Raw genomic sequence first — 144179 nt, forward strand, 5'->3', positions numbered from 1 at the left:
CTGGACTGAATTCTGGGATAAGGAAAGCAGAGAGAGAGACATCATGGAGTCACCACAGATAGAAGCTGGAAATTATACCCGGTAGCCACAGCCATGAGGCAAAACACAGATTAATAGAAATTGGTTAAATTAAGATGGAGGAGTTAGCCAATAAGAAGTTAGAGGTAATGGGACAAACAGTGATTTAAATAATATGATTTCTGTGTGGTTATTTTGTTTCTGGGTGTCCAGGACCAATAAGTGGCCCCTCTTGCAACACAAAGACATAGACAGCCCCAACTATACCAATCAGATAAAAGGATGGGTAGACAAGGTAAGAACATACACAATACCACAAAGAGCAACACGACACCAATAAAAACTAGTGGCCCAACAACAGCAAGACTTGAACAACCAAATATAGATGAAACAGAAGATAATGACCTAAAAATAACTTTAGGAGAATTGTTGAGGCCCTTAAAGAGGAAATGAAAAATTACCTCAAAGAAATGGAGGAAAAGACAAACAATAATCATCAACAAATTCCTTAAAGAAAACCAATAAAAGCAATCAAACATGTGAAAGAAACCATTTAAGACTTGAAAACTGAAATAAAGACAATAAAGAAGCAAAAGCTGAGAGAATTATAGAAACAGAAATCATGAGAAAATAATCAGGAACCACAAAGGCAAGCATAAACAGGAGAATACAAGAGATGAAGAAAAGAATCTCAAGCACGAAAGATACAATAGAGGAAATAGACTCATCATTCAAAGAAAACATTAAATCTCACAAAAGCTTAACATAAAATATCCAGAAAATATGGTACACCATGAAAAAACCAAACCTAAGGATAATAGCTATAGAAGAAGGAGAAGAAGTTCAACTCAAAAGCACAGAAAATATATATATAAAAATCATAGAAGAAAACTTTTCCAACCATAGGACAGATAAGCTTATGAAGATGTAAGAAGCTTACAGAACATAAAATAAACTGGATAAAAAAAGGTCCCCACACCAGATAATAATAAAAACACTAAACATACAGAATAAAGAAAGAATATTAAGAGCTGCAAAAGAAAAAAATCCGAGTAACATATAAAGGTAAACCTATCAGAATTACACCTGACTTTCCCATGAAAATAATGAAAGCCATTCAAATGTTATACAGACATGGCCAAGTGTTATACAGACATTAAGAGACCATGGATGCCAGCCCAGAGTACTATACCAGAAAAAACTTTCAATCACCATAGAAGGACAAAACAAGATATTCCATGACATAATTAGATTTAATCATTACCTAGTCACAAACCAAGCCCTACACAAAGTACTAGAAGGAAAACTCCAACTCAAGGAAGTTGGTTTGATCAACACAAGCACAGACAATTGTTGATCTCATAGCACCAAATCCCAAAGAAAGAAAAATATACACAGTAACATTATCAACAATGAAAACCTAAAATAAAAGCAACTATCAATCACTAGTAATTAATATCCATTAATATAAATGGACTCAAGTCACCTAGAAAAGACTGGCTAACAGATTGGATATAAAAACAGAATTGATCCTTCTATTGCACACAAAAAACACACCTCAAACATTGCCTCAGATTAAAAGGTTGGGAAAAATTTTCCTATCAAATGGACCTACAAAACAAGCTGGTGTAGCTATCCTAATATCTAAAAAAAGTAGGCTTCAAACTAAAATCAATCAAAAGAGACAAAGAAGGACATTTCATATTAGTCACAGGAAAAATCCATCAAGAAGAAATCTCGATACTGATCATCTATGCCCCAAATACAAGGGCACCCTCATATGTAAAAGAAACACTTCTAAAGTTTAAATCACACATTAAACCCTACACACTAATAGTGGGAGACTTAAACGCCCTACTCTCATCACTGAAAAGGTTGGTCAACCATAAAATCAACAGAGAAAGAAGAAAACAAACAGATGTTATGACTCAAATGGACTTAACAGACATCTACAGAACATTCCATCCAAACATAAAAGAATATACCTTTTTCTCAGCACCTCATGAATCCTTTTCAAAAATTGACCACATACTAGGAAACAAAACAAACCTCAACAGATAGAAATAATTGGAATAACCCCATATATCTTATCGGATCATCATGGCTTAATATTAGAACTCAACAACACTAACTCCAGAAATCCCAGAAACATGTGGAAATGTAAAACGGCTCACCTGAAGCATCAATGGGTCAAGGAATATATATGAAGGGAGAAATTAAAGACTTCCTAAAATTCAAAGAAAATGACCACACAACATACCCAAATTTATGAGACACAATGAAAGCAGTACTAAGAGGAAAGTTCATAGCACTAAATGCCTACATAAAGAAGCTGGAAAAATCCCACACTGGTGAATTAACAGAACATGTGAAAACTTTCGGACAAAAATGAAGCAAATTCACCCAAGAAAACTAGGTGGCACTGATGACAACTTATGCTTGACAAGTTGTGGGGAAAAGGAAACACTCCTTCATTGCTGGTGCGAGTGTAAGCTGGTACAGCCTCTTTGGATATCAATATGACAAATTCTCAGAAAATTAGGAAACAGCCTTCCTCAAGACCCAGCAACACCACTTTTGGGTATATACTCAAAGAATGTTCAATCATACCACAAGGACATGTGCTCAGTTATATTCATAGCCATATTGTTCGTCATAGTCAGAACCTGGAAACAACCTAAATGATCCTCCATCGAAGAACGGATAAGGAAAATGTGGTATATTTGCACAATGGAGTACTACATTAAAAATAATGATATCTTGAAATTTGCTGGCAAATGCTTGGATCTAGAAAACATCATATTGAGTGAGGTAACCCAGACCCAGAAAGACAATTATCAAATGTACTCACTCATTAGTGGCTTTTAGACATAAAGCAAAGAAAACCAGCCTACAATTCACAATCCCAGAGAACGTAGACAACAATGAGGACCTTAAGAGAGACATTCATGGATCTAATCTACGTGGGAAATAGAAAAAGGCAAGATCTCCTGAGTAAATTGGGAGCATGGGGACCATAGGAGAGTGTTTAAGTGGAAGGGAGAGCAAGGGAAGGAAGCAGAGAAAAATATAGCTCAATAAAATCAATTTAAAAATTAAAAAAAAATAGACTACATAAAGAACTCAAATAACAAACAACCTGTTCAAAATATTTGAGCTTGGTATCTGAACAGTTAGTTTCCAAAAGAAGAAATAAAACAACTAAGAAGTAGTTAAAAGAATATATATGTTTTCCTTAAAGTTAGGGAAATGCAAACCAAAGCAGCTTTGAGATTTCATCTTACCCCAGCCAGAATGACAAAGGAGAACAAAATAACTGGTAATTAGTGCTGAATGGGATGTGGTGGAAGGGAAACCTTCACTCACTGTGGCTAGGATTGAAAAGTAGCCACTCTGAAAGCCAGTGTGGAGAAACCTCCAAACGCGGCCATCCATACTGTTCCTTGGCACATCCTACTCACAGATACTTGCTCAGCCATGTTCACTGCCACTCTCCTCACATAGAAATGAAAACAACCCAAATGCCCTTCAGCTGATGAATGAATAGTGGAAATGTGGCACACGTGTACTATGGAATTCTATTCAACTGTAAAGAAAAGCGAAATCATGAACTTTGTAGATAATACGGATGGAACAATAAAAGATTATATTGAGGGAGGTAACCCAGACCCAGGAAGACAAATGCTACATGTTCTCTTTCATCTGAAGTTCCTAACTAGAATCTTCAGATGTGAGTACAATAACCTGGAGTAATTTCAGAAATAAGAAAAGTTATAAGGGACTTTAAGGTGGGAGAAGCAATAGAAAGGGGACTAGCAGTGTACAAGTGACTTAAGAGGGTAATTGGACAATGGGACTAAAATTGGACAGGGGAGTGATATAAGTACAGGAGAAAGGAAGAGAGTAAAAAAGCAGCTATGTCTGAAAAGTCATAACGAATCTTATTATTATGCATATACCTAATATTACAGATACAATACAAAATTCTGTGTATATGTATGTAATTTAAACAAAAGTTTCCCATGGGCTATGTAACCAAAATAAAAAGGACAATTTTGATTTATTGGTCAGGGTTGTTCAAGAGATGACCCAAACATTATATATTTTTGCTGTTGTCCTTGGCTGCCCCACAGAGGTACGTAAGTCTCTGTTGGTAAAGACAGCATGTACTTACTTTGGACACAGGATCCAGAGAACCTGAACTGAATCTAACCTAAAAGTTTCGTCTCTGGATGAGGATTAGCTTTCCTAGTGTCAGAGGACACCATGCAAACTTCCGAGGGAGCAAAGCAACCAAAAGTCCTACCCAGGTATGATGTCCATGAACGAAATTATAACTTCAAAGTAGTGTCATTTACACCTTGGATGTGATCAGCAACTCTCTAATTGAACTTAAGGCCTGCCAACAAATGGGAAATTGTGCCTACCTAAACTAGAGAAGTTGTGGATATTGAAGGAAAACCTATAACTGCCATTCCACTAAACTAGAGAAGTTGTGGATATTGAAGGAAAATCTATAACTGCCATTCCACTAAACTGGTATAGTCACTAACTATATTCTAAGCATTTATCCTGTTACCCACGGATAAGTGTAGTTCTCACGCCTCATCAAGGAAACTTCTTTTTGCAACAGACATAGACCATTACAGAAAACCACAACTGGTTAAAAAAATGTAGAAAACAAAAAATTGTGTGCTACCCGGTCCCACTGTATATACTTAAAAGTCAAACTCAATCCCTGAAGCAGAATTATTCTGGAAGAGGAAGCAGAAATTTTTTTAAGAGCCAGAGGTACAGGAAGCGTGTAGTAAAACTATGTCTCCAAGAGATGTCAGAGAAACCACACGCATGAAGTTTCATCATCGTGGCTGACTAAAAAAGATGATACCAATAGAAATCCTAACATGGAAGGGGAAAGCTCATAAGGCATACTCTAGACAAAGAACTACAGTAAACTAAGGAATAATGACCAGGAGAAATAGTCTTCCCCGGGGAAGAACACCCCCAGTTGGCTATCTAATATCAAGTGGTCAGCCCTGAGATAATATAATAATATATTACATATTATATATATATATTATATACAAGTAACATGATATGAACTGAGAAGGTTGTATTTACATTTAGGCATATATGTATATATATGAAGAATATATATATATATATATATATATATATATATATATACACACACACTCTTAAAACAATTAAAGAAAGGGAGGTCATAAATTATAGAGAGAAATGAGAGTACATGGGAAGGGTTGAACAGAGGAGGGGAAATGATGTAATTATAAGCTATAATTTCATAAAATAAAAATATTATTAAAAATTAGATTAAAATAGAAAATTAACCATATAAAAAGAGTGCATATAGAGCAGGAAAGTGGACTATTCTCTGCACTGACTTTGTTGCCTTCAACCTTCCTTTACCTCTCAGACTGTCACAACTGTGATACATCTGTCTCTCTTTGATTCAAACCCCAAAACCACAAATCACCTGCTCAGTTCCCATAGTCTCAACTCCCAGAGAACCCTGATCATCTTAATTTCATGAATGTTTACCACTTTCTACTCCCAACAATCCCAATCTGCTAGCAAATATTTTCTACTTTTCTAAACATGAAAACATACCCAGAGACATTAAGTCTACACACACATCAGGAAATGGCAGAGCTGAGGTATGAACAGGGACCATGTACTTTAATGAATGACTTTCCACTTCTTCTGAATGATTATTAGTGCATTGTGGATGCTCACTTTTTTAACTTCTGGTTCAAAATTCTCTCCTTTCTATTCAGATCTATCTTTACAATAATAATATCTGTCTTTCTTCCTCCAATTTTGACTAGACAAATGTACACATATAGAGGCCACTTCGGTAGACTGAGTCAGTTTGTCACTGCAAAGCCATCAAGGGCTGGGGGTATATCTTTGTTACAGAGTGTGTATTTAACATCCTTAAAGCCCTGAATTTCATGCCAGGATCACAACAAAAACAAAGTAAAAAAAAAAAGTAAAAAAAAAAAAACCAAGTCCCTCAAATTGCTTTTCAAACACGTTCTAAGTTTAGTTTAGAATTATTCTTCTAGCATTACTATGTCTCTGGATTTCTGCTTTATACAATAAATAACTATAATACACAAATCATCTCCACACTTATCAACATAGAGAAATAAAATAAATGTTTAAAGTTATTTTGTATAATGAAACTTTTGACATGAAAATAACAAAAAAAAATCTCTGCCTTCTCTTGGTATTCCCTAAAACATAAAATAATCACACATTTAGAATTTCCTCTAATGGTTAGTGATGCTGGTGCATACATGCCTTCATTGGAAAAAATCACTGTTCCACTCTTTTGCCCATTTTAAAATCTGGTTGTTTTCCTAGTCTGTAGGCTACCTTTTACTGTTTGCTTCTCTTGGGCCAAAGCAGCTTCTTTAACTTGGCATAATCCCACTGGTTCATGTTTGCTTTGTTACTTATGCTTCTGGAATTGTAACCAAGAAATAATCAAGATAATGGCCCATGGCTTTCCCAGCATCTTCTAAGAGTCTCATAGCAGCAGGTCTTGTGTTATATCATTGATTGGTTTTTAATTAATGCGGGGAGGGGGGTACTTGATGTAGGAGTCAAGTTTTATCCTTTTGTTGTGCACATTCTTCTTTCCCAACACCATTTGTTGAAGAGATCTTTCTCCTACCATAGTATCTTGAAGCTGTTGTCAAGATTATATAATTCTGTGGGCCGATTTCTGGGTGCTCTGGTTTGTGTGAATGTCCTCGTGTCAGTGTTGCACTACTGTGATTAACATAGGTCTGGAAGGGGTTGATGTTTTGAAGTAAAGATGTGTGAAGCCTCTGGTGCTTTAACTCTGTTCTTTTTTTTAAATATTTATTTATTTATTATGTATACAATATTCTGTCTGTGTGTATGCCTGCAGGCCAGAAGAGAGCACCAGACCCCATTATAGGTGGTTGTGAGCCACCATGTGGTTGCTGGGAATTGAACTCAGAACCTTTGGAAGAGCAGGCAATGCTCTTAACCTCTGAGCCATCTCTCCAGCCCCCTGGGGTACTTTTATTTTATTTATTTATTTTATTTTTAGATGCTTTTTTATTTTTATTTATTTATTAAGGATTTCTGCCTCCTCCCCGCAACCGCTTCCCATTTCCCTCCCCCTCTCCCGATCAAGTCCCCCTCCCTCATCTGCTCGAAGAGCAATCAGGGTTCCCTGACCTGTGGGAAGCCCAAGGACCGCCCACCTCTATCCAGGTCTCATAAGGTGAGCATCCAAACTGCCTAGGCTCCCCCAAAGCCAGTACGTGCAGTAGGATCAAAAACCACTGCGATTGTTCTTCAGTTCTCAGTATTCCTCATTGTCCGCTATGTTCAGCTAGTCCGGTTTTATCCCATGCTTTTTCAGACCTAGGCCAGCTGGCCTTGGTGAGTTCGCGATAGAACATCCCCATTGTCTCAGTGTGTGGGTGCACCCCTCGTGGTACTGAGTTCCTTGCTCGTGCTCCGTCTCCTTCTGCTCCTGATTTGGACCTTGAGATTTCTGTCGGGTGCTCCAATGTGGGTCTCTGTTTCTGTCTCCTTTCATCGCCTAATGAAGGTTAATATTCATGAGGATGCCTATGTGTCTGTCTTTGGATTCACCTTCTAAATGCCAAAAGACACTTAAGGTCATGCTCAACTTCATTAGCGATCAGGGAAATGCAAATCAAGACAACTTTAAGATACCATCTTACACCTGTCAGAATGGCTAAAATAAAAAACACCAATGATAGCCTTTGCTGGAGAGGTTGTAGAGAAAGGGGTACACTCACCCATTGCTGGTGGGAATGCAAACTTGTGCAACCACTCTGGAAAGCAGTGTGGCGGTTTCTCAGGAAATTCGGGATCAACCTACCCCTGGACCCAGCAATACCACTCTTGGGAATATACCCAAGAGAGGCCCTATCATACAACAAAAGTATATGCTCAATTATGTTCATAGCAGCATTGTTTGTAATAGCCAGAACCTGGAAACAACCTAGATGCCCTTCAATGGAAGAATGGATGAAGAAAGTATGGAATATATACATATTAGAGTATTACTCAGCAGTAAAAAACAAGGACTTCTTGAATTTTGCGTACAAATGGATGGAAATAGAAAACACTATCCTGAGTGAGGTAAGCCAGACCCAAAAAGAGGAACATGGGATGTACTCACTCATATTTGGTTTCTAGCCATAAATAAAGGACATTGAGCTTATAATTCATGTTCCTAGAGAAGCTAAAACTCTGTTCTTTTTTTATGGTTGGTTATTGTTTCAAGAATTGGGGTCTTGCTCTTTCCTCCAGCCCGGCAAGATGCCCAAGGGAAAGAAGGCCAAGGGGAAGAAGGTCACCCTGGCCCCGCCATCGTGAAGAAACAGGAGGCGAAGAAGGTGGTGAATCCTTTGTTTGAGAAGAGGCCGAAGAACTTCGGCATTGGGTAGGACATCCAGCCCAAGAAAGATCTCACACACGTTGTCAAATGGCCTGATGAGGTTGCAGCAGCAGAGGGCCATTCTCTATAAGCGGCTCAAAGTTCCTCCTGCCATTAACCAGTTCACCCAAGCCCTGGACCGGCAAACAGCTACCCAGTTGCTTAAACTTGCCCACAAGTACAGGCCAGAGACCAAGCAGGAAAAGAAGCAGAGGCTGCTGGCCCATGCTGAGAAGAAAGCTGCCGGCAAAGGGGATGTCCCGACTAAGAGACCACCTGTCCTTCGAGCGGGCGTCAATACAGTCACCACTTTGGTAGAGAATAAGAAGGCTCAGCTGGTGGTGATTGCCCACGACGTAGACCTCATTGAGCTGGTGGTCTTCCTGCCTGCTCTGTGTCTTAAGATGGGGGTCCCCTACTGCATCATCAAGGGAAAGGCCAGGCTAGGGCGGCTGGTCCATAGGATGACGCTCACCACTGTTGCCTTCACACAGGTTAACTCAGAAGAAAAGGGTGCTCTGGCCAAGCTGGTGGAAGCTATTAGGACCAATGACAACAGCAGATATGATGAGATCCGCTGCCCTTGGGGAGGCAACGTCCTGGGTCCTAAATCTGTGGCTCGAATTGCCAAGCTGGAAAAGGCAAAGGCCAAAGAACTCGCCACTAAACTGGGTTAAATGTACTGCTGAGTTTTCTGTACATAAATATAATTATAAAACTTCAAAAAAAAAAGAATTGGGGTCTTTCTTTGAAGTAAATAAATAAAAGGAAATGGGGGAGGGAGAAAGAGAAACAGAGAGATATCTCAATAATATTCAGGATCCTTTATATATGATATATATTATATATCATATATATCATATATCATATATATCATATCATATATATCATATCATATATATCATATATCATATATATAATATATATAATATGAATTTCAAAGACTGATTTTTCTCTTCCTTCAAAGATGTAATTGGAGGTCTGAAAGAGCTGGGATAGCAGAGATGTCTTAGCAATGCAGAGTCTGCCCATCCATGAATATGGACTATTCTTCTATTGGTTTTGTCTAAAGTCTATTTTAATGATAATTTGCAGTTTTCCATGCATAAGTTGTTTTCCTCCTTAAAATTTTCCCTCAGTATCATATTCTTTAGCAAAATTTTAATTAATTTTAAAGTTAGCATACAAAGTTTCATTGTAGCATTTTAGGCCTATATCATTTTTATTTGCTCTTATTCATCCCCTTCCCCATATTCCTTTCCCATTTCCCTCGATGGTCTCTTTCATTCTGCTAATATGCAGTTTTCCTCTTTTTCAACCCACCACCACTTAATACACACATGGTGTGTATGTGGTGTGTGTGTGTGTGTGTGTGTGAGAGAGAGAGAGAGAGAGAGAGAGAGAGAGAGAGAGAGAAGGGCAAACAACTTAAGTCTAGATTGCAAATGAGCAGAATATGGTATTTGTCTTTTTGAGACAGTCTGAGTCTGTAATGATCCCTAATTCCAGGCATTTTCCAGGAAATGTCATGATTTCATTTTTACTTAAACCAAAAAAAAATCCCAGTGCTATTGTGAACAGAGCTTCAACAACATAGGTGTGCATGTATATCTCCGTAGTAAGATGATTTAAGAGTGCTTAGGTATATATCCAGGAGTGGTAGAGTTGGGTCATATAGTAATTCTACTTTTAGATTTTATAAGGTCACATCGAATATTTCTCTGTCATGCGTTTATGTTTAGCACGTGTCTCAAGGTCAGAGGATCACTTGTGAGGGTCAGTTATCTCTTCCACCATGTGGATCCCTGGGATTGAATCCAGTTTTTCTGGGTTGGCATCAAGTGCCTTTTCCAACTAAGCAGTATCCCTGCCCTCTATTCTTATTTTTATGAGGAACTTACCACTGACTTCCATAGTGGCTGAACTAGTTACAAGGGTTTATCTTTTTATATGCCCTGATCAGCATTTGTTGTTATTTGTTTTCATGATGATAGCCATTCTGATAGTAGAATTTCAAAGACATCCTAATTTGCATTTGAATGAGGGCTAATGATAATGAACCTATCATTTCATATTTACTGGCCATTTATACTTCTTAGATATTGTGTATTCCACTTGTTAGCTCACTTATTGATTGGATGGTTTGGGGGACTGGTGTTAAATTTTTGTAATCCTTTATTATTCTGAATATTAGTGATGACCTATCTGATGTGCGTTTGGCAGGAGTGTTTTCTGCATCCTGTGGACTGTCTTTTCACATTGGTGAAGACTTTGCTTGCTGAGCAGAGGCTTCAAATTTCCTGTAATCCCCATCTGTCATTCAACCTAAGGGTCATTTCCTGTGTTGCTAGAATCCTGCTCAGAAAGGTTTTGCCAATCCCTTGATCTTAAAGTCTCCAGATCTGTGTCTTCCTCTAGCAACCTCAGGTCTTATGTTAAGGCCTTTGGTCCATTTTTATTTGATTTTTGTGCAAGGTGAGAGGCAGGCTGGTTTCCCTCTTCTGATGTCTATTTAGCCATCCAGTTTTCTCACCACTGTTCAAGAGGTTGTTTTATATTCCTAGTTTTCTGACTATTTTCAGAGGTTTTTCATTTTTATTAGCATATGTGAATTTTGCCAAAAAAATGTGATTTGTTTTGGTGTGTGTGGGGGGGCACTAGGGCTGGGATCCATTTGCATACTAGGAAAGGGCTGTATAACACTGGGCTTTACCTGCAGTCTAGGAGTGTGTTTCATTGTGGCATCTTTATGTGTGTAAATCACATACTTTGATCATATTCATACCCCTACCTCTTGCTCCCTTTTGATTCACCCCAGTTTCCCACTGGGATTCTTCTTCTTAAGTAGTCATAAACAAGATTTTTCTTTTAGTTTCCTTTCCAGATTGCTGTGGTGTATACAGTTGGTTCATTTCACAGGGTTTTCTTTTTCTCCTCTTTTCTTGGGCTTACAGCCATAGCCAATTGCTTCAGTTAAGTTAGGCAAGTGTTACACTTCTGAGTTCCAGGCTCTTCTGATCACATTGCACACAGGCAAGGGCATGTTGCCTAAACTTTGCCTGTGTTCTTAGCATCCCTTAGCTGCTGCCCCTTCCTGCCCCTGCTCAGCATCACAGTCATCATCTCCTGAAATTCTAAGTCCTGAACGTGTGTTTTAGTTACCTCTCTCCCTCCCCAGGGAGAAGTAGGATCTGAGAGTTTTCTCCTGATCATATCATTCTAAGCTAGCAAATAGTTGGTACCACAATCTCCCATGAGGCTTCCATGAAGCTGGTCTGTAGTAATGTATATTAACTGACTTCTAGATTTCCTAGGAGGAATTGCCCCTATCACTATAGAATCAGTGTCCCCCTGAGTAAGGAGAGACTTCCTAGTCAATCATATTGCTGATATCTAATGCCCTTTGTATTTTTCACTTGCAATTCCCTAATGACTAAATGAAAGATTTTTCCTTTGCTACCTTTCTACATGTACAAAAGCATGGTTGTGTGTTTGTGCATGCATATATGCATATGTGATTCTGGCAATTGATTCCACTGCTCAGAACATGCTCAAGCCCTGAACTACAAACCCAAGGCTTTGAACTCGCTGAGAAGTTCAGGCTGACTTTGAACTTGCAGTAATACTAACACTCTTGCCTCTGTCCCCTGAATGCTAAGACCGAAGGGATGTGCCACCACACTTACTCAGATATCTATTAATTTTGTTTATTTGCTTCCCCTTCCTCCCCACTTCCCAACGCCCCCCCCCCCCCCCCCCCGTTGCAGGAGGTCCTCCCACTCCTCCAGCCTATCACCGCTGAGATACCAGCCCATTGGGGCGTGGTCTCTTTCCCTTTAAAAAAGCGGCCACTTCCCTCTCCTCTCTCTCTTCACTTCCTGTTCCGCCGGCGACTAGACTCCTTTCCTGGTTGCATAGAGGGCTGTTGCCTGGGACAGTGATCTGTAAGTTTTTTCCCCTTTAAATAAATACCACCCTAATAATCATAACCCCGAATTGGTGTGGCATTGTTTGTGACTTACGCCTTCATTTTGGCACCCAACGTTTGGTTTCAGAACCTCTCCTTTCCCCGCTCGCAGCCTCGAGTTCGGCTTGGCGGCCACAAGTTCGGCTTGGCGGCCGCGAGTTCGGCTTGGCGGCAGCGAGTCTGGCTTGGCAGCCGCGAGTTTGGCTAGGCGGGAGCCCTCCCTTCCTCAGCCGCCGCCTGTGCCTTGCAGCGGTGGCCTTGGACTCCCCACGTGGATTTAAACTCCACAGGCCCGCATAGTCTCTGCCCGCGTGGTTTGCTCTTTTCTGAGTCATTTTTAAATCTCCCTTACAAGTACAGCTCTTAAGTGGCACGAACCAGAGCACGCGGTTGCTGAAAGCTGCAACCCCTCAGGGTGACTCTGTCACATGGAGGCATAAGCGGCTTCCAGATTGCTCTTCTCTACCCCTGGATTCTGGGTTTCTGGTTCCGTCTCAGGAATTGATTTAATTACATTTACTTTATTGAGAAACTTGCATTTTCCAGTTTTTAACATCTACTAAGGCACTGAAACAGGACCATGTTTTCACCACGACTCTGCAACAGCGCCACCTGCTGGATAATAGGTAATATGGCAGTTTTCGTTTCTAACGCAAATTTTACTGCTTTGTTTTCACTAATACAATGGATTAGTAAACTTATATTTACTAATACAATGAATTACATCATACAAGGTTTATATGATTATGGGGATACCTTAATTTGCTTGTTACTAGGCCTCAGTTTTCTTTTCCATATTCTATCATTAAGGAAGAATATGGCACTCCTAAGAACGATTGAATCTTTACGTACTAATAATGAACAGAAGAATATGGCACTCCTAAGAATGATAGAATCTTTACGAACTAATAATGAACAACTAGTTGACAGGATTAAAATTATTGAAAATCAGAGGTTATCTGAACAAGTGGATACTATGACAGACAAAATTGATTCCATATCCAAGGGTATTAGAAAGTTACCTGAAAGGGTTCAGGCTGTTGAATTTGACCTTCAGACTTTATCACAAAGTTTTGATAAGGTAACAGACAGAATGTACCTCCAAGATGGGAATCTACATGATATACAAGAAAAGTTTAGGGAGGACATGTTATCTTTGAAGGAAAAAATTAAAGCTTTGGAATCACAGGTGCAGAATGGGAACCAAAAAATTGATACCTCAGTGAAATCACTGGAAATATATACAGGTCAGGAGATTCAGGATTTAAGAGAGACAATGATAAAAATATTTGAAAAGATTGGGGAAATTATTGCAGCTGGTGAACAGAGTAAGGAGGCACAAGGACAGGATACAATGCCTCCACCAGCTATTAGAACTGGCTTACCCAGGGTTCTAGCGACATACCCTATACTTAATTCTGAAAAAGCATCAACTTCTAAAGGCTCAAAGGGAGTCAGAGAAGCTAGATGGACGCCAATAGCAATGAATGATCTGAAAGAAATTAAGCAAGCTGTTGTTAATTTTGGCTTGCACAATGCATATGTAAAGGAAATGATAAGGACTTGGGCTTCTAATGCTAGAGCTACCCCCCATGATTTCCATCAGTTAGTGTCTGCAGTTTTAGATAATGGACCTTCCTTGATGTTTGGAATTTATTTCAGAGAAGAATCCAAACATATGGAACAGCAAGGAAGAGCAAAAGGTATTGAGGTTTCCCAAGATTAAATTCTTGGTGCAGGAGAATATGCTGATCCACAGGTCCAAGCTCTTTATGACGATGAAGTACTGTGTCTATGTCACCAAGCAGCTTTAAATGCTTGGAATAGGATACAAGATCCAGCAAAAAGGGTTGAATCATATACCAGAATTAGGCAGGGACAGAGAGAACCCTTTATTGACTTTTTGCAAAGATTAATTAAGGCTCTGGACATAGGGGTAACAGACCCAGAAGCTAGACGAATACTTCTTGAATCTCTAGCTTTTGAGAATGCAAACATAGAATGCAAAAAGATAATTGGGCCTTTAAAGTCTAGATCAGCACCTATGGATGAATGGATTCAGCATATGATGAATGTTGAGACGTTTAGCTATAATGATGAATCTTGGGTAGGAGAAGTGATTTCCAAAGCAATGAGGAGACATCAAACTGCCAGGTGTTTTAATTGTGGTAAATTAGGACATTTGCAAAGGGATTGCAGGCAAAGAATTTCTAGGAATAATATCTCTTCTGGGAATGACAAAAATAGGAGACCTCGGCCTTCAGTTATATGTAGGAGATGTGGTAAAAGCAGGCATTGGTCCAATGAATGTAGGTCAACAACAGACAGACGGGGCAATCCGATATCATCGGGAAACTCCTTGGGGGGCCTCTCGCAGGCCCCCAAGCCAACAGTGGCCCAGTCATTCCCAGTCACAGTGGAGAACGTGCCTCACCAAGAAAATTAAAAGCTCCAATTTCTGCTGTAAAAAGTAATACTGGTCTAAATGAAGAATTATGTGTGGAGGATGAGTCAAAAAACCCAATAGGACAGAGTAAACGTATATTTTGGCAGACTTCTATTAATGATCAAAGACCAAAGCTAAGAGTCTGTATAAATGGTACTTTTATTGAAGGCTTATTAGACACAGGTGCGGATGTAAGTATCATTACCCCAGAATCTTGGCATCCGAATTGGCCTCTTCAAGAGGTAGATGTTCAGTTCCTGGGAATTGGAACCCTATCTCGTGTAAAACAAAGCACAAGATGGGTTGAATGCATAGGGCCCGAAGGGCAAATAGGAAGAGTAAGGCCATATATAGCCAATATTGCCATAAATTTATGGGGACATGACCTGCTACAGCAATGGGATACACAGATTAACATTCCTGTATTTCCAGGAACTCATAATTCTGGGAAGGATATGATGAGGTATTATGGAAAAAGGTCACCAGCCATTCAGGCTGTACAAGAACATACAGCAAATACCAAACCTTTAGAGGTACCAACAGCCCTACCTTTAAAATGGCTAACTGAGAAGCCAATATGGACCAAACAATGGCCTCTACCTGAAGATAAACTACAGGCATTGGAACAGCTGGTGCAAGAGCAACTAGATGCTCACCATATTGAAGAATCAACCAGCCCTTGGAATTCTCCTGTGTTTGTTATAAAAAAGAAATCTGGTAAATGGAGAATGGTGACAGATCTAAGAGCTGTCAACAAAGTAATTCAACCTATGGGCCCACTACAATCTGGAATTCCTTTGCCTTCTCTGTTACCAAAAGGATGGCCTCTTATAGTTATTGATTTGAAAGATTGTTTTTTCACTATACCGTTACAAGTAAAAGATAGAGAAAAATTTACCTTCACAGTGCCTACTTACAATAATTCTCAGCCTAATAGGAGATATCAATGGACTGTCCTCCCACAGGGTATGCTCAATAGTCCTACACTGTGCCAATATTTTGTAAGTAAGCCATTGGAAATAATTCGTAAACAATTCCCCAAGTCCATCATTTATCATTACATGGATGACATCTTGTTATCTGATTCAAATAAAGATACTTTAGAAAGGATGTTTGAAGAAGTAAAGAAAGTCTTGCCTAGGTGGGGATTACAAATTGCCCCTGAAAAGATTCAAAGAGGAAATTCTATTAATTACCTAGGTTACAGAATAGGGTTAGAGAAAATTAAAACGCAAAAGGCACAAATTAGGAGAGACCGGTTAAAGACTCTTAATGACTTCCAAAGATTGTTAGGAGACATTTCCAGTCTACGACCAGCTGTTGGAATAACACCTGATCTAATAGTTCATTTAAACAAAACCTTAGATGGTGATAAAGATTTGAATAGTCCAAGAGAACTGACAGCTGAAGCAGAAAAGGAACTGACAATGATTGAGGAAAAATTACAGGAGGCACATGTGGATAGGGTGAACCCAAATCTTAGCTGCATCCTAGTCATATTGCCTTCCAGAATTTCTCCTACAGGGATTCTAATGCAGAGGGAAGATATTATTTTAGAGTGGATATTTATACCTAATAAACCAAGTAAAAAATTAAAAACTTATGTGGAAAAAGTCTCTGAATTAATTATAAAAGGTAAGCTGAGACTTCGTCAACTAACAGGTATAGACCCAGCAGAAATTATAGTGCCTTTTACTACTGAAGAAATAAAAAAGTTATGGGAAGACAATGAACCGTAGCAAAGAGCTTGTGCTAACTTTTTGGGAGAAATTAATAGCAACTATCCCAAAAGTGATAGACTTAATCTCATAAAAAGAACTTCTTGGATTCTTCCTAGAATTGTACGTGATGCTCCAATAACTGGAGCCCGTACTTTCTATACTGATGCAAATAAATCTGGGAAAGCAGGTTACAAGTCAGATGAATTGAGTAAGGTGGAACAAAGCCCTTATAATTCTGTCCAGAAGGCAGAATTATATGCCATTCTTATGGTGCTAAGGGATTTTAAAGAACCTCTTAATATAGTTACAGACTCACAATATGCAGAAAGAGTTGTCTTGCATATTGAAACCGCTGAATTTATACCAGATGACACAGAGTTGACTTCATTGTTTATCCAGGTACAAGACATAATCAGGAACAGGCTTTGTCCAGTGTACATAACACACATCCGGTCCCATACAGGTCTGCCTGGTCCTCTAGCCCAAGGCAATGCTGAGATTGATCAATTATTGATTGGAAGTGTGTTGCAGGCCTCGGAATTTCATAAGAAGCATCATGTCAATAGTAAAGGCCTAAAGAAAGAATTTTCCATTACTTGGCAACAAGCTAAGGACATTATAAAGAGATGTCCTACTTGTTCTTTCTATAATCAAACACCATTGCCTGCAGGGAGTAACCCAAAGGGTACTAAGAGAAATGAAATCTGGCAGATGGATGTGTTCCACTTTATGGAATTTGGTAAATTAAAATATGTACACCACACCATAGACACGTATTCAGGTTTTCAATGGGCTACTGCCCTGAGCTCAGAAAAGGCTGATTCAGTAACCACACATTTATTGGAAGTTATGGCCATCATGGGTATACCTGCGCAAATAAAGACAGATAATGGTCCAGCGTATATATCTAAGAAAATGAAACGCTTTTTTGATTATTATAATATAAAACACATTACAGGTATACCAAATAATCCTACAGGTCAGGCAGTTATAGAAAGATCAAATCGTACTATAAAGGATATGCTGAACAAACAGAAAGGGACTGAAAATACCCCCAGAAATAGATTACATAATGCTTTATTAACCTTGAATTTTCTTAACGCTAATGAGAAAGGAACGACAGCAGCAGAAAGACATTGGATAATGGAAAAGTCTGCTGAACTAAATCAACCGATTTATTTCAAAGATGTGCTGACCTCTCAGTGGAAGCCAGGAGATGTGCTACGTTGGGGAAGGGGTTTTGCTCTTGTTTCCACAGGAGAAGAAAAATTGTGGATACCATCAAAATTAATAAAGTTTCGATTTGAAGAGGAGAAACCTCTTGGAAAGGAGAAATGACAACTCATCCACAACGATGATATTCATACAGGTGGTAAGAAAAACATATAGAATGGGGGCAGGGTTCTGTTCTTATCTCCACAGGAAAACACTCATCTTTGAGAAATTCAAGGGACCCTGGATGTTTGGATACTGACAGATGGAAAAATACCTGCCCAATAGGAAATATCAAGACAACTGAATGGGTTGTGTAAGTAATATTAAACCATATTTCTAAATTTATAAAGCTGGTTTTGAAGTTGGACTCTGGCTCAGTCCCTCTCCAATTCCAAGCCTGTTAGTAAGAGAAAAACCCAGAGTTTCTGGAGTTTCTGTCTCATGTCAAGAGCCATGATATGGGACAGAAAGAAATATGAGTTTAGAAAACATCTTTGCTTTTCTTCATATCTATCATACTTTTCATTGAATATATCTATCATGTCTTTCATTGAATATATATATATATGTCTATATATGTCTATATGATTAATGTTTAAGTTTTTCATAATGAACAATGAGTTTTTCCTGAAGTGACATTTGAAGTTTCCAGGAAGAAGATGGGGCCCCATAACAACAACTCCACCTGGTTGATATGACGTCATGATACTGATAGTGCTACTACAAGACCTGTTTCAGGTACCAGCTGCACAAGACAGTTCCAACTTGGTTAGCTGAAATGGTGCACATCTTATACATTTTGGCCAGACCTTCACAAAATACTCAGAGACTATTTGCAACTTTAAAAGACATCGATCTTGAAATTTAACCATCATTTTACTTTCACAGGATCCCCCAGAAAGAACGTCGCCCCCATGACAGCTGGAATTAATTCTATAGGATGACATCCCCTCTCCCAGTAAAGTTTGCCCTTGGGTTTAGGGACATCATTTAGGGGTTGATTATATATATGGTTGAGGGTTGGGGGAGGAATTTTATAAGCTCAGGGATCATTTTGGAAAAAAAAAGAGGGATGATGGGATAATAGATTTGTAATTGTGAGTTACTGTTTTTAGACAAATATATTGGTATCGATTTTTGTATATTGATACAAAGTTAAATTACATTGACTATTGTATGCATGCATGTTTCTCCCTCTGTTTAAAACATTTTTTATGTATTGACATATATTGTATTGATATATATTGTATATATTTACCATATTGCAGTCTACATTTCTACCTCTGATTAAGATACTTATATATTGTTTGTGTATTGATATATATTTACCATACTGCAATGTATATTTGTACATTGTTTATATTTGGAGGTCATTGTCCTCATTTGTTTCACAGTCGTTTATTGTCTTAAAGTTAGATAGGTATTGAGAATTATATAGATCAATAGTATTCTAAGTTTGTCATTTATAATTAGACTAATCAGGTTCTTTAGATACATAGAGATTATATTCAGTATAGATAGAAAATCTTCAACCTCTTCAAAGAGCTGTAGAAAATGGCCCTTAATCTAACTCGGAGTTTTGTGGTAGTGAGACACAATTGCTCCTGGCAACACCCACTCTATTCCCGAGAGAATGTTGAGCACCAAAGACACTCCACCTGGAGCCTTTCTTTTTGGCAGAACTGGCCTTTGGGCAAAGAAATGCCCATACGTTGAGGACTGTCATATCCTGCCAAGACAGGGTAAGATAGTTTTGAAACGTTGCTTGCCTTTGAAAATGATATATCAGTTATGTTAGGCCTTAGCCAAAGTTGGTTGCTTCAACGCTGCAAACGTGACTTTGGGTGATTGCCCAGGTAGCTAGTTGTCTCTGTGATTTGTTGCATGTTTCAGAAAGTGTTTGATTGCACTTCCTAATTACTCAGGTAACATTATTTCCCTTCTCAGATCTTCGATAAGGTTGAAGACTATATAAATGTAGTTACTTTCCACTCATGACTTGGCCAAGCTATTTATTATACAAGACCTAAGCTAGTTAGAATAGGATATTTGTACTTATTGTATATAATTTCATAGTAGGTTTAGAACTCTCTTACTTAAACAAAAGGGGGAGGTGTTGTGGGAGGTCCTTCTGCTCCTCCAGCCAATAGCTGCTGAGATACCAGCCCATTTTGGAGTGGTCTCTTTCCCTTTAAAAAAGCGGCCACTTCCCTTCTTGCTCTCTCTTACTTCTTGCTCCACTTCCCGCGACTAGACTCCCTTCCTGATTGCCCTGAGGGCTGTTGTCTGGGATGGTGATCTGTAAGTTTTTTTCCCTTTAAATAAATAACCATTCTATTAATCATAATTCTAAACTGGTGTGGGATTGTTTTTGACTTACGCCTTCGCCTTCAGAAATCCTGTCTTGAAATACCAAAAAAAAAAAAAAAAAAAAAAGGTAAGTTTCTGTTGTAGGAATTGGATCCCAGGGCACTACAGGTTTTAGGGGTAAAGAAGTAAAATGACGTAATGATTTTCTCAGAAAATACCTTGCTGACAAGGTGAAATTAAGCAGAGACCACAAAGACGGCTAATAAGAGCCTGAAGGTAGGTCCCCGGTGCTCCCAAGGCAGAGATGTACTTTTTATTCTGAAGAAGTAGAGGCAACAGTGTGAAGGAAAATGAATCAGCTAGTAAAGAAACCAAATCATTAGATGACTGCCAGAGGCACCATAGATGAGACAGTTTACATAGTATTTGTGTTAGTCCTCCAGCACTAGCACTGCACATGCTGTGCCATGCAGTCAATTTGGGGCCCAGGGTCCCGCAGATTTTTCTTTCTCCTTTATTTTTTTTCTTTTCTTTTCTTTTGGTTAGGGTACACATCCCCTTCTCCCTCTCAGAACTCTCACAAAAACTGGGTTCTTATACATCTAATTCTACCTCTTTCATAAAGTAATTCCAATACATGACTCAGTCATATAATCTCACCTTTCATGATATTTATATGATCCTATCTAATAACCTACTTCCTGAGGAGCATAGGCATGTTTGGGAGCAGGCCAGACTACATGAAGATGAGGTTCACCAAACTAATGCAGAGGTGGTCCCTGGGCAGGAACCACACTGGGATTATAACACCCCAGGTAGAACTTTAGCAAGGCACCAGTTTTTGACTTACCTTCCAGCAGGTCTCCATAAGGCTGCCCTCAAGCCAGTAAACTATAATAAGATCTCAGAGGTTGTTTAGGATATGAAGAAAAATCCTTCTGCATTTTTGGAACACCTCACTAAAGCTCTGTTACAATATACTAACTTATATCCAGAAAGCACGGAAGGCAGACAGTTACTCATGACTCATTTTTTTCCCCAGTGCTACCCCGACATTAAGGCTAAACTTAGATGTTTGTAGAAAGGCCCCACAGGCAGAAGTCTTAGAGTTTGCTTTTAAGGTGTGCAAGGAATGATAAAGCCATAATCATCACTGTCACATACTTGCCACTGCCCCCTGACTTGCTGAGATGACAGACCGCCTGATCCATGCTGTCAGTGCTGCTCCCTTGCCCCCTGGGGCTCAAGAACTGCCAGGCCTGTATTTCAAATGTGGTAAAACTGGTCACTGGGCCTGAGCATGCCCTAATCCTCATCTTGGTCCAGTGAAACCTTGCTCAAGATGTCATAGGGAAGGACGTTGGGCAGTCAGTTATCCTTGTGTACATCGTGGCATGGAGACATCAAATCCAGAAAATTCCCAAGTTGATGTTCTAAGTCTGGCCATGGACATGTGAGGATGTCTGGGTTCCTTTGACCCAACCACAACCATCATCTGTAATAGGGAGCCATGGGTAAACATCATGGTTTCAGGGCAGCCCATTTCCTTTCTCTTGGACACAGGAGCCACATACTTGGCACTGAGGGAATTCTGGGGTCCCACCTCTCTAGTTTCCCTATTGTCAGGGTAGGGGGAATCTACCTCTGCAGACCCCACCACTTAACTGTGTTTTTAGGGTTATTTATCTCACTCATTCATTTTTAGTCATGCCAACCTGCCCAGAACCTATTATGGGAAGATTTTTTTTTTTTTTTTAGCAAAAGTAGGAGCTTCCATCTTATTTGCTCCTTCCATTCACCTTACCTCAGATTTGCCAAGAGTTCCTCTCCCCCTCTTCCAGCTCCCAGCTCCATTATGTCTTTTCTTCTACCAGCCTCTCAAGTGGTCCCCCAAGTCTGGAACACCCAAAACTTCTCTGTTGCTAAACAGCATTCCCCGATTGTTATTCGATTGCAATATCCTACTAAGCTCGGTACCCACTCTCTGTCCAGAGCCTTAGGGGACATAAGACTATCATCTCTGACTTTCTTAGAAAAAAGTTACTTCACCCTCCCTTTTAACACCCCTATACTTGCTGTTAAAAAACCTAATGGAACCTATTGCCTGGTTCAAGAGCTCCAGCTCATTAAATCTGCAGTGGTCTTTCTTCACCCTGTAGTGCATAATCCTTACACACTTCTTTTCACTATCCCTCCAGGAACCTCCCACTTCTCGGTTCTAGATCTCAAGGAAGCTTTTTCTCTATCCCTCTCAGCTCTCAAGCTCAAAATATCTTTGCCTTCACCTGGACTGACCCTGGCACTCACCTCTCCACACAGTTCTCCTAGACCATCCTTCCTCAGAGATTCTGGGACAGCCCACACCTGTTTGGTCAGCTTTAGCTTCTGATCTACTCTGACTGTCTCTCCCTAAGTCTAAACTCATACAGTATGTAGATGATATTTTAATTAGCAGTCCATCCTTGGAGATTAGCAAAACTGAAACCTCTACTTTTTTAAATTTCTGTCCAAAAGGGGTATAGAATCTCAACTTCTAAGGCCCAACTATCTACCTCTCACGTCATTTACTTGGGATTAACTATTATCCCAACCCAAAAAGCTATTATCCCAGACAGAAAAATACTAATTCAGTCCCTTCTATTGTAGAAGAAGAGGTTTTATTATTTATTATTTTATTATTCCTAGGAATAGCTGGCTTCCTGTGTTCCTGGATTCTCCCTTTTTCACTTCCCCTGCCCCTTATATGAGGCAGCTCTTGGCTTTCTGCATGAGCCCCTTCTCCATCCCATCACTAAACTCTTCCAGAGACTCCTAACAAGTTATTATCCAGGCCCTAGCTCTTAATCTCCCAAAATTAATTTGTCCTTTCTCCCTCTAAGTAACAGAGAAAGAGGGATATGTATGTGGGGTCCTAGGGCATCAAATGGGCCCTTCCTTTGCACCTGTAGCATACCTGTCAAAGAAGCTGAACCTCAGTACCCAGGGTTGGGCACCCTGCTTATGCACTTTAGCGGCCACTGAGTTTTTTATTCATGAGTCAGAAAAACTAACTTTTGGGTCACCATCCACTGTCTTCTCCCACCACAATCGGTCCCATCTCTTAACTTATAAAGGTTTACAAACTGTACCCCCTTCCTGAGTTCTTTCCCTCCAGGTGGCACTAGTAGAAGATGCCACATGCACTTTCTAATCCTGCCCACCCCTGAATATCTCAAATCTCCTACCTCAACCTAACATTAATTATTTCCCCATATTATTCCTGCATAGAATACTACTGTTTCACCACTCACATATATGGGAGGGCAAACTGTCCCAGGCTACTTATACCTGGTACATCGATGGCAGCTCCTTTCTATGTCAGGGAACCCATAGAGCAGGCTATGGCATAGTGTCAGACACTGGGGTGGTAGAAGTACTCCCTTTTCATACCAATAATTAGCAGTTAATTGCCTTTGCCCGTGCCTTCCAGTTAGCAAAGGGGCAATTTTTAAGTGTTTACATCTATTCAAAATATGCCTTTTGTATCCTCTTTTCCCACACAGCTTTCTGGAATGGGCATGGGCTTTTTACAACAAAAGTAGGATCTATAACTAACTCAGGTTACATTATGGACTTGTTAAAAGCATCCCATCTCCCCAAAGCTATAAGAATTATTCACTGTTGGTCTCATTAGAGACTGACATTATTTTCCAAAGGAAATAACTGGGCTGACCAAAAATCTAGAATAGCAGCATCGCAGAGCCCAAAATTACCTCAGTCACCTGAGGGGGGTTAGATAGTACAGCCCACATTCTTGCAGACACCCCCTGATACCTGGCAAATTTTGTCCTACCTACATCAGCTCATCAGTTCTTTCATCCTAACAGCAAAGCTCTGTTTCATTTTGTTGATGCTCACCTCCAATCCACCCCCAAGGACTTAGAGTTTTTAAAAGCTATAACTACCTCTTGTAAAATCTGTCAAAAGTCAGATCCCAAGACCAAATATTATAGCTTCCTTTTTCCCACTCACCAGGCCAGGGGCTCCTTTCCAGGAGTGACCAGCAGCTTGATTTTACTCATATGCCCACAGTCAGCTGAGTTAAATATCTCCTGGTTTTGGTGGAAACCATGTCTGGGTGGATTGAAGCGTTCCCCACCATTAACAAGAGGGCCCAGACAGTTTCCAATGTTCTTCTCTAAGAAATTACCTTTTAGGTTTGGAATCCCAACCTCTCTAAAGTCAGATAATAGCTGAGTTTACCTCCCAGATCTCTCAAACTTTATCTAAGGTTCTTAAAATTCCCTGGCATTTTCATATCCCATACCATTTTCAGTCTTTGAGGAAGGTAGAACAAACTAAACATTCCTTAGAAAATGTTCTTGTGGGGGCTGGAGAGGTGGCTCAGAGGTTAAGAGCACTGACTGCTCTTCCAGAGGTCCTGAGTTCAATTCCCAGCAACCACATGGTGGCTCACAGTCATCTATAATGAGATCTGGTGCCATCTTCTGGCATGTAAACATACATGGAAAGAATGTTGTATATATAATAAATAAATAAATAAATCTTTAAAAAAAAAAAAAAGAAAATGTTCTTGTGGTGAGTAAACCTGGGACCTCCGAGGGAATAGGAAGAAACTGGAGATCTCAGTGAGACAAGGCCTGAGTCTGGATCCTCAGAGGGAGTAGGCATTAGCCAGGACCTCTGTGGGAGTAAGTAGGTCTGGGACATCAAAGGGAATAGGCAGGAAACTGGAACCACTGCAAGTCCAAACGTGAGTCTGGGACCTCTGAGGGAGTAAGTAGGTCCTCTGCAGGTCCAGGCGCACCTGAGCCTGAAATCACTGAGGCAGTAGACCAGAGCCAGAAACATTTCCAGGTCGAACAACTCCAACCCAGGGACTTTTTCAGGAGGGGTTCCAGACCAGGATTTACAGAAACAGGGCAAAGCCGGAATCCTAGGCCAAAGTAGGCCTGAGACAGCAAACTTCAAGGAAGCAGAGCAAATCATAGGAGCACTGAACTATCTAGAGGAACACAGAGTAACCAATGGGGTAACTAGAACTGTGGCACTGACGGTACCAGGAGAAACAGCCATCTGAGCTTTGGATTCACTGGCACCTAGAAGATTATTCAACAAAATCTCAGACAGCCCCAATCACACCTGTTAGAGGAAAAGATGAGTGAAAAGGTAAGAACGCATGCAACACCGCAAAGAGCAACACAAAACCAGTAAAACCTAAAGACCCTACAACAGCAAGACCTTAAAACCAAATATGGATGTAGCAGAAGAAAATGACCTAAAAAAAATAACTTCAAGAGAATGTTTGAAACTCTAAAACAGGAAATGAGAAATTTTCTTAAAGAAATGGAGGAAAAGACAAACAAAAAATTGGAAGATATCAGCAAATCACTTAAAGAAAACCAAGAAATAGAACTCAAACTTATAAAAGAAACTATTCAGGACTTGAAAATTAAAATAGAGGCAATAAAGAAAATACAAACTGAGGGAATTGTAGAAACAGAAATCATGAGAAAACAAGAAACCACAAACACTAGCATGAACAGCAGAATACAAGAGATGGAAGAGAAAACCTCAACTACTGACGATACAATACAGGAAATAGACTCATCAGTTAAAGAAAACATTGAATCTAACAAGAGCTTAACCCAAAATATCCAGGAAATATGGGACACCATGATAAGGCCAAATCTAAGAATAATAGGAATAGAAGAAGGATAAGATGTTCAACTCTAAAGCACAGAAAATATATTTAACAAAATCATAGAAGAAAACTTTCCCAACCTAAGGAAAAATATACCTATGAAGACACAAGAAGCTTACAGAACACCAAATAGACTAAATCCAATTAAAATGTCCTTTCACTACATAATAATCAAAATACTATACATACAAAGTAAAGAAAGAATATTAAGAGCTGCAAAGGAAAAAGCTAAGTAACATATAAAAGTAGACCTATCAGAATTACACCTGACTTCTCATTGGAGACAATGAAAGCCATGGGGTCATGGTCATGTGTTATGAAGACATTAAGAGACCATGGATGCCAGCCTAGACTACTACACCCAGCAAAACTGTCAATCACCATCGAAGGACAAAACAAGATATTCCATGACAAATATAGATTTCACCAATACCTAGCCACAAACCCAGCTCTACCCAAAATACTAGAAGGAAAACTCCAACTCAAGGAAGTTGACTACACCAAAAACAAAACAAAACAAAGCAAAACAAAAAACCACAGACAACTGATGGTCTCATAGCAGCAAATCCCAAAGAAGGGAAAACCACACAAATTAACATCACCAATGATGAAAACTAAATAAACAGGAGATAGCAATCACTGGTCATTAATATCCCTTAATTTAAATGGACTCAAATCACCTATGAAAAGGCACAGGCTAACAGACTGGAAACAAAAAAAGAATCCATACTTCTTCTGAATACAGAAAACACATCTCAACCACAATGACAGACATTGTTGCAGAGAGTAAAGGGTTGGGAAAAAATACCAATCAAATTGACCTAAGAAACAAGCAGATGTAGCTATGCTAATATCTAAAAAAATAGACTTCAAGCTAAAATCAGTCAAAAGAGAGAAGGTCATTTCATATTAGTCACAGGAAAAATCTATCAAGAGGAAATTTCAATACTGAACATCTATGCCCCAAATACAAGGGCACCATCATATATCAAAGAAACACTTCTAAAGCTTAAATCATACATTAAACCCCACACACTAATAGTGGAATACTTCAACACTCCCCTCTCACCACTGGACAGGACAATCAGAAAGAAAATGAACAGAGAAATAAGAGAACTAACAGATGTTATGACTCAAATGGACTTAACAGACATCTATAGAAATTTTCATCCAAACAGAAAAGAATATACCTTCTTCTTAGCACCTCATGGAAACTTCTCAAAAATTGACCACATACTGGGTAACAAAACAAACCTCAACAAATACAAAAAAAATTTGGAATAACCCAATGTACCTTATCAGATCACCATGGTCTAAAACTAGAAGTCAACAGCAATACTAATTCTAGAAAACCCACACACACATGGAAATTGAATCATCAATGAGTCAAGGAAGAAATAAAAGGAGAAATTAAAGACTTCCTAAAATTCAATGAAAATGACCACACAACATACCCAAGTTTATGGAACACAATAAAAACAATGTTAAGAGAAAAGTTCATAGCACTAAATGCCTACATAATGAAGCAGGAAAAATCTCACACTAGTGAATTAACAGAACATTTGAAAACTTTAGAACAAAAAGAAAGAAACCACCTAAGGGAACTAGATGGCAGGAAATAATCAAATTGAGAGCTAAAATCAACAAAATAGGAACCAAGAAAATGATACAAAAAATCAGTGAGACAAAGAGTTGATTTTTTGAGAAAATCAACAAAATAGACAAATCTTTATCCAAACTAACCAAAAGGCAGAGAGAAAATATCCAAATTAACAAAATCAAAAATGAAAAGGGGGAGATAACAACAGACATGGAGGAAATATAGAGAATCATCAGGTCATATTTCAAAAACCTGTACTTCACAAAATTGGAAAACTTAAAGGAAATGGACAACTTTCTGGATAAATATCACTTGCCAAAATTAAATCAAGACCAGATAAGCAAATTAAACAGACTTGTAATTGCTGAAGAAATTGAAACATATATCAAAAGCTTCCCAACCAAAAAAAGTAGAGGACCAGATGGTTTCAGCTCAGAATTCTACAAGACTTTCAAAGAAGAACTAATACCAATACTCCTCAAATTATTCCACACAATAGAAACAGAGGGAACATTGCCAAACTCTTTTTATGAGGCTACAATTACCCTGATACCCAAACCACAGAAAGACGTTACTAAGAAAGAGAATTACAGACCAATCTCACACATGAACATTTATGCAAAAATATCAAATAAAATACTAGCAAATCAAATCCAAGAACATATCAGAACCATCATCTACCATGATCAAGTCGGCTTCATCCCAGAGATGCAGGGATGGTTCAACATATAAAAATCTGTCAATGTAATCCACCATATAAGCAAGCTGAAAAATAAAACCACATGATCATCTCATTAGATGCTTAAAAAAAACTTTTGACAAAATACAACATCTCTTCATGATTAAGGCCTTGGAGAGAGCAGGAATACAATGAACATACCTAAACATAAAAAAGGCAATATACAGAAAGCCAACAGCCAAAATCAAATTAAATGGAGAGAAATTCCCAGCTATCCCAATGAAATCAGGAACAAAAAAAAGTTTGTCCATTCGCTCCATATCTCTTCAATATAGTTCTTGAGGTCCTAGCTAGAGTAAGATACCAAAAGGAGATCAAGGGGATACAAATTGGAAAAGAAGAAGTCAAACTCCCACTGTTTCCTGATGATATGATAGTTTACATAAGTAATCCAAAAAATTCTACCAAGGAACTTCTACAACTCATAAACACTCCATGTAGCAGGATACAATATTAACTCAAAAATATCAGTAGCCCTCCTGTACACAAATGATAAAAGGGTGGGGAAGAAATCAGAGAATTAACACCCTTCACAATAGACACAAACAGCATAAAATATCTCGGAGTAACTCTAACCAAAAAGTGGAAGACTTGTATGACAAGAACTTTAAATCTTTGAAGAAAGAAATTGAAGAAGACACCAGAAAGTTGAAAGATCGCCCATGCTTTTGGGTAGGCAGAATTAACATAGTAAAAATGGTAATTTTACCAAAAGTAATCTACAGATTCAACGCAATGCTTATCAAAATCCCAGAAAAATTTTTCAAAGAACTCGAAAGAATGGTACTCAACTTCATATGGAAAAGCAAAAAACCCAGGAAGCCCAAACAATCCTGTACAATAAAAGAACATCTGGAGGCATCACAATCCCTGACTTCAAACTCTACTACAGAGCTACAGTACTTAAAACAGTCTGGTATTGGCATAAGAACAGATAGGAGAACGAATGGAACCAAATAGAAGACCCAGATATCGATTTACACATCTTCCAACACCTGATATTTGATAAAGAAGCAAAAAATATCAAATGGAAAAAAGTGGTGTTGTCATAACTGGATATCAACATGAAGAAGAATGAAAATAGACCCATATCTTTCACCATGCAGAAAACTTAAGTCTAAATGGATCAAAGACCTCAACATAGAGCCAGCCACACTGAATCTTATAGAAGAGAAAGTAGGAAATACACTTGAACACAAGACACCACTTCCTAAATATAACCCTGATAGCACAGACACTGAGAGAAACAATTAATAAATGGGACCTTCTGAAATTGAAAAGCTTCTGTAAAGCAAAGGACATGGTCAACAAGACAAAATGACAGCCTACAGAATGGGAAAAAAATTTCATTAACCCCACATCAGACAGAGTTCTGATCTCCAAATATACAAAGAACTCAAGAAATTGGACACCAAAAGAACAGATAATCAAATAAAAAAGTAGAGTACAGACCTAAACATGGAACTCTCAAAAGAAGACTCTAAAATGTCTGAAAGATACTTTAGGAAATGTTTAACATTTTTAGTCATCAGAGAAATGCAATTCAAAACAACTCTGAGATTCCATCTTATACCTGTAAGAATAGCCAAGATAAAAAACACTGGTGACAACTTATGCTGGAGAGGTTGTGGGAAAAGGGAACACCTCTGCATTGCTCGTGGGAATGTAAGCTTGTACAACTCTTTCAGATGTCAGTTTGGCATCTCAGAAAATTAGGAAATTATTCAATACCCAGTAATACTACTTTTGGGTATACATCTAAAGGATGCTCAATGGTGCCACAAGAACATGTGCTCTACTATGTTCATAGCAGCATTGTTTGTCATTGCCAGAACCCGTAAACAATCTAAATGCCCCTCCACCAAAGAATGGATAAGGCAAATGTGGTACATTTACATAGTGGAGTACTACACAGCATAAAAAATTAATAACAGCTTGAATTTTGTAGGATAATAGATGGAGCTAGAAAACATTATTTAGTGTAAGGTAACCCAGACACAGAAAGATAATTATCACATGTTTTCAATCATTGGTGGTTTTTAAACATAAGAGAAGAAAACCAGCCTAAAAACCACAATCCCAGAGAACTTAGACAACAATGGGGACCCTAAGAGAGACATACATAGATATTATCTACATGTTAGGTAGAAAGTGTAATGTCTGTCATGCTTATCCTCCTCCCTTTTTATTAAAAAAGTAATGGAAATGTAATGATCTGTTCAGTCTCTTTAAGAGACAAGCCACACCCACTCCCAGCTGAGGCAGGCTGATTTTCAGCTTCTAGCCTGTGTTCCTTCTCTTTTCCATCTCACTCTCGAAGAGGCAGCTTCTGTCTCTCCCCACTTCTTCCCTTCCTCCCTCTGTCTCTCCCTCTCTTCTCTCTCTTCTGTCTCTCTCTCTCTCTCTCTCTCTCTCTCTCTCTCGCTCTCTCTCTCTCTTTCTCTCTCCTCTTCTCCCCCTTTCCCCTCCCTCCATAACCCACTTAATAAATATCCAACCTCACTCTGCATGGCATGCCTATCCATGTCTCTGTCTCTTGCCCACTGCCATGTGTCTCCCTGCCTGGGACTGGCTGCTCTCAGGGCCAGCTGCCTTATGCCACATGGCCTGCTACCACCGCTTGTGGAACTGCAGCATTTCTGATGCCTGCCACTGCTGGGGATTCTGCAGCATTTTTAATTCTTCCATTACAGAAAGTAGAAAAAGACAAGATCTCCTGAGTTAATTGGGAGCATGGGACAGGGCAGAACCAGGGAGGGGAGCAGAAAAAAATGTCGAGCTCAATAAAAATCAATTAAAAAAATGTTCTTGTTTAAGATGTCACAGGAACTTCACCTCGACTGGTTAAAACTTTTTCCTCTGGCCCTTCTTAGGCTTAGGGCTCTCCCCCAAAGCCCCCTTTTCATCTTGCCCTTTGAACTCATGTATGGGTGGCTTATTTTAACCTCTGATCTCTCACCTAAAACCTCTCCCCTTCCTGATCACTTGCTTACTCCGCTGTTATCCCATCTTTACTCCCTATTATGGGATTTTACTGACCACTCATTACCTCAACCATGTGCCAATCCATGTCCACCACCAATTAAAATAGGAGATCAGGTACTATTCTGTAGGCCCATATTTCTATATGGTATGGCAGTCAGGCTCTAAAGCCATAGTCAGTAATCTGAAGTGGTCATGTAACCTCCAGACAGGTTGTCGCTAACCCTAATAAAAGGTTAGGATCTGCTGCTCCTTTTCTTTTGTAATTATGTCGATCACCTGAGAAGAGATGTCAATTCCAAGCTAGTGACATAGCTGTGGATGTGACAAAATAGGCATAGAAAGGTGTGGTCAAAGAGGTAGATGTGTCTAAAGCCATTCACCTGGTTACCTAGGAAACAGAATGCTAATGTATTTCCCCCTCAGTTTATGTTTTGATATACAAGGCTGTTTGGAGAATAAACAAGAGGAATTCTTCAGGATGTGAACTCAGGATTTCATGAGGGATCACTGAGAATCTCCCTCCTGGTAAAGCCATGTGAGTTGTGTCTTTATTCCCACACCTCCACGCTGGTCCAGAGAGAAATAGTTTATGTTGGGGTCTGGTCCAGAGAAATAATTTATGGTCCAGACTAGCACTGGACCCTGACACTATTCTCCTCTCCAGACCAATGCCCCTCACCCCTTTCCCCTAAATGGCAGGGCCCCTTTAAAGTAATTCTTGTAACTCCCACAGCTGCCAAGCTCGAGGGACTCTCTCATTGGATCCACCTGTCTCATCTTAAACCTTTTAGTCTTCCAGCTCAATATACTCCCTCATATACAGTAACTCAAACAGGGCCCTGCTCCCTTAAGTTCCAGAGAACACCAAGATCAGTCACCTTTTTTCCAGTTATAGAAGAATAACATTCTCATCACCAATCTCAACTCTCCTGTGCCAAAAACTCCAAATACTCTCCCTCTTCCTCTTTCTCCTATCTGTTTTACCAACTTCTCTATATCTCCAATGTCATACTTAAATTTCCAGTTAACCACTCAGCTGATATTACATCATTAAACATAGAGCTGGGGGAACAAGGATTGCCAAAAACCTAGGTGGTAAGAAACAATAATGAGATTGGGGACATTCACAGCCCCAGATTCCAAAAAACCTCACAAAACAGACTTTAATATAACAGATTTATTACTGACTACAGCAGTGTCTCCTGGATGCTAAGGTAACACCATGATGCTAAAGAGAACAAGTGCCTTAAGATTTGCTTCAGGTAAAACATTAAGGGTCTAATAATTCCTCTTTCTAATAATTCCTCCTTCTTTTCTTCCCTCCTCCACACCGTCTTCTATTCCAACACTACACTATCACAATCATAAGCTTTTAATATGCATAAAATTTCTTTTCAAACATTTTTTCCATAAGCTCCAGGAAACCCATTGCACCTATCTAAATGGACCAGATTCACCCAGATTTATTTAATCATTTAATTTTTCCCTTATCATTCCTGATCTCAGGAACCCCTGGGAAATTCCCTCCTCCACCCCCTAAAAACCTCTCCATCTTCCATCTTGGGATTCTCCTCCCTTAATAACCAGGATCTAAAATTTTTCCTGACATAATTTTCTGTCTTTTCAGCATCTTACAAGGTCCAAGCTGCCAGCCAGCCAGTTCCACAGAGCCCCCCAAAACACAAAAATAACCAGCCATCCCAGGACGTGATCAAGCACCTCAACTCTCTGACACACATAAAATCAGCCAAAAGCAGTCTCCAGAGACCTGATGATGCTCCATTCCCACCCATTAAAGACCCCGACCTCCCCAAATTTCTATAATAAAAGTGTGGAACGTTACAATTTTAGCCAATTTGCAAGACTGGCACTTCCAGGTTCCAGGGCCACGCATGTGCGGACAAGCCCTCAGGCAAAAGTACCTAGCTGTCCTGGGGCCCTTAAAAGGCCCTGTGTGACCCCTGTGCAGCATGGTTGCATCACCTAAGTATGATGCAGCTACATAAGACCTTTGTGTGCATCTGTGAGCTCTCTAATCTGCGTATAATGTAGTTACATCATCCCCCTGTGGGCCCGACGTGCCAAGCAGTCTTTAAAAGCTGGCTTTTTTTGTTTGTTTATTTTGTTTTGTTTTTTTCAAGACATGGTTTCTCTGTAGCTTTGGTGCCTGTCCTGACAGTCCTCTCTCTGCACACCAACTTCACCAGGCCTTTACACATCTCTAATAAACTCTTAAGCGGTTTTGTTGCGTGTTTCATGCTTCCTTCTCACTTGCACCAGGTAATTTTAGTTAGTTTTTGAGATAGGCACACAGTGGTGAGTTTTCAGTTAGGAATGGTACAAAAGTTTTCATTTTTTTGAAGACAAAGTCTCACTATGAAGCTTATGTTGGTCCAATAATTTGCCATATTACCTAGGCTAGTCATATATTTGAGATCCTCCTGCCATAGCCTAAGTGCTAGGATTCCAGGATTTCCAGGATGATATTAACCTTTACAGGGACCACTATGACTACTGTGTGGAAGAAAGTAGATCCTGTGGACATGCAAAAGATATAAGGAGGTAGGAGGACATTCTCTTGGTCCAATGCTAAGGTGATGAAGATTGCAAGTAGAAATCCTATACTGATTGTATTTGGATTTTATTAGTGGCAGAATTTGCTAATGGAAATGAAGTATGAAAGAATCAAGGATGACTCCAAAGTTTTAGCCTTAACTAGAAGATGAACCTTTCATTCTATGGGAGATTAGGATTCTTTGTGGGGAGTGTGTATGAGAGATTTGGTTTTGGATATATTAACTTGTGGTGTGATGTAGACATCTGGGTAACATTGCAGAGTAAGTCTGAGTCTAGTGTTTAAGGATTAGTGTGGACTGGAGATTTAAATGTTAGTATCTAGCTATTTCTGAGTGGTTCACCTAGATTGTGAACAGAAAAGTACCGGTAGTAGAATTTGAATCTTGTGGCACTCCAGGTTTCAGGGGTAAGAAAATGAGGAAGAATGAATAAAGCAAGGAACAGCTATTCAAGCAGAAAGAGCAGCAAGAGAGGAGAATCTCAGAAGGCAGGAGCTTTGCTGGGCAGTGGTTGCATAAGCACACAATCTCTATGAGTTAGAGGCCAGCCTGCTCTACAAGGCAAGTTCCAGGATAGCCAGAGCAGTTATACAGAGAAACCCTATCTCAAATGAAGGGATACACACACACACACAGAGAGAGAGAGAGAGAGAGAGAGAGAGAGAGAGAGAGAGAGAGAGAGAGAAAGAGAGAGAGAGAGAGGGAGAGAGGGAGAGAGACAGAGGGAGAGAGACAGAGACAGAGAGACAGAGAGAGAGAGAGAGAGAGAGAGAGAGAGAATGGAGAACTGTAGTGAGCTGGACAGGATCGCCATTATAAGATGGCGCCGACATCCTGTCTTGTTGGAAACAAACAACTCCATATTTGGCTATGCCTTTGAGAGCTGCATGTCCCCCACTTCCCGCATGCGCGGTGGATGAGGATCCTTGAGCCTATTCTGATACGGTCTGGTGTCAACTGTTGGTGGCAGCCAATCACAGGGCGACCCGTGTGCCATTTCCCTATTTAAGCAGCTGCCTAAGAGCCCTTCACCCCTTCGCTTCATGCTGTCTCTCCCCTTAGCTCCCTGCCCCTTTGCTCCCTGCCCTTCGCTTCCTACCCTTCCCTTCCTGCCCCTCGTTTCCTGCCCCTTTTGTTTCATGCTCCCCATCAATCAAGGATACTCCAGTAAAGCATGATCTGAGTGGAATCCTGATGTGGTGGTTGTTCTTTCTTGCTGGTCGAGAGGTCCGCCACAGTTGGTGCTGAAACCTCGGGAACTTCGGTCGCCAGGCGAAGGGCCAAAGAGGATTCAGAACTCAATACAAGGAGTGGCGACGTCGGTAAGTTTCTCCCAGTATGCTGATTTCAGTCTCCCCAAGTATGCTGTTTGCGGGAGTTGATTCTAGGGTGTTTGGTCTCGTGTTCGTGGCGTTTGTGGTGTTTGTACTGGCCTGCTGTCTCTGGTTGCACTGCCGTAAGTCCAGCCGCAACCTCAGGGTGGGGAACAACGTAGACGTTCCGAGAGTGGGGCAAAAGGCCCGCATTAAACACAAGAACAGTTTTTCAGAATCAGATTCAAAGGGAGAAAACTTGGATAGGCCTAAAAGAAAGAAAAAGTTAAAAGAAAAGGATCCTCATACAGTCCTCCCTAAAAGGGAGGCTAATGAGAAGAGGGGAGGTCCCCTCTATCCAGTGCTGGAGGAATTTGCGGGCCTGGACTGGTCTGAGGAGGAGTTAAACCCTCAGGAGGAGGAAGAACTAGAAAAAGCCGCCTCTGGCATTCTTAATGTGTCATCCTATGATAGGCTTGGTAGAGATCTGGCCGCTAAACAAGATATGCTAAGGAAGGGAATTATATTCTTCTGGTTTGAGTTACCAAGGCCTCCAGATTTTGTAGAATGTGAACAGCTGCGGCTCCAAGATGCAAAGCTGCAAACACGGGACCTGCCTTGAGGACCGACAGGCTAAAACGCTAGGCCACTCCCAGCATGGGCCTCAGGGCATAGAAGTGCAGCAGGACCGTGGAAAGGCTCACCAGCTTAAAGGGTCGGGCCCAGCCGCTCTGCTCAGCCACACCTCCAAGCAAGGCTGAGCACATGTTCTTGTGGTTAAACAACTTTATATTTAGGCCCAAAAGGGGTATTGCTAAGTTTTGAGGTAGATATTTGCCTAATTTTAAAAAATAGACATAATGGGAGACTCTCAATGCTGGGGAAACCCTCACTCAGGTCTAGGGATGGCGCGGGCCCCCACATGGCTCGCTGGAGGCCCTCTTTGCTGAGGTCACGAGCACTTGGCCGTGGTTGGCCAGGAAGGAGTTCTGAAAGACCCCCACAGTATAGACAAACAGCTAAGCAGCAGCAATGCCAGGCTTAAACTTTGGAGCAACGCAAGTAACATTAGAGCAGGGAAGTTCGACTTGAGAACAAGGGCGGAGAAGCCAGGCAAGATATCTGCGGTCAGCCGGTCAGCCATCTGGCCCCAAGCGATAAGGAACCCGCAGCTGGCCTGCTCTAATGAGAACCTCCCGTTTGCTTAGGGAAACAGGATGCCTATAGTCAGCACATGTGCCCAACTTAGAATATCAGTAATTCACAGAAGAGACAACTCCCCCTATGAAAGATCCCAGCTTGGCTGCTGTAACGTCATTTCACAAAGCTTTTGATGAACGACTGTAAGTGCAGAGTAAGGTCAGGGTCCCTGGCTGCAAAACAGGATATTTATATCCATAGATTCGGGCAGGACATCAATTAACAGGATATCTGTTCCCATACATCTGTGCTGGGAGAGGAAAAACCACCTGTGCCCCTTGCCCCATTCCAACTGACCACTAACGATGCATTTGCTTCTGTAATCTGCTTCTGCTGCCCTCTTTCCTATAAAAAGACCTTCCCCCAGTCTGCAGGCGCTCTTGTCTCCCGAGAGACTAAGTCGCCCCAGGTACCTGTGTACTGAATAAAGCCTCTTGCTATTTGCATCCGAAGAGTGACTCGCTGTTCCTTGGGAGGGTCTCCTCAGCCTGAAAGACTGCCCACCACTGGGGTCTTTCAGTTCCACCCTGAGTGACCGGGAGAAAGAATTTTTGAAAAAAGAGGCCACAGCCCACTGGTCCAGGAGGGCCATAAATTCCAAAAATCCAATGGTGGTCTCAGGAGGACAGCTCCCTGCCTCGGGACCACTCCCAAGGTCGTAATCAGGCTAGTTCCTAAAACACAGCAAGCTGATAATCACAAGGAGGAAACTCCCTGTTTATTGGGATTGTTATCAGGATTGCAGTCTGGTTTTGTCTTCAGCTAGTTCCTGGTGCAGCATTGCGGTAGCAGCTAGTCCTGGATTTTTGGTTCTTCTCTTCCTGCTGGAGGAGTCTGGGTTTGTTCAGGTTTTTCAATACGATGTGTAATCCAAAGATGGCTGTGTCGATTTACACTTCCAGCAATAAGGTTTTTTCTTTAACCACATTTTCTTAAGCATAAATTGTTAACAATAATTTTTAATCTTGGTCATTTTTACAAGAATAAGGTAAAATCTCAGAGTTTTGGTTTACATTTCTCTGAGGGCTAAAGAAAACATTTTTTAAATGTCTCTCAGTCATTTTTAAGTTCGTCTGTTGAGAGTTTTCAATTTAGGTCTGTAACAAATATTTTTATTGGATTAATTTTTAATAACTAATTTCCTAAGTTCTTCATATTTTTAAAATGGGTTTATGATAAGTAAAGATCTTTTCCCACTCTAGCCTTGTTATACAAAAGCTTCTCAATTCAGGAGATATAATTTATGGTTTCTCACAATGTTTGTGCCACTAAGGCTATGTTTAAGATGTGGCAAAGTGTGCTTCAAAAATTTTTCTCTGTGAGGTTCAACATAATTTTTATATGCTAAGGCCTTTGGCTCATTTAAACTTAAATTTTGTACATGGAGATGGATGTAGATCTATTTTCATTTTTCTACATGTTGGGGTCAATCCTAGAGGGCTACAACCTAATGCGTTGTGGCAAATAAATGTTACCCATGTGCCTAAATTTGACAAATTAAAATATTTACATGTATCAATGGATACCTTTTCTGGCATTATTCATGCCACGCCCCTAGCAGGGAAAAAAGGTAACTCATGTAAAAACACATTGCCTTGAGGCCTGGGCTGCCTTAAGACAGACTATGGCCTTGCATATACCTCCCATGGATTTTGTGCCTTTTGTGCACAGCTCCAAGTGACCCACATTACGGGTCTTCCATACAATCCACAAGGACAAGGTATTATGGAGAGAGCCGACAGAAATATTAAAGAAATTCTACAAAAACAAAAAGGGGGAATAGCTGAATCCGCTTCCCCCAGGGAAAGAATCTCCCTTTCTCTCTTCACACTTAATTTTTTAAACCTGAATGAGTCGTGTACTGCAGCAGCTGAAAAGCATGCAGCAGGCCCTATGGAACAAAAGGAATATGTGATGTGGAAAGATGTATTGGATAACAAATGGTATGGACCGGATCTTGTGGTGGCAAGATCCAGGGAGCTGTATGTGTTTTTCCACAGGGCCAAGAGGCTCTGCTTTGGGTTCCGAGCCGGCTGACATGCACGATCAAGGAAGTTCCTAAGGATGAGGCTGAGTGTCTGGAGGAAGTTCCTGCTGACATCCCTGATGGCGTGGATCCAGGGGAAAGCTGAGCACAGAAGGAGAATCCTGTCAGCCCTCCCAAAGGCGATGCCTGTTCGGCATGATGCCACAGTTTTCCCCAGATTTTTACCACCGATAGAAACCTTGAGTTACCATTTTTAATGTATAAGTCTAAAGTGGCCCTTTTAGGAGAAGCACGTAACATTACAGTGAAAGGGTTCCTGTGCTTTCAGTTGCGTGGGCACGTTTTTTGGCAAGCTGTCTGGGTGGCTGTGTGTTGTGACTGTGGTTGGTTTGCTGCCTTCAAGCCCAGACTAATAGGGATAAGGCTATATTGTGATAAGGTTATAATCTCTCAGGCATTAGCTACCCTGGAGTGTGGCTCCTTCCCCCAGATATGGTTGTCAGCACTAAGAGATGCTTAGGGCTTCCATCTTGCACAGCCTATGCACCCCATGGGATCTGTTGATCCATTGCACTTGGGTAGGTGTGCGGATGTAGGTTCCTGCGGCACAGCCAATGCACCCCATGGGATCTGTTGATCCATTGCACTTGGGTAGGTATGCGGATGTAGGTTCCTGTGACACAGCCTTTGCACCCCCAGGGTTCCTCGAGTACCCATTGCACAGGGGAAGGTGCGTCTATGGAAAATATATTCCATCCTCGATCGACCAACACATCATGAGGTGGGGGTCAGATTGGATGACATTAGTCCTGCGCTCATTGCTTACAAACAATAAGGGGGATCTGTAGTGAGCCGGACAGGATCGCGATTACAAGATGGCGCCGACATCCTGTCTTGTTGGAAACAAACAACTCCATATTTGGCTATGCCTTTGAGAGCTGCATGTCCCCCACTTCCTGCATGCGCGGTGGATGAGGATCCTTGAGCCTATCCCGATGCGGTCTGGTGTCAGCTGTTGATGGCAGCCAATCACAGGGCGACCCGTGTGCCATTTCCCTATTTAAGCAGCTGCCTAAGAGCCCTTCATCCCTTCGCTTCATGCTGTCTCTCCCCTTAGCTCCCTGCCCCTTTGTTCCCTGCCCTTCGCTTCCTACCCTTCCCTTCCTGCCCCTCGTTTCCTGCCCCTTTTGTTTCATGCTCCCCATCAATCAAGGGTACTCCAGTAAAGCGTGATCTGAGTGGAATCCTGATGTGGTAGTTATTCTTTCTCGCCGGTCGAGAGGTCCGCCACAGAGAATACCCAGGGGTGAGGGAATGGTCTATATGGGTCTAAGAGAGAAATAGAAAATAAATGTGTAAGAGTCCAATAAAGGAAATCAGATAAAAAAGAAAGAGCAAAAGTTAATAAGAGTCTTTAGAGCAGTGCTTCTCTACCTGTGAATCTCGGCCCCACCCATTAACAGGAGTGGTCTAAGTTCATCAGAAAACTCCGATATTTATATTAGGGTTCATAACAGTGGCAAAATTACAATAATGAAGTAGCAACGAAAATAATTTTATGGTTGGGGTTCACCATACCATGAGGAGCAATATCAAAGGGTCGCAGCATTAGGAAGGTTGAGAACCGCTGTTTTACATGGAAACCAACCACCAACCTTCCAAAGCACATTTTAAATTGATGCAAGTGATCCAACTGAGGGGGTAAAATAAATCAGACAAGTTTGTTTTTGCATAGGATATTTTATAGTTACCAAAGCGTTGTGTCGTATTCAGATGTGAAAAAGTTGGTAGTTTAGGAGTAGGCAGGAATTGTTACTGCTGATTTCTGTTGCTAGGGTAAGAAGTAAGATAATTGCTTTTGAGGTAGTATTGCTCTGTTTAGAAGAAAGATGTTACATAGCTTATTAAGGAGGAAGGATATATGGATTAACAGCCCTAGGGAATTTGCCTGTGTGCACATTGGCAATCAGGAAAATAACTTCATCCTTAGCATGGCCCACTGTTTTTTTTTTTTTTAAGATTTCATTTGATTTATGTACATCATTATTTTGTCCAAAATCACATCTTCATGAGGGTGTTAGATTCCCTGGAAGGGTAGTTACAGATAGTTGTGAGCTGCCATGTGGGTGTTAGGAATTGAACCCAGGGCCTCTGCTCTGGAAGAACAATCAGTGATCTTACCTACCAAGCCATCTCCCCAGCCTGATTGGCTGTTTTTTTTTGTTGTTGTTGTTTGTTTGTTTTGTGTTTTTCCAGCCAAGTTGAGCTGTTCTGTCACAGGTATATACCATAGTGAATGAGCCGGAATTGTATCCTAGGCAGCTGAAAAAAAAAAAAAACCCAAAAAGGACTGAGAGTATTTTAGGATTTGTCTAAGGATTATCTAAGCTAGACAACAAATTATTTTTACAGACCTAGGAACTGAACTCAGGCCCTCAGGAAGAAGAGCTAGTACCCTTAACCGCTGAGCCTCATTTATCTCTAGCCATAGGCAGTAGATTTTTAAAAATAAACCTAATACTTGATTTGCGTGCTAGGAAACACTTTTGTTATCTGTAGTCCTTATTAATAAAGAAATCATGAACACTGACTACTCCTCTAGTAACAAGTTTAAGTCCTCGTAAACTCCTGGTTCTATTTTCACCAACTAATTGGCCATTATAATTTTATGTCTTTGTTTGAAGACATATTCTTTTTTTTTAATATTTGTTTATTTATTTATTATGTATACAATATTCTGTCTGCATGTATGCCTGCAGGCCAGAAGAGGGCATCAGATCTCATTACAGATGGTTGTGGGCCACCATGTGGTTGCCGGGAATTGAACTCAGGACCTTTGGAAGAGCAGGCAGTGCTCTTAACCACTGAGCCATTTCTCCAGCCCCCTGAAGACATATTCTTGAAAATAATTTGTTTGAAGATATATTCTTGAAAATAATTGTAAACATTTACAGGACACTCATGGCCAAAAGCACTAGTGGCAATGTGAATGAAACTAATCTAGCCCTGGTGTTTTTTTCTCTAAGATTTACCAGATTCTTATTGTGTTTAGGATTACCAGACAGCATTTGAGCTAGCCCTGGGGGCACTTAAATAACAAAAGCACAAGAATTGTGAAAACCATAGCATTACATATATAGTGTGAAATGAGAGGCAGGGTAGCTTCGTTCAATCCTTGCAGAGAACAGTCGCCAGGTATGTTAACATTCCCAGATCTTTGTAGTTGGATACAGACGTAGGAGCGACAAATGAATTTTATTGCATAACTAAATTTGGAAATATGGAATAATGAGTATCAGTGGTACATCTGGAACATTTCTTCCATAGTTCATTCCTGTGTTACTTCGTCAAAAGGAAAGGAATGGTGATATTAGCAGGGAGGTGGTGGTGCATGCCTTTAATTCCAGCTGTCAGGAGGCAGAGGTAGGTGGATCTAAGAGTTCGAGACCAGCCTGGTCTACAGAGTGACTTCCAGGATGGCCAAGGCTACACAGAGAAAACCTATCTATTGACGCCAGTCTTCAAGATTTCTGTGCAAGATATGTAATACCTTTGTCCTCTTCGTTACTGATAGCTTCAGTAAGCACTTTTTAAAAACTATTTCTTATAATAATCTTAACATTTGATATGTAGATCTGACAAGCCCACATTATCATTATTTAAAATTTTTTTCAGTTATAATTGCAAGATCTCTTCCCACATTACACTAATTAGACTTGAGACAAAACTTTTTGGATACCAAATTATCTTCTTGGTGCTTTATTATTATTTTTTCTTTGAAGGGGTATTGTTTTTTCTGATGTGCATATTACTCTCCTCTGTTTACTGCAATTCTTTCTGTTAAACCCATCTTCAGTACAAAAACAAACCAGTAGACTATCGCCAAGAAGAGGCTGTTGTTGATGTTTCTCCTCCCCGTGTATCCCAAATAATTTATATCAACCTCACTCAGCACACCGCACCGCTTTCTTTACCGCGGCATTCTCCAAAGGATTTTCTCCCAGGGAGAGGAAGAACGTCGCGGTGGGAAGGCTCCGTACCACCTTTCGGCCGGGAACTGAGATCTGCAGCGCCAAGGACTGCACCCGGCCGCGCTTCCGGGTTCCAGTGGCCGGTTGAGGGCGACTTCCGCCGCGGCCCACCGAGCCTCCGCGGCGACCGTCCGGGCCGCCCAATTAGGGGCTTTCCGACCCCAACGCGGAGCCCGAGGGGCGGGGGCCGCGGCCGACTCGCGGAGGGCACCCCGCCCCCGCCGCCATTGCGCCTCTGGGCGCACGCGCAGCTGCAGCGGCTCCGCATTTAGTTCGCTATGGCGTCCCTCGCGCCCCACGGTTCTCCTCCCGAAGGCGGCTCCCACCCAGCACAGCCCGGAGGCCCCGGGGCCCGTCTCTCGCAGGCCCCCGAGCACGACTACCCCTAAGGTGGAACGGGAGTGGCCAGATTCGAGAGTGAGGAAAGCGGCAACCGGAAAGGGCTTGCCGGGTCGCCGGACGACGAGCCCAGGCCTCAGAGGAAGAGGAGGGCGGGAGCTAGCCGAGGTTTGCCGAAGGCGGCGTTCTCAAGCCGCGCGGGGTGGGTAGGAGGGGGGTGTGGCGGAAACTGCCGAGCTTTTCCGAAGGCGGCCACGGCCGAGTTGCCCGGATGTAGTTGGTGGAGCGGCGGCGGCGGTAGCAGCGGCAGCGGCAGCGGCAGGAGTCGGCGAGCTTTAAGGACCCGGCGGCGGCGGCGGGGGGAGGAGGGCAGGCGGTGGCGGAGCCGGAGGAGGGGAAAGTGCTGGAGGTGCTCGCTGTCTGCGCGGGACCAGAACACGGCCTCTCGCCCCCTCCCCCCGGCTCGCGCTGCCGCGGTGTAGTTGGTGCCGCTGCCCCGGCCGACCCTAAGCGGTGGTGACGGAGGGAGATGGCCCGGGAGCGCGGGCGCCAGTAACGGGGAGGTGCGGCGAGCCGCCGAGGGCGCGCCGAGTCCTGGTGCCGGGGCTGCCCGCTGCCCGCCCGCCTCCCGCGCGCGCGCCCGCCCGCCCGCCTCGCGGCCGCTCTCCCCCTCCCCGACACACACACACACAGCCGGGCATTGATGGTAATGTATGCGAGGAAACAGCAGAGACTCAGTGATGGGTAAATCGTCTTTTCGTTTCGGGCCGGGCCGCGGCGGAGGGCGGGCGGGCGGGCGTCCTTATCGGGAGCTGGCCGCGCCGCCATTTTTGTTGTTAACCCCGATCGGGATCGGGCGGAGGAGGCGGCGAGCCGGGTCGGGAGGACAGGCGGGCACCCTGGGGGGCCTGGCGGGCGAGGCGAGCGGGCTGCGGACCGGATACCGGCCTGGGCCTCTGAGCCCGGGGATTGTCCGCGGCGCGAATCCGCTCCGGTACGTTTGGTCGGCGGCCCGCGGGCAGGGGCGGCCGGGGAGACCCGCTTTCTTCGTTTCCCGCGATGTCTCACGCCATGGTCCCCTTCTTACTGTTTTTCAGCTGTCACGACCGGAGGGGGGACTCTCAGCCTTTCCAGGTACCAGCCGATCCCGGGGTGGAGGGATTGGAAGGGGCCGGAGGGGGAAGGGAGGGACTGCTACTCGAGCGCAGGCTTCAGAAGTCGCTACAGGCCTTTCGGTGCAACATACCCGAAAGTAGCACGACTGACCCGCTTAAAATTTGGTATTGGGTTCCATTAGTACTCTCCAACCTCGTCTAAGGACTTAGCTTGAAAGGTGGCTAGAGGAAGTTCAGGGTTTTTCTTTTTTCTTAAAGAAAAAATACAGCCAGGAAGACCTAGTTTGGTTTGAGTAGGAAGGAATCGCTGGGGTGTAGCGAGAGGTGACTTCAGAGACACATTTACTTACTTGTTTTGGGGAGCCAAAAGATAAATGGGAAGGTTTTAAAAGTAGTTGAAAAGGAGAAGTACTTAAGTGAGTTACTGTTGTAAACTACCCTCTTACCATTTTAATTTCTAGTTCAAGTTAGCCCCTTTCAAGGGAGAGGTTTTGCTTTTGAGTTAGTTTAAATTTTTTATTACGTGGGCGCTTCATACTAATAGAAATGACTCTGGGTGTCTGTTCTTACGAAAGTGTTTGCATGGAAAGTTTTAAAGATTTTGCTGAAGTGTCCTTCAAAACAGTAGCTGTCTGATGACAACAGAAGTAAATACTTAATGCCTCTGATCACGTTTAAAAGATGAAAAAATAGGAACAAGTCTGTCTCAAGGTTCTGTAGGCCAGACTGGCTTCCAGTTTTACTCCTGTCTTAATCTTGTGAGTGCTGGGTTACACGTGGGAGCCGCTAGGCTGGCCAGAGAGCAAGCAGGTTTCTAGCCTGATGCTTGTGTTGTCTAGGAGTTTGCCAGATGTCAAGAATATTTGCATGTGTCAAAGATTGACCCTTCCCCCATGAACTACTCCTGGTGAAGAACTGATACATTGTGTTCATCTTAAGACTCTGGCGGAGTAAAACTGTTGTTTTAAGGGCATTTAGAATTGCCCTTCTTTAGAAGAATTGCTCAGGTATCAGTTTGTTTTGTCAAATATTCTTAGAGTTTAAAGAGTATTTTATCGCTGAAAGAGCTTGTAAATTAAGATTAGTGCTAGTGCTCTTTCTGAATCAAAGAAATGAAAAAACTTGTCTTTTTTTTTAAATTATAATCTTAAAACTTGCATTTTTATTGATGTGCCTGAATACATTAGCTGCAGAGAATAAACGAATTGTAGTATAAGCTTTCAAAAATGATTTTAGTTTCAAAGTGTGCCAAGATCCTTGTTTTTTAAAGTTTACACAATTAGGGCACGCCTTTGTGTATTCTTGTTAGATTTGTTATCACGAGTTGCATAGTAACTCTTGAACATGTAGATTTTCACTGAATGAGGGAAGTATTGAAAATGGAAGTAAGTGAGTTTTGATATAAGTGAAGTTAACACATCAAAATTTGTAATTTAAATAGGTAATTGAGTTTAAAGTTTCAACACTTTCTCTTTCATTGGGGGGGTGATGTTTTACAGGCACTTAAGTATTCGTCAAAGAGTCACCCCAGTAGTGGTGATCACAGACATGAAAAGATGCGAGACGCCGCAGATCCTTCACCACCAAATAAAATGTTGCGGAGATCTGATAGTCCTGAAAACAAATACAGTGACAGCACAGGTCACAATAAGGCCAAAAATGTGCTTACTCAAAGAGTTAGAGAAAGGGAAGGTGGTAAGTAGCTTTCTGGCCCAAACTGTCATGTCTATTTACTTTTAGGATTAAAGGAACAGTGGAGCATTTAGCATGTCCAGCTTAAGGAAGTTACTGTGTGCTGATGTTACCAAGTTTAGATCCATTTTGTTAAATTCAGCAGTCATTGTAGGAAAATGGTATTGGCATGCTCATAGACTCTAGTGTTTGATGATAAAGAGTCCATTTGCAAATACAATCTTCTAAATGTTCACTAGTGACAACAGAGTCCATGAACAGTTTTCCAGGAAAGGAACTTTGAGTTCTTAAGTATTTCAGTTTAGTTTGAAGTCTTTGGTGCTTCAACTTATTTCCTAAAGTGTTCAAGTTTTTTTTAAGTTATGCATTTAAAGAGGAGGCTTCTCAAGGTGGCTTTTTTGTGATTCAGGAAATTTGTTTTTGTTGTAACATTTTAACCCCCCCCCCCCCCCCCCCCCAGGGTTTTTCTTTAGCTTTGCAGCCAGCCTGTCCTTGAACTAGCTCTTGTAGACCAGGCTGTCCTCAAACTCAGAGATTTGTCTGCCTCTGTCTCCGGAGTGCTGGGATTAAAGATGTGTGCCACCACTGCCCATCTGTAACCATTTAAAATTTTCTAGCCTGTTTTTCCCCTAGCGTCCTGTTAAAGTTTAATTGAACTACTCAGCTTTAAAAATAGTCCTTTTTAGAAATTTTTATTTTACCTTTTGAGATAGGGCCTAATATAGTGAGGCTGACTTCAAATGAGTTATTTAGCTAAGGATGATTAAGTTAGCCATATTTCTTCTGATACCTTCTTGTTACCTGCTCAGACTGGTGAGAACTGGAAATAATAAGTACATTTTTAGACTGACTTTGCTCACAGTTTATAAATGTAGCCATTTGCTTCTAAAGACCACTTTGGTGGGATAAAATAATTTCACTAAGGTCATTAAAAGCCATATATTTTTCTTTCATAATAAGGCCTTATTACTTTAATAGATATTATTTTAAATGGTATTAGTTGAAAACTGGAGAAGGTCCACAGTAGTATACCATGGGCTTTTTATTTTACTTTTGACTAGTTCTGAATGCCTTTAATGACTTTCAGAAAATATTTTGCATCTTCTCGTGTACTCTTATTGTTTGTTTGTTTGCCTTTTGCCTTTTAGGGTAGAATCAGCTACACTCATTGTGATTATGTATTGAGAAATATTGGCCTCTGCATAATTACTGGGTTGAGGAATTATTAATAGTCAGAAGATTGCTTTAGGATGGAGTAATTGCATGGGAGGAAGATAGTTGCGTGTAGTATAACTATAGTTTTATGCAGATAAACTACATTTTAAAGTGGCAAGTTAGCAAGTGTTAGAAAATCTTGGGTACCAAAATGATGATTATCAGTTTTATGGATACATTTTCTGTAATATTCCATGCATCCATGGGTAGTACTATTGATCACTCTCACTCTTTAGGGCTCATTTTACATATTAACTTTTGGAAGGCAAGAGTAATTGTACTTTTAGTATACTTTTTGGTAATTGACACAAAAGGATATGCTACTTCATCTGATAGACTCTCAAGTTGTTTTTTTGTAACAACTGATCCCAATTATGCATTCATTGCAAAATCCAGTAAGAAATTAATTTTACACACTCAAGAAAACACCTGTAAATAATTTTATGTACTTATACTGAGGCAATAAGTTCCTTTAGAGTTGGAATAATTCTCACTAAATTCTGTTGTTTATTTGGATGTGAATCATGTGCTAAGAGTTGTGTGATGGTTTTAGACGTCAGGTTTATGATGTGATCCTTTGCCTGGAAGTATTCCAGATTTTGAGTTTTTGACTTGACACTTAGGCCTAGTGGTGGTTTAGTTGCTTGCCTTTTCTGTGTTTGTTTTCTGCATTTTGATTTTCATTCACCTTTGTAAATGAACTCATAATTGTTGGCTCTTGTTTCTTATTTTATCTGGGGTGATTAGTTCCATTTGCAAGCAGTTTGTTAGTCATTTTAATCTCTAGTCATTTGCTTAATTATACCTCACTTTGTAATTCACTTTCATCACTTTTGAGGCTAACAGATAGTATGACTCCATTTATCTTAGTCCAGGATAAAATAATCTTGTGGTTTTGTTATTTGCTTGTTTTTTTAATGGTTTTTTTTTTTTTTGAGAGGGTCATAGGGTCTCACTGTAGAGCTGGCTAGGTTGGAACTTGATATATTGATGGGCCACAATGTACCCATCTGCCTCTCATAAAGTCAGTCTTTAGAATTCCAAATATACCTTTGAAGTCCATTTTACATGTATATTTAATGTATATTCTTTTTGGGGGGGCAGGGATGTATATTTAATGTGTATTCTTTTGGAGGGGACAACAGGGTCTTACTATGTGATTACCCTACTGCCTCTGCCTCCTGAGTTCTGGGATTAGAGGAGTGAACCAGAGTTCTGAATCTGTTTTTATTTTCATTGTGTTCAAAAACAAGACAAAAGCAAGTCTTGAGGATTCTGAGTATTAAATAATTTAAACAAGAAATTTAATGGTACAAATAATTTAGGGTGTGATGTCTTTGTACAGAGGGATTCCATGGAACTTGTTCATAGAACTTCGTCTTGGGATATTCTTTCCTATCCTCCTCGAATTAGTGCGAAAAAGTATATTTAGAGGACTCGATAGATAATTTTTCTTTTATTCTGAGAGATGTCTCAATTGAGTATGTGTTGATTCCTGAAATTGTGGGAATTTAGTAAAATTATACATTTTGTTACTTAAAGTTGGATATTTTATCGTTGTTTTCTTTTTTTTTTTTTTGAGACAGGGTTTCTCTGTAGCTTTGGAGCCTGTCCTGGAACTAACTCTTTTTTTGTTTTGTTTTGTTTTTCGAGACAGGGTTTCATTGTGGCTTTGGAGCCTGTCCTGGAACTAGCTCTGTAGACCAGGCTGGCCTCAAACTCACAGATCCGCCTGCCTCCCGAGTGCTGGGATTAAAGGCGCGCACCACCATTGCCTGGCCCTGGAACTAACTTCTGGAGTTCAAGGTGGCCTTGAACTCCAGAAGTCTGCCTGCCACTGCCCGGCTTGAAATTGTTTTTAATGAAAGGAAAACTGCATGTATTGGAGAGTCAGTATTGCACCTGAGGATTTGAGGTTTCTTAGGTGTGTGTGTATGTATATATATATATTTTATCCCATCAGTTCTAGAAATCTTCTTACATTCACTTTGCTTATTATTAAGCATACCTCATTAGAAAATCTGAAATGTTGTCGAAATGTTTAATTGAAAAGCCTTTTGGATAATATCTGTACAGCTGGTGAAGTCTATAAAGAGATATCCCAAACCTCAAAAGGTACTGAACATTTTTGTGTAATACATTAACATCTTGAAGATTCTCAATACTGATCATTAGAAATAATTTAAATTTAATAGATAGTATTTAGTGTAGCCTTGTGCTCATTTTAAACAGGATTTTGAATTAACAGTAGAAACCACTGAGATACACTTGACCCTCATGTTAACATTGGAAATAGCACACAGGTAATATCTATTTTCACAATTTTACGGAGAGGGAAATACAATGGAAAACTAGTGTTTTTTTTTTTTTTTTTTTTGGTTTTTTTTTCGAGACAGGGTTTCTCTGTAGCTTTGGAGCCTGTCCTGGAACTAGCTCTTGTAGACCAGGCTGGTCTCGAACTCACAGAGATCCGCCTGCCTCTGCCTCCCGAGTGCTGGGATTAAAGGCGTGCGCCACCACCGCCCGGCTTAGAAAACTAGTGTTAGGGGTGATTCTGGAAATTCTATGCTGATAAGTTCTAAACTCAGATGTGAGACAGACTAAATACTTGTTTGGTAGTGTTTAATATGGGATACATTATTTAAAGACTTGTCTTTGATCCTTAATAACTTCAGCTTCCATTAATGATAAGTTTTTTACCTAATTTGTAATATATCAAAGTTAGGATAGTGGACATTATAGCACAGTATACATGTATAGCTTTAGGTCAAGTTGTTCTATACTAGTGCTTTCTATTTTAAAAGATGTTTTATCTTTAAGTCATACCACAAGTTTTTCTAGGAAGAAGCTATACTCTCCCACCAGAGGATAAAGCTTTTTATTTTTTTAAATCTTTCATTTTATAAAATGAGTTGTTACTTTGGTATAGAATTTAATACACAATTTGCATTTTAATAAATTGATTGTTAATGTAATTTTGGTCTAATAAAAATAGTTTCTTTGCCGGGCGGTGGTGGCGCACGCCTTTAATCCCAGCACTCGGGAGGCAGAGGCAGGTGGATCTCTGTGAGTTTGAGGCCAGCCTGGTCTACAAGAGCTAGTTCCAGGACAGGAACCAAAAGCTACGGAGAAACCCTGTCTCGAAAAATCAAAAAAAAAGAAAAAAAAATAGTTTCTTTAAGAAATCATTTTTTATAATATACAGAATTACATTACTCTTGGGCGAGTAAAAAATGGGAAATATTTTATGATCAACAGAGCAAGATTGAAAGAAAGATGAGCAGTCTAATCTTTGTTGTTTTGTTGTTGCAGGGTTTCACTGTAGTAGCCTTACCCAGTTTTGATCCTCCTGCCTCAGCATGCTTGATGTGTTTTATTTTTAATTACATATTTACATGTATGGGCGTATGTGGAGGTCAGAAGTTCTCTTTTAATGGTGTGGTGCCTGGGGATCAAACTAGGCCCTCTGCCCTCTGAGCCTTCTCATCCCTAAAATGCTTTCATTTTTTGATCTTTTTGAAACAGTGGCCCATACTGGCCTTGAATTCCTGATTCTCTTGACTACATCTTTGATGTGCTGGAGCATATCAGCAATCTTAATTTGCTAATGATTCAACTCTGGGACTTTTTCCTTAATCTTAGAAAGCACAGGCTCCCCTATGGTCTAAGAATGTGTGCTTGTAAATTTTGGTAATGATAACAAGTCATTTGTCTTAGAGCTTTTTGTCATGTCATTATTTTTACATTTCTGGTTTGCTCTTGAGAAATTGCATTGTTGAGTTGTTTTTATTGCATTTCTATTGACTCTTTAACTTTGACTCTTTAAGACAGTCTTAAAGACCTGATTTCTACTTAGCTGGATTAAAAACAAAAATGGGTATGACAAAAAAAATTGGAGTAACATGCCTAGGACTTCTGCTCTATAAGGTACAAGAAAGTTATGATTGTATTTGCTGAAAACATTACTAGTGTGTGTATGCAATGTGGCTTTGGAGTAGCATTTCAGTTGACTGATGAAACAGTGAAGATGACGCGGAATTGGTGCCTTTGAGACATTGTAGCAAGTGGTGTGACACTAATTCCCAATCATTCCAGACCCTGGTATTTCAGGTTTTTATATGTATATAAAATAGTGTGTGTGTGTGAGTTGTGTATGTGTCTGTCTGCGTGCCTGCCTGCCTGTCTGTCTGTCCCCACCCGTGTCCATCCAGTCTCTTATTGTGGCAAAGTCCCTTTGTATTCTCATCTGTTCACAAAGCTGCCCTTTGAAATCAGTTCATAGCTTGTACTGGTCTACTGATGAAATTGATCAAAACCCTGTTGCCAGTTGTTGAAAGTAGCAAGCCAAGTCTTCCCTGCATATAAAACTTTATTTCTGCGCTCAGATTATACATCCTAGTACTTAGACAAGGATGCTTTTGTGTGCACTGCCGCCCTCTATGGTGATATGGTGATTCTATGAAAGACCCTGAGTGGTTATTTTTATTTATTTATTTATTTATTTTTTATTTTTTTCAAATTTTTGCTACATAGTTTTTTTTTTTTTCCCCATACAAGAACTTGAGTGACTAAATTAAGGTGTTGGACAGCTCATGCCACTCTGAGGTTTAAGGGTTTTTCAATAACTTCAAATTCTTATCATGAATGAATTGTTTGTTTTGAAGATGGGGTCTTATACTGTAGCCCAGGCTGGCCTTCAATTCATGGCAGTTTTCCTGCCAGCTTCTGAGTGCTGGGGTTATATGCCATGTACTCCAGAATAGTTAAAATTTAGTGTCAGATCCGACTAGCTAGGCTTCCTGTTTCATCTAGAGTTAGAAAGGGAAAAGGTGGATAGTTTGGTAAAGAAGAGCTACATAACAGGCTGAAGGAATTTGCTCCTATCCAAATTTTGGGTTGGGGGTGATATGGGGTTTAAAGGCAAAAAGAAGTGTAGAATAATGGTAACCAGATTTGGCTGCTTGTCAGGATTGTAAGTAGAACTTGCTGTGGCTTATTCTATAATATCTGAATCACTCTGAATCATAATGGTTAGTTGACGGAATCTTAAATTGGTACAAAAAATACAAATATAATATGTACTCACTCATAAGTGACTTTTAGACCTAAAGCAAAGAAAAACCAGCCTTCAATTCACAATTCGAGAGAACCTAGACAACAAAGAGGACCCTAAGAGAGACATACCTGAATCTAATCTACATGGGAAGGAGAAAAAGACAAGATCTCTTGAGTAAATTGGGAGCATGGGTACCATGGGAGAGGGTTGAAGGGGAGGGGAGAGAAAGGGATGGGAGCCGAGAAAAATTTATAGCTCAGTAAAAACAAAAAACCTGGTTTAATGTAGGTGTTTGTAATTTGCAGCTTTAGAGAGTTTTCAGCCCTCACCTTGACATCATGAGGAGTCTTCACAGTAGAGTGATTATTTACTAAAATGTGTATTCTGTATTTTTTTAAAAAAACTTTTTAAGAACTTTCATATCACCTTCCTGTACTAATAGATAGTATTATTTGTATGTATCTTAAATAGCGAACTTAATGTCTTGTGGCACAGGTATCTAACCGATGTTAGCAACTGCATAGACCACTGGAAATAATGAATTTTGGTAATCATAGCCACTGTTTTAGATAAAATTATTTTAAGCACTAAAATCTCCCAGCTCATGAAGTTGGCCTAGGATGGTTCAGTAGTAAACTTGAGGTCTTTTATGTTTGAAAATCAGTCACTCAAGTCAGTGTATTTATAGTAACTTTAAGTGCCACCTATTATTTTCTAAAATTTGAGATGATTTATGAGATCAAAGCACTTTGCTGTACAAGTGCTAAAGAACTTGATCCTCTTGGGAGTCATGGTAGAGCCTAGTCCTGAAAGTTGTCTATTGACCATTACACTTAACGGTGTAATGTAGCATGTACCTGAATGAACATATCAAACGCACACACAACACACTTTCAGAAACAGTATTTAAAGGATATTTATTTTAGGCTGATAAATTAACATATGCCTAGATATTTTAAAAAATTATTCTATTTTTTTTTATTTTTTATTTTATTTATTTTTTTTTATTTTTGGAGACGGTTTCTCTGTAGCTTTTGGTTCCTGTCCTGGAACTAACTCTTGTAGACCAGGCTGGCCTCGAACTCACAGAGATCCGCCTGCCTCTGCCTCCCGAGTATGACAACATGTTCCGAAAAGTTCTGACATACTTTATCTTCATAACTAGTTTATTCTGGTAACTATAAAAGCAATATTTATAAAGTATGATACTTGGACTGTTTCTACTTTGAGGAGAGGATGCATAAAACATTTTTATTTAATATTTCTGATTTATAAGAATAATTTTGAATATTAATATATAAAAGACTGTGCCTGTTGGAGATACTTGAATTGTAAAGACGCTTGAGGGTTGAGTAATAAAGAACATTAATATTTTGATGTAATGATAATGGACATCTTTTTGTTTTGTTTGAATTTGGAGACTCTCTACGTATCCCTGGCTGTTCTCAAATTGCATTGTAGACCAAGCTGGCCTTGAACTTACAGACAGATCCTGACTCTGCTACCCAATTTGGGAATGAAAATTTATTACCACCATGCCTACTCATGTTTAAGTTTTTAGAGAAGAGTCTCAATATGTTTCCTTGGTTGGCTTGGAAATTGCTGGCTTCTGATTCCAGTGTATGGGATTAAAAGTATATGCCACCATACCTGGCTGAGATCGTTTTTTCAAATGACCAGTGTTGGTTGTGCTTTGAAAAAGTAGAATAACATACATGAGTTAAGAAATTTGGGCCGGACTTACTTTTTGAGACCTTTTCTAGGCTAGGATAGCCTTGAATTTCATATTCTCCCAAGAGTAGCCTTGTCTTGATCCACTTACCCCACAGAAGCCACCTTCCTGCTTATTACTGAAACCTGTAAAATTTAAAATGTTGCTCCTTTGTTCCTCTTTTATAGGTTTTGATTAGAGTTCAAGAGTCATGTTGTTTTTCATTTAGACCTGTGTGATTTCAGTTTGCATTTTGGCCCTTGTTCACATGAACTAGTTTTATTTGTCCTTTTTGGCCCATGTCCACATGAACTAGCCCTAAATCACCATTATTTTTTAGTTTTCTTTTTGTTACGGTTTACTGGCTTTTGCAGGTATGACTCTTTGCATATTTTAGATTTCCTATTATCCTAGATAATTTTTATGTTGGAACTGACACCCAAGGCTAGGCAGTTGCTGTACCACTGAGCTTTTTCCTTCCTTAGAAATATTTGTTTGATTTTTGGAAATAGTTTTTCCTTAGTATGTTATCAGCAAATAGATTTGCTTAATGGGTCTTTTTTATTAATTTTTACTTGATCTGTGCTTTTCCACAGTGATAATAATGTAGATTTCATTTTTTGGTTTTTAAGGCCTATTTTGATATGTGTATTCTATTTTTGAGTAATGACTCAAGCTTTTGGTTTTTTGAGACAGGGTTTATCTGTAGCTTTTTGGAGCCTGACCTGAAACTTGCTCTGAAGGCCAGGCTGGCCTTGAACTCACAGAGACATCACCTACCTCTGCCTCCCAAGTTTTGGGATTAAAGGCTAGCACCACCACCACCCAGTTGACTCAAGTTTTTTTGTGGATAGTAACAAGACTGCATATAAGGAAATGTTTTGTCATCAAGCCTAAAAAAATGTTTGGATAAATTATACTTACCTATTCTTAAATTTTAAATTAATGAATTAATTGATATTTTTGAGCCAGTTTTGCTGGGCTGCTTTCCTGGAACTCTTCTATGTAGACCAGGCTGGTCTCACACTTGGGATAATCCTGCTGCCTTCCAAGAGCTGGGCTTACAGGTGTGTTCTCAGTAAAATATCAGTTATCTACCAGTTATTTTCTCCCCTAATATTTATTTACATTAGTGATTGTGTTACAGCAAATGTGGCATCTGCTACCAAATGTAGTTCTTCTTACTAGTAGATAGTCATTGGGATGGATGTTTTCTACTTCCTTTTAGGCTACTGAGAAGAGATTGTACTCCTTGTAAGAACATTCAGTGCCTCACTTTGTCACAGCTCTAGACCTGCTTAGCCAGGTCGGCTTTTAATATCAGCTTGGTGTTTGTGGTGAATGTAAGGGGCCTGGATTAAGAATGAGATCAGCAAGAGATTGAGCATAGCCAAAATCCAAGAGTGTCCTCAGGAGTTCTGTTCGACTAATGTGGCTCCAACTGCTTTTGCTTTCCAAATGTTCCTTCTCAGTCACCCTTCCCTTTGTTTCTATTCAGCCAAGTAAAACTGCCTTCCTAGTGCTTGTTTTTATACTATTGTCTCTTTATGTTTATAGCCCAGACTGTTGTGTTGCTGCTCCAGCCTCACCTATTTCTTGGCTAGTCTTTTACTAGAAAATAGTAGTTCTCTTCTCCTCCCAGCCCTTTTTCTTTGCCCGTGTGTATGTTTGTGTACCACTTGCATAACTGGTGTTGCAAAAGAAGAAGCCAGAAGAGGATGTTAGATTCTCTTCAATTGGATTTAAAGATGGTTGTAAGCTACTATGTGGGTGCTGGGAATCAAGCCTAGATCCCAAGCTAGTGCTCCTAACTTTTGAGTCATTGCTCCACACCTTAGTGTTTTGTCCCCATTTTAGAAAACCTGTTCTGATCCTGTCTCTGTTTTACATTATAGTTGGTTTTTTTGTTTGTTTTAATATTTTGAGACAGGCTGTCAGGTAGCCCAGGCTGTCTTTGACCTCACTGTGAATCCTTAAAATTCTGATCCATTGTCTCATGGAGTGCTGGAATGACATAAGTGCACCACTGCCACAGCTGTTACACATGTTGCTGCTAACATGACTATATGGCTTTATTTATGCTAGGCAAACTCTGTACCACCTACGTGAACTCATCCCCAGCCTCTATTGTAGTGCCTTTATGGTGATTTGTGATTTACATATGTGACTTATATTCTACACTATAGATTTCTGGTAGTTAGAAATTGTTGCTGTTATTTTTGTCTATCCTTAAAAATGTTGACACATTTTGCTCTATAATCTTCATTATTGAGAATCACTATTCTAATTTAAACTAGTGATTTATTGTGTTGGGATTTTATTTCTGAAGTGACTAATGTTAACTGAAAGTGCCTTTGTAAGTGAGAATACCAGTACTACACAGGTAGACTTTCATATTTTTAAAATAAATTGACTTTTGAAAAATAAATCCATTGAAAGCAAAAAGGTATCCTCATTCAGCATTGTGTCAGTGTTTTAAAAGTCTTAGAGATTGATTTTTACTGATTTATGTTTCAAAGTCAGTTGGCAGGTAAGTTGATGTTACATTGGAATTTTCACCTGAAACATGGTAAACCAAATTGCCTTCTGTATCACAGTATTTTCATTGAATTCATTCTTTTCAGTAGCTATACCTGTTCTCAGGGATAACGGAGTCAGGTTATATTTGAGTGAATGTTACAGGCTCTGAATTGGTTGGGGTGCTTTTGGCTGTTTTTTGATGGAGTTGGAATGGATAGATAGTTATAGTTTTCCATTGTTATGATAAAAGGTAAAATAGACATAAATATTATAACTGTAATTATTGCTTATCAACTGTTTTGTTATATGTAATTTTACTATGTTAAAGTTAAAGCCTTTTTGTTTAAACAGAAGAAGGGGAAATGATGTAAGAGGGTCTTCTGTCTATCTGTTGCTTTCATTGGTTAATTAATAAAGAAAACTGCTTGGCCTGATAGGTCAGAACATAGGTAGGCGGAGTAGATGGAACAGAATACTGGAAGAAAGAAAGCAGAGTCAGGCAGACGCCATGCTTCTACCCAAGATGGACTGTGGTTAGAATCTCGGTAAGCCACCACTTCATGGTGGTACACAGATTATTAGAAATGGGTTTATCAAGATGTGAGAGTTAGCCAGTAAGAGGCTAGAGTTAATGGGCCAGGCAGTGAATACAATTTGTGTGTTGTTATTTCGGGTGTAAAGCTAGCCGTGCGGGAGCCGAAAAGCAGGCCTGCTCGCCTCATCACTACAATAGGTTATCCCAGGACGCCTATGACCTAGCCAGCCATTGTTTTTGTTTTGTTCCCTGTTTATGGGTGTGGGTACCAAGTTAACCCTGTCAAGTATGAGTTCAGTCCTGCGTAGTAAGGAGACCTTTAATCATTCAGAAAATAGTTGGTTCGTTCCATAATATTTGGGCGAATGTTGCACCAGTGGGCATATCAATATGCCCAGTTAGTCATTACATTATTGTACAGGGGCCATGCTCATTAAATATTTCCCTCTTCAGCATACAATGAGCAAGCCAGTAGATATGAAGATTCCATGTTGGTCCTGGCTTGGTTTTTCCATGTCCCGTGACTGACTCTCTGGTGTCAGCAATAGGGAGTCTCAGAAGTGATGTTTGGAGGGGCAAAAGAGGGATGCTTCTTGTGGATTCCACTGACTGAACAACTCAAAAAAGGTAACCCTTACCTGTCGCTGGTTTTTTAAATTTATGGGCTATATTTGGGGGGAAGGCAGTGTCATCAATTATATCCCAGGTGAGAGTGAACAGCATGCAGTGTCTGTCTTTCTGGTTCTGGATTACCACCCTCAGAATGATAATTACTACCCATTTACATGGAAATTTCATATTCTTCATATTTCATATTTTTCTAGGTGAATGATCCGTTGTGTATGGAAACGTGTGTGTGTATATGTGTGTGTGTATATATATATATATGTACATATGTGTATGTAAATATTTTAGGAAGCTTCTATAGTTTTTCCATAAGGCATTTTCTCTGTGAGTTCGAGGCCAGCCTGGTCTACAAGAGCTAGTTCCAGGACAGGCTCCAAAGCTACAAAGAAACTCTGTTTCAAAAAACCAAAATAATAATAATACTAATGCCACCATAAAGAAACCTAACACTTGGTGTGCTAATTAAAAAGAAATACTTAATCTCAGAAAGAGTAGTTTTTGACCCTCAAATTCTTGTTATTAATACTAATTTTTGTTTCTGGTGGGTTTAATTTTAAGCTGAAAATACACAACGAGTAGTATGTTTCAGAGAGTGAAGACAGCTTGCCTCTAAACTTGATGACCTGAGTTCAGTTTCAAGGGTATTTATTGTGAAAAGGGGGAATCTGACTCACAAGTTGTCTTCTGGAATCCACATGTACATATAAAAAAATATAAAAAGGCATTACACAATTTTTATAAATTATTTTATTTGAGAATTTATGCATAAGAATGCTGTACTTCATTGTTTCCATGGCTACCTCTTCTAGCTCTTTCAATCTCTATATTTTTTTTAATTTTTATATGTATAAGTATTTTGCTTGTGCTTGTATCTGTGTGCACCACAGACATGCCACATTGGTGCTGGTAATCGAATGCATGTCCTCAGCAAGAACAGTAAGTGAGTGGTCTTATTCTCTGAGCCATCTCTTGGCCCTACTCTTCATAAGTTTATTAAAATTATTTGAGGATGCTATACATGAGTACACTGGATTTGCATATTTCTACATCATTCTAGTTCGTTTTGTATTTCTCAACCACACCTTCTAGAATTCGTGATTTATTCTGTTTTTCTTTGCTTTATACACAGTAAGATACACACAGTGCCTTACTGAGTCCAGTTATGTTTCCCTTATTTGCATGTGTTTAGGGTTGATCACTGAGGATTGAGATCAGTATCCTCCCAGAAAACACAGATTAACTTGTTCTTGAATTAGCAGCTTTTGACAATTTGAACCTCTCTGTCTCTGTTATTCAGTTTCAAAGTGCCATTTAAGATTGAGTGATGAAAAGCTGTGTTAACTTTCTAGGTTTAATAGAATGCAAATGTGGTGTGAATATTGAAACCTAAATTTTAGCTGGGTAGGGTAGTGGTGGCAGAGGCAGGTGGATCTCTTGAATTCAAGGCCAGCCTGAAGGTACAGAGCAAGTTCCAGAACAGGCTCCAAAAAGGTATAGAGAAACCCTGTCTTGAAAAACAAAACAACAAAAAAAAGGCAAGAAAGAAAAAAAACCTAAATTTCATGAAATGGAATTTTCAAGTACCTAGAGTTAGTATAAATTTTAGGCCTTTGTAAACTTCGGCTGAGAGTCTTAAGATTTAATGACTTAATTATCTTGCTTTTTCTTCATTTATTTTTGCTTAACTAGCTCAAACTGGCTTCGTAGCTGAGGTTAGCCTTCAATTCCTGAACCACTTGCCTGTACCTCATCAGTTTATGGATTACAGCCATGCACCACCACATCTAGTTTAAAATATCTTGACTTTGATATCTTTATCTTTGTAGTATCCGAGTCCCACTGACCTATTTGAAGCACCTTTTCCATGCTTGACAATATTTCTAGACTGGAATTAGATAATTAACATACGTTTCTCCCTCCCTCTCAGGTTTTTCTGAACACTCTAGCCACTATCACTGTGTAGATCAGGTTGGCCTCAGTCACTTTTTATGAAAAGCATGTTTGTAATTTATGTAAAAATCTTTCTGTACCTTCCTGTTGGCCTTGAAATAAAGAACAAACATTTCAAGGAATAGCTAGCTATATTCTTTCTAACTTTGCTAGCTTGAGATTTTTGTTCTTGGTAAATGTCCTATCTTCAGTGTATTAGATGTTATTGCCTCTTCTGGCCCCTTTTACATATTTATGTGATGTTTTACTCCTTTGACTTTTTTTTTTTTTTCTTGGCTTTTGGGAGACCCACCACTCAGCTCTTAAATCAGACATGGAACCTTATGAATGCCTGACCTTACCTTGTTTCTTGGCAATTTAAATTATCCGGACTACCTCTTGCCTCTGGTCCTTTTCCTTTTCTTACTTCTTGTTTATCTTACTTTTACTCTGTGGTTGGCTGAGTGGCTGGGTGGCTGGTCCCTGATGTCCTCCCCCCTGTTCTCTCCTTGCATTTCTCCTTGGATTTATTCTCTTCATGCCTGCTAACCCTGCCTTTCCTTGTTCTGTCTCGTTATTGGCCATTCAGCTCTTAATTAGGGTCATTGGTGTTTTCAGGCAAAGAATCACAGCTTCACAGCATAAACAAAAGTCACATGCTGTTGATGAACTGTGGGCTGGGTTCTGCCACCGCAGCTCTCAGCTGCCCGCACGGCTAGCATTACCCGAAATAATTACACGGAAACTATTCTTTAAACACTGCTTGGCCCATTAGTTTTAACCTCTTATTGGCTAGCTCTTACATATTGATCTAACCCATTTCTAATAATCTGTGTAGCCCACGAGGTGGCTTACCAGGGAAGATCTTAACCTGCGTCTGTCTGGAGTGGGAGAATCATGGCGACTGTCTGACTCGGCTTCTTTCTCCCAGCATTCTGTTCTGTTTACTACACCTATCTAAATTCTACCCTATCAGAGGGCCAAGCAGTTTCTTTATTAATTAACCAATGAAAGCAACAGATAGACAGACGACCCACCTCCATCAACATGCCTTAATTTTTTTTTTAATGGGCATTGGTGTTTTTCCATGGGTATCAGGTCCCCTGGATAGTTGTGAACTGCTGTCTGCATACTGGGAATTGAACCTACATCCTATGAAGAAAAGTCAGTGCTCTTAATCCCGGAGCCATCTCTCCAGTTCCCATATTTGTACTTCTAATTTCTCTAACCAGTTAACATCTAGCCTAGGGATTAATCAACATGTTCATTGTGCCATATATCTTGTCTGTGGTAAATATTGTGCTGGATATACTGTGAATATGTTGTAATGTTTAAATTTGGCTGCTGCTTTTCCTGTCCCATTCATGCTAATGATGAAAGGAATTTTCTATTTTCAGGCCTGTGATACTTGTTTTCTCATTTGCATCTTTATTTAACTCTTTCACATAATACTAGCAGATTGTTACCTTGTATAAAAGATGTTCTTGATTGTCTTTATGACTACCCTCAAGACTTAGCTTTGGTCTTCCCCCTATTACTTTTGTCTCTGGAGTTGTACATTTTCAGGTTCAGCCACACTGTTAGAGAGTAGTAACAATTTACTGAAATGTAGTAATCAGAAGGGTTACAGTGACTGATGTTTTAATCACATTTTGGATTCATGACAGGAACAGAAAGGTCAAGCCCTTGGTTTCCCTAGAATCTTTCTTTACAAGGCCCTTAAGCATATTTCTCCTCTCCAGAGGATTTAACATATACAGCTAGTGGTTTTAAATTATGTCAGTTTTTCAGTGTACATTTTTGTTCACCCAGTTTCACAGAGGCAGAGCCATGCTTTTCATTTTCTGGCATGGCTAGTATCATTGTACTATTTTTCAAAGTTTGGTTTATGATTGCTTGAGGTATATAGGAATGCCACTAGTCTCACATAATATATACTAGGTATTATTATACCTAGTATACCAAACTTGAGGATGGTGGGAAGTTGATGTATGCAGGTTTATCATGCTTTCAAAAGTCATGATGATGTTTCACACAGAAGTTTGCAAGCCACTTAACTTAGTACTTTTACATGGCTTAGAAATTGTGGAGTTCAGGAACTAAGAATTTGATTTGTGGTGGGAGATCTCGAATAGACATTAAGTTAAAACCTAAAAAATATATAAATAAGTTTAAAACTATAATTTTGAGCCTTGATGATTAGAAACCATGGGCCCTTAAAATTCAGAGAAGTATAGTTTTCTTGTTATTCCTAGGGACTGGTTTCGTATCCTTCTCAAATCCACCTCTACCATGTGTAAGTAAGTCATTTATAGAAAGTTTATTTAGATAGCGTATACAGGTCACCTGTAGAATATTGGTATGTGGTGGTACAGTGTTACATTGGTATGAAGTACAATATCCTGTAAGTAGTTGCTGTGCTGGGCAGTTGAAGAAATGTTAGCAAAAAAAAAAAAAAAAAAGTCTGCATGCATGTTCAGTGTGATTCTCCCAAGTTTTAAAAACGTTTGTATGTGATTGGTGTGTACATGTGGCATCCAGGATTTACCTTTGAATTCTTAGTGACTTTTTTTCTCTTGAATCATAAGAGAACCTTGGGATTGCACTTTGATTTAAATGACAGAAAGGTGCATATGGTATTGTAAAGATTGTTATAAACTCTACTCATGAGTACTTGATTACATTAGGAGCTTTCATGTCAGTGATTCTGAACTGTTTACATTAGCACTCTGTTTCTAGCCTAGATGTAGATTGTATTAATTCATATTTATATTCCTGAAAAGACTGCTAAGTTAATATTTTTATAACTTGGGTGACAAACTTCCTAGATTTGTAATGTTTCTGTTTATTCAAAAGATTAGACATATAGTAATAGCTGTCAGTGATTTATTTTTGTTTGTTTGTTTGTTTTTTTGCTTTTGTTTTTCTTTTTGAGGCAAGGTTTCACTGTGGTTTTGGAACCTGTCCTGGAACTAACTCTTGTAGACCAGGCTGGCCTCGAACTCACAGAGATCCTCCTGCCTCTGCCTCCTGAGTGCTGGAATTAAAGATGTGTACCACCACCACCAGGCTGGTTTTTTAAATATTTAATTGACCAAGGTTGTTTTTCAAGTATCCACAGTGATGATTTAATAAATGATATATTGTATAATTGGCAAATTAATACATTTACCACTGTGCTTTTGCATTAGACCCTTAGAATTTGTTACTGTGTTCAAAATAAAAATTTGCATCCTTTACCAACATTTTCCAATGGGGCCCAAGTCCTATTATTATTGTTCTATGAGTTCAACTAAAGCTTCCACATAGAGGTGATATTTTATACAGTGTTTTTCTGTCTTATTGTTCTGCAAGTTCATCTTTGTTGGTACAAATGGCAAGATGATCTTTTGTGTGTGTGTACACCATACTTTTTAATAATATCAAGATATTTGTATGTTGTATAAATATTTACAAACATAAAATATAGCTTCATTTTAATATCAATTGTATACATTTCATGAAACCATTTCCCTTATCAAAGATATAATTTGTAAACCTTAAATAATTGTGTATCTGTCCTTACAAGCAGATGACTTCAATTAAATTTATGAAGGCTATTACTCTGATTCATAAAAGTTTTAAGACATCAGATGAATACAGAGAAAACAATATGCTTCTGATGTGGTCTGCTTCTGGAATCAATATTTTCTTTTCTGCCCAAGCAATATGAAAATCTGAGTTTCTTCAACACCATGCTTAAAAATTACAGGCTTGCTTGTTTGGGTTTCTGTCCTGCCCGGTTCCTGCATCTGTTAAACCCCAAAGAAATCACACAGAGTCTGCATTACTTATAAACTGATTGGCTCATTAGCTCAGGCTTCTTGTTAAGTCTTATAACTTATATTAGCCCATTATTCTTATCTATGTTAGCCACATGGCTCAGTACCTTTCTCAGCCAGGCAGATTACATCTTGCTTCTTCCCTGGTCTGGGCAGGACTGGGAGAAATGGGCTTCCTCCTTCCCAGAATTCTCCTGTTCTCATCACCCCTCTACTTCCTGTCTGGTTGACCTGCTTATACTTCCTCTGTGGCCAATCAGCGTTTATTTAAAACATGATTGACAGAATACAGACAATTCTCCCATACCAGAGTACTTGTTCATTCCCCCCCCCAATGCTTCCCTTATCCCCTACTTCCTGTCAAATTCACGACCTTTTTGTTGTTTTACACACATACATACAAACACACAAGAGTATATATGTTCAGTCCATTTAGTATTGTTTGTATATAGTGTGTCTAGGACTGCTCATTTGGGATTGGATAGCTTCTAACATGGGGCTTGTCCCTGGAGAAGACTCTCATCAGCCATTAATTGCTTGTAGCTCTTCAAATAGGGGTGAATCCTTTTGAGATTTCTCCCATCCATAGTGGTATGTTATCTGGTGTTGTGCTGGTCTTGTTTAGGTGTCTTATGTTGAGGTTTTATGAATGAAACTTCCTGTCAAGTCTAGAAAACACATTCTTTGTAGTGGTTCCCTGGAACTCTGGCTGTGGAAGTCTTTTCTCCTACCTCCTCTGTATTGTTCTGTGTCGTATATAGAGACTGTGTTATAGATGTACTGATATGTGTTGGGGACCTCACAAACAGTTCTCTGCATTTTGATCACTTATTGACTCTGTAATAGTCTCTGTTGCCAGAAGAAGCTGCTTTGCTAAGTGATGAGGGCTACACATACCTGTAGGCATATGGATGAATATTTAGATTTAATTATAAGTATTTAATTTAAATATGCTGGTTTAATAAAATGGTTCTGTAGATTTCTTGTAGTCTGTAAAGTCACCACAGGGTAGTGGCCTGGATTTATACTACAGTTTATAAATCCTTAAATCCAGATAGACAGCTATGGGTTACCCCAACATATACTTGCTACTATTTCACCTTGGGGGATATCTTGCCTTTATGATCATTGTTGTGGTTCATTGGCATCCTGATTGGTAGGAGTGTTGCTTACTTTTCTTCCTGGGCAGTTTGGATAGCACCTCTGGATTGTGTCATTAGACAGGAGGCTTCCAGGTCAGTTACAGCTTGGTTCCTTTAAGTGTGTGGTGTCGTCAGTAAAGGACTTAGTTCCAGGTTCTGAGAGGTAACCAAGGACAAGGGTAAATTGTTTTGCTAGTCTCCTCAAACCTTCTGACCAACAATTTGAAGGGAGGCTTTTCATGCCTGGCACTGTGTCTTATTATTTATGGCTTTTTGAGCATATCATTTATCACCTCACGTGGGGTAGCTTCTTTTCAAAGTTTGCATACACTAACAAATATATTTTTAAGTAAGATGTCCTTAAGTCTTTTTTAAACTTAGTTATTTCACCCTCATTCTTCTCCCTTTAAATTTCCTTGCTATCCATGTGTGCAGTTAAAGGTGTCACATCCAGTTTTCCTGTTTTCCCCTTCATAGAACCTGTGTCCTGTCATCCCAGTCTCTAACATTCCTTCTAGCCCACCCTTACCCCTGTGTCTTCACTTTCCTGGTTTCTACAGTTAGCCCAGGTTATTACATACTCACTCCTATAAAGATTGTAGGCTGCAAACATTCAGTGTTCTTCTGGTCTGGATTACTTGATTCATATACTTCAGGTATTTGGACCTTAAGAGGAATTTAGATTTAAAGCATTTTCTATCATTCTGTAGGGTAGCATTTGCTGCTACTGCTTCTGCATAGAGGGTTTTTGTGCTGTGAGCCACTTATTTTTTATTTTTTGTTTGTGTCTGATATCATACTCAAAATTATTACCAACACCAGTGTCAGTGAGAGTCATTCATATATTTTTAGAAATTTTGAACAGTTTTACAAAGAGTTTTCATACAAATATTTAAGCTTTTTTTGTATGTGTTATAAATGGCTGTTTCCTTCTGTTTGAGGGAGATAATTATTTAGATTTTCTGCTGTTTACTGTTCGTTCCTTATAATCTATTCTTGGTAGCACTGTCCGTGAATCTATGTGCGTTTGTTTTTGTATATGTCTTAGTAGCAGAGCATATTAGTTGGATTACTATGCCTTTTTAATATAGTTTTAAAATTGAGAGTATGATAATTTGAAATTTCCTTTTCTTTCTCAAAATGGTTGTATTTTATGGATGTATCCACATTTTCAAAGGTTTTTGGGATTTTTTTTGTGTGTGTTTGTGTATGTTGAGTGTTAGTCAAGTTGAAATGGCCTTTGTCTAATAAACACAGGTAGTTTTTGCTTGAATAATATATGAAAATGCTTATGTAATCAGTTACAATGATCAATTATAAATAGCTTTAAAACAGATATATAGCAGATAGATAATTTCGACTACTCTTTTTAGGGTTTTTATGTTAGCACATGTCTGTGTCATTACCCCTCCCAGTCCTTTAGACTGATTCCCAGAACTAATGAATGGTTACAGTCTGTAGTCAGACTTTCAGCTCCTGAATAATGACACGGAGGGTTATTAACTATGAAACTATGGCCTTAGTTTAGGGTTGTTCCCAACTAGCTCTTATAAATTAACCAGTTTATATTAATCTATATCCACATGGCTGTTTACCTCTCCTCCATACTGTGCATCCAACTGCCCCCACATCTACTTGGAGAATCCCTTGCTTCTCAGATTCTTCCCAGAGTTCTTATCTCTGCCTGGAAGTTCTGCCTATTCTCTCTTGGCTAGCTATTGGCCATTCAGCTCTTTATTAAACCAACCAGAAGGCACTTTAAGCAGGTGAGATAAAACAGCGATACATCTTCACACAGTATGATCAAATGTCCTTCAACAAGAGTCATCATCAATCAAGCCCAAGTCCTTGTGTTATAGTGGCAGATTCTTCAGTGGCCCTCCAGTATGATTTACCCACTCCTTCTCTCCCCTTTCCACCTCTAGGTCTCTGCTCCCAGATCACCTGTCACATTTTTCTAGTGCCAAGCAAGTTATCACAGCTCATTCTGGGGCCTGATATTCTCAGGAATGTACTCCAGTGTCATCCTGAGGCTGCAGAATTCCTTCTAAGAGCACTGTGTCCTATTTTATTTTCTAGATTCCCTTCTGATAACCACCCTGTTCTGACTCTATTACATGGAACTTATGCCATCTTTTCTGTCAGGAGCTACATTTATATAATTAACTGATGAACCTTTAGGCCATAACTTAATGTGTTCCCAATGCCAATACTATGACAATATAGTAGCAGTAGTATAAAACTAGTGGCATACAGTGTTGCCATTATTTGTATGAAAGATAAATTTTCATTTTAAGCAACCCAAATAAAAAAACTAAAGGAATAACTTTAAAATGATCTGGGATTCAATAAAATGTTATTTTGGCATATTTTCACCTTCTTGTTTACTCCCTTAACTCATCCTGAAGAGTGGGAGATGTAGTTGAGAGAAGTGGGTTACTCTAAGAGACTTTGAGTCCAAAATGAGAAACTGATGTGGTGCATGGTTTGATAGAACTTGAATGATTAACCTGGTGTGGGAGGTCCTTCTTTCTATGTGTTGCTTGTACTGATTAATGAATAAAGAAATTGCCTTGGCCAGATAGGAGCAGAACTTAGGTAGGCGGGAAAAACAGAACTGAGTTCTGGGGGAAGAAAGCAGAGTCGGAGAGACACCATGGATACTGGTTAGAATCTTTATTGGTAAGCCAGTGCCACGTGGCGATACGCAGATTAATAGAAATGGGTTAAATCAAGATGTGAGAGTTAGCCAATAAGAGGCTAAAGATAATGGGCCAAGCAGTGATTTAATTGGAATAATTTCTGTTTGGTTATTTCAGGGCTAAGCTAGCTGGGCAGCCAGGAAGAACAAGCGGGCCCTCTCCCTACAGGAATTAACCTATTTTTGAAAAAGTCACCTGAAACAAGTGTGAAGAATAGCTCTTAGAATTTGAACCTTAGCATGTATGCTGCATTCAGAGTGTTGGAAGAAACAGAAATCAAGGTGGTGTTTGTCTTATAATAGAGTGTTTGGTTTAATAATCAAACAAGCATCTAAAAATTATTTGCTTTCTTATATACCAAGGCATCACCTGCCCAGGGATGGTAATGTACTGTAATTGAAGTCAGATAACTCTAGCTTATGTCATGTTAACAAAAAGTGATGACAAGGACTCTGAGTTTAGAGCCAATTGGGCTATGGAGTGAGACCCTATCCCAAAATAAAATCAGGAAAAGTAACCCACTCATAATTAGTTTATCTTTTAGCATTATTCTTTTCAAATAGTTTGTCTTTCCTAGGACTTTGGAAGTTTTGGTTATAAAAAGCTAGTATTTTTTGAAGTTTGGCTTAATAACCAAGCTTGATGATTTTGTTCAGAGGTATAAAACAAGAAGGTTTGGAAGTGGTAGGGCCTGCTACAGACATCATATACACTGCTCTTTAGTATTAAAGCAAATTTCAGGATGGTGTCTGAAGTATGACACCCAAAGTTGTCCTCTGGCTCTCTCATGAACATTGCACACATTGTACACACGTGTGTACCTTCATATGAATACACATGCACAATACAAAGAAAAATTAAAAGTTTAAGAGTAGTGAAAAATGCCTTGGTGTTCATTAATATGACTGATTTTTTTTTTTTTTAATCTAGAGAGCAAATTGAATTTGGGGACCTAAATGACCTTAGTCAAGTCTTGGAGAGAGAATAAAATTCAGATGAGCTATTAAGAGAGTTAGTTAGTAGGCCGGCCGTGGTGGTGCACACCTTTAATCCCAGCAGAGGTGGGTGGATCTCTGAGTTCGAGGCCATCTTGGTCTATAGAGCCAGGGTCAGGATAGGCTCCAAAGCTACACAGAGAAGCCCTGTCTTGAACAAACGAAAAAGAAAAAAAAAGAGTAGGAATGCATGAGTGTAAATTGGTGGAGCAGAAGTAGTGTCTGTAGAGTCCTATCATTAGGGGAATGAAAGAACAAAAGCACACTACTTGTCTTGTTAATGTAGACGTATGTCCTTAATGTTCTGCTGCTTTTAGCTAGTTCATTTGTTTCTTTTCCAGAGGACAGATAGTGTGGGTTCTGTGGCATGAACTAGGTTTTAGCTTTGGTTGCAGTTGCCTTTACTGGCTGAGGCAACTCCTTAGCCTTCTTTCTTTTTATCATATTTATTTATTGGGTATGAGTATTAAGGTGGAAATGTCAGGAATAATTTACATGTGAGTCTAAGGATCTTACTCAGATGGTTTGACTTAGTTGTCCTCAAGCATTAAGCATATGTAGGTTTGCCTGCCATCCCAAGTTCAGCATAACTTTCATTCAGTTCCACAGTATAAAATTATGTAGATTGCTTTTTTTGTTGTTTCTTTGATTGATTTTACGAGGCAGGGTTTCTCTGTGTATCAGCCCTGGCTGTCCTGGAACTAGCTCTTGTAAACCAGGCTTGTTTCGAACTCACAAAGATTCGCCTGCCTCCTGAGTGCTGGGATTAAAGGTGTGTGCCACTACTGCCCAGCCCTGTATATTGCTAATATTTTATCTATTAGCAGTTTTAACAATTAGCAATTGTGATATTCATGTACAAATGTCTTGGTGATCATATGTAGATACAAACAACATATTCTCAATGTTATCAGAGTCAAGTTGTTTTATAATTACTAATGACCTAATTTTCCTGTTTTTGTTCTCTAATCACATTGTCATTATGCAGGTACTTAACTGCTTTTCAAGGAAAGGAGTTAGAATACCAGTGCAGCAATATTTGTTTCTAGTGTGGAATAACATTAGGTGGACCACATTTGCTTTTTCATTTTGCTCATAAAATCTCAGCATCTCTTTCTGGATAATATGCATTTTAATGTTTGATTATTATATACTATAGAAAAATTATTGTACATAAACAGACTAATGGCAATTTCTAATTTTTAATTTCTAAGGCTCTTGAGCTACCATTTTCAGAGGTTCATATTGTTGCTGTTCTATATTTTGTGATAAAATGAAAGTAAAACATAGAAAGTAGTGTCTGATATTTATAGCCAAGTGTATACCTAGACCATCACTGTTATTCCAGAAATAAGAATACAATACAGCTCTGGATTTTAGTCTGCCTGTTAGGATATTCTGTGGACTTGAAATACACCCGTTAGTATGTTTTATAGTTACAGGAGACCTGGCTGTCAGAATGAGCTAAGCAGTTCAATACAGATTCAAAAGGCCCCAGATTATCAAGAGCCTCACCTAATTGTGTTTTGGATATTAGACAGAATCATATTGAGTGAGATATGTCTTTTACTGTTGGTTTCTTATAGGAGCTTCAACACATAATAAGTTACCAAAGATTAAATGATTGTTACATAAGAATAGTGTTCGTGTTAGGCATGTGCTTGCTCTTACACGTGGAGGTGTGCAGAGTGAGTCAGATGTGACTAATAATATATAACAATGAAAATTTATAATGAGTATATTATAGAGTAAATTAATACATGGCTCTGTAGTGTCTGTCATTTGCCATAAACGAAAGCAGTAATCAATCAAAACAAGCAGTTGTTGATCCCATTGACTAAGCTGATATGTTTAGTTGGGTTTGACATTCTCTACTACTCCCCTCAGAGCTGGCAGTTCTGCAGATTATGTCTTTGAATTTTCTTTTTCTTTTGTCCAAATTATAATTGCTTTAATTTTGAAATCTTGTCTGGCCTTGAGCATTCAGAAGTCTGTTTGCCCCTTTCCCTGATCCTACCTCCTGACCATTGGGATTAAGCATATTTGCCCATTTGTCTGTATAAATGCTTTGTGATTTCTTGATCATATGCTTCTTAGGAGTGACATTGCTTTGAGTGGTGTTCATTCATTCCTTCCCTCTGTCTCTTGCCCCTCCATCAATTAACTAATTCCTTGACATTTTCATACATGTATTCAATGCTTCTTGACTATTATCCACCCTCAACCCCCACTCCCACATTACCCATGAATCTGTCTTCCACATGTCCTCTTCCCACTTCAGGCACACACAGGTCCACACACTGCAGCGTGTAACTCCCGAAGTCCAGTTAGTACTGCCTGCTGTAGTAGTGATTGATCTTGATGGCTTGATCTTTTGTAGGTATCCATGACTGTAGTGAGTTCAGTAGTGCAGTCACCGTGTTCTATCCCAAAGACAGCATTCACAGTGCTCCACCCTATCACCTTGTTCTTCCATTCTTGCTTTCCCATGTTCAGCAGTGCTTCATGGCCTGGGGTAGTTGGTACAGATGTCCCTTTTGGAACAGAGCACTTAACAATCACTTGTTCTGGGTACTTAGATCAGGATTGTGGTTTTGCATTGTCCAGTGCTCACTACACAGAGATGTTTCTTTGAATAAGGTTGAGAACATCACTAACTCTGTAAGTAGAAACATGAATACTTGAAGGGTGTTTTGCAGCATCCATTTTGCTGAACAGCTTTAGTGTTTAGATGTGTCTTCTTGGAACTCTGATCTTCCAAACTGTGGGCTTTTGACCTAGTTTATAATACCCAGTGTGAGTTCCTCCTGGGGAAGCAGGCCCCAGTCAAATCTAGAAGTGGTTGCTTTCCCACACTTTTTCAGTGTCTGAGAAGCAATGACAATTCTTTATTTATTTATTTATTTTTTCCATTTTTTTATTGAGAAAAGGAGAAAAAAAAACAAGTTTCCACCTCCTCCCAGCCTCCCATTTCCCTCCCCCTCCTCCCACCCTTCTCCCCCTCCTCCCACCCTTCTCCCCGTCCCCCCACTCCTCTCCCCCTCCCTCTCCAGTCCAAAGAGCAGTCATGGTTCCCTGCCCTGTGGTAAGTCCTAGGTCCTCCCCTCTCGGTCCATTTCTAGGAAGGTGAACATCCAAACTGGCTAGGCTCCCACAAAGCCAGCACATTACATAGGTTCAAAACCCCGTGCCATTGTCCTTGGCTTCTCATCAGCCCTCATTGTTCGCCATGCTCAGAGAGTCCAGTTTTATCCCATGCTTTTTCGGTCACAGTCCAGCTGGCCTTGGTGAGTTCCCAATAGATCAGCTCCACTGTCTCAGTGGGTGGGTGCACCCCTCGTGGTCCCGACTTCTTTGCTCATGTTCTCCCTCCTTCTGCTCCTCATTCGGACCTTGGGAGCTCAGTCCAGTGCTCCAGTGTGGGTCTCTGTCTCTATCTCCATCCATCACCAGATGAAGGTTCTATAATGATATGCAAGATATTCGTCAGTATTGCTATAGGATAGGGTCATTTCAGGTTCCCTATCCTCAGTTGCCCAAGGAACTAACTGGGAACCTTGGCTTGGGCATCTGGGAGCCACTCTAGGTTCAAGTCTCTTGCCAACTCTAAAAGTGGCTCCCTTAACTAAGAATTGTGCTTCCGTGCTCCCCTATCCAACCTTCCTTTATCCCAATCCTCCTTTTTCCCCAAGTTCCCCCCATTCTCCCCTTCTCCCTTTTCTCTACCCATCTCCCCTTACCCCCATCCCACCCCACCCCCAAGATCTCAATTTTCTCCCCGGCCATTTTGTCTACTTCCCATAGCCAAGAGGACAACTATATGTTTTTCCTTTGGTTCACCTTCTTACTTAGCTTCTTTGGGATCACCAATTGTAGACTCCGTGACCCTTGTTTATGGCTAGAAACCAATTATGAGTGAGTACATCCCATATTCATCTTTTTGGGTCTGGGTTACCTCACTCAGGATAGTGTTTTCTATTTCCATCCATTTGCATGCAAAATTCGAGAAGCCATTGTTTTTTACCGCAGTGTAGTACTCTAATGTGTATATATTCCACACTTTCTTCATCCATTCTTCCATTGAAGGGCATCTAGGTTGTTTCCAGGTTCTGGCTATTACAAATAATACTGCTATGAACATAGTTGAACAAATGCTCTTGTCATATGATCGGGCATCTCTTGGGTATATTCCCAGGAGTGGTATTGCTGGGTCCAGGGGTAGGTTGATCCCGAATTTCCTGAGAAACCGAAACACCGATTTCCAAAGTGGTTGCACAAGATTGCATTCCCACCAGCAATGGATGAGGGTACCCCTTCCTCCACAGCCTCTCCAACAAAGGCTATCATTGGAGTTTTTTATTTTAGCCATTCTGACAGGTGTAAGATGATATCTCGAAGTTGTTTTGATTTGCATTTCCCTGATCGCTAAGGAGGTTGAGCATGACCTTAAGTGTCTTTTGGCCATTTGAACTTCCTCTGCTGCGAATTCTCTGTTCAGTTCAGTGCCCCATTTTTTAATTGGGTTAATTAGCATTTTAAAGTCTAGTTTCCTGAGTTCTCTATATATTTTGGAGATCAGACCTTTGTCTGTTGCGGGGTTGGTGAAGATCTTCTCCCAGTCAGTAGGTTGCCTTTTTGTCTTGGTGACAGTGTCTTTGCTTTACAGAAGCTTCTCAGTTTTAGTAGGTCCCATTTATTCAACGTTGCCCTTAATGTCTGTGCTGTTGGGGTTACACATAGGAAGCGATCTCCTGTGCCCATCTGCTGTAGGGTACTTCCCACTTTCTCTTCTATCAGGTTCAATGTGTTCAGACTGATAGTAACGTCTTTAATCCATTTGGACTTGAGTTTTGTGCATGGTGATAGATATGGGTCTATTTTCATTCTTCTACAGGTTGACATCCAGTTGTGCCAGCACCATTTGTTGAAGATGCTTTCTTTCTTCCATTGTATACTTTTGGCTCCTTTATCAAAAATGAGGTGTTCATAGGTTTGTGGGTTAAAATTCGGGTCTTCTATACGATTCCATTGGTCGACTTCTCTGTTTTTATGCCAGTACCACACTGTTTTCATCACTGTAGCTCTGTAATAGAGTTTGAAGTCAGGGATGGTAATGCCTCCAGACAATCCTTTATTGTATAGGATTGTTTTGGCTATCCTGGGTTTTTTGTTTTTCCATATAAAGTTGATTATTGTCCTCTCCAGATCTGTGAAGAATTTTGATGGGACCTTGATGGGGATTGCATTGAATCTATAAATTGCCTTTGGTAGAATTGCCATTTTTACTATGTTGATCCTCCCAATCCAAGAGTAAGGGAGGTCCTTCCATTTTCTGGTATACTCCTCAGTTTCTTTCTTCAATGCCTTAAAGTTATTGTCAAATAGATCTTTCACTTCCTTGGTTAGAGTTACCCCAAGATATTTTATGCTGTTTGTGGCTATCGTGAAAGGTGAAGCTTCTCTGATTTCCCTCTCTGCTTCCATATCCTTTGTGTATAAGAGGGCAACTGATTTTTTGGAGTTGATCTTGTATCCTGCCACATTACTAAAGGTGTTTATCAGCTGTAAAAGTTCTTTGGTGGAGTTTTGGGGGTCGCTTATGTACACTATCATATCATCTGCAAATAACAAAAGTTTCACTTCTTCTTTTCCAAGTCGAATCCCCTTGATCCCCTTATGTTGTCTTATTGCTATTGCTAGAACTTCAAGCACTATATTGAAGAGGGATGGCGAGAGTGGACAGCCTTGTCATGATCCTGAGTTTAGTGGAATGGCTTTAAGTTTCTCTTCATTTAATTTGATGTTAGCTGTCGGCTTGCTGTATATAGCTTTTATTATATTTAGGTATGACCCTTGTATCCCTAATCTTTCCAATACTTTTATCATAAAGGGATGTTGAATTTTGTCAAATGCTTTTTCAGCATCTAATGAAATGATCATATGGTTTTTTTCTTTCAGTTTATTTATATGCTGGATAACATTGATAGATTTTCGTATGTTGAACCAGCCCTGCATCCCTGGGATGAAGCCTACTTGATCATAATGGATAATTTTTCTAATGTGTTCTTGGATACGGTTTGCCAGTATTTTCTTGAGGATTTTTGCGTCGATGTTCATGAGTGAGATTGGCCTGTAATTCTCTTTCTTGGTTGAGTCTTTGTGTGGTTTTGGTATCAGAGTGACTGTAGCTTCATGAAAGGAATTTGGCAATGCCTCTTCTGTTTCTATATTGTGAAAAACATTAAGGAGTATAGGTATTAGTTCTTCTTGGAAGTTCTGGTAGAATTCCGCATTAAAACCATCTGGTCCTGGGCTTTTTTTTGGTAGGGAGGTTTTTGATAACCTCTTCTAATTCTTCGCGACTAACAGGTCTATTTAGATTGTTCACCTGGTCCTGGTTTAACTTTCGTATATGGTATTTATCTAAAAAAGTGTCCATTTCCTTTACATTTTCCAGTTTTGTGGCATATAGGCTTTTGTAGTAAGATCTAATGATTCTCTGAATTTCCTCTGTGTCTGTGGTTATGTCCCCCTTTTCATTTCTGATCTTATTAATTTGCAAATTCTCTCTCTGCCTTTTGATTAGTTTGGATAGGGGTTTGTCAATCTTGTTGATTTTCTCCAGGAACCAGCTTTTTGTTTCATTGATTCTTTGGATTGTTTTCTGTGTTACTATTTTGTTGATTTCAGCCCTCAGTTTGATTATTTCCAGTCTTCTACTCCTCCTAGGTGAGTCTGCTTCTTGTTTTTCTAGAGCTTTCAGGTGGGCTGTTAATTCTCCAATGTGAGCTTTCTCTGTTTTCTTTAAGTGGGCACTTAGTGCTATGAACTTTCCTCTTAGGACTGCTTTCATAGTGTCCCATAAGTTTAAGTATGTTGTTTCTTTATTTTCATTGAATTCCAGGAAGACTTTAATTTCTTTCTTAATTTCTTCCTTAATCCAGGTATGGTTCAGTAGTTGACTGTTCAGTTTCCATCAGTTTGTAGGCTTTCTGGGGGTAGCCTCTTTGTTGAATTCTAACTTCAATCCATGGTGATCTGATAAGACACAGGTGGTTACTAATATTTTTTTGTAACTGTGGATGTTTGCTTTGTTACCGACTATGTGGTCGATTTTTGAGAAGGTTCCATGAGCTGTGGAGAAGAAGGTATATTCTTTCCTATTTGGATGGAAAGTTCTATAGTTGTCTGTTAAGTCCATTTGCTTCATTACCTCCATTAATTCTCTTATTTCTCTGTTAGGTTTCTGTCTGATTTACCTGTCCATTGGTGAGAGAGGAGTGTTGAAGTCTCCTACTATTAGTGTGTGCGGTTTGATGGCTGCCTTGAGTTTTAGCAATGTTTCTTTTATGTACGTGGGTGCTTTTATATTAGGGACATAGATGTTCAGGATTGAGACTTCATCCTGATGAACTGTTCCTGTTATGAGTATAAAATGCCCCTCTCCATCTCTTCTGATTGATTTAAGTTTGAAGTCTACTTTGTTAGAGATTAGTATGGCCACACCTGCTTGTTTCTTAGGTCCATTTTCTTGATAAGCTTTTTCCCAGCCCTTTACTCTGAGTAGGTGCCTGTCTTTGTGGTTGAGGTGTGTTTCTTGTAAACAGCAGAATGTTGGAGCCTGTTTTCGTATCCAATCTCTTTGCCTGTGCCTTTTAATAGGTGAGTTAAGTCCATTGACATTAAGTGATATTAATGACCAGTGGTTGTTAACTCCGGTCATTTTTTTAGTAGTAGAGTTTGTGTGTTTCCCTTCTTTGATTTGTGTTTGTGAAGGGTCTCTAGATGTCTGAGTTATTGTGGTCATTGTTGGACTCCTTGGTTAGTGATTTTCCTTCTAGTACTTTCTGTAAGGCTGGATTTGTGGCTGCGTATTGTTTAAATTTGTTTTTATCGTGGAAAATTTTATTTTCTCCATTTATAGTGAACGAAAGCTTGGCTGGGTATAGTAATCTGGGCTTGCATCCATGGTCTCTTAGTTTATGCAGCACATCTATCCAGGACCTTCTGGCTTTCATGGTTTCCATGGAGAAGTCAGGTGTAAGTCTGATAGGTTTACCTTTGTAAGTAATTTGGCCTTTTTCCTTTGCAGCTCTTAATATTCTTTCCTTATTCTGTATGCTTTCTGTTTTGATAATTATATGGCGAGGGGATGGTTTTTTTTTTTTGATCCAGCCTATTCGGTGTTCTGTATGCTTCTTGCACCTTCATAGGTATATCTTTCTTTAGGTTGGGAAAGTTTTCTTCTATAATTTTATTAAATATATTTTCTGGACCATTGAGCTGCACTTCTTCTCCTTCTTCTACTCCTATAATTCTTAGGTTTGGTCTTTTTATTGTGTCCCATATTTCCTGAATGTTTTGTGATGAGAGTTTGTTGGACTTGCTGTTTTCTTTGATCAGTGTGTTTATTTTCTCTATGGTATCTTCAGAATCTGAGATTCTTTCTTCTAACTCTTGTATTCTGTTGGTTATGCTTGTTTCTGTAGACTCTGTTTGTTTACTTAAATTTTCCATGTCCAGCCGGCCCTCTGTTTGTGTTTTCTTCTTTGCCTCAAGTTCAGTTTTCAAGTCTTGAACTGTTTCCATTATCTGGTTGATTGTTTTTCCTTGGTTTTCTAGGGTATCATTCACTGATTTATTCAGTTCTTCAAACTTTCTGTTATATTTCTCATCCATTTCTATAAGGGTGTTTTTTACATTCTGTTTAAGGGCATCAATCACTTTCATAAAGTCTATCTTTTCTACTTCTTCTTGATTAAGGTGTTCATGTCCTCCCGTTGTGAGGTCGCTGGTTTCTGGTGGCTTCATGTTGCTTTTCAGCTTGTTGGGCGAATTCTTGCCTTGGCGTCTGCCCATCTCTTCTTCCAAATGCTCCCTTATGAATCTTCTTTTACCGGATCAGGTCTCCTTGCCTACCCAATGCTGGCTTTCCCCAATGCTGTCTCTCCTGGCGCCAAGAGATCAGGCCTTCTTGCTGGTGAGCAGGTCGCAAACAAAGTGCCTACCCTGCTTGGTGCAGGCAGGCGATAGAAACAAAGGGAGTCCCGCCCGCTTGAGTGCCCCGAGGATTCGGACCCAGTGCTCAGACAGGCTGGGCTGGGTGATGTTATGTTCAGAAAGAGGGCAGTGGGGCCGAAATGGGGAGGGTTCTGGATAGGAGCTGGGTGGGCTAGGAAGAAAGAAGAGGTATGCAGGGAGTGGGGGCCCTGCAGAGAGCCCAAGAAGGATAGGGGGCCAAGGAACCTCTGAGCTCCCCTTCCGAGGCTGGCGCCCCGGGGCCAGAAACTCACCCCAATGCTGTCTCTCCTGGCGCCGAGAGATCAGGCCTCCGTGCTGGTGGGCATGTCGCAAACAAAGCGCCTACCCTGCTTGGTGCAGGCAGGCTATAGAAACAACCGCAATGACAATTCTTATTTCATTCCATCGTTCGTTCATTCGTTCCATGGTTTTTTCAAGGCAGGGTTTCTCTTCAGCTTTGTACCCTGTCCTGGAACTCTCTCTTTGTAGACAGGCTGGCTTCGAACTCATAGTGATCCGCCTACCTCTGCCTCCCAGCTGTTGGGATTAAAGGCATGTGCCACCACCGCCCCAGCAACAATTTTTATTTTTATGCTGTTTTTTGAAACCAGAATAGAAACAGTCTATCACTAACTTTTATTTCTTAGCCATCTTTGATTATTTCTGTTGTACTGTTTCTTTGATTGTGTCATAAAGTTGTGGAGGAAAAACTATTCCTCAAGATGGCTTTGAAAAGTGGTTTCTTGACCAGTTTATTTTGTATACTCCTTTGGTCTTTGCATATTTATTGTCTTTGGTTCTTATTAAATTTTGTTTTTTGTAATTGTTAGTAATCTTGTATACAAATACTACCTTGTATATAAATACAGACAGAAGTATGATAAATTTATTGGAGGGAAGTGCCAGGTGTTGCCTCTGAAGTTTCCGGTATTAATGAGTTGTCTTCTCTGGCAAAGACCTAGGCTTTCTTCTGGTTCAGGAAGCTCTTCCCTTACTAGATAGACATAAGAACTGTCTCCAAAGGCTGCTTTTATTTTTGTTTTTTATCTTCAACTTTAATTTTGGGTATGCATATCTTGGGTCTGTCATTCCGCAGCCATGTGCTTTTTTGGTGTATCTTTAAAGTTTTAAAAAAAAATTTAATGTATATGGATGTTTTGTGTGCCATGTGTGTGCCTGGTACCATAGGAAGCCAGAAAAGGATGTTGGACTCCTTGGGTCTGGATTTGCAGATGGTTGTGAGCTGCCATATGGATGCTAGACATAAACTCCAGGTCCTCTAAAGAGCATCAAATGTTCTTAACTTCTGAGCCAGCTTTCCGGGCTTTATTTCCCTTGATTTTCATGTTGGGCTTTTTTTTTTTTTAAAGAAAAACAAGATGTAAAATTTCTCATTATCACAGCGGATCAAAGTCGTTTTCAGATACTGGTTATGATTGTATGATTGTAGAAGATGTCATATTTATCCTTCTTATCTAAATCCCGATACTCAAGTTCCTTTCTATAAAAATGTTTGCATATGACCTACATTCATCTTCCTGGTGCTTCTGACCATTCTCTGTTTTACTTACTACTACAATTCAAATGCTATGCATTTAAAATAGTTTTGCCATATATTGTTTAATTAAATATATTTCAATAATTGATATGAGAAATGACTAATATAAATACTATATATATGATAAAGCTCAATTCATGATCTTTGTTTCAAGTGTTGAGTAACTTTCTGGTTGCTACCATTAAAATTATATTGATCTAAAGTTGATGATTGACTATCAAGTGCAGTCCCTTTGTATTTTATCTTCTAATTTTATTTGTTCTCCTCATTTAAGGGACATTGTCTGTTTCAGTGTCAGTAAATTGCAGTATAACCCACAGTAAACTTAGTTTTATTTCAAGGCAGGGAGGATAAGAATAGCAGAAGTATAGGTTTAGCATTTGAACAGTAAAGCACAAAGGCCATCAGTCTGCTACTGAACATTCAAGAAGTTTAGCCTGAAAGTAGTACAGATTCATACTCTATTTTATGCTTCTTGGGATAAATATTGAAGAGGGTGGAGCCTTTAGTTTATTTAGAATACAAAGGTAAATGTCACAAAACCCACCCCCATCTTTGCCCTTTAAAAAAGACCTTGGTTTGTTTTTCTTTTTTTTTTCCGAGACAGGGTTTCTCTGTAGCTTTGGAGCCTGTCCTGGAACTAGCGCTGTAGACCAGGCTGGTCTCGAACTCACAGAGATCCGCCTGCCTCTGCCTCCCGAGTGCTGGGATTAAAGGCGTGCGCCACCATCGCCCGGCTAAAAGAGACCTTTAATTAAGGTGCTTATTCCAACTTTTTGGTTTAAACTTGAGTCTTTAAAAACTAGTCTTATCTTACTAAAGCTGTACTGGGGAATATTTCAATAATGCTGAAGTTTTATTAGTAATGTTCCAACAGCATAGAGAGGACACTAAAGCATAGCTTGGTTTCTGTTTGCTGAATTGGATGAAACACTGTTGAGATTATTTCAGCACATATATGTTATCTGTTATCTGTTACTGTTCATATGAAAGATCACCAAGTTTCTGTGTGTAACTAAGTTGAATTGTGATGGTTCTCGATCTTTTTATTTCCCCAAATGCTCATTCTTTATGTTTGCCTTAGTTGTTTGTTACAGTAAGAAAAGATAGTTTTTTTTTCCTTCTCACTCTTAAAATATCATGGGGTTGATACAGAAGTAAATATGAGATTAAAACATTAGGCTTCATAAAAATTGTGCCTGGCACTATTTTTGGGTAGGATTCAAGCTTTAACCATCACTGCTACCGTTACCCTGATCTTGGGAAGTTTGCTCCTCTGCTTGTTATATTGCTTAAGTTTAGAGAGGACAGTATGCAGAAGGTAAACCTCAAATAATGTTCCCTTCAAATGCTTTGCTAAATTATGGCTTTTACTGGTTACCTTTGTAAAGCTTATGTTTTAGTTCAGTGGATGTTGATGCTTAAGGTGTTTAATTTTGACATTCCATTTGAAGATCTGTATTACTTGACCTAAAAGCTAACTGATAAACTTCTGTCAGCTACGAAAGTTTACGGTTTTTAAGGGAAGAAGCTTATCAATTAGTCAATGTTTGCCGATATTTTAGTTTCATTGATTTTTGCGTCCTAACTTTTTGAGAGACCAGGTAGACCCTACCCACAAAATACTATGTAAATAGAGTAAATCATTGTGTCTTTAGCAAACCTCTTCTTTGATCACCCGTAGATTTAAACACAGCTTTTTAAGAAAATTAGCAAATAAATGTCAGAGTAGAATTCTAATTCAGCCTTCATTAGTAGATTATTCTGGTGTCCATTTCAGACAGCAGCAGTGGTTTTTCTTATCATTATAGTATAGTCATAGTTGTATGAAAATCTATGGAAGCAACAACTTAAATAGTGAATAAAGACATTCTAGTGACTCATATTTTTATATATCTGCAAGATGGAAATTTTAGCATATATGTCTTTAATTTGGTATAATAGTTGTTTATGATAATTGTAATAATAGCCTTAGGGCAGTGGTTCTCAGCCTGTGGGGTGCTATCTAACACTTTGGAGATTTAAACACCTTTTCGTAGCAGTGGCCTAAGACCATTGGAAAGCATATCTTTTTTTTTTTTTAATGATTTCAATTGACCTCTACATTTTTCTCTACTCAACCCCCTTTTAACCCTCTCCCAAGGTCCCCATGCTCCCAGTTTACTTCTAGATTATTATTATTATTATTAGCTTAGAAGTCAGATGTACTGGTTATACTAAGAAAGTAAGATCCTCAACAATAGATAGAGACGTATAGGAAGAGTCAGGATACATCGACCAAGTGTCAATATGCTGCTGCTTTAAAGCCAAAGTGATGTTTGGATGTAAAGTGAACTTTTAGTTGTCGAAGGAGACATAATGAGAAATGTAAATCTGATGATCACATGTAGTCTGTGGAAGCCTGTTGCTGGGAAAATATGTTGACCCATAGATTTCGTTAGAGATAGAGAATAAGGTTCAAAATATTCTGAGGTTTGTAGGATGGTAAAGTAAACTCCTAGTAAGATTGTAATTATTAGGGCTTGATTTATGCTATTACGTTTTTCCTCTGTCAGACTGTGGTGAGCTCATGACATCATTGACCCTTTTGATGCTAGTAGGCCTGATGTGTTCAGAAGAGTAACTTTTAGGGAGTTTAGTGGAGTAATTTCTGTTGGTGGCCAGCAGCTCCCTAGGTCATGCATAGGTAGTAGGCTTGAGTGATAAAAGGCTCAGAAAAATACTTCAGATACAATAAATAGGATTATTCCATAGCGTAGGCCTTTTTGAACAATAGGTGCATGGTGGCCTTGGTATGTGCCTTCTTGGATTACATCACGTCATCATTGGTATATTGTGATCAGTAGCCCTCCTATACACAGATGATAAATGGGCTGAGAAAGAAATCAGAGAAACATCACCCTTCACAGTAGCCACAAATAGCATAAAATATCTTGGAGTAACTCTAACCAAACAAGTGGAAGACTTGTATGACAAGAACTTTAAATCTCTGAGGAAAGAAATTGAAGAAGACATCAGAAAGTGGAAAGATTTCCCATGCTCTTAGGTAGGTAGAATTAACATAGTAAAAATGACAGTCTTACCAAAAACAATCTACAGATTCAATGCAATGCCCATCAAAATCCCAGCAAAATTTTTAGCAGACCCCAAAAAACGGTACTCAACTTCATATGGAAAAGCAACAACAGCAACAAAAAAATCCCAGAATAACGAAAATAATCCTGTACAATTTCTGGAGGCATCACAATCCCTGACTTAACTCTACTACAGAGCTACAGTACTGAAAACAGTCTGATATTGGCATTAAAAACAGACGGGAGGACCAATGGAACTGAATCTAAGACCTGGATATTAATCCACACACTTGCAAAGACCTGGTTTTTGACAAAGGCGCAAAAAATCAAATGGAAAAAAGGAAAACACATCTTAATGTTTACATTAAGTCTCAAAACAGTAAATTTTTAGTTATGAACTAGTAACAAAAATAATTTTATGGTTGGGGGTCACCATAATATGTGGAACTGTGTTAAAAGGTTTCCACATTCGGAAGGTTGAGAACCACTATCTTGAGGCCCTTAATACCATCCGATTGTCATTGATTTGTTTTGAAGCTTCAGGGTCTAATTTGTAGTCCTTAATCATGATGTTGATTTTCTAGAGTAGAGAAAGATGCACATGGTGCAACATGGATGAATCCAGTACCATGCTACCTAGTGTCTTCTACCTAGTAGCCTATGAACAATAGCTAGTAGCCTATGAACAATACCTATCATTCCTCCAGCATCAGATTTTGATGGTAACTCTGGAATGCTATCTCTTGGAAGCTCAAATTAAATTTAAAATTAGCTTGATGTAGTTTTACCCCTACCAACTGCCTAGGAGATAGAAAATTTAGACTCTCAGTGGGAAACTGATGTTCAACACAAGCTGCATTTTGTGCACATAGCTTAGATAATGGTGAGCTTAGTGGTGAGTAGTAGCTCTTATTAGGAAATTTTTCTGGAATTTAAGGTTCCCTCATTAATATGAGCTGTTGAGATAAACTGGTGTGAAACTTGGAGATCTACCTGCTTTGGCCTAATTTTGATTGGTTTCAGATTTTATTGTGTTGTTGGATTTACTATATCTAGAAAAATGATTTGTTAACGTATAAGATTATAACTAATTTAAGTAGATGCAAGTCTTGAGGTTTTGCCACTGTTAGACATTTGTGTGAATTTCTTTTATTGAATTGCCCACATTGGCGCTAGATTACTTTGTTAACCATACTAATGGTTAATCCTCTTTGTCTTTTGTGACATCAATAGTTTTTTTTTTTTGAACATTTGAGTCTATTTGTAGCTTCACTTATAAAAGGACCCATAACCAAAATTTAATCTTCGCTGTAGCTGTCACTGATTACTATTTGTTTGTTGCCGATGTTTGTGTATTACCACGCCAAATTCATCTGCTTTTGACCTCTAATGGGGAATTGGCAGTCTACATTCAAATACTTGCTCCTCTCTGTTCTGGTTTTTAATAGATCAGCTGACAATTTCTGTTTGGATCTCTTGAGTCTCAGTAGTCATTCCCATCTCTCTCAGTTCATCTTTCTTTCTTGGTAATTCATGGACCACAGGACCATTACCTTAACCCATATGAAACACACCACTCTTAGTCTTTATTCGTTAATAGTTACCATTCATACTGTCTCCAGTACTTTCCTTTAAAATGCCAGTTATGGCCTGGAAGTGGTGAATCAACACGGGGGAGGCAGAAGCAGGATGATGTCTGAGTTTGAGGCCAACCTGGCCTACAGAGTTCCAAGATAGTCTCCACAAAGAAACCTTCTTTTGAAAAACCAAACAAACAATAAATGAAATGTCAGTTTTATTGTCTCTTGCCTGAAAAACTGAAATGACATGGAAACATTAACAGACATTTGTTGACTCTTTACACCATTTATTGATGAGTTTTTAGTTTTTGTTCATATTTAGATTTATGTTCCTAGGCTTTTATTTTATTTTCCTGGTGTCTTTTGTGTTGATGTGACAGACAGTACTCCATGTTGAGCTATGTTTCATGCCCTCTACATTGACTTTCCCTAAAACAGTAGTGGAGAAACTGTTACCCCTGGTGTCTTTGGGATGTGAATTAGTAAGACTCGGGTCATTGTTAAGAATGTTTAGGTAGAGTTGGCCCTGTCAGGAGCAAGCTTTTTATGTCATATTTACCAGTTTGAGTAGGTTCCTCTCTTAGATTTTAAACTCTTAAAAAAAAAAACTTGATGTTATTTTACTTAGGAATTTTTCAAAACTATTAAAAGAGCAAGTTTAGGGATTATTTTTTAAAATCAGCTTTCTAAAATACTGAAAACAGCAAGTTTTCTGTAATCTCTTGTCCTTAATCATTTGGGTTTTCACACTCCATTCAAAAGTTGTCATTGTGGTTCCCTTCTTCGTTGCTTTTTGTTTGGTTTGGTTTTAGAAAGTCCACAATAGTCCTGGCTGTCCTGGAACTCACTATGTAGAAAAGGATGGCCTCAAACTCACAGAGATCCTACTCTGCCTGTAGAGTTTTAGGATTAAAGATGTGTACCATCATGTTCAACTATGCAGTCTTATTTTTAAGCAGGATCAGACTTTTTTTTTTTTGTAGTATAAAAAGCATGACTTGAGCTCGGTGTTATAGCATACACCTATGATTTCAACATTGATGCTAGGATATGAATTATATGAATTCAATGCTCGTTTGAACTAAAGGGTAACATGGGTTTTCTTTTTTTTTTTTTTTGATGTCCCTAGGATATGATAGTCAAATAATATTTACAGTGGCATGGCTTAAAAAAATCTATGACAATTATGGTTATTCTTTGTTCTTCCTCTTTAAGGCACCAGTTACTCGCCACAAGAAAATTCACACAACCACAGTGCTCTTCATAGTTCAAATTCACATTCTTCTAATCCAAGCAATAATCCAAGCAAAACTTCAGATGCAGTAAGTATTAAAACAATATTCAGTTGGTTAAAAGGCTATCTGTCGAAATAAAAAATACTACAAATCTTCTTAGACGTTGTCTTTTAATTTTTAAAATGATTCAACTGGATATGAGCTTAATGTATTTTTGGATGTGTTGCTCATATAACAAGAAACATTACCTTTGTTATATATGAAGCACAATACCAACTTTTCTAAAGTTATTTAAGGTTTGTTTTCTTTTAGTGATAAATAAGTTGCTTGTTTCTTCTCTGCTCTGAACTTTGTACTTTGCCAGAGAGTGAAAACAATATCCTGGTCCTAAAAGGCATAAAACAAACATTAACAAACAAACAAACAAAAAAAGCTCATAATTTTAAATACGTTGTCAAACATTGGTTAATGAAATTACTGGCTATTTCAATGTGGGTCCAAATGTATTCGTTTAGCAGAAGAATAATTTGTAGCTCATTTTCATGGAACTTGATTGTGTGTGGTGTTGGTGACAGAACTGGTAGCAGTTCAGAATGTTGTGAAAGCTGATTTGGGATTCTTAAGAAGACCTCCCCATCTCTCCCAACAAGTTGTGTATAACTTAGCCAGTTTAAGATATTGTTAGGTTTTTGTTTGTTTGTTTTTGTTTTCGAGAAAACAGGGACAGGGAAGCTGTCCTGGAACTAGCTCTGTGGACCAGGCTGGTCTGGAACTCGCAGAGATGCCTGCCTCTGTCTCCTGAGTGCTGGGATTAAAAGTGTGCGCCACCACCACCTGGCTCATTGTTTAGTCTTAAGGATGACAACAACAGTTAAAAGGACTGAGATGTGTAAAAATTGATGGAAAAGATGGCATATGCCAATAATATCAGAACTTGGGAGGCTGCTACAGGAGGCAAAACTGAGGGAATTAGCAAAAACTTGTCTTTTAAAAGAAAATAAACACGACAAGAATATTTGATAATTTAGGGGAAGGGAAGGAACTGACCACAGACTAAAACATCAGACCTGAATCATAAAGAAAGTGAATTTCATAGAAAAGCATTGGAGAACCAATGAAATATGTAATGCAAAGTAACTGTAGATTTGCAGTTTTAAAAGTTATTACTATTAGGACTGTCAAATACAGGAAAGAGTTAACAGGAAAGCATTTGGAGAGATGATTTAGAGATTAAGAACACTTGCTGCTCTTCCAGATTACCCAAATTCAGGTCCTAGTAGCACCACTTTGATAGCTCACAACGAACTGTAACTCCAGTTCAGGGTATATGACGCTGCTTTTTTGCCTTGGTGGGCATCTGCTCTGCATATATTGTACATATATACATGCAGACAAAAGCATAAAGATTCTCTGAGAATTTTATATAACTCAATAAATTTTACCTTAGATATTTTGGATGATTATTATGTCTTATTTGGTGTTGAAAGGCAGATCTTAGCATTGTATTTTCTTTTGTCGACTTGGGTGGGACTATACATTCCTGTAGAAGACTGGGATGTTAAGAGTAATATTTAGTTGAATATCAAATTTTTAAAATGTAGAGTAGTTTAAGATACTGTAAGGATGTCTGCATAGTATGCCTGGAGGCCAGGCGAGGGCACCAGATCTCATTATGCTCATTACAGATGGCTGTGAGCCACCATGTAGTTGCTGGGAATTGAACTAAGGACCTCTGGAAGAGCAGGCAGTGCTCTTAACCTCTGAGCCATCTCTCCAGCCCCGAGTATGTAGACTGAAACAAGGGCTCTCTGACTCATTTAGGGGGGAAAAAATGTGCTTGAAGGTCAGACTTACAACCAAAAAGGTAGAAAAAATTTACTCCTGTTTAGAAACAACACGTAGGATAGGGCTGGAGGGGAGGCTCAGAAGGAAAGGCATTTGCTCTTCAAGCCTGAAGACTTGAGTCCAATCCACGGAAACACAACTACTTCACAGCACCTTCTGACCTACGCATCGTGGCTTTCTTACCTCCTCCATCGCGCACAAGTTTGTGTATATGTATGCACATAAGTCCAATTAAAAACAAAAGTGGAACACTAATGGAATCCCTCTGTCTTCGAAGTATGCTACCGTAATTTTGAGTAGCTGAAAAGTGCTTTTAGCTCAAACTTTACATTCATGTAACCCTCTTGTTATCAGCTAAGTGGCTATTGATATTTTAGAGTTCATCTGAGTATACCATATTTTTGCAGACCTTTCTTTGGAGGCAGGGTTTCAACTGTAGCTCCACTTGGCCTGCTACCCGTTATGTAGAGCAGGCAGACCTAGAACTCAGATCCACACGACTTTGCTTCCTCCTGAGTGCTGGAATTGTCACATGCCTAGCTCTGCAGCCAGTTTTGCCTGGAGACATTCTCCTTAATTTACTAAAAGACTTATCAAAGAATTATTAGGACTTCATGAAATTTTTTGTTAATAAGGAAGGCCAGCTTAATTTAATGATCTATTAGTAACTTATAAGTTAATATCACATTTCTGTAATTTTAGGAAAATTGATAGTATGAACAGTTGAGAAAGTGAGGATAACTTTTTTTGAAGAAGAAACAGCCACATTCATGTAAGAGATCTAAAAGATTTGAATTTAAGGAGAGAGTAGATAGGTGTCTTGGTAGAAGTTCCTTTTGTGGGAGTGTTTAGATATGGTTTCACTATGTAATCTTGGTTGGTCTGGAATTTGCTTTGCAGACCAGGCTGGCTGCAAAGCCTTAGAGATCTGTCTTTTAAAGTCATGCATTCATACGCTTTTCTTACTTAATTTATGTAAACTTGATGTTTACTGTATTGAAGATAAAAAATATTTTAATGCTCAATTTAACATGCCAGCCAAGCCAAGTGTGTTAATATGTGTAACATTTTATTTTTTTATTTTTTTTTAAATATTTATTTATTTATTTGTTATGTATACAATATTCTGTCTGTGTGTATGTCTGCAGGCCAGAAGAGGGCACCAGACCTCATTACAGATGGTTGTGAGCCACCATGTGGTTGCCGGGAATTGAACTCAGGACTTTTGGAAGAGCAGGCAATGCTCTTAACCACTGAGCCATCTCTCCAGCCCCTATGTGTAACATTTTAATAGAAGATAACCATAGATGTTTTCTATCCAGCTTGCTTGCTTCTTTATTTATTTATTTATTTTGGGGCGTGCCTTCATTCACAAGTCCTCTGTAGCTTCTGAGTAAATGCTCCTTTGATTAAGATAGATTGAGGAGGGAAAGGGTAGTCATATGGAAGAAACTTGAGGCTTTTCCTCAAGTATTCGTAATGTTACCTAGAGTCTGTGGCTGCAAGTTAAGTGTAATTTAGAAAATGTGAACTGTATGCAGGGCTATAGTTTGTTAATTTCAGATACTTTTTGTAAAGTCAGGAATGTTGACTCCTGCCATTACACATTGGTATTTTTAAATTACACCATTTCTTAAGGGATTTTTATACTTGGCTCCTTAATAGAAATGGTGTTGAGATGATGTTCATTGGTTTGCGCTTGGGAAAGTAACTTGCATCTTACTTTGTACAGTAAGATATTCCACTTGTACAAGCTGAGATTTGATGCTAGTGTTGTAGACCCTTAAATTTCAAGGCTGTGACTGTTGTGTGGTGGAAGACAGGGTTTTACTGGATTACATGTTCTGTGAACTTTTGAGGTTGTTTGGGTTTTTTTTTTTTAATTTTTTTTTTAGATTGCTTAAATGTAAAACCAGTGCTCTAAAATGAACACTGTTGTTTAGCATCTCTCCTTCCTTATCCCTACCCCATGCACCTTCTGGAACAGGCCTTCTGGTAAAAGAAGCACTGAGTCTATATATTCTGATAAAGAATGTTGATTCCCTTGAGACAGCAGACATAATGCAGACTATTACTTTGAAAAGCACTGGTGGTTTAGACCCTAGTATCTATCTATTCCGCTGAGTGTCTGTTTATTGTTAGCCTTAATCTTAGTATGTTTTTCTGACCAGTCTCTCAACTGTTTATCACTTCTTGGCTATTGTTAATCTCTGAGCAAACATTTAAAGGAGAACAGCTAAAACAAAAATACTTGACAGTTTCTAGATAGCTTGGGGTTGATGAACCAAGTACTTGGGTTTACCTGCCTTTTTTTTTTTTTTTAAATCTTAGGTACCAGTTCCATGTAACCACTTTCCAAATTTCTCTAATTTCATCATGATTTCACACAGCCTATCTAGTATCTACACAGAATCAACTGAGAATTTTGAAAATTAGTTAAGAACTATACTGCTACCGTGTGTTCTCCATTAGACAAGATTCTTCTTAGTACTTAGCCTATGCCATGGATTTTAAAGGCAAACAAAATTCTCAACTTTTTGTTTGTCTTGAAAAACCTTTGGTTTCTTTTTCACTAAGTAACAGCACATAATGGTCGGCTGTCCTTTAACACTGTGTGCTTGCCATTTTCCTTCTGAGTTTAGAAGTAATGATTTCATGCCTTCATGTCAGTTGAGAAGAGCATTACCCCTTCCCGTGTCACTGGTTTTGCAGATAATGCTACTTAACCTTCTAAACTCAAGATATTAATAATCTCGTGCTCTTCCCAAGCCTAATAAAGTAATATAATTATTTTTCTAAATATAAAGGTTTTAGTAGACACAGTATTCTAAAATATGTGTTTGTCTGTGTGTGTGTGTGTGTGTGTGTGTGTGTGTGTGTGTGTGTGTGTGTGTGTGTGTTTGGTATAAAACTCATTGAAGTTTTTACTATTTCATATCAAATGATTAAATGACATTTTGTAATTTTTAAAATTATTTTTAAGCCTTATGATTCTGCAGATGACTGGTCTGAGCATATTAGCTCTTCTGGAAAAAAATATTACTACAATTGTCGCACAGAAGTTTCACAGTGGGAAAAACCAAAAGAGTGGCTTGAAAGGTATTTGCTTTTTAATCTGGTAGTACTCTTTTTCTGAAGGTCAGCACACTGTGGTATTAAACAATTTCTTTAGGTTCTACATAGTAAAACCATTTATTTCTTTAGTTTAGGTCATGGTCCCATTTCTGTGTTTTCTCTTCATGTAAAACAATTTCTTGAACATACAGGCAACCATCTATGAAGGCCTGTGAACGCTCAGTATATTTGATAAAATACTTAGTGATGTGTCATTTGACATTGAAATAGAGGTTTTTTATTAATTTTACTTGTTTGTTTAGAGGCAAAATTTGGTACTTAGCCTGGTCTAGAATTCTCTTGATTTGAAATCCTAATACTTTATCTACCACACTTTCCTTCTGGACCCCCCCACACACTGGGTTTCTCTGTGTGCCTTTGGCTGTCCTGGAACTTGCTCTGTAGCCAGACTGGCTTCGAACCCACAGGTCTGCTTCTGCCTCCCAAGTGCTGGGTTTAAGATGTGTGACAACATCTTTATATTTTAATAGAAGTCTTTATGTGAAAACTTTACTACAGTTTTTAGTAGAAGTATTTTCAGGAATTTAGACTGGAGTTTAAATGTACTGTTTTGTCGAACATTTGGTAAGAAAAGTTACTACAGAAACTTAAGTACTTCATGTCATTTTATTCATTAACTGATGCTTGATCTTTTCCTTCTAGAGAACAGAGACAAAAAGAAGCAAATAAGTTGGCAGTTAATAGTTTCCCAAAAGATAGGGATTACAGAAGAGAGGTGATGCAAGCAACAGCCACTAGTGGGTTCACCAGTGGGAGTAAGTGTTCTTTTGTTGTCTTTTTAACAGTATTTTTGATTTGTTGCTATTGTTTGTTTTAATCTACCAGTGCCATCTGCATGTAAATTGCCATGAAAATATATGTGATTTCTGTTATCAACTTCTTTGATTATTTCCTGGAAAGGGAAACAGGTTCAGGGTGAATAGTGGTATATGTGGTTCTCATTAATACAGAATTGGAAAAGAGTAATAATAATTGAGTTCTAGCCATACAGATTGATACCAGTGAACTACTGACATTTTGTTACCAATGAGAAGTTATCAATATGTTAGATGGGCACAAATTTGGATTTTGTTTGACATAACAGTAATGCAAAAGCAAATTTTAAAACTTTTGTCATTTTCACTATAATGTTAGAAAATCACATCAGATAGTAACACTTTATTAGAAAATAAATTTCACAATTAATGTTTTGCCTGACTGTGTGCTGAGTGCACATGTAGTCTAGGCTGTACTCTTGTTTATTTCAGTGCTCATGTGTTGGAGTGTGTTTTCGGTGTATCCCTGATTTATGATAATATTCCTGGGATCTAACTTCATTTTCTGTATTTAGAAGTTATTTCCAGTGTGTTTAGAGATCTGTATAAATTGTGATCTGTGGCTTTACAGAAACATTAATATTTATTACAGAAACTATTCTTCAACCTGTATTTAAGGTACTTTGTATACAACTAATTTTCAATAAGGGGTATTTATTCTTTGATAGGAAAATTAGTGAGGGTTAACTTTTTAGTGTAGCTACATTAAATCTTCAAAATATGAATAAAAGAACTAAAGATTAAGTTAGAGAATTACAGTACATTTCATTTTGAGACATAAATCGTGGGTTTTAATCTTGTGTTGCTCTTTGTCTGAAACTGAACAAAAAGGAAGCTAAGTTTTTATCTTGGTTAATTAAATAGCATATAGTTTCTTGTCTCATGCAATTGATAGCCTGGCCGGGGGAGGGGGATCGTGTAGGAGTGACACGCGTGGACTAGAAAAGAACTTTTAAAATCAAGACTTAAGGAAAATCTATTGTGCTTGTGAAATAAATCCTAGAATTAGAAGGTACTGAATTGGACCAACTGATTGTAACTACTTTTAGGCTGGTAGTTCTCAAAAAGGAAAGGCTATGTCTCCATGTCTGGCTGATTCTTATATGTGCCTTAACTGAGTCTATGTCCATGGGTCTGTAGCTAAAGTCGTGGTAGTATATTTTGTTTTCTTATTTTTAAAGTTTGAAAGGTCTTTCTTCTCCAGGCTTGGAGTTTATAAATGTAAATTGGCTTGGACTGCATGGTTACTATTGCTGCTTGCATTTTAATATTGCAGAACACACTTCTCCAGCACCTTCTTACTTTCATTTTTAATGATTTTCATTATTAATGCCTTTCCCTTTGGGAAATTTTGTGTTGGCTTTGGTAAAGAATAAAAATGTACAATGGTAGCCTATTTAAACAAAAGTAATTCTTTGGGAAGAAAAAATCCTTGCCACCACAGAACCAGAAATTCCATTGTGCTCTACTAACCACACCAAGAACAGGAAAGTTGGAGATTTACTAGACACCTGATTCCAAGGATGAAATGCCTACAATTCAGATCTTGAGCTTGAAACCATTAGGGGCAAGAATTCAGTTAATAGATGTAGAGAAATAAGAATGGTACAGTACATTGAGAAAAGAGTAATTTATTAGGGCCTTCCCTTTTGGGAATGTTATGAGGAAAACAGGCCCATAACATATAGTATAGTGTCTGCTTCCCATAAGTCCTTCCCCACTAACCCCCAAGGTCAGGCATCTGGACAAGGTCTCCATTCCCTTGGGGACTTGAGGAAAGTTCCAGCTTTGTAGAAGTCATTCTTCTCTCTAACAAGAGGAACTTAGGGCCTTTTGTCAAGGTCAAGGCTAGCTTTCTCAACCCCTGATCTCAAGCCTCACCTCAGCTTGTAAGTCCCTTGTCTTATGTCTAATCCTATGTACAATTATACAAAGTGTAGTCTAGCTGGGCCGTGGTGGCACTTTAATCCCAGCAGTTGGAAGGCAAAGGCAGGAGTATCTCTGAGTTAGAAGCCAGCCTGGTCTACAGAGTTTCAGGAAGGCTCCAAAGCTACAGAGAAACCCTGACTAGAAAACAAACATAAAACAAAAACGTATAGGTTTTTTTTTTTTTTCCAATTAAATGTGCTGACAGCCAATCCCATTTACCCTCAGATCGTGTCCTGTCCCATCACCACTCCCCTCCACACTTCCTCTTTGGTACCTGAACACCCTCCCTCCCCCTGCAGAGCAGGTCCTTGGCAGTAAACTCTAAGAACAGTGATGAACGGGTTATTTTTTGTGTATGTATGTTTTTGTTTTGTTTTGTTTTGTTTTGTTTTGTTTTGGTGGCAGAGGGTGGTTTCGATCCATGTATGTATGTTTTTATATGCTGGCTTCTTATTCATGATTTCAAAATAAGGCATGCTTATAATTTTAAAAGTTAGAAAGACTTTATATGGTGGTGCACAACTTTTAATCACTATACTAGGGAGACAGACACAGGTAGATCTGTATAAAAAAAAAGGTAGGATGTTAAACGTTTAGTCTCTTGACCTAGGAATATTTTTGAGATACATGCTTTGTTTACTATTTTTTAAACTTTTAATTAGTGGTTGAGAAAGAACTTCAGCTATATTAGGTTTCATTTTTTTCCTGTTTAATTTTTTCCACTAAGTTATATAAGGTACTGTAGTAATAAAATCAGTATTCCGGAAGTTTAGTTACTTGACACTGTCATTGTTCTATGTGTGCGTGTGTGTGTGTGTGTTTGACATTTGAGTAGAATAGTGCTTAGAATGTGTTCCTTTCAAGAGATGAAAGGAGTGGAAAGATTGTTACATGCAGAGAGGTAGTAGAGTTTTTACCACAATCTGATTATTGAAAATTGGACTTCTGCACTTCTCTTCTTCTGGATTATTTCTTTCTGTACTTAATAGTATGATTTCTGTAAATTTAGAGCAACCTCAATTGAGATTTCTTACTGCTCTTGGGGGTATTTTGGATCTGGCCATTCTTTGTTAGAGAGATTGTCCTGTATTATAAATCAATACATGTTAGATTAGCTAGTCACACACCTTTCATCACGGTATTCAGAAAAGTCTGGAGAGCAGTGGTACTGATAGAGGTACTTCTGTAAATGCCTGCTGTCTTGTGATGGATAGGAGGAAGCAGTTGGTGCTCCATTTTCTTCAGCTCCTGTACTTGCTGTCTTTTTGAATTTTCTTCTTAACATTTTGACCTTTGTATGTTTTGCTTTTAGTTATAGAACTAAAAGGTTTTTTTTTTTGGTAAAGAAAAATAAAAGTTACAGGTAATTAATGTTAATTTCTGGTGAACATGTCTCTGAGAGTTTCTGTTAGGTGCATTTTTTAAAGAAGAAACTAGAGTAAGATTCAAATAGTATTTTGTTAGTACAAGATTGTAATTTACTGGGGTGTGTGTGTGCGCGCATGCATTATTTTGTATACTACTGTCATAAGTTCATCTGTTTGTTTCTGTTATTAGTGAGTTGTGTAACATACTGAATCTATATATTCAATAACTACAGAGGGTTTTTTTTTGTGATATAATTGAGGACCTTGAGTGTACTGTGGTAGTTTTATAGTGACAGTTTAAAATTGACTTGGGCTTGAGGTTTTTTTTTTTTTTTTTTTTTTTTTTTTTGTACCTTCTTGATCTGAAGATTTAGAAGAGCTCTAGATTAGGAACAAAAAACGTATTCAACATTGGGCATCCTTTATGCAACTGTCAAAACCTGCCCCATCCTTTTAATCTTAGGGTGTTTCTTTTTTTGGATGTTTCTTTCTGATATTAGAGTTTTTTTGCTTTAATTAATGATCTTGTCTACATGCTTTTTAAAAATTTCCTCCTTTTGTATTTTGTGGGAGCACCATATCAGAATTTAAATTATTGGCAGAGTTTGAACTATTTCTTATACTTTGTGAGCTTAAATGCTTCTGGTATAGTTTCTGGTGATAAGCACGTTTTTCTGATTATGCTTATATATGTTGGACTTCAGAATAGCATGTGAATGTGAAATGTGGTTACTTTACCCTTGTCGGTGTTATTAAAAATATTTTACTGATTTATCTACCTATTGTGTAACATATACAATTCAGTGTATGTTAAACCATCTTAAATCATTGGAAGCCCTGAATAAAACACTTTAGAGTCCACATTAATAGCTTAAGTATTCAAAAAAAAAAAACAAAACCTGATATTATTGATGCCAATGTTCTCTTCTAATTTAACCACTGGATAATTCTGTAAATTATATGAATCTACGATCCATTTTTTAAAAAAAAAAAAAAGCTCTTGCCTTTTTATTTTTGGAAACAGTTTTTTGAGTAAAATGTTATAACTGTTTTAAAAGTTTTTGAAATAGTTTAACTTCAAAGAATCCATTAAACAATTTGACCTATTGATTCTGAGTATGGATTAATACTTTACAGTAGTTAAAACTTGCTGTATTGATATTTATGCCATTGTTAAAACTGCAGATACTAACTGGGCTTGCAGTTTTATGAAAAGGAACATAATTGCAGTTATGTTGCTCAATTAGCTGATGTTCATAACACAGGATTCTAACAGCATGTTTTTCTTCCCCCTTCTGTCATTCCAACATCTCTTTTTCGAACTGTGAACTACAGTGGAAGACAAGCATTCCAGCGATGCCAGTAGTTTGCTCCCACAGAATATTTTGTCTCAAACAAGCAGACACAATGACAAAGACTACAGACTGCCAAGAGCAGAGACTCACAGTAGCTCTACGCCAGTACAGCACCCCATCAAACCAGTGGTTCATCCAACTGCTACCCCAAGCACTGTTCCTTCTAGTCCATTTACGCTTCAGTCTGATCACCAGCCAAAGAAATCATTTGATGCCAATGGAGCATCTACTTTATCAAAACTGCCTACACCCACAGCTTCTGTCCCTGCACAGAAAACAGAGAGAAAAGGTATGCTGTTATTACTAGATACTGCACGTTGAATTATAGTTTGTAATATTCTTTCCTTTGGCTCGAGTAAGATCTTAACTATAAATTCTTTTTCAGTCTTTTAGAATGTTACTAGGCAGACTTAGGTCTAAAAATAGTCGTTTGGCTTTTCTTTTAATAATTCTCAAGACTCATTTTTTTTTTGTCTTTGATACCCAAACCAAGTATTGAGTTAGTAGCAGTTATCAGTCAGTGGTTTTAATAACATGTGGAATTCAGATGGCACAGTGCATTCCTTTTGCATTTAATATTTTTCAGGTTTTGTGGCTATTAACTAGTTAGTTTGTGAGATATCTGTTTTCTCTTAAAGATATTTTAAAGCATGATTTTCCACTTCAAGGAGATACTGGCCTAGCAAACTATAGCATGAAGCAGAAAATAAAATGAATTAAACCTCACTACTATTAGACCTCAGATCTAAGAATTGGAAGGAAACATTGTAACCCAAACTGCCATCCTTATTGCAATATCCTTAGCATGCTCAAAAGTTAAAGTTGTGGCAAGAGCTACTTGGGGGTGGTAGACACTACAAGCTTTGTTAAAATGTCCCCTTTCATAAGGCTTTCATAATTCAAGCTTGCAGATCAGGATATGGTTTTCACCCTCAGGGTAGTTGAAAGGAATCTGTAACCAATCCCAATTATATGTGTACTAGAAATTGTTGATTCAGATCAGGTTGATGTGTTTGTCTTTGTTAGTGTGCTATAGTAAATGATGTATAAGCAGGATCTTTGGTTTACTGATCTTTGGTGATGCTCTGGGGCTGGGCAAACAGTAAGACATTTGTGGTTTGTTGTATAAGGTAGGAAGTGGACACCTGAAATAGTGGTGATAAATATGGTAGAGTTGGAGAAACACCTGCACCGGCCACTGTTTTAAAATGTACTTGTAAAAAGAGAGGAGTGTGTGTGCGCGCATCTAATTAAAGAATCTCACAGTGGGTATAGATCTGTTTAATGGAGAACTAGCAGTTTGTGTTTGCTTGAGGGACAGAAGAATGGGGAAACCTGAGAAACTCCTCAGTTTTGCAGGAAATAATGGTGTTACGGTGAACCAGTGTTCCAGTGTTTTCTCTTGTACCTGTTTAGGTAGGTGACTGTGACCGTTTCTTGGTTAGCTTGTCTTATCATACAAACAAACAAGGAATAGACAAACGTTAGATATTCCAGCATATCATATTTATTATGTAGCACCCAATGACCTTTCTTCTAGTTGTCCTTTCTAGAATTGCGAAATCACAAAACAAGCAATGGACGTGAGTCCTTGTACATTACTCTGGTCAAGGAAGCCTATATTAGATAAATTTCAATTAGCAAGTTTTTAATTTAGTAATTTAAAGGAATGACTTGTTTTAAGTTATTTTGCTAAGACAAAACAGGTATGGAAGCAGACCTGCTTGCCAGCTCATAGCACATTTAAGTCACATAGCTAATAATCTGGTTGAGAATGGAACAAGTAGTCATTTATTAATATGCAGGGTGAGTTACTTAGTCTAAAATTCCTTATTTTGTTCTAGATGGCCCCAGAGTAAGTAAAATATGACAGAACCCCCTAGACTTTGTTTAGTCATGAATGGCCTTTTGTTGTTGACATAAAATGGACATTAATTGACTAATGTGGACCAACCTCAGCCCCCTATTCCTTGTTTTAAAGTTCCTTTAAGGTTATGATCTTCATTAAAAAAGGGGGGGTTAGAAAGAGATAAACTGTTGAATATATACTAGGTAATTTGGTAAAGTATGTTTTTTGTAATCAGTTTAAATTTGTTTGCAAAATTTTGAAGTATGTTTAACTTGTACATTTTTGGTGACATTTTTAAAAAGTGTAACACAAACAGCTTTTTAAAAAGAATAATAGAAGATAATTGCTCATAATGTGAGCATTGAATATTCCAAAAATGCTTGTTTACCTTTGCACAAATTGGTAAATTTCACTGTAGACATTTAATACAACTCTGTGACACATGCAAAAAAACAAGATTGATATTCTAATATCAAATTAGAATAATGTATTTGTATAGAATGTTGCAAATGTGTGAGTTTGTTCTTTTAGTGTGTCAATTTAAGAATACCTTTTTTAACTTCCCTCATTTTGTGGGGGCTTTGCCAGGAATTGACAGGCATACTTTTAACTTACCTGCAGATTTTCTCAGTTGAATGGAAGTAACAATCGCAAACTATTTGTGTATGGTTACACACATGTAGAAAAAGATATGTTCATGTGTATGTGTGTTGACAGCAGGTGCTGTTGTTACCTTACTGTTTTGGTTTTCTGCTATATATTGGTTCATGAAACAAACCCTTGTGCAAAATAAGAATATGATTCTTCATTGGATATAGCAGTACTTTGGAGTTCCATGTGTCTGTTCTCTATTGTCAGAACACCACAGAGAATTAATTAGTATTACCTAATTCTTACAACCTTACTATATGCCAGAAGGGAGTTACTTGTCAGACTAGAAATGGAATACGTTCTGACTAGCTTTTTTTCTCCCAAGGGTAGTTTGGAAGAGTTATCAGTAGAACTCTTTTCACGTTTAAATGTAGGTAAGTTCCTCCCTCTTCTGACAAAAATTGGAAGTACAAGTCAACAATTTACAAGTAAAAGCATAAATAAACCTTCTTGTATAAATATATTTTAAAAGTGGAGCATGCCCTGCTTTATATTATAGTATATTTTATGTAACTTAAGCAGTTATGATAAGCAGTCTATTAAGTAATAGCACTCAGAAGCAAACTTGTTTTTGCACCTTTTTTTGTTTGTTTTCAAGATAGGGCTTTTCTGTGTAGCCTTGACTGTCCCTGGACTAGGCTTTGTACACCAGGCTGGCCTTGAACTCAGATTTACCTGCCTCTGCTTTCTGAGTGCTGGGAGTAAAGGCCTGCCTAGCTTTGTCTGTCTCTCTCTCTCTCTCTCTCTCTCTCTCTCTCTCTCTCATTTATCAATCAGTCATCTATTTGTTTATTTATTGGGCTACTCAGTCACTGGCTGCCCTACAATTTTCTTTGTCCACCAGCCTACCCTAAAACTCAGATCCACCTGACTCAGTTTCCTGGGATTAAGGATGTTCTCTACTCCTGTACTACATTCCACTTTATTTCTTTATGGTGATACGTACTAGTGTCATTTTTTTTTCTGAGTTTCATTTATTTGGTGTAAGGAATAATACTGCAGAATTTTTAAGTTCTTACGTTTGAAAGCTCTTGAGTAGACACAGCAGCATCAGAACAAAACTGAAAACTTTCTACCTTTACCAACATTACCCTGCCTTTCAAGGGAGCAAACTCTACAATGAAAGGAGAAAATAATGCCATAGGAATGTAAGTACTGATTTGATAATTCGTGCAGTAAATAAAATAGCATTTTTTTCTCTCTGAAGAAAGTAAAAGAATGCTTTTTAAGGGACAGTATCTTAAAAAGTCTTAATTATAATTTGTACAAATAAATTTTAATGAATACAAATAAGTAATAGGTGTCCTAAATTAAACCACAGTAGGTGACAACAGATTTTCCTAAAAATAAATTGTTATCATTTCAATAACATTTCTTTTATTTGTCTATGAACCCAAGCCAGCAAAACTGGGAAGTAGGTGATAGGCAGTCTGCTAAACTTAGGGTTTGAAAAATTATTTAAGGGCTTCTGAGCTGATAAGTTTATTAGCCTGTCACTGGGAAAGTAGCTGTGAAATCTATACATTAGAATGGTATTATTCCTAGTTCTTTGACCATCGAATTGGTATTGTGAAAAGACTGATACTCAGTAAGCTTATGGTAATTGAAAGCGCCCTGTTTAGTTCCTAGAATTAAATACAGGTGTTTAAGATCATGTTAACAGTGTGAGTCTTACGCAGTGGTTCTTGACTCTATAAACGTTTGATTTTATTTATGCAGCCTTATCAATCATAATATGTATATGATTTTTAAGTGTATACATAAAGTGATGCTTTAACAAACGTTCATAGTCTGTTGATTGATTGGGGTGTCTATTGATTGATTTGGGGGCGGGGCGGGGGTTCTAAACCCAAGACAGGGTTTCTCCGTAGCTTTGAAGCCTGTCCTAGAACTAACTTTTGTAGACCAGCCTGGCCTCAAACTACAGAGATTTGCTTGTCTCCCCCTGGAGTGCTGGGATTAAAGGTGTGCACCACCACTATTGGACTTATTTGATTTTTGAGACAGGGTTTCTCTGTATAGCCCTGGCTGCCCTGGAACTCTTACTCTGTAGAACAGGGTGGCCTTGAACTCAGAATCACTTGCCTTTGTCTCAAGTGCTGGGACTAAAGGTGTGCACTACCACTGCCCAGCTCACTTACCGGTTTTGAACTAAAATAAAGAGCAGTGCTTAGTTACTGTGTGTCTCTCTGTGTGTGTGTGTTATGGTTTCTCTGAAGGCAATATCTGAGAGCAGTTGCAGGCCATGAAGAAAGTTTATCTTCACCTTTTCTAGATGTTATGAATTATATTCAGTGTGGCCAAGTTTTGTCTCCTTCAGTATTGTTAATGTTTCCGTTACTCTGTAAGTATCTAGTATATTGTTAGAATTAAGTTTTACCATGTGATGTGTCTTGCTTTTCTGAATTGTTCCCCCTTTTTTTGGTCTATTTAATAAAATCTAGTGGTATTTAGAAATTCTTTAAATCATATTCTGGTTTGCTATTACTATGAAACCAGATCTCACTTAATGTTGCCCATGCTGGCATGACCTCGGAATGTTTCTTCTGCTTCATGTTCCCACTTAACATAGCCACACAAGTTAAATTGGACTAGTATTAGTCACGCAGGGGGTATCTTGCCGGCTGTGTTCTTTTTCTCCAGATATTGATAAAATCTTTATATTTCCAATTTGTTAAATCCTATAAAAAAATAGGCTATTGGTGCTTTGTTTTCAGGTGCATTGAATATACACATAGATAGAGATGGCGGCTTTCCAAACACGTTCATCTATCTTTTATTTTCAAATACTAGGTAATGGATAAATGATAAATAGTAATATAAAAATTTCTGCCTCAGCTGGGCGGTGGTGGTGCACGCCTTTAATCTCAGCACTTGGGAGGCAGAGGCAGGTGGATCTCTTGTGAGTTTTGAGGCCAGCCTGGTCTCCAAGAGCTAGTTCCAGGACAGCAGGGCTGTTTATACAGAGAAACCCAGGAGAGAGAGAGAGAGAGATTCTACCTCAGTATATTATATATAATTTCCTGAGAATGAAATGCATCTTGTACTAAGTATGTAGCACGTGGAAGATGATGCTATGATTGTGTTTAATTTCTGATGTTGACAATGTTTTGAACCTCATCTCCCTTTTATTTAGAATCTGCTCCAGGAGACAAATCAGTATCACATTCTTGCACAACTCCTTCCACATCTTCAGCCTCTGGCCAGAACCCCCCATCTGCACCTCCAACTTCGTCTTCAGCAGTACCTGTTTCTCCTGTGCCACAATCACCAATACCTCCTTTACTTCAGGACCCAAATCTTCTTAGACAGTTGCTTCCTGCTTTACAAGCCACGCTACAGCTTAATAATTCCAATGTGGATATATCCAAAATAAATGAAGGTAAGGAGTCATAATAATAATTTTGAACATTAATATCTATATTATGCAAAGTTATTTATAAACTCAGCAATTTATTATTTATTCTCAACACAACAGTGATATTTGTTTTCTTTTCAAAATGTTAGGGTATGCTGCCTCCAATGCCTTTGGTTGCAGTCAGCAGTGTTTGTGTACAATTTTCAAGTCTCCTAATACAACGGGCTTAGAAATTCTGAGAGAGGGGTTAGAAGTACTTGTATTTGTTTTTATTAGTGTTTCTGTTTGTTGGATTACATTCATTTTAATCTGATTTTTCACTGTTTCTTAAGTATTTGGACCATCTCATTAGAAGTCTGAGCATAAAAGAAACTAGTTTAAATTTGAAAATACTAAAACTGAAATGTTAAATTATAAAAATATAAGTTTAATCGGTGTCTATTTGTGCATTTTCTTTTGACAGTAGTGTTAAGTGATTTATGTTCATCCAGAAGGTAGATAAGTTTCACACTGGTTGGTTTTCTTGTTACTCTCAACTTCTTGATTTTTTTTTTTTTTGATTTATCCTATAGGATACATGCTATTCTTTTTCTTTCTTTCTTTCTTTTTTTTTTTTTCTTCTTCTTTTGGTTTTTCAAGACAGTGTTTCTCTGTAGCTTTTGAGCCTGTCCTGGAACTAGCTCTGTGTAGACTAGTCTGGCCTTGAGCTCACAGATATTCACCTGCCTCTGTCTCCTGAGTGCTGGGATTAAAGGTGTGCACCGTCACCACCTGGCATGATACATACTATATTCTTTAGTTTTGTGGTAAAAAGCATTCTTAGGCATTAAAAGTACATAGTGTTCCTAAATGCCAGCTGTTTTGGTATCCAATTTTAAAACATGGTGACTATTGTTATGCAGGACTTGTTAGGTCAGCTTGTAGAAAAAAATAAGTCATGTGAAATAGCCATTTCTTCAATTGATTGCCAATAATGTATGAAACACTAACTTACATAGGCACCTACTATTCTTGGCAGCTGAGTTGAGGTGACTGACTTACCTTTATTGTTTCCTGTTTTCTTCCTCCCATCATTTCAAGTCCTTATGCTCATGTTTTTATGTGTGCCAGGCTTTTGTTTTGAATATTTATGAAACCAGTTTGTCTTTTTTACTATTACTAGCATTTTCAAGTTTCAGTTCAGCCACTAATGGCAGGTAAACTTCTTTATTTTGATGGGATTTTGAATATTTTTAAGTTCTTACAGCAGCTGTGACACAAGCTTCCCTGCAGTCTATCATCCACAAGTTTCTTACTGCTGGACCATCTGCCTTCAACATCACCTCTCTGATTTCTCAAGCTGCCCAGCTTTCTACACAAGGTATTCTTTATTTCTCTTAGGTCATTTATAAAATTCTTTCCATTTTGTTTTGTTTTGAAATTAAGGGAAAGTTTGTTTTTGGTTTGAGAAAATACCAGTTAGAATTATGGTTTTGCTTTATTTTTGATAATGGGCTTGCTCCCAACTATGTTTGTTTCCTTTTGTTTTATTTTTGGTCTTTACTTGTATTAATGTGTTTGTAATATACCAAATATGTAAGTTAAAATGTAAATTATTTCTAATACATTTTACTCAAAAAGAAAGCTATACTATACCCTCAGTCTTTTCTAAAGTGTCTCACATACTTGAGGACTTGGAAGTTTGCCCTGAGTTGTTAGACAACTTTTGACTAGAAGATGCAGAAACCACTTTTGCGTTTGAGTTAGTTAGTGTCTCCTCGCCTCAAATGGATCCGAAAGGGAGACACAGCATGTTGAGGAGGAGTAGAAGTCCACTTGGCTAGCCACATGAGACAGGGTATTATTGACACTTCCTGAGCCTAAGTGGAGAATAATTATTAAGTAAGCATGATAAGGAGGCTCCTGTGTGAGAATAGGTTCAGGCTTAGCTTTCCACGATGAGAAGGAAGGGACTTTGCCCTCTAGTGAGGCTTTGTTCCTTCAGTGAGGATATAAGCTTCTGATATTCACTTGTGTCTTTGCAAAGGAAAGGTTGTTTGGGGTGATTGATATTAATTACTCTGTTCTCTCACAGCCCAGCCATCTAATCAGTCTCCAATGTCTCTAACGTCCGATGCTTCATCCCCAAGATCCTATGTGTCTCCAAGAATAAGCACACCCCAGACTAACACAGTCCCTATCAAACCTTTGATTAGTACTCCACCTGTTTCATCACAGCCAAAGGTAGGAATTATGGAAATGGTTGACTTGTAGAAATTCACATTTTACAATCTACATTTCAGGAAATGGCCCTATGAGAATGAGTTAGTCATGGAATGAATAACTAACTAGTAGGTGACATTAGATGGGTCATGCTGATGAGAAGACTTGAGTCTGAATTGTACTATGTGATTTATTTCTGATTATGTTGGTGATTATGACATGGAATTCAGGTATGCAGGGTCTTTGGGAGAATCTTTAGCATTTATCAAATTTCTCTAGACTCTTTTTGTTGTTGTTGGGTTTTGGGTTTTTTGTTGGTGTTTTTTTTTTTCCTCCCAAAATTTCCTAAAAGTGAACCACCTTATAAGAATTTGACAATGTTTAGCTTTTGCCAGAGAATCACATGTTGTTTTCTTCATTTAATAAAATTAAATATTTGTGTAAGTCTAGTTTTTGTGGTGGAGTTAGAATTGAAAGTGAAGGTCCTTCTAAATACACAGAGCATTTTTTCCTAACATTACTGGCTGTATTTAGGTACCAAAAGCGTTCCATAAATACCTGCTTAGAACACAGTTTTAAAATATAACTGGAGTATAACTGGATTTTACTAATGTTACACTTATTTTGCTACTTACCACTCACATATTTGAATCTTGACCACAATTCATAAGTCGCTGCCAGTTCTTCTGACTCTGGTTTTGTTTGGGTTTTTTGTTTGTTTTTTTGTTTCTCTTTATGTATTTATGTGTAGAGGCTTGTTTATACACACATGGACTCATCTTCAATTGTTCACCTAATTATTGTCTTTTAGTTGAACTTAGAGATTATGACTAAGGCTAATGAGACTAGCCAATTTGATGAGGGAATCCTGCCTCTGCCTTTTGAGTGCTGGTTTTCTAGGTTGGCTTCTGTGCTAGGGCTGATATTTGCAAAGTTCTGGGGCTGTTAGTCTTGTATTGATATTTGTATAGCAAGGCCTTTCTCCACTGAGTCATCTCTCAACTTTTTTAGGTACCCTGTCAGTTAGGGTTAGAGCTTTCTGTGTGTAAAAGTTGTGGGCTCATATCTTTTTTATTTTTCTTCATTTAATTGTTTTTACTGATAAAGGGAAGAAATTTTCAGAGAGAATTATTAAAACTTCATTTTCTTTGACCATGACATGTGAAAAAAAAAATATATATATATACATATATATATTTTTTTTCTATCTATAGGGTAACATCTTTTGAACATTTCTCAAATTGAGTGCACACACACACTATCAATGTATATTTGTAAATACATTTTGATAATCAGAATATCTGTATTCCAGTAATAAAATGCTTAATTTTTTAGGTGTCATAAAGAGAAATGCTATTGTATACTAGAAAATTACTGAATAATAGTTTTTTCTGTTGGGTTAATAATGTGCTCTGGTGATTTTTACTATAGAATGTTTTATAAAACAAACGATTCAAATTTTAATATTGGGAGCAAACTGATGACTAAGTTGTGAAAGAGTTATTGTTACTGAAGAGAGGTGGAAGTTTGGATCCTAGCGCTCAGTATGGGTCGCTCCCAGACATCTAGCACCAGCTCTAAAAAAATCTAACCTACATGGGCAAATACACATACAATTTTAATTTGACTTTGTAGAAATAGCTAATTTTAGCTTGTTGACTTGATGTGGGTGTAAATGTAAAAGCCAAACAAGCATCACCAATATTAATGTAGTGAACCAATGTTGTGACAACTCTGTTAACTATTTTGTTTTGCTTATCTTTTTTTTTTTTACTATTTGCCTGGGTTGGTTAAAACCTGTCTTACAATTTTGACATTTTTAGGTTAGTACTCCAGTAGTTAAGCAAGGACCAGTGTCACAATCGGCCACACAGCAGCCTGTAACTGCTGACAAGCAGCAGGGTCATGAGCCTGTCTCTCCTCGAAGTCTTCAGCGCTTAAGGTTAGTTGGGTTTTTTTAATGTGGCATTTTTGTGGTGTTTGAGCAAGATGTACATGATCAGACTTCACAGAAGAACTTATTGACAGGGTGGCTTTACTGAAAGAGTTAAACCATCTACATAAAGACTGTACAGCAGTTATAATTGGATTATTTGAAGAAATTTAAAATTTATTTTGTGGAACTAAAATATGTGATACTTAATGCATGGAAAGCACACGACTTCATGTTTGGTACTATATTTGCTTTATAGCCTACTCAAGTTTGGAGAGTGTTGATGAAGTAAAAAACGAAAGCCCTCACTTCCAAAGTTGGTGTGTTGCTCTTTCCTAATATCTTCAAATCTGACCTTTCTTATACAAATCAGGTTTAATATTATTATATAGGATTGTATTATGTTTGCTCTTTCTGTGTTTATTACAATACAGTTTCAAAATGAAATGTATTTAAATGTTTTTTACTTGATTTTTACTGTTTTTATTTCTTGCTGTGAAGTGGCAAAATAATTGTACTGTTTTGGTTTTGGTTTTTTGAGACAGGATTTCTCTATTTAACAGCCCTGGCTGTCCTGGAACTCTCTTTGTAGCCCAGGCTGGTTTTGTACTCACAGAGATCTGCCTGCCTCTGCCTCTCAAGTGGTGGGAGAAAAGGTTTGCATCACTAGTCCCCAGCTTTGACTGGTTATATATATATATATATTTGTGTTCTAAGCAAGCATTTAAGAATTTATACATTCAAGCCGGGCGGTGGTGGTGCACGCCTTTAATCCCAGCACTCGGGAGGCAGAGGCCGGTGGGTCTATGTGAGTTCGAGGCCTGCCTCGTCTACAAGAGCTACTTCCAGGACATGAACCAAAAGCTACGGAGAAACCCTGTCTCGAAAAATCAAAACAAACAAAAAAATGTATACATTCAAATGAGACTTGTTCCCTTCAATGTTATTGCCTTTGGAAGCTTGCTACTTTAGTAATGTTCCCGTTGGGAGAGTATTGGGCAGTTCTCTTTAAACAACCTTAAAGGATACAGTGTTATTTTAAATTTACCTTCAGTGATGAAAAATCTTTTTTGGGAGATTTACGTTTTGGAAATAGCTGAAATCCATTCAACACCAAGTTGTCTGGTGCAGCAGATAGGAAATTATCTTGAGTGACTGAAATTTGGGTTTTCACCCATGTGTGCCCAAGCCATTCAGTTTTAAAGGAAGACAACTAATCTTAGTGTGTGACTTTTTTGGTCTCATTTTTATCAGTGTGCTCACTTGGAGTTCTTAATGAAATGGCTGTGTTTTGCTTGATTTTCATTTCACCCTCTGATTGAAGAATATTTTGATATTGAACAGATATACCTCACTTTAACTAGAAATTTATGAAGTATTTGCACATGCTTTACATTTGTGACTTTTGAAAGTTTGATATTTGCTTTGTTTGTTGTATCTGAAGTCAACTATTCTGTTTGCAACTTGAATTTTAAATTTTATATAAACAGTAATGTTCCAAAGACTTTTTTTTTTAGTTTATCTTGGATCAGCATAGTTAAAAAGAAAAAACAAATTTTTATAAGAATTTGGACTTTTTAAAAATTAATACACGTTGTTTCCTAGTATTTAGAAATTACTTTGAAGCCAGCTAGGCATTCAGTTGTATTCTCTTGCAGTAGCCAGAGAAGTCCATCACCTGGTCCAAATCATACTTCCAGTAGTAATGCATCAAATGCAGCAGTTGTACCACAGAATACATCTGCTCGGCCTGCGTGTTCATTAACACCTACACTAGCAGCACACTTCAATGATAATCTCATAAAACATGTTCAAGGGTGGCCTGCAGACCATGCAGAGAAACAGGTATGTCTCTCCCTTTCCTGTCTTCCCTCCTCCCCTCTTTGCTGTTTTTCACTTCTCATTTTTTTCTTCTGTGTGATGCTGATCTGAAATTTACTATGTAAATGCAAAGCTTGCTTGGAACTTAATATCATCACTTATCTGGTAAGTGCTAGGATAATATGGATGGACTAAAACCGTACCTAATCTGACTAAAACTATATATTTTTATTTTATTTTGGTTTTTCGAGACAGGGTTTCTCTGTACCTTTGGAGCCTGTCATGGAACTAGCTCTTATAGACCAGGTTGGCCTCGAACTCACAGAGATCCCTTTGCCTCTGCCTCCCGAGTGCTGGGATTAAAGGCATGTGCTACCACTGCCCGGTTTAAGTACCCTAAAGGAAAAGCTAAAACACTTTGCACCACTGAAAAAACTTTGTACTTATCACTTTGCACTTTTAGTATTAAGTTCTTAAATTTTTTTGTGCATGTTCATTCCTTTAACTATAGGCATCAAGATTGCGTGAAGAAGCCCATAATATGGGAAGTGTTCACATGTCAGAAATATGTACTGAATTAAAAAATTTGAGATCTTTAGTTCGGGTATGTGAAATTCAAGCAACTTTGCGAGAGCAGAGGTAAGTTCTTTGCTGGTGCATGTGCGTTTGTGTTTGCATGTGTATTTTCCCATATGATGAATCACCTGCAATGGATTGAATGAGTTAAATAAGCATATTGTAAGCAAAAGTAAAAGAGGAAAGCCATAGATATGTCGATAAGAAAAGAAGAAATCAGGCAATGAGTTCCTGATTGAGAGATTTTTCAGGCATTTCACTCCCATGAGATAAACTAAAGTCACCTTCCTACCAACTGTTCTTTGTTTTCCATTTTTCTGGTCAGTGGGTTGAAATAAACATGTTGTTAGTTTAAACAGCACATGACAGCCAATATGTTTGTTGATGTTTGTGCGTGTTACCACACAGTTGCTTGCCACCTTGTATTTTTGAGGCAGTATCTCTTAGACCTTATAGGCAAGCTGGCCAGCAAACTCCAGAGATCCCCTGTTTCTGCAGTGCCAGTACTGGGGTCACAGACACATGCTGCCACACACCTGACTTTTTAACATGCATTCAGGGAATACAGACTAAGATTCTCATATTTATGCAGCGAGTGCTTCTTTAACTGAATAATTTTTCTAGCCCCTGAAATAATTGTCCTTGCAGGAATTATATATAGTGGTTTTTCTTCTGCCTGTATCTGCTGGAAGTAAAGACCCCACATCAGATGTCTAAAACTAATTAGGAGCAAATCCTGTAATTTTATTGGGACAGTAGTATCTGGGCAGGTTTTAATTTCATTCATGGCTTCTCAGGTTTGAATTACAATAATAGAATCAATATGAATCTACTATAATTTCATAGAAAACTCTTTCTAAAGTTTGGTAACTCCAGCTTCTAATTTTTTTTAACACTTGTTAAACTTCTTAACCTTTTCAGTTACTTTTAGTAAATTTAGTAAATTGTCAATGTCATGTGGGAGGTTGCAGGATCTCTGTGTAATGGGACTGCCAGCATCATGCCTGTATTGTATTATTTAGTAAATAATGGCTTCTTGAATACAACCATTGCAATAACGAAAAGTCAGTCTGATACTTAAGAAAGGGACAAAGTGATTAAATAGTTGGGGTATAGATACCATGTGCAGCTTGTTTATACTGTACAAGATGATGCTTCGTATCCTAGGGCAGGAGAGGACAAGAAGGACACACTCATTCAGCTAAGAAGAGTGCAGTTTAACCTAAGGAATCGTTCATTTTCTGAGCTTTTCAAATTTAAGATGAACACAGCAGAAAGGCCTGGGTATTTGCTGTTGCTTGACTAAGGTGACGGCATCCTTGTTGGTGTCTGTAACCCTAAGAAAAGGGTAGCTGGTGAGTGTAGAATGACCTAAATGAGGAAGAAACACACCATTGTCTATTTTAGGAGGTTGAGGTTCACATGGTTTTAGGTCAGACATAGGCATTATAGAAATCAAATTGAGATCTTTATGATCTGTAATTGTATCATTTTCTAGAAGCATTTTTAATATTTAGTCTACCTGCTGAGTACTATGGTGCCTCATAGTCTCTTTATTTGGAGTTTTTCTCTTAGGTTTATAACTCTGATTTCTTGGTTTAAAACTGCTTCAGAAGGAATCATTACATTAAAAATGAGATGTTTATGGCAGCTAATAGAAATGTCCTTCTTGATTTAAGGTTAGCTGTAGATTGCATGGTTAAGTTGGCTCAGTTAAAATCTGAGGTTGCTGTTTATATTTTTAGATCCGTTGGGAATAAAGACATATATTTTCTAGCCAAGATACAGTGTTTTTGCAAACTTAGAACTTTCCCCTGTGCTTATACTACTTATCTGATATTTCATGTAGATAAAATTAGGTAGCATAGGTATATTTGAAATGATAGATTTTATATTTGGCATACGTTTTATCTACATCTGTTAGTAATTATTATAGACTTGTCTGTTTAGTTCTAACCTTAATAATAATATGAGCAAGAGTAAATGAAATACAGCTTTATCTCAATTACTACCTACCTCTTTGCTTGTACTACATACAAATATTTCAAATCATTCTGTGTATTTGAAGTAAATATTGAAATTAATGCTAGGAAATTAAGAAAATTTCCAGCTTACGTTTCCAGTATTTTAATGTATGATTTGTCAAGTGCTCTTAACTGTAAGCTAAGACTTTAATCATTCAATGTTAGTATTCATTTTATAGTTTTTCTGTAACATACAGATCTTAATATGTTTTTATATTTCAGGATACTGTTTCTGAGACAACAAATAAAGGAACTCGAAAAGCTAAAAAATCAGAATTCCTTCATGGTTTGAAGATGTGAATAATTGCACATGATATCCTGTAGGAACTGTAAATCTCTTGCCCAGTCATAACGTTTTGAGCTGCATTAAGTGGACCGTTAAGCTGGGCAAATGAAATAACAAGGGGATGGGGATCTGTGAGAGTCAATTCAGGGGAAAGATACATGATTGATTTGTAAAACCCTTGAAATGTAGATTTCTTGTAGATGTATCTTCACATTGTAAATATGTTTTGTAGAGTGAAGCCATGGGAAGCCATGTGTAACAGAGCTTAGACATCCAAAACTAATCAATGCTGAGGTGGCTAAATACCTAGCCTTTTACATGAGAACCTGTCTGCAAAATTAGCTTTTTTTAAAAAAAGAAAAAAATCTGGGGGGTTAATTTATCATTCAGAAATCTTGCATTTTCAAAAATCCAGTGCAAGCGCCAGGCGATCTGTGTCTAAGGATACAATTTTGAGCAGTGTACAAATATCATGAGACAGCTGTTCCACACTTGGACCTGATCAGGAGCAGTGCTGCTCATTTGTTTTGCAAAGAAATGTTTTCGTTTCCTGTATGTTCCATTCCCTCTGAAGTTCTTGGCCTGATTTTATCCATTTTTAAGGTGCCCTTCTCTTTTCTTAGGGCACTGTTGCTGTGGCACTTTTCTAGAGCCTTCTCATTCCTGTGTACAGTAGCTGGAAGTTGCAGTGATTGAGCATAACCCACATGTTTGTATAAATTATTGAAATCCATTTGCACCCTGTAAGAATGGACTTAAAAGTACTGCTGGGCAAGTGTGCTGAAAGTGCATTGACGGCTCAAATATAAGGAAGTGGCCCAATGAACGTGGTTGTGGGAGGGGAAAAGGAAGCAAAGCTAGTCAGATGTGAATTGTATCTGTTGTAATAAACATGTTTAAACAAATAAATTTTGTTACTTTCTTTTCCTTCGGTCAGTGCATATTAGAATTTGGACTACATGGGGAACCTTTATCATAACTATTCTTGTTGAATATTTATATCTTAATACATTTATTCCTAAAAGGGAGGTTTTGTTTAAATCATATTAACAATAAATTGTGGAAAATGTTTAATGAATGTGAAATTCAACAAGAATGATGAAGTCACTTCCCAAGTGGTATCATTTGTTCAAGCTGGTTTACTGTCTTGCTATTATGACATTTCATTTTGAAGGATGTTTGCGTTATAGTTAACTCTTCCAAGTCTGGTGCTGACTGCTTTTTCTTAGCCATCACAAAATGCTCAGTTTGTATAATTGGAGTTTCCTGCTGTTACACAGAAATGGTGGGAAAGCTCAGCTTTGTATATTGTTTCCTAAAGTATTTTAAAATTAAAAAAAGAAACCACTGCTACTATAAAACTACCTTGCCCCCCCCCCCCCGTTTGCTTAAAAATGTTAGTCACATGGCCTTAGCATGACACTGCCAGTGTTGTTATACCAAATCGCAGAAGCTTTTGTATTCAGACAAGTCTTTTAAACTCAAAATTGTAACTTCTGACTTAAGAGGGTTTTCTGTTTGTTTGCCATTGTTGGTACGCTGTGTGCTTCCAGATCTACAATCACCAAGGGCTGAATTTTGTTTTGCTCCAAAATCAATGTTGACTTTCTGAAATACTTCTAAAAATTACTTTTGTGCTTTGACTAGATTCATTTAATTATATTTAAGCTACGGGAAGTAATATTGAAACTCTAACTTTACCAGCAAATCTTGAAAGTATTGGTGTTTGCTAACAAACATGCTATGGTGTGGTGGAGAGGAGGGATACTTTACCTTAGAAGCTAACTTCCTCTTGTTACAAGTACTTTTTAAATATCAAGAAGAGAGCATTGTCAGGGGTTACAATGAAATGTTCATACCTGTGGAGTTTTTACCATCTGCTGAATTGTGCGCATATGTGTAAATAGAATCCTGAAGAACTATGTCAAGCTGAGACCCAGAATTTGCTTTTGTGGTCAGGTAGAGCTTAACTTGTGAGTTGCATAAATGACTTTTGTTTTCAATACTCCCCTTATTATGTCACTCTATTCCTGTTTGTTTTAAAATTTACAGCCTTTAGTGGGTTAGTTAAGTATATAAGAAAAAATGCTTAATTTTCGGTTTCTTGTAGAAATACTTTGTAATTGTTCCAATTGCATTTTTGTAGTAAAATATTGAACTTTAATACACATGCTTTGCCTGGCTCCTTCTGAGGTGACTAAGGCATAGCTGTTAGAGCAGGTGCAGTATATCCCAGGTTATCCTTAGTTGCCATCAATTTGAACATGTAACCTGGTCTAAAGAATTTGAAAACTAGAAATTCTGGATAGCTCTCGAAGACATTCCTCCTCCCCCTACCACCCATTTAAAAAGCAAATATTTAAACTTTGTAGCTACTGTCACCACATGGATGATGATAAAGCTGTTAGAAAATCATCCTCTGAAGAAAATGGCATCTCTGCTTATTTTTTTTTTTCTATTTAGTCTTACCTTGGTTTCAAAACTTGGGGCTGTAAATTTAAAAGTAATATGTAAGCACACAGAATACTCCTTACTCATTTTTTTAAAAGGAAAATGATCTTTTTTTTTTTTTTAAGAGTCCCTAAATGGGCGACTTTTGTTTCATGCTTGTTTGTAAAATAATCTTAGGGAAGAGAGGCTTTTCAAAAAAAAAAAAAAAAGCAAATGAGTTTGCTTTTTCTATTCCATGTTGTGTTTATCAATACCTTAGCTCTACGGGGACATGCAGGAAAGACTCTTTACTCTGCCTACCAGAGTCTTGCAGTTCCTACTTCAAGCTACTGTAATTAGGTGCTGGGTTTAAGTATCCAGATTTCTTTTCAACACCTGTAAATATGGCTTTATTCTTGTATTTGTACAGAAGTATACAAAATGATGCTAAAAAGTAATAAAAATGTTTTGACTCTATTGTGCAGTTATTTCAGAAATGTGTGGAAACACTCTTCAGGGTAAAATCGTGTTTTTTAGGAAACTGAAAATACTTGTACTAGGTAGCTACTTAAAATGTTAGTAGTTGTGTTTCAGTGTTCTTTCAATGATCTGAGTGAAAATTCCAAGAGATCTAGGTATTCAGGTCTGGACCTGTGTTCACACTGTGTGTGTGAGTCCCAAGACTCAGATCAACCCCCTCTCCCAAAAGTGCAAATCTGGGTTGATTTTTGAGATTCAGGCCCTGATGTGCTTTGCTGTCTGCTCCTGATTCCTGAACTTTGGTTGGGTAGGGGTGGGGGTTTCTACATGCGGCTTGCCTAGATGATCTCTTGAATGGAGAGACTTAATACATTCAGATTTCCTTTGCACTGAACTGAGTTCCTGGTGACAGTCAGTGTCTACATTTGCCTTGATGAGGTGAGTACCTGGAAAAGACTTGTTCTTTAGGTTTTTTTCTCTGTGGCTGTTGAAGACTCGAGTCTTATCGTTTTGTTCCTTGCCATGCATAGCCTACCCTCCAGCCTTTTGCCTTTCAAAATGTATTTGATGCCACTCAGAAGTGACCACAGCAATCTACTCTGCTGTCATATGCGAGTACATCCTAACCTTTCTGCTTTAGGTTCTCATTGTTGCTACTTATTCTACGCCCGCCCATATACATCACACTGCCTGTTAATCTGTACCTTTGCCTGGCTGGGAGGTAAACTACACTGTTTGTGTAGAGAATCTGACAGACCTACTGTTAGCATTGTGTCTGGATTTCTCCTCAAGCTTTGGAAGAACTCAATTCCCCACTTCCACATTGCAGGCCATACTACCCACTAGAAGTAGGAAATCTTGCTGCCTGTTTATTGACTTGACTTCCAAAGAGCACTGCATACAATATGTCTTAAGTACTTAATATTTCCTTAATGCTGAACTATCACAAGGCTTTGGAGGGAACCAGAATTTAAAACTTACAAAGGTTCCTAAATTGTTTCTTTTATGCTTTCATTTTGAGCACTTGTGATGTGGCAGGAAAAGAACAGAAAAAAAAAGAGGACATGGGAGGAGAGGATGGCTACAGGTTTCTCTAGATGTCTCCAATAGACCATACATCTTTGCTTATGCTATTTCTCATTTACCCAACTAGATACTTCCAACATTTTAGCACAATAACAGTGCCCATTTTAAAAATGTACCACCATACATTTACTAGCAAATGCTTGCAATGTGAGAATTACCCAACCTTGGAGTAGGTCTGAATGATTGATTGGGTACCTGATGTAGATTTGAGAATCAACTGATTCTTATTTGTCAGAAACTTCGTGTGTGCGCGCGTGCGCGCGCACGCGCGCAGGATATAAGGGAAATGGTTTTTACTAGCGTGCATTGTTTCCATTCTCTGGAGGAACATGAATGCTAAACAAACGCCTTGAGGGTGAAGTGAGTCTTTGAAATGTTTTCCCTGTAGTGCTCAATATTTTGTGAGATATTTAAAATTCATTCTTAGGGTAAACCACATCATGGACAGTTCTTCCACAAAGGATGTTTAAAAGTACCACCTTTGACAATATTTTTGCAACAGCTATTTGAAATAATTCATAGTTTATCCAATCTATATTTTTCAGTGAATGAAATCTTAGACACAGATACCTTAGAAAAAAATATTTGATAAAGAGAATTTTAACTTGTTGGGGATTATGAGTTGCTCCTGAAAAATTATAAAGTGAAGATTCTATTAATTACCTAGGATATAAGATAAATGTTACAGAAAGTTCAACCAAAGAAAGTACAAATCAGAAGAAATCAATTACAAACTCAGTATTTTCAAAAATTGCTAGGAGAGATTAAATGGCTATGGCCCAAAATTGGGTTAACTACTCAAGAGCTAAGTAATTTATTTTAAACCTTACAAGGTAATAAAGATTTAAGTAGCCCGAGAAAATAAACAGCTGAGGGTGAGAGAATTGGCTCTTGGAGTAAAGAAATAAGGTGCACATCTGGATTGGTTGGATCCAGACCTTGACTGTATCCCAGTTGCTCTTCTACTCATTCTACAGGAATTCTTAGCAGAGAGAAGATAATATCTTTGAATAAATTTTTAAAGCCACAAGCAGGAAGAATATTAAAATCCTATTTAGAAAAAATATTCTGAATTGATTCTAAAAGGAATCAGCAATCAGCAGAAACTGTAGCACCATTTACTAATGCCGAAATTACCTCATTATGAGCAGAGTATGAGCTCTGGCAAAGAGCTTAAAGTAATTTTTTTAGGGAAAGATTAGCAACAGATATCCCCAAAGCAGGAGACTTTTATAAAAAGAACTAATTGGATTCTCTATCATATTGTGAAAGGAGCACCAATTTTTTACATTCTGTACTGATGAAAAATCAGGAAAGACAGGTTATTAAGTAAAATGACTGAAAGCCCTTTGATCCATTTCAAAAATCAGAACTATATGCTATTCTCATGGTACTATTAAATTTTCCAGAACATACGCACTTACTCAATATGCAGTTATTTTACATATTAAAACTACTAAACTTATTCCAAATGATTCAGAATTAACTTTGTTTATTCATTTGCAATAAATAATTAGAAGTAGAAATAACCCCTTGTATATAACTTCCCATAGAAATCTACCAGGCCTGCTAGCACAAGGCAATAATTAAATTGATCAGCTATTGGTAGAAGTCTCAGAATTTCATAAGAAACACTGTTAGTAGCAAGGGTTTGAGGAAAGGTTTTTTTCTGTCACTGCAACAAGCCAAATAAATTTTTAAAAAATGTCATAATTGTGCTTTGTACAATTATCCAAATGTAACCCAAAAGGTACTCAAAGAAATGAAATTTGAAAGATATATGTACTTCATTTTGAAATTTGGAAAATAAAGTCTGCACCATACCATAGGCACATACTCAGAATTTCAATGAGCAACTGCTTTAGTTCTGAAAAGGATAATTCTTTAATCATACAATTATTAGAAGCTATGGACATTATGGGGCTATCTGTACAAATTGAGACTGACAGTGTTCCACCAATATCTCTAGTAAAATGAAATAGTTTTGTGTATTACATAAAGCATATTACAGGTATACTACACAATCCTACTGGATAGGCAGTTATAAAAAGATCTAATCTCACTTTAAAAGATAGGCTTAATAAACAAATGGGTAATAAGGACCCTGATATAGATTTCACAGTGCTTTATTGACTTTAAATTTTGTAAATGCTAATGGGAAAAGTCAGCTGCAGGGAGGCATTGGGTAGTAGATAAAATGCTGAATTAAAAGTCTGCATATTTTTAAGATGTATTAACCTCAGAATGGAAACCCAGGATATGTGTTATGTAGGGAAAGAGGTTTTACTTTTGTTTTTACAGGAGAAAAACAGCTATGGATACCATCAAGATTGATAAGATTCAAACAAGAGAGCCCCCTTGATTAAGGAGAGGTACTAGTTCATTAAACAGTCTGGCCATTCAATCCAATTAACTTATAATGCCTTTGTTCAGGTATGAAAATAATTTATTAAGAGACAATACTTTCATGTTGCCAAAAAAAAAAAAAACCAAAAAGCATTTTGCCTTAAAAATATTACCTGCCAAAAAAAGCAACACCCCAAAGTTAAGGTAGGGACAGCATTTTGGTTTGTTTGTTTGTTTTTTCCCCAGGAGATTAAAAGCATACAACTGAGATATCTGGAGTCTATTGGACAAATGAGACATCTGAAGAAGGTTGAATCATCAAGAGAAAATGCCACATGCAAATGAGTAAATTGGCACACCTCTAAAAGGATAGAATTTCATAAATCTTCCCAACTGCTTATTATTACTGTTCTGTACAAACAAAAAACAAATGGTCTTATTTTAGCTCCAGTTCAATTAAAAAGTAAAGCTGACTTTAAAGTTGGAGTGTGACTCTCTTCTAAAGCCAAGGATGCTTGTTAAAGAAAAATACAAGATCTCTGTGTCATGTCAGAAGGTCTACCTCATATGGAACAGAAGAAAAACCAAAATTAAGGGAGTGTTCTATTGCCATTAATAGCATAGTCTTTTGGCTTACTTTGACTCTAGAACTTTTCTGTAGGTAAAATTACCTGGTGCAAGTGAAAAGAAACAACAGAACACGCAACAAACCCACATAGGAGTTTATTAGAGGGGGTGTATACAGGCCTGGGGAAGTCAGTGTGCAGAGAGAGATAAAGGAAGATGGCACATTCAGCTTTAAAAGCTGCCTAGCACATGTGCACAGGTGGTTGATGTGGGTACGTCATATTCAAATGACGGCACGCGAATGCGCTCAAGGGCTTAGCTGAGTCACACATGGATGATGTAATCCATGCCACACCTGGGTCATACGTGGCCCTTTAACCTCCCTTGGGGCCATTAGACACTTCTGCCTGAGGCATGTCTGCACAGGGATGGCCCCTAGAATCTGAAAGTATCAGCTGTATGTGACTGAAATCATCACATTCCACCTTTTTATAAAATTTGGTAGAGCTTAGGGTCTTTAATGGGTGGGAATGCAGTGTCATAAGGTCTCTCATCACTGCTTCTTGCTGATTTTGTGGGCTTCGGAGAGTTGAGGTGCTTGACCATGTCTTGGGGTGGTTGATTACTTTTGTGTTTTTGGGTGCTCTGTGGAACTGGCTGCTTGGACCTCGCAAGATGCTGGAAAGGCAGAAAATTATGTCTGGAAAAAAAGTAGATCCCGGTGATTAAGGAAAGAGAGTCCCAAGATGGAAGATAGAGGGGTTTTGGGGGGGGGGGGGTGGAGGAGGGAATTTCCCAGGCGTTCTCGAGACCAGGAATGATAAGGGAAGAATTAAATGAAACTTACTTTGCATGAGTCTGGTCTGTTTAGATAGGTCCAATTGGCTCCTTGGAGCTTATGAAAAAATATTTGAAAATAAATCAATTTTAGACATTTAAAACATGATTATGATGGAATAAAAGATGGTGGGAAGGAAGGGGAATTATTAGACCCTTTAATGTTTTACCTGAAGCAAATCTTAAGGCACTTCTCTTTAGCATCATGGTATTACCTTAACATCCAAGAGACACTGCTGCAGTCAGTGATAAACCTGTTATATTAAAAGTCTTTTGTGAGTTTTTGGAGTTTGGGGCTGTGAATGTCCCAAACTCGTTGTTTCTTACCACCTGGGCTTTTGGCAATCCTTGTACCTCCGGCTCTGTGTTTAATGATGGTCCCTGTAATAACAGCTGAGTGGTTAACTGGAAATTTAAGCATGACATTGGAGATATAGAGAAGTTCATAAAAACAGGAGAAAGAGGAAAAGGGAGAGTAATGGCAAATTTTTGGCACAGAAAAATTGAGTACAATCATGAGACTTCTATTTTTCTGGAACTGGAGAAAAAGTGACTGATCTTTTTGTCCTCTGGGACTTAAGGGAGCAGAACCCTGTTTTAGTTATCATATACGAGGGATTATCTTGAGCTGGAAGAGTAAAAGGTTTAAGGCGAGACAAGTGGATCCAATAAGAGAGTCCCTCGAGCTTCAATTTTGTAGGAGTTACAAGAATTACTTTAAAGGGGCCCTGCCATTTAGGGGAAAGGAGTAAGGGGCATTGGTCTGGGGGAGAATAGTACCTGATCTCCTATTTTAATCAGCAGTGGACATGAATTGGCATACAAGAGGTTCTGGGCAGGTTGGCGTGACTGAAAATGAGTGGGTGAGATAAGTCCCCTAAAACACAGTTAAGTGGTGGGGTCTGCTTAGGTAGATAAGGCTGTCCCCATACCCCAACAGCAGGGAAACGAAGGAGAGGTAGGCCCCCAGAATTCCCTCAGTACTGAGTATGTGGCTCCAGCATCCAAGAAAAAGGAGATGGGCTGTCCCGATATCGTGATGTTTACCCATGGCTCCCAGTTACAGATGACAGTTGTGGTCAGGTCAAAGGAGCTCAGTCAGCCTCTCGTCCATAGCCAGATCTAGAAGGTCAACTTGGGTTTTCTGGGTTTGACATCTCTATGTCACTATGTGCACGAGGACAATCGACTGCCCAAATTCCTTCCCTATGGCATCTTGGACAAGGTTTTGTGGGATCAAGATGAAGATTAGGGCATGCTTGGGCCCAGTGACCAGTTCTACCACATTTGAAACATTGGCATGGCCGTTCTTGAGCCCTGGGGGCAAAAGAGCAGCACAAACAGCACGGATCAGGTGGTCTGTCGTGGTGTCTAGCACATGACAATGATTATGGGCTTTGTAATTCCTGGCATGACACACCTTAAAGCCAACTCTGAGACTTCTGCCTGGAGGTCAAGGGGCCTTTTTCTAAATGTCTAAGTTTAGCCTTAATGTTAGGCTAGCACTGAGGAAAAAAAATGAGTCATGCCTTCCGTGCTTTCTGGATCTAAGTTAGTATATTGTAACAGGGCTTTAGTGAGGTGTTTCAAAAATGCAGGAGTTTTCTTCATATCTTGAATGACCTCTGAGAGCTTATTATAGTTTACTGGCTTGGGGGCAGCTTTATGGAGATCTGCCAGGAGACAAGTCAAAAACCAGTCCCTAGCTAAAATCCCAACTGGAGTGTAATAGTCCCAGTGAAGTTCTTGCTCGGGGACCATCTCTGCCCCCGAAGGGTGTGCTGCATGCTTGGTGAATATCATCTGCATGTAGTCTGGTCTTCTCACAAACACGCCTGCACCCTTCAGGAAGTAGATTATTAGATAGGATCATGTAGATATTATGAAAAGTGGGATTATAAAACTGGGTAATATATTGGTATTGCTTCATAAATGTGGTAGAATTAGACATATAGGACCGCAGTTTTTTTCTATATGGGAGAGTTCTGAGAGGGAGGAAAGAACATGTACCCTAATCAGTCCATCTACGCTGGCCACCTCTCGCAATGGGAGAACTGCAGCCAACTTGGCCTGGTCAAGATTGGGTTCCATAGCAACATGTGAGCGTGTGAGAGGTGTAAAGTGGGTGCCAGAACTGGGCAGCAGCCAGGCACCGGAGAGGAAGAATGATCCATCGGGGCTGATGGAGTAGTTAGTAGAGGGAGAGAGAGCTGATGAGTGAGAGGAGGGAAGTGGCAAGGGGTAGGAGCTGATGGGATGGTGGTAGAAGCTAAAGGAATAGGGGTAGGAGCTAAAAAAAAAAACAGGGGTAGGGACTGGAGGAATGGGGGTAAGAGCTGAAGGAACAGAGGTAGCTATCCCCTGAGGTTGGAAATGCAGGGGGTTGTTAGCTGGGTCCAGAGCAGAAGGGGCCATTTTAGATTGTTATCAAATTGTAATAAGGCCATTTTTTAAAAACAAAGATGGACAAGTGTGTGAATCTGCAAGTAGAGCATTAAGTCCTGGGGTTTTAGGGCCTCTAAAAGGCATCCCAGCGGGGAAGCTGAATTGATAGTCTTTGATGGCTGAAACCTTAAAAATAGTGATAACACAAGGCCTACAGGGAGATGTCTCCCCTCTATAGGCAGGGTGTAAAACAGTGATGAATACTGCAGGACATGTAGGAGAGCTTTCTCTGCCTATAAGTGGGGTGACTGGCTCCAGTCAGGGCGACTCAGAATTTAGGGAGGCCAGAGGTCGCTCCCAGCAGCCTTTCATGGCTGGGGTGGGGGGAAGGAAAGAAAAAGAAAAATAGAGGAACCCTGGGCCCCCAGTCACAGGAGGACTGACTCCGGGTTGTCCAAACACAATTTAACTAAAGGAAGAAATCCAGAGATGAATGTCAACAAAGGACTCAACAATAACCATAAAGATGGTGGTTGAAGGCTGTCTCCCCCCATTTCTAGGAACACCAGAAGATTGCTAGGTGCTCAATGGTCAAGTCCTTGGGTTCAGAGAAATGGTTAAGCTGACCAGAATGGGAGAAACTCACCAATTGAAACCAGTGGTGTACATAGAAATTGTGCTTAGGCAAATGAAACACGTGGTTGTTGTGGAAAAAATAGCCAGTTCTGGATCTTGACCCTGGGAGAGCTTGGGGCAGCGGAGCCTCCCAAGTCACACAGCACCAATGAAATTACTTGATATGAGTGAGAAGGAAACATAGAACACACAACAAACCCACTTGGGAGTTTATTAGAGAGGATGTATACAGGCCTGGGGAAGTCAGTGTGCAGAGAAAGAGAGGACGATGGTACGTCCAGCTTTTAAAAGCTGCCTAGCACATGCACACAGGGGGTTGACATGGCTACATCATACATAGATGACAGATTCACTCATGCAAGCAAGGGCTTAGCTGAGTCATACGTGGATGTTGTAACCATGCAAGTGTGCAAGGGCTTAGCTGAGTCATACATGGATGGTGCAACCACACATTGCACACAAGGGCTTAACTGAGTCATACTTGGATTATGTAATCCACACAGCATGTGGGTCACATGGGGCCCTTTAATATCCCTGGGGGCTATTAAGCACTTCTGTGTGAGTGTTTGTCTGCACATGTATGGCCCCTAGAACCCAGGAGATCAGCTTTATGTGGCTAAAATCATTACAGAAAGTATAAATATTATCTCAAAATCTGTGAGATTATTATATATATAATTAAACTTTCTATTATGATATTAGTGGTGTAGAAATAAGCTTCATTTAGTTTCCTGTACCTGATTTCATATTTGAGTCTGATGCAGGGAACTAGTAACTAAGTCTGTGTAACTTGGGTATGCTTAAAATATTGTAGTCCCGTTATCTTTTGGATATACACTACGTATAGGATTTAAAATAGATTTGTTTTATGCAGTGAACTGAGACCATTCCTAGCAGTGGCTTTTAAGGTCTCCAAGAAGATGATAGGGTCCTGCAATGAATAATCCCACTAGATTGTTCTAATACTACTAAACTGACAAACAAACCACACATGCAGATCATGTTTGAACTGCAAAATGTTCCAGAGAATTCCAAAACTGCTAGTTGTGAGGGTCCAGACTTCTCCAGCCAGGCCTTCAGATGAGCCCTGCACTTTCCCATCACACACAGAATGGACAACAAATGATACAGCTACATGTTTTAGGACTTGACCATTACCCCAGTTTTTTCAGGGTCACTTAAAGAGGTTGTCAGACAACAGCAAATAATTTTAAGACTATGACACACACATTCCCAAGAGATAGTTGGGTGGATTTTGTCATTCAGTGTGTTGTGGATGCTTGTCATCATTTAGGGTGGTTAGAAATGCAAGTTGTTACTGGTTATAGTCAAGGAGGAAACTAAACCAGGTAGTTAGGTTCAAGAATCTCTTTCTGAAAAGAAAAAAAGAAGGAGATATGGGAATGATAGCATCAAAAGGTAGATTATTGAATCTATTCTTTTTTTCTTTTTTGTTTATTTATTAAAAATTTCCAGTTCCTCCCCACCTCACATTTCTCTCCAACTCCCCCCACTTCTCCTCCCCCGTCCCTCTCCAATCCTAAGAAAAGTCAGGGTGCCCTGCCCTGTGGGAAGTCCAAGGCCCTCCCCGCTCCATCCATTCTAGGAAGGTGAGCATCCAAACAAACCAGGATCCCACAAATCCAGTACATGCAGTAGAATCAAAACCCAGTGCCATTGTCCTTGGCTTCTCAGTCAGCTCTCACTGACAGCTACATTCAGAGAGTCCGGTTTGATCACATGCTCCATCAGTCCCAGTCCAGCTGGCCTTGGTGAGCTCCCATTAAATCAGTCCCACCATCTCAGTGGGTGGACCCACCCCTCACGGTCCTGACTTTTTTACTCATGTTCTCCCTCCTTCTGCTCCTCATTTGGACCTTGGGAGCTCAGTCCAGTGCTCCAATATGGGTCTCTGTCTTTATCTCCTTCCATTGCCGGATGAAGGTTCTATGGTGATGTGCAAGATATTTATCAGTGTGGCTATGGGAGAAGGCCAGTTCAGGCACCCTCTCATCTGCTGCCCAAGGAACAAGCTGGGGACATCTCCTTGGACAACAGAACCCATCTAGAGTCAAGTCTCTTGCCAAGCCTAAAATGGCTCCCTTAATTTAGATATATACTCCACTGCTCCCATATCCACCCTTCCTCCATCCCAACCATCCCATTCCCCCAAGCTCTTCCCAAACCTCCCCTTTTCCCTTCTCTCTCCCCATCTCCCCTTACACTCACCCAACTCCCACCCCCATCCACCCAACTTTTGCCTGGCGATATTGTCTACTTCCAATATCCGGGAGGATAACTATATGTTTTGTTTGTGTTCACCTTCTTATTTAGCTTCTATAGGATCATGAATTATAGGCTCAATGTCATATATTTTTGGCTAGAATCCACTTATGATTGAATACATACCCTATTCATCTCTTTGGATCTGATTTATCTCACTCAGTAAAGTGCTTTCTATTTCCATCCATTTGCATGCAAAATTCAAGATGTCATTGTTTTTTTTACCGCTGAGTAGAACTCTAAAGTTTATATGTGCCACACCTTCTTTATCCATTCTTCTATTGAGGGGCACCTAGGTCGTTTCCAGGTTCTGGCTATTACAAATAGTGCTGTTATGAACATAGTTAAACAAATGATTTTGTAGTATGATTGGCCATCTCTTGAATATATAACCAAAAGTGGAATTGCGGGTTCCTGAGGTAAGTTGACTCCCAGTTTCCTGAGAAACCACCACACTGATTTCCAAAGTGGTTACACAAGTTTGCATTCCCACCAACAATGGATGAGTGTTCCCCTTACTCCATATCCTCTCCAGCATAGGCTATCATTGGTTTTTTTGATTTTAGCCATTCTGACAGGTGTAAGATGGTATCTTAAAGTTGTCTTGATTTGCATTTCCCTGATCACTAAGGAGGTAGAGCATGACCTTAAGTGTCTTTTGGCCATTTGAACTTCATCTGATCAGAATTCTCTGTTCAGTTCAGTACCCCATTTTTTAATTGGGTTAATTAGAGTTTAAATGTCTAGTTTCTTGAGTTCTTTATATATTTTGGAGATCAAACCTTTGTCTGATGTGCGGTTGGTAAAGATCTTCTCCCAATTAGTAGGTTGCCTTTTTGTCTTAATGAGAGTGTCATTTGCATTACAGAAGCTTGTCAGTTTGAGGAGGTCCCATTTATTCCTTGGTGCTCTTATCATCTATTCTGCTGGGGTTATACGTAGGAAGTATTCTGTGCCCATGTGCTGCAGACTACTTCCCACTTCCTCTTCTATCAGGTTCAGTGTGGTCAGATTAATATTGAGGTCCATTTTGGACTTGAGTTTTATACATGGTGATAGATATGCATCCATTTCATTATTCTACGGGTTGACATCCAGTTACGCAAGCACTATTTGTTAAAGATGCTTTCTTTCTTCCATTGTATAATTTTAGCTCCTTTGTCGAAGATCGGGTGTTCATAGGTTTGTAGCTTAATATCTGAATCTTTTATTTGATTCCATTGGTCAACATTTTTGTTTTTATGCCAATACCACATTGTTTTCATTACTGTAGCTCTCCATTTAATTTGATGTTAGCTGTTGGCTTGCTGTATGTTGCTTTTATTATATTTAGGTATGAATCTTGTATCCCTAATCTCTCCAATGCCTTTATCATAAAGGGGTGTTGAATTTTGTCAAATGCTTTTTCAGCATCTAATAAAATAATCATATGTTTTTTTTCTTTCAGTATATTTATATGATGGATTACATTGATAGATTTTTGTATGGTGATCCAGCCCTGCATCTCTGGGATAAAGCCTACTTGACCATAATGGATTATTTTTTGATGTGTTCTTGGATTCGGTTTGCCAGTATTTTACTGAGAATTTTTGCATTGATGTTCATGAGCAAGATTGGTCTGTAATTCTCTTTCTTGGTTTAGTGTTTGTGTGGTTTTCATATCAGGGTAACTGTAGCTTCATAAAAGAAGTTTGGCAATGACTCTTCTGTTTCTATTTTGTGAAACCCAACAAGGAGTATAGGTATCAGCTCTTCTTGGAATTTCTAGTAGAATTCTGCATTGAAACCATCTGGTCTTGGGATTTCTTTGGTAAGGTTTTTGATGAAAGCTTCTAATTCCTCATGACTTACAGGTCTATTTATTGTTCACCTGGTCTTGATTTAATTTTGGTATATGGTGTTTATCTGAAAAAAATTCCATTTCTTTAACATTTTCCAATTTGTGGCATACTGGCTTTTGTAGTAAGATCTAAAGACCCTCAATTTCCTATGTGTCTGTGGTCATATCCCCCTTTTCATTTCTGATCTTGTTAATTGGTGTGTTCTCTCTCTGCTGTTTGATTAGTTTGGATACAGGTTTGTCAATCCTGTTGATTTTCTCAAAGAACCAGCTCTTTGTTTCATTGATTCTTTGCATTGTTTTCTATGTTTCTATTTTGTCGATTTCAGCCCTCCATTTGATTTTTTCCAGTCTTCTACTCCTCCTGGGTGAGTCTGCTTCTTTTTTTTTTTTCTGGAGCTTTCAGGTAGGCTGTTACGTCTCTAATGTGAGCTCTCTCCATTTTTTTAATGTGGGCACTTAGTGCTATGAACTTTCCTCTTAGCACTGCTTTCATAGTGTCCCATAGGTTTGGGTATGCTGCGTCTTTATTTTCGTTTAATTTAAGAAAGACTTTAATTTCTTTTTTTTTTATTTTTTTCCTTTACCCAGGGGTGGTTCAGTAGTTGACTGTTCAGTTTCCATGAGTTTGTAGGCTTTCTGGGGGTTGAATTGTTATTCCATGGTGATCTGATAGTCTACAGGCAGTTACTACAATTTCTTTGTATCTGTGGATGTTTCCTTTGTTACTGATTATGTGATCAATATTTGAGAAGGTTGTGTGAGGTGCTGAGAAGAATGTATATTCTTTTCTGTTTGGGTGGCATGTTCTATAGATGTCTGTTAAGTCCATTTGGTTCATTACATCTGTTGGTTCTCTTATTTCTCTGTTAAGTTTCTGTCTGGTTGACCTGTTCATTGGTGAGAGAGGCATGTTAATATCTCCTATTATTAGAGTGTGGGGTTTGATCTATGCTTTGAATTTTAGTAATCTTTCTTTTACATATGTGGGTGCTTTTATATTAGGGATGTAGATATTCAGGATTGAGACTTCCTCCTGATGAATTGTTCCTGTTATGAGTATAAAGTGTTCTTTTACATCTCTTCTGATTGACATTAGTTTGAAATCAATTTTGTTAGATATAAGTATTGCCACACTCGCTTGTTTCTTTGGTCCATTTGATTACAAAACCTTTTCCCAGCCCTTTACTCTGAGGTAGTGTCTGTCTTTGTGGTTGAGGTGTGTTTCTTGTAAACAGCAGAATGTTTGATCCTGTTTTCGTATCCATTCTCTTAACCTGTGCCTTTTTAAAGGTGAATTGAGTCCACTGTTATTAAGTGATATCAATGACCATTGGGTGTTAACTCCAGTTATTTTTTATGGTGGTAGTGTTTGTCTTTGAGTTGTGCTGGTGGAGGGTTATCAGATGCTTTTGTTATTATGGGTGTTGTTGCCTTTCTTGTTTTGTAGTTTTCCTTCTAGTATTTTCTATAATGCTGGGTTTGTGATTACGTATTGTTTAAATCTGTTTTTGTCCTGGAATATCTTGTTTTCTCCATTGATTGTGAATGCAAGCTTTGCTGGCTATAGTAGTCTGGGCTTGCATCCATGGTCTCTAGTGTCTGCAGCACATCTATTGAAGATCTTCTGGCTTTCATGGTTTTTACTGAGAAGTCAGTTGTAATTCTGATAGGTTTACTTTTATATGTTACTTGACCTTTTTCCCTTGCAGCTCCTAATATTCTTTCTTTATTCTCTATGTTTTGTGTTTTGATTATTATACAGCAAGGGTATTTTTTTGTTATTGAGAAAAAGAAAAAAAAGTTTCTGCCTCCTCCCAGCCTCCCATTTCCCTACCCCTCCTCCCACCCTTCTCACCCTCCCTCTCTAGTCCAAAGAGCCGTCAGGGTTCCCTGTCCTGTGGAAAGTCCAAGGTCCTCTCCCCTCCATCCATGTCTAGGAAGGTGAACATCCAAACTGGTTAGGCTCCCACAAAGCCAGCACATGAAGTAGGATCAAAACCCCATGGCATTGTCCTTGTCTTCTCACCATGTTCAGAGAGTCCGGTTTTATCCCATGCTTTTTCAGTCACAGTCCAGCTGGCCTTGGTGAGCTCCCAATAGATCAGCCCCACTGTCTCAGTGGGTGGGTGCACCCCTCGTGGTCCCGACTTCCTTGCTCATGTTCTCCCTCCTTCTGCTCCTCATTGGGACCTTGGGAGCTCAGTCCAGTGCTCCAGTGTGGGTCTCTGTCCCTATCTCCATCCATCACCAGATGAAGGTTCTATGGTGATATGCAAAATATTCATCAGTATGGCTATAGGATAGGATCATTTCAGGTTCCCTATCCTCAGCTGCCCAAGGAACTAACTGGGGACATTGCCTTGGGCTCCTGGGAGCCACTCTCGGTTCAAGTCTCTTGCCAACCCTACGGTGGCTCTCTTAACTAAGAATTGTGTTTCCGTGCTCCCCTATCCAACCTTCTTTTATCCCAATCATCCTGTTTCCCCAAGTTCCCCCATTCTCCCCTTCTCACTTTTCTCTCCCCATCTCCCCTTACCCCCATCCCACCCCACCCCCAAGATCCCAATTTTTTTCCCCCGGCAATTTTGTCTACTTCCCATAGCCAGGAGCGTAGGGATAAGTCCCGCCTCGGGCTAATGTTTGCCTATAAATTTGGCGAGCGTGCTCCCAGCCATCGCTTCTGCTTTCCTGTTCTCCGCGGGAACGGTGGTTCTGTAAGTCTATTTCTACATTAAATATATATATATATATATATATATATATATATATATATATATATATTTACAATCTGTCTGCATTCGTTTACGCTGATACATTTTGGCATCCAACGTCGGGCTATTTTGCCCCCGACTCAAGCAGGTAGCCCGCTAGCTAACACAGCACCCTCCCGGGTGCTGTTTTTTAGTTTGTGACTTGGGCCCCAGTGCCGAGTCTGAGACACACTGGGCCACACAGGCCCATTCTGCCTGCCTTGGCTACGTTTGCAGTGCCCCGACTGCCTGAATTAGCAGAAGCTCAAATACTTGTGGTTTTGCAACAAAAGCTGCCACAGCGGCAGATTTGGTCTGATACAAAGTGACTTGGCCGGGTGGTGGTGGTGCATGCTTTTGATACCAGCACTTGGGAGGCAGAGACAGGCGGATCTCTGTGAGTTCGAGGCCAGCCTGGTCTACAAGAGCTAGTTCTAGGACAGGCTCCAAAAACACCGAGACCACCACTGGCAGGAACCGATCATTGCAGGTAAAAAATTTTTCTTTTATAAACGAAATGTCTGAATACATTAGTATTCAAGAATTTAACAGTTTTTTTAATTGTACCATGTGGGAGATTTTACAAGAAGTGTCTATCACTCCACATCTATGGATCCTTCTGGGATTCGTAGTTTTCATTGTCACTAAATGGTTTGATAATAGAAATATGATAAAGTCTTGACGAGTCTAAACTGCTTTGATCCGGTATGAATCAGTTTGATCCGGTATGATCTACTTGATCCGGTTAGAACCGGTCTAAACTGGTTTGATCAGGTTTGAGCCAGTCTGAACTGGTTTGAACCGGTCTAAAACTGTAAAATTTGGTTTGGCCATCCCTTAGTGAACTAATCCGGTTTGATCGGTTTAATATGCTTTGAATCAATTTTATCAGGTTAGTTCCTGTCTACACTGGTTTGATCCAGTTTGAACCAGTTTGATCTGGTCTGATTTAGTTTGAACCAGTTTTGAACCAGTCTACACTGGTATGATCCAGTTTGAACCAGTTTGATCTGATCCAGTTTGATCCTGTTTGAACCGAACTAAACTGGTTTGATCCAGTTAGCCGGCCTAAACCGGTTTGAGGCGGTCTAGAGTGGTTTGATTCAGTTTGAACCAGTTTGATCCAGTTTTGAACAAGTCTACACTGGTATGATCCAGTTTGAACCTGTTTGATCCGGCCTGATCCAGTTTGATCCTGTTTTAACTGAACTAAGCTGGTTTGATCCAGTTTGAGCTGCCCTAAACTGGTTTGATTCGGTTCAAACCAGGTTGATCTTGTTTGGAACCATTGTAAACCGCTTTGATCCAGGTTTGATCCGGTTTGAGCTGGTTTACACCAGTATTGTCTGGATTGAACCAGTTTGATCCGATTTTGAACTGGTCTAAACCGGTTTGATCCGGTATGAATCAGTTTAATCTGGTATGATCTACTTGATCTGGTATGAACCGGTCTAAACTGTTTGATCTGGTTTGAGATGGTCTAAACTGGTTTGAACCGGTCTAAAGCAGTTTTATCTGGATTGAACGAGTTTCGTCCTATTTTGGACTGGTCTAAACCGCTTTAATCGGTATGAACCGGTTTGATCTGGACTGATTCATTTTGATCCGGTTTGATCCTGGCTAAGCTGGTTTGATCAGTTTTGAGCCGAGCAAAACCGGTTTGAACTGTTCTAAATATGCTTGATCCGGTTTGAGCCGGCCTAAACTGGTTTGAATCATTCTAAACCATTTTGATACGGTTAGAACCATTTTGATCTGTTTGGAACCACTCTAAACCAGTTTGAACCGGGTTTGATTTGGTCTGTACCAGTTTAAACCAGTTTGAGCAGGTTTGAGCCAGTCTTATCCAGTTATATCTGGATTGAACCAGTTTGATCATTTTTGTACTCGTCTAAACCAGTTTGATCAAATTTCGTACTGTTGTAACCCAGTTTGATCCGGCTTGATCAACTTTGATCCGGTTTGAACTGGTCTAAACCTGTAAAATTTTGTTTGGCCGTCCTATAGCGAACTAATCTGGATTGATCGGTTTAATCTGCTTTGAATCAATTTGATCAAGTTTGATCCAGTCTACACTGGTTTGATCCAGTTTTGACCAGTTTGATCCCGTCTGATAAAATTTGATCTAGTTTTGAACCAGTCTACACTGGTATGAGCCAGTTTGAACCAGATTGATGCGGTCTGATCCAGTTTGATCCATTTGGAACCGGTCTAAACTGGTTTAATCCACTTTGAACCAGTTTGATCCGGTCTGATTAAGTTTGAACCAGTTTTGAACCAGTCTACACTGGTATGTTCCAGTTTGATCCGTTCTGATCCAGTTTGATCCGGTTTGAACCAGGCTAAGCTGGTTTGATCCATTTTGAACCGGCCTAAACCGGTGTGAACCGGTCTATACCTGTTGGATTCGGTTTGGCCGTCCTGTAGCGATCTAATCCAGATTGATGCGGTTTAATTCACTTTGAACGAGTTTGATCCAGTTTAAAACATTTTACACTGGTTTGATTCAGTTTGAACCAGTTTGATCCAGTTTTGAACCAGTCTACACTGGAATGATCCATTTTGAACAAGTTTGCTCCAGTCTGATCCAGTTTTAACTGAACTAAGCTGGTTTGATCCAGTTTGAGCTGGCCTAAACCCATTTGATTCCATTCAAACCAGGTTGCTCCCGTTTGGAACCGTTGTAAACCGCTTTGAACCAAGTTTGTTCTGATTTGAGCCGGTCTAAACCAGTATTGTCTGGATTGAACCAGTTTGATCCGATTTTGGACTGGTCTAAACCAGTTTGAACTGGTGTGAATCAGTTTGATCCTGTATGATCTAGTTGATCCGGTTTGCACTTGTCTAAACTGGTTTGATCTGGTTTGAGATGGTCTAAACCTGTTTGAACGGGTCTAAACTGGTTTGATCTGATTTGAGAACATCTAAACCAATTTGAACTGGTCTAAACCGTTTTTTTGTGGATTGAACCAGTTTCGTCCTATATTGGAGTGGCCTAAACTGGTTTAATCCGGTGTGAACCAGTATGATCTGGTCTTAATCAGTTTCATCTGCTCCAGTTTGAATCATTTTGATCTGGTTTGATCCAGTTTGATACGGTTTGATCCTGGCTAAGCTGGTTTGATCTGTTTTGAGCCAGCCAAAATTGCTTTGAACCGGTCTAAAAATGCTTGATCCATTTTGAGCTGGCCTGAAACGGTTAGAACCTGTCTAAACTTTTTTGATACGGTTCGAACCAGTTTGATCTGTTTTGGAACCACTCTAAACCGGTTTGAACCGCGTTTGATATGGTCTGAACCAGTTTAAACCAGTTTGAGCCGGTTTGAGCAGCTCTAATCCAGTTTTATCTGGATTCTACCAGTTCGATCATTTTTGTACTGGTCTAAACAAGTTTGATCCGATTTCATACTGGTCTAACCCAGTTTGATCTGGTTTGATCAACTCTAATCCAGGTTGTACCAGTCTAAACTGGTTTGAATCAGATGAACTGGTCTAAACTGGTTAGATCCGGTTTGAGCCGGTCTAAACTGGTTTGAACCGGTCTAAACCTGTAAAATTTGGTTTGGCCGTCCTATAGCGAACTAATTTGGATTGATCGGTTTAATCTGTTTGAATCAATTTGATCAAGTTTGATCCAGTCTACACTGGTTTGATCCAGTTTGAATCAGTTTGATCTGGTCTGATGTAATTTGATCTAGTTTTGTACCAGTCAACACTGGTATGAGTCAGTTTGAACCAGTTTGATCCAGTCTGATTTTGTTTGATCTGTTTTGAACCAGTCTACACAGGTATGATCCAGTTTGATCTCATCTGATCCAGTTTGATCCTGTTTGAACCGAACTAAACTGATTTGATACAGTTTGAGCAGGCTGAAACCGATTTGAGCTGGTCAAAACCAGTTTCCTTCTGTTTGAACCATTTTGATCTGGTTTGGAACCAGTTTAAACCAGTTTGATCCGGTGTAAGCCACTCTAAGCCTGTTTTATCTGAATTGAACCATTTTGATACGATTTTGGACTGGTGTAAACCAGTATGATCGGTATGAACCATTTTGATACGGTTTGATCTACTTTAATCTGGTTTGATCCTCTCTAACCCAGTTTAATTTGGTTCCAACCAGTTTGATCTGGTTTGGAACCAGTCTAAAGCAGTTTAAACCGTGTTTTATCTGCTCTGAACCACTTTAAAACAGTTTGATCTGGTTTGAGCTAATCTAAACCAGTTTTATCTGGATTGAACTGGTTTGATCCGATTTTGGACTGGTCTAAACCGGTTTGATCCAGCATGAATTAGTCTGATATGGTGTGATCCTCTTTGATCCTTTTTAAACTGGTCTAAACTGGTTTGATCTGGCTTAAGATAGTCTAAACCGGTTTGAACAAGTCTAAACTGGTTTTATCTGGATTGAAGCAGTTTTGTCCTATTTTGGACTGGTCTAAATCTGTTTAATCCAGTATGAACCAGTTTGAACTCTTCTTATCCAGTTTGATCCAGTTTTGAATCCATCTACACTGGTATGATCCAATTTCTAGTTTGAATTGGACTGATCCAGTTTGATCCTGTATGATCCAGGCTAAGCAGGTTTGATCCGTTTTGAGAGGAACAAAACCAGTTTGAACGCGTCTAAATATGCTTGATCCGGTTTGAGCTGGCCTAAACTGGTTTGAACCAGTCTAAACGGTTGTGATACGGTTCGAACCAGTTTGATCTCTTTTGGAACGACTCTAAACCGTTTTGAACCAGGTTTGATTTGGTCTGAACCAGTTTAAACCAGTTTGAGCCGTTTTGAACAGGTTTGAGCCAGTCTAATCCGGTTTTATCTGGATTGAACCAGTTTAATCATTTTTGTACTGGTCTAAACCAGTTTGATCCGATTTCATACTGGTCTAACCCAGTTTGATCCGGTTTGATCATCTTTGATCTGGTTTGACCCAGTCTAAACTGGTTTGACCCGAATGAACTGGTCTAAACTTGTTAGATCCAGTATGAGCCTGCCTAAACCGGTTTGAACCGGTCTAAACAGTTTTTATACAGTTTGAACCAGTTTAACCTGTTTTAGAACCACTCTAAACTGGTATGAACCAAGGTTGATTTGGTCTGAACGAGATTAAACCAGTTTGAGCTGGTTTGAGACAGTCTACTCCAATTTTATCTGGATTGAACCAGTTTGATCATTTTTGTACTGGTTTAAATCAGTTTGATCCAATTTCATACTGGTCTAAACCAGTTTGATCCGGTTTGATCAACTTTGATCCGGTTTGAACCAGTCTAAAATGTTTTGATCCGGATGAACCGGAATAAACTGGCTAGATCTGGTTTGAGCTGGTCTAAACTGGTTTGAACTGGTCTAAACCTGTAAAATTTGGTTTGGCCATCTTATAGTGAACTAATCCAGATAGAGTCCGTTTAATCTGCTTTGAAACAGTTTGATCCAGTTTGATCCAGTCTACAATGGTCTGATCCAGTTTGAACCAGTTTGATCTGGTCTGATATAATTTGATCTAGTTTTGTACCATTCAACACTGGTTGAGCCAGTTTGAACCAGTTTGATATGGTCTGATCCAGTTTGATCCGTTTTGAACCGGTCTAAATTGGTTTGATCCAGTTTGAAAGAGTTTGATCCAGTCTGATTTAGTTTGAACTAGTTTTGAACCAGTCTACACTGGTATGATCCAGTTTCAACCAGTATGATCTGGTCTTATCCAGTTTGATCCTCTTTGAACCGAAATAAACTGGTTGATCCAGTTTGAGCTGGCCTAAACCGGTTTGAGCCGGACTAGAGCGGTTTGATTCAGTTTGAACCAGTTTGATCTGGTTTGGAACCAGTTTAAACCGGTTTGATCCGGTGTGAGCCAGTCTAAGCTGGTTTTATGTGAATTGATTCAGTTTGAAATGATTTTGTACTGTTCTAAACCGGATTGATCGGTATGAACCATTTTGATATGGTTTGATCTACTTTGATCCGGTTTGAACAGCTCTAACCCAGTTTAATTCGCTTCCAACCAGTTTGATCTGGTTTGGAAACCAATCTAAACTGGTTGAAAACGCGTTTGATCCAGTCTGAACCAATTTAAACCAGTTTGAGCCCGTTAAAGCCAGTCTAAGTCGGTTTTATCTAGATTGAACCAGTTTCGTCCTATTTTGGACTGGTCTAAACCAGTTTATTCCGGTATGAACCAGTTTGATCTGGTCTTATCCAGTTTGATCCAGTTTTGAACCAGTGTACACTGGTATGATCCAGTTTGAACCAGTTCGATCTGGACTGATCCAGTTTGATCCGGTTTGATCCTGGCTAAGCTGGTTTGATCTGTTTTGAGCCAAGCAAAACCAGTTTGAACTGGTCTAAATATGCTTGATCCGTTTTGAGATGGCCTAAACCGGTTTGAACCGGTCTCAACCATTTTGATACGTTCAAAGCAGTTTGATCTGTTTTGGAACCACTCTAAACCAGTTTGAATTGGTTTTGATTTGGTCTGAACCAGTTTAAAACAGTTTGAGCCTGTTTGAGCCAGTCTAATCCGGTTTTATCTGGATTGAACCATTTTGATTATTTTTGTACTGGTCTAAACCAGTTTGATCCGATTTCATGCTGGTCTAACGCAGTTTGATCTAGTTTGATCAACTTTGATCCAGTTTGAACCAGTCTAAATTATTTGGATCCGGTTTGAGCCGTTCTAAACCAGTATTGTCTGGTTTGAACCAGTTTGATATGATTTTAGCCAGGTTTAAACCGGTTTGATCCGGTATGAATCAGTGTGATCCGGTATTATCTACTTGATCCGGTTTGAACAGGTCAAAACCGGTAAAATTTGGTTTGGCTGTCCTATAGCGAACTAATCCAGATTAATCGGTTTAATCTGCTTTGAATTAATTTGATCAAGTTTGATCCAGTCTACACTGGTTTGATCCAGTTTTAACCAGTTTGATCCGGTCTAATTTAGTTTGAACCAGTTTTGTACCAGTCTACACTGGTATGATCCACTTTGAACCACTTTTACCTGGTATGATCCAGTTTGATCCTGTTTGAGCCAAACCAAACTGGTTTGATCTAGTTTAAGCTGGCCTAAACTAGTTTGAGCTGGTCTAGAGCATTTTGATTCTGCTTCAACCAGTTTGATCTGCTTTTGAACCAGTTCAAACTGGTTTGATCCTGTGTGAGCCAGTCTAAGCAGGTTTTATCTGAATTGATTTAGTTTGATATGATTTTGGACTGGTCTAAATTGGTTTGATCGGTGTTAACTATTTTGATATGGTTTGATCTGCTTTTGAACCAGTTCAAACCAGTTTGATCCCGTTTGAACCGGTCAAAATTGGTTTTATCTATATTGAACCTGTTTGATCCGATTTTGGACTGGTCTAAACTGGTTTGATCCAGCATGAATTAGTTTGATCTGGTGTGATCCTCTTTGATCCTTTTTGAACTGGTCTAAACTAGCTTGATCTGGTATAAGATAGTCTAAATCGGTTTGAACCGGTCTAAAATGGTTTTATCGGGATTGAACCTGTTTGATCCAGTTTTGAACCAGTCTACACTGGTATGATCCATTTTGAACCAGTTTGATCTGGTCTTATCTAGTTTGATACGGTTTGATCCTGGCTAAGCTGGTTTGATCCGTTTTGAGCAAAGAAAAACCGGTTTGAACCGGTGTAAATATGCTTGATCCGGTTTGAACCGGCGAAAACCAGTTTGAACCGGTCTAAACTGTTTTGATACTGTTCGAACCAGTTTGATCTGTTTTGGAACCACTCTAAACTGGTTTGAACCGGGTTTGATTTGTCTGAAACTGTTTTAACCATTTTGAGCTGGTTTGAGCCAGTCTAATCCGGTTTTATCTGGATTGAACCAGTTCGATCATTTTTGTGCTGGTCTAAACCAGTTTGATCCGATGTCCTACTGGTCTAACCCAGTTGGATCCGGTTTAATCAACTTTGATCTGGTTTCAACCAGTCTAAACTGGTTTGATCCGGATGAACCGGTCTAAACTGGTTTGAGCCTGTCTAAACCTGTAAAATTTGGTTTGGCTGTCCTATAGCGAACTAATCCAGATTGATCGTTTTAATCTTGTTTCAATCAATTTGATCAAGTTTGATCCAGTCTACACTGGTTTGATCCAGTTTGAACCAGTTTGATCCGGTCTGATACAATTTGATTTAATTTTGAACCAATCAACACTGGTATGAGACAGTTTGAATCAGTTTGTTATGGTCTGATCTAGTTTGATCCGTTTTGAACTGGGCTAAACTGGTTTTATCCAGTTTGATCCAGCTGATCTTGTTCGAACCAGTTTTGAAACATTCTACACTGGTGTGATCCAATTTGAACCAGTTTGATATGGTCTGATGCAGTTTGATCCTGTTTGAACTGAACTAAACTGGTTTGATCCTGATTGAACAGACATAAACCGTTGTGAGCTGGTCTAGAGTGGTTTGATTTTGTTTGAATCAGTTTGATCTGGTTTGGAAACAGTTTAAACCGGATTGATCCCGTATGAGTTTGATCTACTTTGATACGGTTTGAACAGGTCTAACCCGGTTTAATTCGGTTCCAACCAGTTTGATCTGATTTGCAACCAGTCTAAACTGGTTTAAACCATGTTTGATCCTGTATGAACCACTTTAAACCAGTTTGAGCCAGTTTGAGACGATCTAAATCAGTTTTATCTGGATTGAACCGGTTTGATCTGATTTTGGACTGGTCTAAACCAGTTTGATTAAGCATGTATTAGTTTGATCCGGTGTGATCCTCTTTGATCCTATTTGAACTGGTCTAAACTGGTTTGATCTGGTTTGAGATAGTCTAAACCGGGTCGACCCGGTCTAAACTGGTTTTATCTGGATTGACAGTTTCCTCCTATTTTGGAGTGGTCTAAACCGGTTTAATCCGGTATGAACCAGTTTGAGCTGGTCTGATCCAGTTTGATCCAGTATTCTACCATTTTACACTGGTATGATCCAGTTCGAACCAGTTTGATCTGGTCTGATCCAGTTTAATCCAGTTTGATCCTGGCTAAGCTGGATTGATCTGTTTTGAGCCGGCAAAAACCGGTTCAAACCGTTCTAATCTGGTTTGATTTGGTTTGGTGGACCTGTAACCATCTAATCCAGATTACACAGGTTCAAACCGCTTTAAACCAGTTTGATGCAGTTCTGAACCAGTCTACACTGGTTTGATCCAGTTTGATCCGGTCTGTTCCAGTATGATCTGGTTTGAACCAGGCTAAGCTGGTTTGTTCCATTTTAAGCCGGCGTAAACCAGTGTTAACTGGTCTAAACCTATTGGATTTGGTTTGGCCGTCCTGTAGCGATCTAATCCGGATTGATGCAGTTTAATCCGCTTTGAACCAGTTTGATCCATTTTTGAAACATTCTACACTGGTTTGATTCAGTTTGAACCAGTTGGATCCAGGTTTGAACCAGTCTATACTGGTGTGATCCAGATTGAATCAGTTTGATCCGGTCTGATCCAGTTCGATCCTGTTTTAACTGAACTTAGCTGGTTTGATCCAGTTTGAGTTGGCCTACACCAGTTTGATTCGGTTCAAACCAGGTTGATCTCATTTGGAACCATTGTAAACCGCTTTGAACAAGGTTTGATCCGGTTTGAGCCGGTCTAAACCAGTATTGTCTAGATTGAACCAGTTTGATCCAATTTTGGACTGGTCTAAACTGGTGTGATCTGTTATGAATCAGTTTGATCTGGTATGATATACTTGATCTGGTTTGATGTGGTCTAAACTGGTTTGATCTGGTTTGAGATGGTCTAAACCGGTTTGAACCGCTCCAAACCGGTTTTATCTGGATTGAACCAGTTTCTTCCTATTTTGGACATGTCTAAACCGTTTTTATTCGGTATGAACAAGTTTGATCTGGTCTTATCCAGTTTGATCCAGTTTAGAATCAGTCTACACTGGTATGATCCTGTTTGAACCAGTTTGATATGTACTGATCCAGTTTGATCTGTTTTGATCCTGGCTAAGCTGGTTTGATCCGTTTTGAGCTGAGCAAAACCGATTTGAACCGGTCTAAATATGCTTGATCCGGTTTGAGCCAGCCTAAACCGGTTTGAACCGGTCTAAACCGTTTTGATATTTTTCGAACCAGTTTGATCTGTTATGGATCCACGCTAAACTGGTTTGAACCGGGTTTGATTTGGTCTGAACCAGTTGAAACCAGTTTGAGCTGGTCTAAATCGGTTTGATTCGGTTTGAAGCAGTTTTATCTGGTTTGGAAACAGTTTAAACCAGTTTGTTCCGGTGTGCACCAGTCTAAGCCAGTTTTATCTGAATTGATCCAGTTTGATACAATTTTGGACTGGTCAAAACTGGTTTGATCGGTATGAACCATTTTGATACGGTTTGATCTACTTAGGTCCAGTTTGAACCGGTCTAACCCAGTTTAATTTGGTTCCAAAAAGTTTGGTCTGGTTTGGAACCAGTCTAAAGTGGTTTAAACCATGTTTGATCTGGTCTGAACCAGTTTAAACCAGTTTGAGCCGGTTTGAGCCGAACTAAACCAGCTTTATCTGGATTAAACTGGTTTGATCCGATTTTGGACTGGTCTAAACCATTTTGATCCAGCATGAATTACTTTGATCTGGCATGATACTCTTTGATCCTGTTTTATTGGTCTAAACTGGTTTGATCTGTTTTGAGATATTCTAAACCAGTTTGAACTGGTCTAAACAGGTTTTTTCTGAATTGAACCAGTTTCCTCCCATTTTGGACTGGTCTAAACAGGTTTAATCCAGTATGAACCAGTTTGATCCTGTCTGATCCAGTTTGATCCAGTTTTGAATCAGTCTACACTGTTATGATCCAGTTTGATCTAGTCTGATCTAGTTTGATCCGGTTTGATACTGGCTAAGCTGGTTTGATCCGTTTTTACCCGAGCAAAATTGATTTGAACTGGTTTAAATATGCTTGATCCTGTTTGAGCCTGCCTAAACTGGTTTGAATTCTAAACTGTTTTTATACGGTTCGAACCAGTTTGATCTGTTTTGGAACCACTCTAAACCAGTTTGAACCAGGTTTGATTTGGTCTGAACCAGTTTAAAGCAGTTTGAGCCTGTTTGAGCCAGTCTAATCCAGTTTTGTCTGGATTGAACCAGGTTGATCATTTTTGTACTGGTCTAAAACAGTTTGATCTGCTTTCGTACTGGTCTAATCCATATTGATCCGGTTTGATCTACTTTGATCCGGTTTGAACCTGTCTACACTGATTTGATGCAGTTTGAACTGGTCAAAATGGATAGATCCAGTTTGAGCCAGTCTAAACTGGTTTGAACCTGTCTAAATCTGTAAAATTTGGTTTGGCCGTCCTATAGTGAACTAATCCGGATTGATTGGTTTAATCTGCTTTGAATCAATTTTGGTCTTATCAAATTTGATTCAGTTTGATCCTGGCTAAGCTGATTTGATGCATTTTGAGCTGGCCAAACCCGGTTTAAACCAGTCTTAACCGATTTGATTCAGTTTGGCCAACCTGTAATGATCTAATCCAGATTATTCAGGTTCAATCTGCTTTGAACCAGTTTGATCCAGTTCTGAACCAGTCTTCACTGATTTGATCCAGTTTGATCTGGTGTGATCCAAAATGATACAGTTTTGAACCAGTCTACACAGATATGATCCAGTTTGAACCAATTTGATCCGTTTTGATCTACTTTGATCCTGTTTGAACTAAGCTGATTTGATCCATTTTGAGCCTGCGTAAACTAGTTTGATTTGGTTCAAACCAGGTTGATCTTGTTTGGAACCATTTTAAACCACTGTGAACCAGGTTTGCTCTGGTTTGAGCCGGTCTAAACCAGTATTGTCTGGATTGAACCAGTTTGATATGATTAAGCACTGGTCTAAACCGGTTTGATCCGGAATGAATCAGTTTGATCTGGTATGATCTACTTGTTCCGGTTTGAACCAGTCTAAACTGGTTTGATTCTGTTTGAGACAATCTAAACTGGTTTGAACCGGTCTAAACGAAATTATCTGCATTGAACCAGTTATGTCCTATTTTTGACTGGTCTAAACCAGTGCAATCCGGTATGAACCAGTTTGATCTGGTCTTATCCAGTTTGATCCAGTTTAGAACCAGTCTACACAGGTATGATCCAGTTTGAAAGAGTTTGATCTGGTCTGATCCAGTTTGATCCTGTTTGATCCTGGCTAAGCTGGTTTGATCTGTTTTGAGCTGAGCAAAACCAGTTTGAATCGGTCAAAATGCTTGATCACGTTTGAGCTGGCCTAAACTGGCTTGAACCAGTCTAAACCGTTTTGATACGGTTTAAACCAGTTTGATCTGTTTTGGAACCACTCTAAACCAGTTTGAACCCGGTTTGATTTGGTCTGAACCAGTTTAAACCAGTTTGAGCCAGTTTGAGCCATTCTAATCTGGTTTTATCTGGATTGAACCAGTTTGATCATTTTTGTATTGGTCTAACCCAGTTTGATCCAGTTTTATCAACTTTGATCCAGTTAGAACCAGTCTAAACTTGTTTGACCCTGTTTGAACTGGTCTAAACTGGTTAGATCCTGTTTGTGCCGGTCTAAACTGGTTTGAACCAGTCTAAACCTGTTAAATGTGGTGAGGCCATTTTATAGCGATCTAATCTGGATTGATTGGTTTAATCTGCTTTGAATCAATTTGATCAAGTTTGATCCAGTCTACACTGGTTTGATCCAGTTTGAACCAGGTTAATCCGGTCTGATACAATTTGATCTAGTATTGAACCAATCAACAGTGGTATGAGCCAATGTGAAACAGTTTGATACGTTCTGATCCAGTTTGATCCATTTTGAACCGGTCTAAACTGGTTTGATCCAGTTTGAACCAGTTTGATCCATTTTTGAAGCACTTTGATCTGGTCTGATCCAGTTTGATCCTATTTGTACCAAACTAAGCTGGATTGGTACAGTTTGAGCTGGCCTAAACTGTTTGGAGCCAGTCTAGATTGGATTGATTCAGTTTGAACCAGTTTGATCTGGTTTGGAACCAGTTTAAACCGGTTTGTTCTGGTGTGAGCCAGTCTTAGCTGGTTTTATCTGAATTTATCCAGTGTGATATGATTTTGGACTGGTCTAAACTAGTTTGATCAGTATGAACCATTTTGATACGGTTTGATCCACTTTGATCCGGTTTGAACCAGTCTAACCCAGTTTAATTCGGTTCCAACCAGTTTGATCTGGTTTGGAACCAGTCTAAAGCAGTTTAAACCGTGTTTGATCTGGTCTGAACCACTTTATACTAGTTTGAGCCCTTTTGAGTTTTTCTAAACTGGTTTTATCTGGATTGAACTGGTTTGATCCGATTTTGGACTGGTCTAAACTGGTTTGATAGAGCATGAATTGGTCTGATATGGTGTGATCCTCTTTGATCCTTTTGAACTGGTCTAAACAGGTTTGATATGGTTTGAGACAGTCTAAAGCGGTTTGAAACGGTCTACACTGGTTTTATCTGAATTGAACCAGTTTCCTCCTATTTTGGACTGGTCTAAACTGGTTTAATCCTGTATGAACCAGTTTGACCCGGTCTGATCCAGTTTGATCCAGTTTTAACTGAACTAGCTGGTTTGATCCAATTTGAGCTGGCCTAATCTGGTTTTATTCGGTTCAAACCAGGTTGATCTCGTTTGGAACCATTTTAAACCACTTTGAACCAGGTTTGATCCGGTTTCAGTGGTCTAAACCAGTATTGTCTTAATTTTAAGAAATGCTCCTGGATAGTAAAAAAATGTTACAGATTCACAATAAAACAGATTCAGACATAAAAGACCACACTGTTGGATGAATGTACGTAGGCTTGAGAGAGAGAAGAAAAAGAATATAAAGAATAAAGTTAATGTCTTAAAAAAAGGGTAAAGTCTTTAAAGAGACAAAGTACAGATAGTTATAGAATAAGAGAAATAAAGAAAAATAAGCCATGTAAAAATGGAAAATTCACAGATTGTCTGGATTCTTTGTATTATTGTGTTTTCTTTAAAATTTTTGACTGTGAAGGAGCTAAGTACAGAGAGATACTTCAATATATGGGCTGCCAAGTGGAACCAGAACAGATATCATGAAGGTATGACTTCAGAATTTGGGTCAAAGGATATGATGCTTTGGAGAGGGTCTTCTTTTGTTTTCACAGAGTACCAGACCCTGTGGATTGCATCTATCCCGATATGGTATGATAGACCACGACCTCCCGAAAAGTTCCTGTGAACACCCTCAAAAAATTACTTCACTCAACTGCCAACCGAGATAAACCTGCCACACAGGTTACACCCTAAATGATCTGATTAACAGCACCCCCATTCAGCAGGAAGCAGTTTGGAGAGAAAAAACTGTGCCCAAGTTCCCAAAATATTGTTTATAAATGTTCTTTTACATTTAAAGGGGGAAATGATATAGGTATGAATAATTTGCATTGGTATGGATTTTAAGGTCAATTTTGTTATATGTATATGTGTTTCTGATCTTGATTAAGGTATTGTGATTGTGTAGTTCATTTTTAAAATGTAATGGATAATTAGGAAATATAGGTTGTTGATGGATAATCATAAATAATAGTCAAGTTTGTAGTTATGTTACTTAGATTTCCTAGATATATAGAGATACAATTCAGATAGGCATTCTTCATGTCTCTCAAAGGCTGCAGAATATGGCATTTAATGTTTTAATAACTTAGGACTTTTCATGACAATGAGACACTCTGCTCCTGGCAGCTCCAATCTACTTCAAGAGGAAGATGGGCATTGAAGAGGATCCCTATGGAGTTTGACAGCCATTTGGGCAAGAAACTGCTCTTGCCTGGACTGATGCATAAACTGGACACAAAGAACCCACAGAGAGAGGACTACTGAACTTGCCTAAGGTGAGATGATCTTTCGGGGTTCCTGATTCATGAGAGTCTGCGAGACATTCTGCAGGACACAGCAGAAAGTGACTTAACTGTCTTTGGAATTTCCTGCTTCATGGAAATGTCTGCTGGATACTATGGGCCTGAAGGCAGAAGACGGATGCCCCAACAGTACAAAAGAACTTTGGGTAACTGTCCTGGCAGCGAGATGTCTCTGTCATTTCTAGAGTTTTCTTATTTCTTGTTTACTTAGGTAGTATTATATCCTTCTGGAGTCTTTGATGGAGTTGAAGAATGAATACATAGTTATAGTTTTCCTTAGTTATGATAAAAGATAAATTAGATATAAATATTGTAACAGTAATTCTTGCTTGGTAACTGTTTTGCTATTTGTAATTTTGCTATGTTAAAGATAAAGCCTTCCTTTTTTGTTTAAACAGAAAAAGGGGAAGTGATGTGGGAGTGTCATATATTAATCTGTTGATTTCATTGGTTAAGTAATAAACAAACTGCTTGGCCCTCATAGGTTAAAACATAGGTGTGAGGAGTAAACAGAACAGAAGGCTGGGAGAAAGAAGCTGAGTCAGACAGTCGCCATGATTCTCCCACTCCAGGCAAACGCAGGTTAAGATCATTCCTGGTAAGCCAGCTCTGTGAGCTACACGGATATTAGAAATGGGCTAGTCCAGGTGCGAGAGTTAGCCAAGAAAAGGCTAGATATAATGGGCCAAGAGGTGTTTAAAAGAATACAGTTTCTGTGTAATTATTTCAGGGCATAAGCTAGAGCTAGCCATGTGGGTGGCCGGATGCCGGGTATGCAGCACCACCGCTCCTATTACAACAGTTCTGATCCAGTTTGATCCAGTTTGAACCAGGCTAAGTTGGTTTAGTCCGATTTTGGACTGGTATAAACCGGTTTGATCCATAATGAATCAGTTTGATATGGTATGATCTACTTGATGTGGTTTGAACTGGTCTAAACTGTTTTGATCTGGTTTGAGATGGTCTAAACTGGTTTTATCTGGATTGAAACAGTTTCATCCTATTTTGGACTGGTCTAAATGGGTTTAATCCTGTCTGATCCAGTTTGATCCAGTTCTGAACCAGTCTACACTGGTTTGATCCAGTTTGATCTGGTGTGATCCAAATTAATACAGTTTTGAACCAGTCGACTCTGGTGTGATCCAGTTAGATCAGGTCTCATTCAGTTTGATCCAGTTTGAACCAGGCTAAGATGGTTTGATCCACTTTGAGCCGGCCTAAACCAGTGTGAACCGGTCCTTAGCTGTTGCATTCAGTTTGGCCTTCCTGCTGCAATCAATTTGGATTGATCTGGTTTAATCCATTTTAAACCAGTTTGATCTAGTTTTGAAACATTCTACAGTGGTTTCATTCAGTTTGAACCAGTTTGATCCAGTTTTGAACCAGTCTACACTGGTATGATCCAGTTTGAACCAGTTTGATCCAGTCTGATCCAGTTTGATCCTGTTTTAACTGAACTAAGGTGGTTTGATCCAGATTGAGCTGGCCAACACTGGTTTGATTCGGTTCAAACCACGTTGATCTTGTTTGGAACCATTGTCAACCGCTTTGAACCAGGTTTGATCTCATTTTGGACTTGTCTAAACCGGTTTGATCAGGTATGAATCAGTTTGTTCCGGTATGATCTACTTGGTCCAGTGTGAACCGGTCTAAACTGGTTTCATCTGCTTTGAGAAGTCTAAACCAGTTTGAACCGGTCTAAACTGGTTTGATCCTGTTTGAACCAGTTTGATCCAGTCTGATTTAGTTTGAAACACTTTTGAACCAGTCTACATTGGGATGATCCTATTTGAAACAGTTTGATCTGGTTTGATCCAGTTTGATCCTGTTTGAACTGATCTAAACTGGTTTGATCCAGTTTGAGCTGGTCTAAATCGGTTTGATTCGGTTCAAACAAGGTTGATCTCCTTTGGAACCGTTGTAAACCGCTTTGAACCAGGATTGATCTGGTTTGAGCCAGTCTAAAGCCGTATTGTCTATATTGAATCAGTTTGATCTGATTTTGGAATGGACTAAACCAGTTTGATCCGGTATGAATCAGTTTGATCCAATATGATCTACTTAATCCGGTTTGAACCGTCTAAACTGGTTTGATCTGGATTGAGATAGTCTAAAACGGTTTGAACCGGTCTTAACCAGTTTTATCTGGATTGAACCAGTTTCATCCTATTTTGGACTGGTCTAAACCGGTTGAATCTGGTATGAACCAGTTTGATCTGGTCTTATCCAGTTTGATCCGGTTTGATCCTGGTTAAGCTGGTTTGATCCGCTTTGAGCCGAACAATACCGGTTTGAACCGGTCTAAATACGCTTGATCCGGTTTGAGCCATCCTAAACGGATTTGAACCAGTCTAAAGC

General features: G+C 39.0%; 3 protein-coding genes across 8 annotated transcripts; 2 read left to right on the plus strand and 1 right to left on the minus strand.

Annotated features, from left to right (window-relative positions):
* The first annotated feature begins 3624 nt into the window (after nt 1–3624).
* On the plus strand, nt 3625–9185 carry LOC121440715 (60S ribosomal protein L7a-like). The gene is made up of 3 exons (XM_041641512.1): nt 3625–3676; nt 8368–8456; nt 8731–9185. Exons 1-3 carry the CDS (start codon nt 3625–3627, stop codon nt 9169–9171), a joined length of 582 nt encoding a protein of 193 aa, XP_041497446.1. The 3' UTR covers nt 9172–9185.
* Nucleotides 9186–39486: 30301 nt separating this feature from the next.
* Nucleotides 39487–43328, minus strand: LOC121440716. The gene is made up of 5 exons (XM_041641513.1): nt 43319–43328; nt 42861–43133; nt 42232–42814; nt 40443–40579; nt 39487–39586 (listed from the first exon to the last, which is right to left on the minus strand). Exons 1-5 carry the CDS (start codon nt 43326–43328, stop codon nt 39516–39518), a joined length of 1074 nt encoding a protein of 357 aa, XP_041497447.1. The 3' UTR covers nt 39487–39515.
* Nucleotides 42668–112208, plus strand: Wac (WW domain containing adaptor with coiled-coil). Of its 6 annotated transcripts, none has more exons than XM_041641496.1 (14): nt 42668–42795; nt 43725–43761; nt 45242–45437; nt 84136–84242; nt 88984–89099; nt 89778–89890; nt 94582–94890; nt 100238–100483; nt 101697–101819; nt 102534–102682; nt 104485–104603; nt 106253–106439; nt 106927–107054; nt 109238–112208. In XM_041641496.1, exons 3-14 carry the CDS (start codon nt 45299–45301, stop codon nt 109305–109307), a joined length of 1806 nt encoding a protein of 601 aa, XP_041497430.1. In that variant the 5' UTR covers nt 42668–42795; nt 43725–43761; nt 45242–45298; the 3' UTR covers nt 109308–112208. The 6 variants fall into 6 exon arrangements, with proteins under 6 accessions (XP_041497430.1, XP_041497431.1, XP_041497429.1 ...); XM_041641497.1 differs by lacking the exon at nt 42668–42795 and adding an exon at nt 42811–42829; XM_041641495.1 differs by lacking the exon at nt 42668–42795 and adding an exon at nt 42869–43371 and having other exon boundaries at nt 106256–106439.
* The last annotated feature ends 31971 nt before the right edge of the window (nt 112209–144179 follow it).

Source organism: Microtus oregoni, unplaced genomic scaffold (assembly GCF_018167655.1).
Source record: "Microtus oregoni isolate MIOR12 unplaced genomic scaffold, Mior012 000070F_ref0000104, whole genome shotgun sequence".
In the NCBI taxonomy this organism is placed as follows: domain Eukaryota; kingdom Metazoa; phylum Chordata; class Mammalia; order Rodentia; family Cricetidae; genus Microtus; species Microtus oregoni.

Coding starts and splice junctions, on each gene's coding strand:
- LOC121440716 (XM_041641513.1), bottom strand. Junction 42,815..42,860: donor GCCGCCTTCGGAAAAGCTCG/GCAGTTTCCGCC, acceptor GCGCGGCTTGAG/AACGCCGCCTTCGGCAAACC. Junction 40,580..42,231: donor ATCCTTTGGAGAATGCCGCG/GTAAAGAAAGCG, acceptor TTTTTTTTTCAG/CTGCCTAGGATACAATTCCG.
- Wac (XM_041641494.1), top strand. CDS start 43,331: ATGGTAATGTATGCGAGGAAACAGCAGAGACTCAGTGATGG. Junction 100,484..101,696: donor TATATCCAAAATAAATGAAG/GTAAGGAGTCAT, acceptor AATATTTTTAAG/TTCTTACAGCAGCTGTGACA. Junction 101,820..102,533: donor TGCCCAGCTTTCTACACAAG/GTATTCTTTATT, acceptor GTTCTCTCACAG/CCCAGCCATCTAATCAGTCT.
- LOC121440715 (XM_041641512.1), top strand. CDS start 3,625: ATGAACTTTGTAGATAATACGGATGGAACAATAAAAGATTATATTGAG. Junction 3,677..8,367: donor AAAAGATTATATTGAGGGAG/GTAACCCAGACC, acceptor TCTTTCCTCCAG/CCCGGCAAGATGCCCAAGGG. Junction 8,457..8,730: donor AACAGGAGGCGAAGAAGGTG/GTGAATCCTTTG, acceptor CATGCTGAGAAG/AAAGCTGCCGGCAAAGGGGA.